Raw genomic sequence first — 140,382 nt, forward strand, 5'->3', positions numbered from 1 at the left:
CTGGTGCTATGGAAGTATGGAGCTATGGAGGTATGGAAGTATGGAGCTATGGAAGTATGGAGCTATGGAGCTCTGGAAGTATGGAGCTATGGAGCTCTGGAGGTATGGAGCCCTGGAGCTATGGAGCCCTGAAACTATGGAAGTATGGAGCTCTGGTGCTATGGAGCTATGGAGCTCTGGTGCTATGGAGCTATGGAGCTATGGAGCTCTGGAGCTATGGAGCTCTGGAGGTATGGAGCTATGGAGCTATGGAGCTCTGGAGGTATGGAGCTATAGAGCTATGGAAGTATGGAGCTCTGGTGCTATGGAGCTATGGAGCTCTGGTGCTATGGAGCTATGGAGCTCTGGTGCTATGGAGCTATGGAGCTATGGAGCTCTGGAAGTATGGAGCTCTGGTGCTATGGAGCTATTGAGCTCTGGTGCTATGGAGCTATGGAGCTCTGGTGCTATGGAGCTCTGGTGCTATGGAGCTCTGGTGCTATGGAGCTATGGAGCTCTGGTGCTATGGAGCTATGGAGCTCTGGAGGTATGGAGCTCTGGAGGTATGGAGCTCTGGAGGTATGGAGCTATGGAGCCCTGGAGCTCTGGAGGTATGGAGCTATGGTGCTATGGAGCTCTGAAGCCATGGAGCTCTGGTGCTATGGAGCTCTGGAGCTCTGGAGGTATGGAGCTCTGGAGGTATGGAGCTATGGAGCCCTGGAGCTCTGGAGGTATGGAGCTATGGAGCTCTGAAGCCATGGAGCTCTGGTGCTATGGAGCTCTGGAGCTCTGGAGGTATGGAGCTCTGGAGGTATGGAGCTCTGGAGGTATGGAGCTATGGAGCCCTGGAGCTCTGGAGGTATGGAGCTATGGTGCTATGGAGCTCTGAAGCCATGGAGCTCTGGTGCTATGGAGCTCTGGAGGTATGGAGCTCTGGAGGTATGGAGCTCTGGAGGTATGGAGCTATGGAGCCCTGGAGCTCTGGAGGTATGGAGCTATGGTGCTATGGAGCTCTGAAGCCATGGAGCTCTGGTGCTATGGAGCTCTGGAGGTATGGAGCTCTGGAGGTATGGAGCTCTGGAGGTATGGAGCTATGGAGCCCTGGAGCTCTGGAGGTATGGAGCTATGGTGCTATGGAGCTCTGAAGCCATGGAGCTCTGGTGCTATGGAGCTATGGAGCTCTGGTGCTATGGAGCTATGGAGGTATGGAGCCACCAGCCAGCACCCTCCGTGGCTGGATCAATGGAAGTGTTTTAGGTACCAGGCAGCCAAAGGGCCGAGGCCTCACGCTCGACCACGCCGGCGCAGAGTTCCAGCCGCTCGGATAAGCTCTGTCACTCACCCGCCGCGCAGCCACCGGTAACGGGGAAATGTCGCCGCCTGGCGGACACGCCGTTGTAAATGAATGGGCTTTCGCACTTAGTGCAATTTTCGCCAACTCTCTGACTTAGAGCTATGGAAGTATGGAGCTATGGAGCCACCAGCCACCCAGGCTGGAGCTATGGAGCTCTGGAGGTATGGAGCTCAGGTGCTATGGAAGTATGGAGCTATGGAGCTATGGAAGTATGGAGCTATGGAGCTATGGAGCTCTGGAAGTATGGAGCTATGGAGCTCTGGAGGTATGGAGCTATGGAGCCCTGGAGCCCTGGAGCTATGGAGCTCTGGTGCTATGGAGGTATGGAGCTCTGGAGGTATGGAGCTCTGGAGGTATGGAGCTATGGAGCTATGGAGCCCTGGAGCTATGGAGCTATGGAGCCCTGGAGCTATGGAGCTATGGAGCCCTGGAGCTATGGAGCTATGGAGCTCTGGTGCTATGGAGCTATGGAGCTCTGGTGCTATGGAGCTATGGAGCTCTGGTGCTATGGAGCTATGGAGCTCTGGTGCTATGGAGCTATGGAGCTCTGGAAGTATGGAGCTATGGAGCTCTGGAGGTATGGAGCTATGGAGCCCTGGAGCTATGGAGCCCTGGAGCTATGGAAGTATGGAGCTCTGGTGCTATGGAGCTATGGAGCTCTGGTGCTATGGAGCTATGGAGCTCTGGAGCTATGGAGCTCTGGAGGTATGGAGCTATGGAGCTATGGAGCTCTGGAGGTATGGAGCTATGGAGCTATGGAAGTATGGAGCTCTGGTGCTATGGAGCTATGGAGCTCTGGTGCTATGGAGCTATGGAGCTCTGGTGCTATGGAGCTATGGAGCTATGGAGCTCTGGAAGTATGGAGCTCTGGTGCTATGGAGCTATGGAGCTCTGGTGCTATGGAGCTATGGAGCTCTGGTGCTATGGAGCTATGGTGCTATGGAGCTCTGGAGGTATGGAGCTCTGGAGGTATGGAGCTATGGAGCCCTGGAGCTCTGGAGGTATGGAGCTATGGTGCTATGGAGCTCTGAAGCCATGGAGCTCTGGTGCTATGGAGCTCTGGAGCTCTGGAGGTATGGAGCTCTGGAGGTATGGAGCTATGGAGCACTGGAGCTCTGGAGGTATGGAGCTATGGTGCTATGGAGCTCTGAAGCCATGGAGCTCTGGTGCTATGGAGCTCTGGAGCTCTGGAGGTATGGAGCTCTGGAGGTATGGAGCTCTGGAGGTATGGAGCTATGGAGCCCTGGAGCTCTGGAGGTATGGAGCTATGGTGCTATGGAGCTCTGAAGCCATGGAGCTCTGGTGCTATGGAGCTCTGGAGGTATGGAGCTCTGGAGGTATGGAGCTCTGGAGGTATGGAGCTATGGAGCCCTGGAGCTCTGGAGGTATGGAGCTATGGTGCTATGGAGCTCTGAAGCCATGGAGCTCTGGTGCTATGGAGCTATGGAGCTCTGGTGCTATGGAGCTATGGAGGTATGGAGCCACCAGCCAGCACCCTCCGTGGCTGGATCAATGGAAGTGTTTTAGGTACCAGGCAGCCAAAGGGCCGAGGCCTCACGCTCGACCACGCCGGCGCAGAGTTCCAGCCGCTCGGATAAGCTCTGTCACTCACCCGCCGCGCAGCCACCGGTAACGGGGAAATGTCGCCGCCTTGTGGACACGCCGTTGTAAATGAATGGGCTTTCGCACTTAGTGCAATTTTCGCCAACTCTCTGACTTAGAGCTATGGAAGTATGGAGCTATGGAGCCACCAGCCACCCAGGCTGGAGCTCTGGAGCTCTGGAGGTATGGAGCTCTGGTGCTATGGAAGTATGGAGCTCTGGTGCTATGGAAGTATGGAGCTATGGAGGTATGGAAGTATGGAGCTATGGAAGTATGGAGCTATGGAGCTCTGGAAGTATGGAGCTATGGAGCTCTGGAGGTATGGAGCCCTGGAGCTATGGAAGTATGGAGCTCTGGTGCTATGGAGCTATGGAGCTCTGGTGCTATGGAGCTATGGAGCTATGGAGCTCTGGAGCTATGGAGCTCTGGAGGTATGGAGCTATGGAGCTATGGAGCTCTGGAGGTATGGAGCTATGGAGCTATGGAAGTATGGAGCTCTGGTGCTATGGAGCTATGGAGCTCTGGTGCTATGGAGCTATGGAGCTCTGGTGCTATGGAGCTATGGAGCTATGGAGCTCTGGAAGTATGGAGCTCTGGTGCTATGGAGCTATGGAGCTCTGGTGCTATGGAGCTATGGAGCTCTGGTGCTATGGAGCTCTGGTGCTATGGAGCTCTGGTGCTATGGAGCTATGGAGCTCTGGTGCTATGGAGCTCTGGAGGTATGGAGCTCTGGAGGTATGGAGCTCTGGAGGTATGGAGCTATGGAGCCCTGGAGCTCTGGAGGTATGGAGCTATGGTGCTATGGAGCTCTGAAGCCATGGAGCTCTGGTGCTATGGAGCTATGGAGCTCTGGTGCTATGGAGCTATGGAGCTATGGAGCTCTGGAAGTATGGAGCTCTGGTGCTATGGAGCTATGGAGCTCTGGTGCTATGGAGCTATGGAGCTCTGGTGCTATGGAGCTATGGAGCTCTGGTGCTATGGAGCTCTGGTGCTATGGAGCTCTGGTGCTATGGAGCTATGGAGCTCTGGTGCTATGGAGCTATGGAGCTCTGGAGGTATGGAGCTCTGGAGGTATGGAGCTCTGGAGGTATGGAGCTATGGAGCCCTGGAGCTCTGGAGGTATGGAGCTATGGTGCTATGGAGCTCTGAAGCCATGGAGCTCTGGTGCTATGGAGCTCTGGAGCTCTGGAGGTATGGAGCTCTGGAGGTATGGAGCTATGGAGCCCTGGAGCTCTGGAGGTATGGAGCTATGGTGCTATGGAGCTCTGAAGCCATGGAGCTCTGGTGCTATGGAGCTCTGGAGCTCTGGAGGTATGGAGCTCTGGAGGTATGGAGCTCTGGAGGTATGGAGCTATGGAGCCCTGGAGCTCTGGAGGTATGGAGCTATGGTGCTATGGAGCTCTGAAGCCATGGAGCTCTGGTGCTATGGAGCTCTGGAGGTATGGAGCTCTGGAGGTATGGAGCTCTGGAGGTATGGAGCTATGGAGCCCTGGAGCTCTGGAGGTATGGAGCTATGGTGCTATGGAGCTCTGAAGCCATGGAGCTCTGGTGCTATGGAGCTCTGGAGGTATGGAGCTCTGGAGGTATGGAGCTCTGGAGGTATGGAGCTATGGAGCCCTGGAGCTCTGGAGGTATGGAGCTATGGTGCTATGGAGCTCTGAAGCCATGGAGCTCTGGTGCTATGGAGCTATGGAGCCACCAGCCAGCACCCTCCGTGGCTGGATCAATGGAAGTGTTTTAGGTACCAGGCAGCCAAAGGGCCGAGGCCTCACGCTCGACCACGCCGGCGCAGAGTTCCAGCCGCTCGGATAAGCTCTGTCACTCACCCGCCGCGCAGCCACCGGTAACGGGGAAATGTCGCCGCCTTGTGGACACGCCGTTGTAAATGAATGGGCTTTCGCACTTAGTGCAATTTTCGCCAACTCTCTGACTGGAGCTATGGAAGTATGGAGCTATGGAGCCACCAGCCACCCAGGCTGGAGCTATGGAGCTCTGGAGGTATGGAGCTCTGGTGCTATGGAAGTATGGAGCTATGGAGCTATGGAAGTATGGAGCTATGGAGCTCTGGAAGTATGGAGCTATGGAGCTCTGGAGGTATGGAGCTATGGAGCCCTGGAGCCCTGGAGCTATGGAGCTCTGGTGCTATGGAGGTATGGAGCTCTGGAGGTATGGAGCTCTGGAGGTATGGAGCTATGGAGCTATGGAGCCCTGGAGCTATGGAGCTATGGAGCCCTGGAGCTATGGAGCTATGGAGCCCTGGAGCTATGGAGCTATGGAGCTCTGGTGCTATGGAGCTATGGAGCTCTGGTGCTATGGAGCTATGGAGCTCTGGTGCTATGGAGCTATGGAGCTCTGGTGCTATGGAGCTATGGAGCTCTGGAAGTATGGAGCTATGGAGCTCTGGAGGTATGGAGCTATGGAGCCCTGGAGCTATGGAGCCCTGGAGCTATGGAAGTATGGAGCTCTGGTGCTATGGAGCTATGGAGCTCTGGTGCTATGGAGCTATGGAGCTCTGGAGCTATGGAGCTCTGGAGGTATGGAGCTATGGAGCTATGGAGCTCTGGAGGTATGGAGCTATGGAGCTATGGAAGTATGGAGCTCTGGTGCTATGGAGCTATGGAGCTCTGGTGCTATGGAGCTATGGAGCTCTGGTGCTATGGAGCTATGGAGCTATGGAGCTCTGGAAGTATGGAGCTCTGGTGCTATGGAGCTATGGAGCTATGGAGCTCTGGTGCTATGGAGCTATGGAGCTCTGGTGCTATGGAGCTATGGAGCTCTGGTGCTATGGAGCTCTGGAGGTATGGAGCTCTGGAGGTATGGAGCTATGGAGCCCTGGAGCTCTGGAGGTATGGAGCTATGGTGCTATGGAGCTCTGAAGCCATGGAGCTCTGGTGCTATGGAGCTCTGGAGCTCTGGAGGTATGGAGCTCTGGAGGTATGGAGCTATGGAGCCCTGGAGCTCTGGAGGTATGGAGCTATGGTGCTATGGAGCTCTGAAGCCATGGAGCTCTGGTGCTATGGAGCTCTGGAGCTCTGGAGGTATGGAGCTCTGGAGGTATGGAGCTCTGGAGGTATGGAGCTATGGAGCCCTGGAGCTCTGGAGGTATGGAGCTATGGTGCTATGGAGCTCTGAAGCCATGGAGCTCTGGTGCTATGGAGCTCTGGAGGTATGGAGCTCTGGAGGTATGGAGCTCTGGAGGTATGGAGCTATGGAGCCCTGGAGCTCTGGAGGTATGGAGCTATGGTGCTATGGAGCTCTGAAGCCATGGAGCTCTGGTGCTATGGAGCTATGGAGCTCTGGTGCTATGGAGCTATGGAGGTATGGAGCCACCAGCCAGCACCCTCCGTGGCTGGATCAATGGAAGTGTTTTAGGTACCAGGCAGCCAAAGGGCCGAGGCCTCACGCTCGACCACGCCGGCGCAGAGTTCCAGCCGCTCGGATAAGCTCTGTCACTCACCCGCCGCGCAGCCACCGGTAACGGGGAAATGTCGCCGCCTTGTGGACACGCCGTTGTAAATGAATGGGCTTTCGCACTTAGTGCAATTTTCGCCAACTCTCTGACTTAGAGCTATGGAAGTATGGAGCTATGGAGCCACCAGCCACCCAGGCTGGAGCTCTGGAGCTCTGGAGGTATGGAGCTCTGGTGCTATGGAAGTATGGAGCTCTGGTGCTATGGAAGTATGGAGCTATGGAGGTATGGAAGTATGGAGCTATGGAAGTATGGAGCTATGGAGCTCTGGAAGTATGGAGCTATGGAGCTCTGGAGGTATGGAGCCCTGGAGCTATGGAAGTATGGAGCTCTGGTGCTATGGAGCTATGGAGCTCTGGTGCTATGGAGCTATGGAGCTATGGAGCTCTGGAGCTATGGAGCTCTGGAGGTATGGAGCTATGGAGCTATGGAGCTCTGGAGGTATGGAGCTATGGAGCTATGGAAGTATGGAGCTCTGGTGCTATGGAGCTATGGAGCTCTGGTGCTATGGAGCTATGGAGCTCTGGTGCTATGGAGCTATGGAGCTCTGGAAGTATGGAGCTCTGGTGCTATGGAGCTATGGAGCTCTGGTGCTATGGAGCTATGGAGCTCTGGTGCTATGGAGCTCTGGTGCTATGGAGCTCTGGTGCTATGGAGCTATGGAGCTCTGGTGCTATGGAGCTCTGGAGGTATGGAGCTCTGGAGGTATGGAGCTCTGGAGGTATGGAGCTATGGAGCCCTGGAGCTCTGGAGGTATGGAGCTATGGTGCTATGGAGCTCTGAAGCCATGGAGCTCTGGTGCTATGGAGCTATGGAGCTCTGGTGCTATGGAGCTATGGAGCTATGGAGCTCTGGAAGTATGGAGCTCTGGTGCTATGGAGCTATGGAGCTCTGGTGCTATGGAGCTATGGAGCTCTGGTGCTATGGAGCTATGGAGCTCTGGTGCTATGGAGCTCTGGTGCTATGGAGCTCTGGTGCTATGGAGCTATGGAGCTCTGGTGCTATGGAGCTATGGAGCTCTGGAGGTATGGAGCTCTGGAGGTATGGAGCTCTGGAGGTATGGAGCTATGGAGCCCTGGAGCTCTGGAGGTATGGAGCTATGGTGCTATGGAGCTCTGAAGCCATGGAGCTCTGGTGCTATGGAGCTCTGGAGCTCTGGAGGTATGGAGCTCTGGAGGTATGGAGCTATGGAGCCCTGGAGCTCTGGAGGTATGGAGCTATGGTGCTATGGAGCTCTGAAGCCATGGAGCTCTGGTGCTATGGAGCTCTGGAGCTCTGGAGGTATGGAGCTCTGGAGGTATGGAGCTCTGGAGGTATGGAGCTATGGAGCCCTGGAGCTCTGGAGGTATGGAGCTATGGTGCTATGGAGCTCTGAAGCCATGGAGCTCTGGTGCTATGGAGCTCTGGAGGTATGGAGCTCTGGAGGTATGGAGCTCTGGAGGTATGGAGCTATGGAGCCCTGGAGCTCTGGAGGTATGGAGCTATGGTGCTATGGAGCTCTGAAGCCATGGAGCTCTGGTGCTATGGAGCTCTGGAGGTATGGAGCTCTGGAGGTATGGAGCTCTGGAGGTATGGAGCTATGGAGCCCTGGAGCTCTGGAGGTATGGAGCTATGGTGCTATGGAGCTCTGAAGCCATGGAGCTCTGGTGCTATGGAGCTATGGAGCTCTGGTGCTATGGAGCTATGGAGGTATGGAGCCACCAGCCAGCACCCTCCGTGGCTGGATCAATGGAAGTGTTTTAGGTACCAGGCAGCCAAAGGGCCGAGGCCTCACGCTCGACCACGCCGGCGCAGAGTTCCAGCCGCTCGGATAAGCTCTGTCACTCACCCGCCGCGCAGCCACCGGTAACGGGGAAATGTCGCCGCCTGGCGGACACGCCGTTGTAAATGAATGGGCTTTCGCACTTAGTGCAATTTTCGCCAACTCTCTGACTTAGAGCTATGGAAGTATGGAGCTATGGAGCCACCAGCCACCCAGGCTGGAGCTATGGAGCTCTGGAGGTATGGAGCTCAGGTGCTATGGAAGTATGGAGCTATGGAGCTATGGAAGTATGGAGCTATGGAGCTATGGAGCTCTGGAAGTATGGAGCTATGGAGCTCTGGAGGTATGGAGCTATGGAGCCCTGGAGCCCTGGAGCTATGGAGCTCTGGTGCTATGGAGGTATGGAGCTCTGGAGGTATGGAGCTCTGGAGGTATGGAGCTATGGAGCTATGGAGCCCTGGAGCTATGGAGCTATGGAGCCCTGGAGCTATGGAGCTATGGAGCCCTGGAGCTATGGAGCTATGGAGCTCTGGTGCTATGGAGCTATGGAGCTCTGGTGCTATGGAGCTATGGAGCTCTGGTGCTATGGAGCTATGGAGCTCTGGTGCTATGGAGCTATGGAGCTCTGGAAGTATGGAGCTATGGAGCTCTGGAGGTATGGAGCTATGGAGCCCTGGAGCTATGGAGCCCTGGAGCTATGGAAGTATGGAGCTCTGGTGCTATGGAGCTATGGAGCTCTGGTGCTATGGAGCTATGGAGCTCTGGAGCTATGGAGCTCTGGAGGTATGGAGCTATGGAGCTATGGAGCTCTGGAGGTATGGAGCTATGGAGCTATGGAAGTATGGAGCTCTGGTGCTATGGAGCTATGGAGCTCTGGTGCTATGGAGCTTTGGAGCTCTGGTGCTATGGAGCTATGGAGCTATGGAGCTCTGGAAGTATGGAGCTCTGGTGCTATGGAGCTATGGAGCTCTGGTGCTATGGAGCTATGGAGCTCTGGTGCTATGGAGCTATGGAGCTCTGGTGCTATGGAGCTCTGGTGCTATGGAGCTCTGGTGCTATGGAGCTATGGAGCTCTGGTGCTATGGAGCTATGGAGCTCTGGAGGTATGGAGCTCTGGAGGTATGGAGCTCTGGAGGTATGGAGCTTTGGAGCCCTGGAGCTCTGGAGGTATGGAGCTATGGTGCTATGGAGCTCTGAAGCCATGGAGCTCTGGTGCTATGGAGCTCTGGAGCTCTGGAGGTATGGAGCTCTGGAGGTATGGAGCTATGGAGCCCTGGAGCTCTGGAGGTATGGAGCTATGGTGCTATGGAGCTCTGAAGCCATGGAGCTCTGGTGCTATGGAGCTCTGGAGCTCTGGAGGTATGGAGCTCTGGAGGTATGGAGCTATGGAGCCCTGGAGCTCTGGAGGTATGGAGCTATGGTGCTATGGAGCTCTGAAGCCATGGAGCTCTGGTGCTATGGAGCTCTGGAGCTCTGGAGGTATGGAGCTCTGGAGGTATGGAGCTCTGGAGGTATGGAGCTATGGAGCCCTGGAGCTCTGGAGGTATGGAGCTATGGTGCTATGGAGGTATGGAGCTCTGGAGGTATGGAGCTCTGGAGGTATGGAGCTATGGAGCTATGGAGCCCTGGAGCTATGGAGCTATGGAGCCCTGGAGCTATGGAGCTATGGAGCCCTGGAGCTATGGAGCTATGGAGCTCTGGTGCTATGGAGCTATGGAGCTCTGGTGCTATGGAGCTATGGAGCTCTGGTGCTATGGAGCTATGGAGCTCTGGTGCTATGGAGCTATGGAGCTCTGGAAGTATGGAGCTATGGAGCTCTGGAGGTATGGAGCTATGGAGCCCTGGAGCTATGGAGCCCTGGAGCTATGGAAGTATGGAGCTCTGGTGCTATGGAGCTATGGAGCTCTGGTGCTATGGAGCTATGGAGCTCTGGAGCTATGGAGCTCTGGAGGTATGGAGCTATGGAGCTATGGAAGTATGGAGCTCTGGTGCTATGGAGCTATGGAGCTCTGGTGCTATGGAGCTATGGAGCTCTGGTGCTATGGAGCTATGGAGCTATGGAGCTCTGGAAGTATGGAGCTCTGGTGCTATGGAGCTATGGAGCTCTGGTGCTATGGAGCTATGGAGCTCTGGTGCTATGGAGCTATGGAGCTCTGGTGCTATGGAGCTCTGGTGCTATGGAGCTCTGGTGCTATGGAGCTATGGAGCTCTGGTGCTATGGAGCTATGGAGCTCTGGAGGTATGGAGCTCTGGAGGTATGGAGCTCTGGAGGTATGGAGCTTTGGAGCCCTGGAGCTCTGGAGGTATGGAGCTATGGTGCTATGGAGCTCTGAAGCCATGGAGCTCTGGTGCTATGGAGCTCTGGAGCTCTGGAGGTATGGAGCTCTGGAGGTATGGAGCTATGGAGCCCTGGAGCTCTGGAGGTATGGAGCTATGGTGCTATGGAGCTCTGAAGCCATGGAGCTCTGGTGCTATGGAGCTCTGGAGCTCTGGAGGTATGGAGCTCTGGAGGTATGGAGCTATGGAGCCCTGGAGCTCTGGAGGTATGGAGCTATGGTGCTATGGAGCTCTGAAGCCATGGAGCTCTGGTGCTATGGAGCTCTGGAGCTCTGGAGGTATGGAGCTCTGGAGGTATGGAGCTCTGGAGGTATGGAGCTATGGAGCCCTGGAGCTCTGGAGGTATGGAGCTATGGTGCTATGGAGCTCTGAAGCCATGGAGCTCTGGTGCTATGGAGCTCTGGAGGTATGGAGCTCTGGAGGTATGGAGCTATGGAGCCCTGGAGCTCTGGAGGTATGGAGCTATGGTGCTATGGAGCTCTGAAGCCATGGAGCTCTGGTGCTATGGAGCTCTGGAGGTATGGAGCTCTGGAGGTATGGAGCTCTGGAGGTATGGAGCTATGGAGCCCTGGAGCTCTGGAGGTATGGAGCTATGGTGCTATGGAGCTCTGAAGCCATGGAGCTCTGGTGCTATGGAGCTCTGGAGGTATGGAGCTCTGGAGGTATGGAGCTCTGGAGGTATGGAGCTATGGAGCCCTGGAGCTCTGGAGGTATGGAGCTATGGTGCTATGGAGCTCTGAAGCCATGGAGCTCTGGTGCTATGGAGCTATGGAGCTCTGGTGCTATGGAGCTATGGAGGTATGGAGCCACCAGCCAGCACCCTCCGTGGCTGGATCAATGGAAGTGTTTTAGGTACCAGGCAGCCAAAGGGCCGAGGCCTCACGCTCGACCACGCCGGCGCAGAGTTCCAGCCGCTCGGATAAGCTCTGTCACTCACCCGCCGCGCAGCCACCGGTAACGGGGAAATGTCGCCGCCTTGTGGACACGCCGTTGTAAATGAATGGGCTTTCGCACTTAGTGCAATTTTCGCCAACTCTCTGACTTAGAGCTATGGAAGTATGGAGCTATGGAGCCACCAGCCACCCAGGCTGGAGCTCTGGAGCTCTGGAGGTATGGAGCTCTGGTGCTATGGAAGTATGGAGCTCTGGTGCTATGGAAGTATGGAGCTATGGAGGTATGGAAGTATGGAGCTATGGAAGTATGGAGCTATGGAGCTCTGGAAGTATGGAGCTATGGAGCTCTGGAGGTATGGAGCCCTGGAGCTATGGAGCCCTGGAGCTATGGAAGTATGGAGCTCTGGTGCTATGGAGCTATGGAGCTCTGGTGCTATGGAGCTATGGAGCTATGGAGCTCTGGAGCTATGGAGCTCTGGAGGTATGGAGCTATGGAGCTATGGAGCTCTGGAGGTATGGAGCTATGGAGCTATGGAAGTATGGAGCTCTGGTGCTATGGAGCTATGGAGCTCTGGTGCTATGGAGCTATGGAGCTCTGGTGCTATGGAGCTATGGAGCTCTGGAAGTATGGAGCTCTGGTGCTATGGAGCTATGGAGCTCTGGTGCTATGGAGCTATGGAGCTCTGGTGCTATGGAGCTCTGGTGCTATGGAGCTCTGGTGCTATGGAGCTATGGAGCTCTGGTGCTATGGAGCTCTGGAGGTATGGAGCTCTGGAGGTATGGAGCTCTGGAGGTATGGAGCTATGGAGCCCTGGAGCTCTGGAGGTATGGAGCTATGGTGCTATGGAGCTCTGAAGCCATGGAGCTCTGGTGCTATGGAGCTATGGAGCTCTGGTGCTATGGAGCTATGGAGCTATGGAGCTCTGGAAGTATGGAGCTCTGGTGCTATGGAGCTATGGAGCTCTGGTGCTATGGAGCTATGGAGCTCTGGTGCTATGGAGCTATGGAGCTCTGGTGCTATGGAGCTCTGGTGCTATGGAGCTCTGGTGCTATGGAGCTATGGAGCTCTGGTGCTATGGAGCTATGGAGCTCTGGAGGTATGGAGCTCTGGAGGTATGGAGCTCTGGAGGTATGGAGCTATGGAGCCCTGGAGCTCTGGAGGTATGGAGCTATGGTGCTATGGAGCTCTGAAGCCATGGAGCTCTGGTGCTATGGAGCTCTGGAGCTCTGGAGGTATGGAGCTCTGGAGGTATGGAGCTATGGAGCCCTGGAGCTCTGGAGGTATGGAGCTATGGTGCTATGGAGCTCTGAAGCCATGGAGCTCTGGTGCTATGGAGCTCTGGAGCTCTGGAGGTATGGAGCTCTGGAGGTATGGAGCTCTGGAGGTATGGAGCTATGGAGCCCTGGAGCTCTGGAGGTATGGAGCTATGGTGCTATGGAGCTCTGAAGCCATGGAGCTCTGGTGCTATGGAGCTCTGGAGGTATGGAGCTCTGGAGGTATGGAGCTATGGAGCCCTGGAGCTCTGGAGGTATGGAGCTATGGTGCTATGGAGCTCTGAAGCCATGGAGCTCTGGTGCTATGGAGCTCTGGAGGTATGGAGCTCTGGAGGTATGGAGCTCTGGAGGTATGGAGCTATGGAGCCCTGGAGCTCTGGAGGTATGGAGCTATGGTGCTATGGAGCTCTGAAGCCATGGAGCTCTGGTGCTATGGAGCTATGGAGCTCTGGTGCTATGGAGCTATGGAGGTATGGAGCCACCAGCCAGCACCCTCCGTGGCTGGATCAATGGAAGTGTTTTAGGTACCAGGCAGCCAAAGGGCCGAGGCCTCACGCTCGACCACGCCGGCGCAGAGTTCCAGCCGCTCGGATAAGCTCTGTCACTCACCCGCCGCGCAGCCACCGGTAACGGGGAAATGTCGCCGCCTGGCGGACACGCCGTTGTAAATGAATGGGCTTTCGCACTTAGTGCAATTTTCGCCAACTCTCTGACTTAGAGCTATGGAAGTATGGAGCTATGGAGCCACCAGCCACCCAGGCTGGAGCTATGGAGCTCTGGAGGTATGGAGCTCAGGTGCTATGGAAGTATGGAGCTATGGAGCTATGGAAGTATGGAGCTATGGAGCTATGGAGCTCTGGAAGTATGGAGCTATGGAGCTCTGGAGGTATGGAGCTATGGAGCCCTGGAGCCCTGGAGCTATGGAGCTCTGGTGCTATGGAGGTATGGAGCTCTGGAGGTATGGAGCTCTGGAGGTATGGAGCTATGGAGCTATGGAGCCCTGGAGCTATGGAGCTATGGAGCCCTGGAGCTATGGAGCTATGGAGCCCTGGAGCTATGGAGCTATGGAGCTCTGGTGCTATGGAGCTATGGAGCTCTGGTGCTATGGAGCTATGGAGCTCTGGTGCTATGGAGCTATGGAGCTCTGGTGCTATGGAGCTATGGAGCTCTGGAAGTATGGAGCTATGGAGCTCTGGAGGTATGGAGCTATGGAGCCCTGGAGCTATGGAGCCCTGGAGCTATGGAAGTATGGAGCTCTGGTGCTATGGAGCTATGGAGCTCTGGTGCTATGGAGCTATGGAGCTCTGGAGCTATGGAGCTCTGGAGGTATGGAGCTATGGAGCTATGGAGCTCTGGAGGTATGGAGCTATGGAGCTATGGAAGTATGGAGCTCTGGTGCTATGGAGCTATGGAGCTCTGGTGCTATGGAGCTTTGGAGCTCTGGTGCTATGGAGCTATGGAGCTATGGAGCTCTGGAAGTATGGAGCTCTGGTGCTATGGAGCTATGGAGCTCTGGTGCTATGGAGCTATGGAGCTCTGGTGCTATGGAGCTATGGAGCTCTGGTGCTATGGAGCTCTGGTGCTATGGAGCTCTGGTGCTATGGAGCTATGGAGCTCTGGTGCTATGGAGCTATGGAGCTCTGGAGGTATGGAGCTCTGGAGGTATGGAGCTCTGGAGGTATGGAGCTTTGGAGCCCTGGAGCTCTGGAGGTATGGAGCTATGGTGCTATGGAGCTCTGAAGCCATGGAGCTCTGGTGCTATGGAGCTCTGGAGCTCTGGAGGTATGGAGCTCTGGAGGTATGGAGCTATGGAGCCCTGGAGCTCTGGAGGTATGGAGCTATGGTGCTATGGAGCTCTGAAGCCATGGAGCTCTGGTGCTATGGAGCTCTGGAGCTCTGGAGGTATGGAGCTCTGGAGGTATGGAGCTATGGAGCCCTGGAGCTCTGGAGGTATGGAGCTATGGTGCTATGGAGCTCTGAAGCCATGGAGCTCTGGTGCTATGGAGCTCTGGAGCTCTGGAGGTATGGAGCTCTGGAGGTATGGAGCTCTGGAGGTATGGAGCTATGGAGCCCTGGACCTCTGGAGGTATGGAGCTATGGTGCTATGGAGGTATGGAGCTCTGGAGGTATGGAGCTCTGGAGGTATGGAGCTATGGAGCTATGGAGCCCTGGAGCTATGGAGCTATGGAGCCCTGGAGCTATGGAGCTATGGAGCCCTGGAGCTATGGAGCTATGGAGCTCTGGTGCTATGGAGCTATGGAGCTCTGGTGCTATGGAGCTATGGAGCTCTGGTGCTATGGAGCTATGGAGCTCTGGTGCTATGGAGCTATGGAGCTCTGGAAGTATGGAGCTATGGAGCTCTGGAGGTATGGAGCTATGGAGCCCTGGAGCTATGGAGCCCTGGAGCTATGGAAGTATGGAGCTCTGGTGCTATGGAGCTATGGAGCTCTGGTGCTATGGAGCTATGGAGCTCTGGAGCTATGGAGCTCTGGAGGTATGGAGCTATGGAGCTATGGAGCTCTGGAGGTATGGAGCTATGGAGCTATGGAAGTATGGAGCTCTGGTGCTATGGAGCTATGGAGCTCTGGTGCTATGGAGCTATGGAGCTCTGGTGCTATGGAGCTATGGAGCTATGGAGCTCTGGAAGTATGGAGCTCTGGTGCTATGGAGCTATGGAGCTCTGGTGCTATGGAGCTATGGAGCTCTGGTGCTATGGAGCTATGGAGCTCTGGTGCTATGGAGCTCTGGTGCTATGGAGCTCTGGTGCTATGGAGCTATGGAGCTCTGGTGCTATGGAGCTATGGAGCTCTGGAGGTATGGAGCTCTGGAGGTATGGAGCTCTGGAGGTATGGAGCTTTGGAGCCCTGGAGCTCTGGAGGTATGGAGCTATGGTGCTATGGAGCTCTGAAGCCATGGAGCTCTGGTGCTATGGAGCTCTGGAGCTCTGGAGGTATGGAGCTCTGGAGGTATGGAGCTATGGAGCCCTGGAGCTCTGGAGGTATGGAGCTATGGTGCTATGGAGCTCTGAAGCCATGGAGCTCTGGTGCTATGGAGCTCTGGAGCTCTGGAGGTATGGAGCTCTGGAGGTATGGAGCTATGGAGCCCTGGAGCTCTGGAGGTATGGAGCTATGGTGCTATGGAGCTCTGAAGCCATGGAGCTCTGGTGCTATGGAGCTCTGGAGCTCTGGAGGTATGGAGCTCTGGAGGTATGGAGCTCTGGAGGTATGGAGCTATGGAGCCCTGGAGCTCTGGAGGTATGGAGCTATGGTGCTATGGAGCTCTGAAGCCATGGAGCTCTGGTGCTATGGAGCTCTGGAGGTATGGAGCTCTGGAGGTATGGAGCTATGGAGCCCTGGAGCTCTGGAGGTATGGAGCTATGGTGCTATGGAGCTCTGAAGCCATGGAGCTCTGGTGCTATGGAGCTCTGGAGGTATGGAGCTCTGGAGGTATGGAGCTCTGGAGGTATGGAGCTATGGAGCCCTGGAGCTCTGGAGGTATGGAGCTATGGTGCTATGGAGCTCTGAAGCCATGGAGCTCTGGTGCTATGGAGCTCTGGAGGTATGGAGCTCTGGAGGTATGGAGCTCTGGAGGTATGGAGCTATGGAGCCCTGGAGCTCTGGAGGTATGGAGCTATGGTGCTATGGAGCTCTGAAGCCATGGAGCTCTGGTGCTATGGAGCTATGGAGCTCTGGTGCTATGGAGCTATGGAGGTATGGAGCCACCAGCCAGCACCCTCCGTGGCTGGATCAATGGAAGTGTTTTAGGTACCAGGCAGCCAAAGGGCCGAGGCCTCACGCTCGACCACGCCGGCGCAGAGTTCCAGCCGCTCGGATAAGCTCTGTCACTCACCCGCCGCGCAGCCACCGGTAACGGGGAAATGTCGCCGCCTTGTGGACACGCCGTTGTAAATGAATGGGCTTTCGCACTTAGTGCAATTTTCGCCAACTCTCTGACTTAGAGCTATGGAAGTATGGAGCTATGGAGCCACCAGCCACCCAGGCTGGAGCTCTGGAGCTCTGGAGGTATGGAGCTCTGGTGCTATGGAAGTATGGAGCTCTGGTGCTATGGAAGTATGGAGCTATGGAGGTATGGAAGTATGGAGCTATGGAAGTATGGAGCTATGGAGCTCTGGAAGTATGGAGCTATGGAGCTCTGGAGGTATGGAGCCCTGGAGCTATGGAGCCCTGGAGCTATGGAAGTATGGAGCTCTGGTGCTATGGAGCTATGGAGCTCTGGTGCTATGGAGCTATGGAGCTATGGAGCTCTGGAGCTATGGAGCTCTGGAGGTATGGAGCTATGGAGCTATGGAGCTCTGGAGGTATGGAGCTATGGAGCTATGGAGCTTTGGAGCTCTGGTGCTATGGAGCTATGGAGCTATGGAGCTCTGGAAGTATGGAGCTCTGGTGCTATGGAGCTATGGAGCTCTGGTGCTATGGAGCTATGGAGCTCTGGTGCTATGGAGCTATGGAGCTCTGGTGCTATGGAGCTCTGGTGCTATGGAGCTCTGGTGCTATGGAGCTATGGAGCTCTGGTGCTATGGAGCTATGGAGCTCTGGAGGTATGGAGCTCTGGAGGTATGGAGCTCTGGAGGTATGGAGCTTTGGAGCCCTGGAGCTCTGGAGGTATGGAGCTATGGTGCTATGGAGCTCTGAAGCCATGGAGCTCTGGTGCTATGGAGCTATGGAGCTCTGGAGGTATGGAGCTATGGAGCTATGGAGCTCTGGAAGTATGGAGCTCTGGAGGTATGGAGCTATGGTGCTATGGAGCTCTGAAGCCATGGAGCTCTGGTGCTATGGAGCTCTGGAGCTCTGGAGGTATGGAGCTCTGGAGGTATGGAGCTATGGAGCCCTGGAGCTCTGGAGGTATGGAGCTATGGTGCTATGGAGCTCTGAAGCCATGGAGCTCTGGTGCTATGGAGCTCTGGAGCTCTGGAGGTATGGAGCTCTGGAGGTATGGAGCTATGGAGCCCTGGAGCTCTGGAGGTATGGAGCTATGGTGCTATGGAGCTCTGAAGCCATGGAGCTCTGGTGCTATGGAGCTCTGGAGCTCTGGAGGTATGGAGCTCTGGAGGTATGGAGCTCTGGAGGTATGGAGCTATGGAGCCCTGGAGCTCTGGAGGTATGGAGCTATGGTGCTATGGAGCTCTGAAGCCATGGAGCTCTGGTGCTATGGAGCTCTGGAGGTATGGAGCTCTGGAGGTATGGAGCTATGGAGCCCTGGAGCTCTGGAGGTATGGAGCTATGGTGCTATGGAGCTCTGAAGCCATGGAGCTCTGGTGCTATGGAGCTCTGGAGGTATGGAGCTCTGGAGGTATGGAGCTCTGGAGGTATGGAGCTATGGAGCCCTGGAGCTCTGGAGGTATGGAGCTATGGTGCTATGGAGCTCTGAAGCCATGGAGCTCTGGTGCTATGGAGCTCTGGAGGTATGGAGCTCTGGAGGTATGGAGCTCTGGAGGTATGGAGCTATGGAGCCCTGGAGCTCTGGAGGTATGGAGCTATGGTGCTATGGAGCTCTGAAGCCATGGAGCTCTGGTGCTATGGAGCTATGGAGCTCTGGTGCTATGGAGCTATGGAGGTATGGAGCCACCAGCCAGCACCCTCCGTGGCTGGATCAATGGAAGTGTTTTAGGTACCAGGCAGCCAAAGGGCCGAGGCCTCACGCTCGACCACGCCGGCGCAGAGTTCCAGCCGCTCGGATAAGCTCTGTCACTCACCCGCCGCGCAGCCACCGGTAACGGGGAAATGTCGCCGCCTTGTGGACACGCCGTTGTAAATGAATGGGCTTTCGCACTTAGTGCAATTTTCGCCAACTCTCTGACTTAGAGCTATGGAAGTATGGAGCTATGGAGCCACCAGCCACCCAGGCTGGAGCTCTGGAGCTCTGGAGGTATGGAGCTCTGGTGCTATGGAAGTATGGAGCTCTGGTGCTATGGAAGTATGGAGCTATGGAGGTATGGAAGTATGGAGCTATGGAAGTATGGAGCTATGGAGCTCTGGAAGTATGGAGCTATGGAGCTCTGGAGGTATGGAGCCCTGGAGCTATGGAGCCCTGGAGCTATGGAAGTATGGAGCTCTGGTGCTATGGAGCTATGGAGCTCTGGTGCTATGGAGCTATGGAGCTATGGAGCTCTGGAGCTATGGAGCTCTGGAGGTATGGAGCTATGGAGCTATGGAGCTCTGGAGGTATGGAGCTATGGAGCTATGGAAGTATGGAGCTCTGGTGCTATGGAGCTATGGAGCTCTGGTGCTATGGAGCTATGGAGCTCTGGTGCTATGGAGCTATGGAGCTCTGGAAGTATGGAGCTCTGGTGCTATGGAGCTATGGAGCTCTGGTGCTATGGAGCTATGGAGCTCTGGTGCTATGGAGCTCTGGTGCTATGGAGCTCTGGTGCTATGGAGCTATGGAGCTCTGGTGCTATGGAGCTCTGGAGGTATGGAGCTCTGGAGGTATGGAGCTCTGGAGGTATGGAGCTATGGAGCCCTGGAGCTCTGGAGGTATGGAGCTATGGTGCTATGGAGCTCTGAAGCCATGGAGCTCTGGTGCTATGGAGCTATGGAGCTCTGGTGCTATGGAGCTATGGAGCTATGGAGCTCTGGAAGTATGGAGCTCTGGTGCTATGGAGCTATGGAGCTCTGGTGCTATGGAGCTATGGAGCTCTGGTGCTATGGAGCTATGGAGCTCTGGTGCTATGGAGCTCTGGTGCTATGGAGCTCTGGTGCTATGGAGCTATGGAGCTCTGGTGCTATGGAGCTATGGAGCTCTGGAGGTATGGAGCTCTGGAGGTATGGAGCTCTGGAGGTATGGAGCTATGGAGCCCTGGAGCTCTGGAGGTATGGAGCTATGGTGCTATGGAGCTCTGAAGCCATGGAGCTCTGGTGCTATGGAGCTCTGGAGCTCTGGAGGTATGGAGCTCTGGAGGTATGGAGCTATGGAGCCCTGGAGCTCTGGAGGTATGGAGCTATGGTGCTATGGAGCTCTGAAGCCATGGAGCTCTGGTGCTATGGAGCTCTGGAGCTCTGGAGGTATGGAGCTCTGGAGGTATGGAGCTCTGGAGGTATGGAGCTATGGAGCCCTGGAGCTCTGGAGGTATGGAGCTATGGTGCTATGGAGCTCTGAAGCCATGGAGCTCTGGTGCTATGGAGCTCTGGAGGTATGGAGCTCTGGAGGTATGGAGCTATGGAGCCCTGGAGCTCTGGAGGTATGGAGCTATGGTGCTATGGAGCTCTGAAGCCATGGAGCTCTGGTGCTATGGAGCTCTGGAGGTATGGAGCTCTGGAGGTATGGAGCTCTGGAGGTATGGAGCTATGGAGCCCTGGAGCTCTGGAGGTATGGAGCTATGGTGCTATGGAGCTCTGAAGCCATGGAGCTCTGGTGCTATGGAGCTATGGAGCTCTGGTGCTATGGAGCTATGGAGGTATGGAGCCACCAGCCAGCACCCTCCGTGGCTGGATCAATGGAAGTGTTTTAGGTACCAGGCAGCCAAAGGGCCGAGGCCTCACGCTCGACCACGCCGGCGCAGAGTTCCAGCCGCTCGGATAAGCTCTGTCACTCACCCGCCGCGCAGCCACCGGTAACGGGGAAATGTCGCCGCCTGGCGGACACGCCGTTGTAAATGAATGGGCTTTCGCACTTAGTGCAATTTTCGCCAACTCTCTGACTTAGAGCTATGGAAGTATGGAGCTATGGAGCCACCAGCCACCCAGGCTGGAGCTATGGAGCTCTGGAGGTATGGAGCTCAGGTGCTATGGAAGTATGGAGCTATGGAGCTATGGAAGTATGGAGCTATGGAGCTATGGAGCTCTGGAAGTATGGAGCTATGGAGCTCTGGAGGTATGGAGCTATGGAGCCCTGGAGCCCTGGAGCTATGGAGCTCTGGTGCTATGGAGGTATGGAGCTCTGGAGGTATGGAGCTCTGGAGGTATGGAGCTATGGAGCTATGGAGCCCTGGAGCTATGGAGCTATGGAGCCCTGGAGCTATGGAGCTATGGAGCCCTGGAGCTATGGAGCTATGGAGCTCTGGTGCTATGGAGCTATGGAGCTCTGGTGCTATGGAGCTATGGAGCTCTGGTGCTATGGAGCTATGGAGCTCTGGTGCTATGGAGCTATGGAGCTCTGGAAGTATGGAGCTATGGAGCTCTGGAGGTATGGAGCTATGGAGCCCTGGAGCTATGGAGCCCTGGAGCTATGGAAGTATGGAGCTCTGGTGCTATGGAGCTATGGAGCTCTGGTGCTATGGAGCTATGGAGCTCTGGAGCTATGGAGCTCTGGAGGTATGGAGCTATGGAGCTATGGAGCTCTGGAGGTATGGAGCTATGGAGCTATGGAAGTATGGAGCTCTGGTGCTATGGAGCTATGGAGCTCTGGTGCTATGGAGCTTTGGAGCTCTGGTGCTATGGAGCTATGGAGCTATGGAGCTCTGGAAGTATGGAGCTCTGGTGCTATGGAGCTATGGAGCTCTGGTGCTATGGAGCTATGGAGCTCTGGTGCTATGGAGCTATGGAGCTCTGGTGCTATGGAGCTCTGGTGCTATGGAGCTCTGGTGCTATGGAGCTATGGAGCTCTGGTGCTATGGAGCTATGGAGCTCTGGAGGTATGGAGCTCTGGAGGTATGGAGCTCTGGAGGTATGGAGCTTTGGAGCCCTGGAGCTCTGGAGGTATGGAGCTATGGTGCTATGGAGCTCTGAAGCCATGGAGCTCTGGTGCTATGGAGCTCTGGAGCTCTGGAGGTATGGAGCTCTGGAGGTATGGAGCTATGGAGCCCTGGAGCTCTGGAGGTATGGAGCTATGGTGCTATGGAGCTCTGAAGCCATGGAGCTCTGGTGCTATGGAGCTCTGGAGCTCTGGAGGTATGGAGCTCTGGAGGTATGGAGCTATGGAGCCCTGGAGCTCTGGAGGTATGGAGCTATGGTGCTATGGAGCTCTGAAGCCATGGAGCTCTGGTGCTATGGAGCTCTGGAGCTCTGGAGGTATGGAGCTCTGGAGGTATGGAGCTCTGGAGGTATGGAGCTATGGAGCCCTGGACCTCTGGAGGTATGGAGCTATGGTGCTATGGAGGTATGGAGCTCTGGAGGTATGGAGCTCTGGAGGTATGGAGCTATGGAGCTATGGAGCCCTGGAGCTATGGAGCTATGGAGCCCTGGAGCTATGGAGCTATGGAGCCCTGGAGCTATGGAGCTATGGAGCTCTGGTGCTATGGAGCTATGGAGCTCTGGTGCTATGGAGCTATGGAGCTCTGGTGCTATGGAGCTATGGAGCTCTGGTGCTATGGAGCTATGGAGCTCTGGAAGTATGGAGCTATGGAGCTCTGGAGGTATGGAGCTATGGAGCCCTGGAGCTATGGAGCCCTGGAGCTATGGAAGTATGGAGCTCTGGTGCTATGGAGCTATGGAGCTCTGGTGCTATGGAGCTATGGAGCTCTGGAGCTATGGAGCTCTGGAGGTATGGAGCTATGGAGCTATGGAGCTCTGGAGGTATGGAGCTATGGAGCTATGGAAGTATGGAGCTCTGGTGCTATGGAGCTATGGAGCTCTGGTGCTATGGAGCTATGGAGCTCTGGTGCTATGGAGCTATGGAGCTATGGAGCTCTGGAAGTATGGAGCTCTGGTGCTATGGAGCTATGGAGCTCTGGTGCTATGGAGCTATGGAGCTCTGGTGCTATGGAGCTATGGAGCTCTGGTGCTATGGAGCTCTGGTGCTATGGAGCTCTGGTGCTATGGAGCTATGGAGCTCTGGTGCTATGGAGCTATGGAGCTCTGGAGGTATGGAGCTCTGGAGGTATGGAGCTCTGGAGGTATGGAGCTTTGGAGCCCTGGAGCTCTGGAGGTATGGAGCTATGGTGCTATGGAGCTCTGAAGCCATGGAGCTCTGGTGCTATGGAGCTCTGGAGCTCTGGAGGTATGGAGCTCTGGAGGTATGGAGCTATGGAGCCCTGGAGCTCTGGAGGTATGGAGCTATGGTGCTATGGAGCTCTGAAGCCATGGAGCTCTGGTGCTATGGAGCTCTGGAGCTCTGGAGGTATGGAGCTCTGGAGGTATGGAGCTATGGAGCCCTGGAGCTCTGGAGGTATGGAGCTATGGTGCTATGGAGCTCTGAAGCCATGGAGCTCTGGTGCTATGGAGCTCTGGAGCTCTGGAGGTATGGAGCTCTGGAGGTATGGAGCTCTGGAGGTATGGAGCTATGGAGCCCTGGAGCTCTGGAGGTATGGAGCTATGGTGCTATGGAGCTCTGAAGCCATGGAGCTCTGGTGCTATGGAGCTCTGGAGGTATGGAGCTCTGGAGGTATGGAGCTATGGAGCCCTGGAGCTCTGGAGGTATGGAGCTATGGTGCTATGGAGCTCTGAAGCCATGGAGCTCTGGTGCTATGGAGCTCTGGAGGTATGGAGCTCTGGAGGTATGGAGCTCTGGAGGTATGGAGCTATGGAGCCCTGGAGCTCTGGAGGTATGGAGCTATGGTGCTATGGAGCTCTGAAGCCATGGAGCTCTGGTGCTATGGAGCTCTGGAGGTATGGAGCTCTGGAGGTATGGAGCTCTGGAGGTATGGAGCTATGGAGCCCTGGAGCTCTGGAGGTATGGAGCTATGGTGCTATGGAGCTCTGAAGCCATGGAGCTCTGGTGCTATGGAGCTATGGAGCTCTGGTGCTATGGAGCTATGGAGGTATGGAGCCACCAGCCAGCACCCTCCGTGGCTGGATCAATGGAAGTGTTTTAGGTACCAGGCAGCCAAAGGGCCGAGGCCTCACGCTCGACCACGCCGGCGCAGAGTTCCAGCCGCTCGGATAAGCTCTGTCACTCACCCGCCGCGCAGCCACCGGTAACGGGGAAATGTCGCCGCCTTGTGGACACGCCGTTGTAAATGAATGGGCTTTCGCACTTAGTGCAATTTTCGCCAACTCTCTGACTTAGAGCTATGGAAGTATGGAGCTATGGAGCCACCAGCCACCCAGGCTGGAGCTCTGGAGCTCTGGAGGTATGGAGCTCTGGTGCTATGGAAGTATGGAGCTCTGGTGCTATGGAAGTATGGAGCTATGGAGGTATGGAAGTATGGAGCTATGGAAGTATGGAGCTATGGAGCTCTGGAAGTATGGAGCTATGGAGCTCTGGAGGTATGGAGCCCTGGAGCTATGGAGCCCTGGAGCTATGGAAGTATGGAGCTCTGGTGCTATGGAGCTATGGAGCTCTGGTGCTATGGAGCTATGGAGCTATGGAGCTCTGGAGCTATGGAGCTCTGGAGGTATGGAGCTATGGAGCTATGGAGCTCTGGAGGTATGGAGCTATGGAGCTATGGAGCTTTGGAGCTCTGGTGCTATGGAGCTATGGAGCTATGGAGCTCTGGAAGTATGGAGCTCTGGTGCTATGGAGCTATGGAGCTCTGGTGCTATGGAGCTATGGAGCTCTGGTGCTATGGAGCTATGGAGCTCTGGTGCTATGGAGCTCTGGTGCTATGGAGCTCTGGTGCTATGGAGCTATGGAGCTCTGGTGCTATGGAGCTATGGAGCTCTGGAGGTATGGAGCTCTGGAGGTATGGAGCTCTGGAGGTATGGAGCTTTGGAGCCCTGGAGCTCTGGAGGTATGGAGCTATGGTGCTATGGAGCTCTGAAGCCATGGAGCTCTGGTGCTATGGAGCTATGGAGCTCTGGAGGTATGGAGCTATGGAGCTATGGAGCTCTGGAAGTATGGAGCTCTGGAGGTATGGAGCTATGGTGCTATGGAGCTCTGAAGCCATGGAGCTCTGGTGCTATGGAGCTCTGGAGCTCTGGAGGTATGGAGCTCTGGAGGTATGGAGCTATGGAGCCCTGGAGCTCTGGAGGTATGGAGCTATGGTGCTATGGAGCTCTGAAGCCATGGAGCTCTGGTGCTATGGAGCTCTGGAGCTCTGGAGCTATGGAGCCCTGGAGCTCTGGAGGTATGGAGCTATGGAGCCCTGGAGCTCTGGAGGTATGGAGCTATGGTGCTATGGAGCTCTGAAGCCATGGAGCTCTGGTGCTATGGAGCTCTGGAGGTATGGAGCTCTGGAGGTATGGAGCTCTGGAGGTATGGAGCTATGGAGCCCTGGAGCTCTGGAGGTATGGAGCTATGGTGCTATGGAGCTCTGAAGCCATGGAGCTCTGGTGCTATGGAGCTCTGGAGGTATGGAGCTCTGGAGGTATGGAGCTCTGGAGGTATGGAGCTATGGAGCCCTGGAGCTCTGGAGGTATGGAGCTATGGTGCTATGGAGCTCTGAAGCCATGGAGCTCTGGTGCTATGGAGCTCTGGAGGTATGGAGCTCTGGAGGTATGGAGCTCTGGAGGTATGGAGCTATGGAGCCCTGGAGCTCTGGAGGTATGGAGCTATGGTGCTATGGAGCTCTGAAGCCATGGAGCTCTGGTGCTATGGAGCTATGGAGCTCTGGTGCTATGGAGCTATGGAGGTATGGAGCCACCAGCCAGCACCCTCCGTGGCTGGATCAATGGAAGTGTTTTAGGTACCAGGCAGCCAAAGGGCCGAGGCCTCACGCTCGACCACGCCGGCGCAGAGTTCCAGCCGCTCGGATAAGCTCTGTCACTCACCCGCCGCGCAGCCACCGGTAACGGGGAAATGTCGCCGCCTTGTGGACACGCCGTTGTAAATGAATGGGCTTTCGCACTTAGTGCAATTTTCGCCAACTCTCTGACTTAGAGCTATGGAAGTATGGAGCTATGGAGCCACCAGCCACCCAGGCTGGAGCTCTGGAGCTCTGGAGGTATGGAGCTCTGGTGCTATGGAAGTATGGAGCTCTGGTGCTATGGAAGTATGGAGCTATGGAGGTATGGAAGTATGGAGCTATGGAAGTATGGAGCTATGGAGCTCTGGAAGTATGGAGCTATGGAGCTCTGGAGGTATGGAGCCCTGGAGCTATGGAGCCCTGGAGCTATGGAAGTATGGAGCTCTGGTGCTATGGAGCTATGGAGCTCTGGTGCTATGGAGCTATGGAGCTATGGAGCTCTGGAGCTATGGAGCTCTGGAGGTATGGAGCTATGGAGCTATGGAGCTCTGGAGGTATGGAGCTATGGAGCTATGGAAGTATGGAGCTCTGGTGCTATGGAGCTATGGAGCTCTGGTGCTATGGAGCTATGGAGCTCTGGTGCTATGGAGCTATGGAGCTCTGGAAGTATGGAGCTCTGGTGCTATGGAGCTATGGAGCTCTGGTGCTATGGAGCTATGGAGCTCTGGTGCTATGGAGCTCTGGTGCTATGGAGCTCTGGTGCTATGGAGCTATGGAGCTCTGGTGCTATGGAGCTCTGGAGGTATGGAGCTCTGGAGGTATGGAGCTCTGGAGGTATGGAGCTATGGAGCCCTGGAGCTCTGGAGGTATGGAGCTATGGTGCTATGGAGCGCTGAAGCCATGGAGCTCTGGTGCTATGGAGCTATGGAGCTCTGGTGCTATGGAGCTATGGAGCTATGGAGCTCTGGAAGTATGGAGCTCTGGTGCTATGGAGCTATGGAGCTCTGGTGCTATGGAGCTATGGAGCTCTGGTGCTATGGAGCTATGGAGCTCTGGTGCTATGGAGCTCTGGTGCTATGGAGCTCTGGTGCTATGGAGCTATGGAGCTCTGGTGCTATGGAGCTATGGAGCTCTGGAGGTATGGAGCTCTGGAGGTATGGAGCTCTGGAGGTATGGAGCTATGGAGCCCTGGAGCTCTGGAGGTATGGAGCTATGGTGCTATGGAGCTCTGAAGCCATGGAGCTCTGGTGCTATGGAGCTCTGGAGCTCTGGAGGTATGGAGCTCTGGAGGTATGGAGCTATGGAGCCCTGGAGCTCTGGAGGTATGGAGCTATGGTGCTATGGAGCTCTGAAGCCATGGAGCTCTGGTGCTATGGAGCTCTGGAGCTCTGGAGGTATGGAGCTCTGGAGGTATGGAGCTCTGGAGGTATGGAGCTATGGAGCCCTGGAGCTCTGGAGGTATGGAGCTATGGTGCTATGGAGCTCTGAAGCCATGGAGCTCTGGTGCTATGGAGCTCTGGAGGTATGGAGCTCTGGAGGTATGGAGCTCTGGAGGTATGGAGCTATGGAGCCCTGGAGCTCTGGAGGTATGGAGCTATGGTGCTATGGAGCTCTGAAGCCATGGAGCTCTGGTGCTATGGAGCTCTGGAGGTATGGAGCTCTGGAGGTATGGAGCTCTGGAGGTATGGAGCTATGGAGCCCTGGAGCTCTGGAGGTATGGAGCTATGGTGCTATGGAGCTCTGAAGCCATGGAGCTCTGGTGCTATGGAGCTATGGAGCTCTGGTGCTATGGAGCTATGGAGGTATGGAGCCACCAGCCAGCACCCTCCGTGGCTGGATCAATGGAAGTGTTTTAGGTACCAGGCAGCCAAAGGGCCGAGGCCTCACGCTCGACCACGCCGGCGCAGAGTTCCAGCCGCTCGGATAAGCTCTGTCACTCACCCGCCGCGCAGCCACCGGTAACGGGGAAATGTCGCCGCCTGGCGGACACGCCGTTGTAAATGAATGGGCTTTCGCACTTAGTGCAATTTTCGCCAACTCTCTGACTTAGAGCTATGGAAGTATGGAGCTATGGAGCCACCAGCCACCCAGGCTGGAGCTATGGAGCTCTGGAGGTATGGAGCTCAGGTGCTATGGAAGTATGGAGCTATGGAGCTATGGAAGTATGGAGCTATGGAGCTATGGAGCTCTGGAAGTATGGAGCTATGGAGCTCTGGAGGTATGGAGCTATGGAGCCCTGGAGCCCTGGAGCTATGGAGCTCTGGTGCTATGGAGGTATGGAGCTCTGGAGGTATGGAGCTCTGGAGGTATGGAGCTATGGAGCTATGGAGCCCTGGAGCTATGGAGCTATGGAGCCCTGGAGCTATGGAGCCCTGGAGCTATGGAGCTATGGAGCTCTGGTGCTATGGAGCTATGGAGCTCTGGTGCTATGGAGCTATGGAGCTCTGGTGCTATGGAGCTATGGAGCTCTGGTGCTATGGAGCTATGGAGCTCTGGAAGTATGGAGCTATGGAGCTCTGGAGGTATGGAGCTATGGAGCCCTGGAGCTATGGAGCCCTGGAGCTATGGAAGTATGGAGCTCTGGTGCTATGGAGCTATGGAGCTCTGGTGCTATGGAGCTATGGAGCTCTGGAGCTATGGAGCTCTGGAGGTATGGAGCTATGGAGCTATGGAGCTCTGGAGGTATGGAGCTATGGAGCTATGGAAGTATGGAGCTCTGGTGCTATGGAGCTATGGAGCTCTGGTGCTATGGAGCTATGGAGCTCTGGTGCTATGGAGCTATGGAGCTCTGGAAGTATGGAGCTCTGGTGCTATGGAGCTATGGAGCTCTGGTGCTATGGAGCTATGGAGCTCTGGTGCTATGGAGCTATGGAGCTCTGGTGCTATGGAGCTCTGGTGCTATGGAGCTCTGGTGCTATGGAGCTATGGAGCTCTGGTGCTATGGAGCTATGGAGCTCTGGAGGTATGGAGCTCTGGAGGTATGGAGCTTTGGAGCCCTGGAGCTCTGGAGGTATGGAGCTATGGTGCTATGGAGCTCTGAAGCCATGGAGCTCTGGTGCTATGGAGCTCTGGAGCTCTGGAGGTATGGAGCTCTGGAGGTATGGAGCTATGGAGCCCTGGAGCTCTGGAGGTATGGAGCTATGGTGCTATGGAGCTCTGAAGCCATGGAGCTCTGGTGCTATGGAGCTCTGGAGCTCTGGAGGTATGGAGCTCTGGAGGTATGGAGCTATGGAGCCCTGGAGCTCTGGAGGTATGGAGCTATGGTGCTATGGAGCTCTGAAGCCATGGAGCTCTGGTGCTATGGAGCTCTGGAGCTCTGGAGGTATGGAGCTCTGGAGGTATGGAGCTCTGGAGGTATGGAGCTATGGAGCCCTGGAGCTCTGGAGGTATGGAGCTATGGTGCTATGGAGCTCTGAAGCCATGGAGCTCTGGTGCTATGGAGCTCTGGAGGTATGGAGCTCTGGAGGTATGGAGCTCTGGAGGTATGGAGCTATGGAGCCCTGGAGCTCTGGAGGTATGGAGCTATGGTGCTATGGAGCTCTGAAGCCATGGAGCTCTGGTGCTATGGAGCTCTGGAGGTATGGAGCTCTGGAGGTATGGAGCTCTGGAGGTATGGAGCTATGGAGCCCTGGAGCTCTGGAGGTATGGAGCTATGGTGCTATGGAGCTCTGAAGCCATGGAGCTCTGGTGCTATGGAGCTCTGGAGGTATGGAGCTCTGGAGGTATGGAGCTCTGGAGGTATGGAGCTATGGAGCCCTGGAGCTCTGGAGGTATGGAGCTATGGTGCTATGGAGCTCTGAAGCCATGGAGCTCTGGTGCTATGGAGCTATGGAGCCCTGGTGCTATGGAGCTATGGAGGTATGGAGCCACCAGCCAGCACCCTCCGTGGCTGGATCAATGGAAGTGTTTTAGGTACCAGGCAGCCAAAGGGCCGAGGCCTCACGCTCGACCACGCCGGCGCAGAGTTCCAGCAGCTCGGATAAGCTCTGTCACTCACCCGCCGCGCAGCCACCGGTAACGGGGAAATGTCGCCGCCTTGTGGACACGCCGTTGTAAATGAATGGGCTTTCGCACTTAGTGCAATTTTCGCCAACTCTCTGACTTAGAGCTATGGAAGTATGGAGCTATGGAGCCACCAGCCACCCAGGCTGGAGCTATGGAGCTCTGGAGGTATGGAGCTCAGGTGCTATGGAAGTATGGAGCTATGGAGCTATGGAAGTATGGAGCTATGGAGCTATGGAGCTCTGGAAGTATGGAGCTATGGAGCTCTGGAGGTATGGAGCTATGGAGCCCTGGAGCCCTGGAGCTATGGAGCTCTGGTGCTATGGAGGTATGGAGCTCTGGAGGTATGGAGCTCTGGAGGTATGGAGCTATGGAGCTATGGAGCCCTGGAGCTATGGAGCTATGGAGCCCTGGAGCTATGGAGCTATGGAGCCCTGGAGCTATGGAGCTATGGAGCTCTGGTGCTATGGAGCTATGGAGCTCTGGTGCTATGGAGCTATGGAGCTCTGGTGCTATGGAGCTATGGAGCTCTGGTGCTATGGAGCTATGGAGCTCTGGAAGTATGGAGCTATGGAGCTCTGGAGGTATGGAGCTATGGAGCCCTGGAGCTATGGAGCCCTGGAGCTATGGAAGTATGGAGCTCTGGTGCTATGGAGCTATGGAGCTCTGGTGCTATGGAGCTATGGAGCTCTGGAGCTATGGAGCTCTGGAGCTCTGGAGGTATGGAGCTATGGAGCTATGGAGCTCTGGAGGTATGGAGCTATGGAGCAATGGAAGTATGGAGCTCTGGTGCTATGGAGCTATGGAGCTCTGGTGCTATGGAGCTATGGAGCTCTGGAGGTATGGAGCTATGGAGCTATGGAGCTCTGGAGGTATGGAGCTATGGAGCTATGGAAGTATGGAGCTCTGGTGCTATGGAGCTATGGAGCTCTGGTGCTATGGAGCTATGGAGCTCTGGTGCTATGGAGCTATGGAGCTATGGAGCTCTGGAAGTATGGAGCTCTGGTGCTATGGAGCTATGGAGCTCTGGTGCTATGGAGCTATGGAGCTCTGGTGCTATGGAGCTATGGAGCTCTGGTGCTATGGAGCTCTGGTGCTATGGAGCTATGGAGCTCTGGTGCTATGGAGCTATGGAGCTCTGGAGGTATGGAGCTCTGGAGGTATGGAGCTCTGGAGGTATGGAGCTTTGGAGCCCTGGAGCTCTGGAGGTATGGAGCTATGGTGCTATGGAGCTCTGAAGCCATGGAGCTCTGGTGCTATGGAGCTCTGGAGCTCTGGAGGTATGGAGCTCTGGAGCTATGGAGCTATGGAGCCCTGGAGCTCTGGAGGTATGGAGCTATGGTGCTATGGAGCTCTGAAGCCATGGAGCTCTGGTGCTATGGAGCTCTGGAGCTCTGGAGGTATGGAGCTCTGGAGGTATGGAGCTATGGAGCCCTGGAGCTCTGGAGGTATGGAGCTATGGTGCTATGGAGCTCTGAAGCCATGGAGCTCTGGTGCTATGGAGCTCTGGAGCTCTGGAGGTATGGAGCTCTGGAGGTATGGAGCTCTGGAGGTATGGAGCTATGGAGCCCTGGAGCTCTGGAGGTATGGAGCTATGGTGCTATGGAGCTCTGAAGCCATGGAGCTCTGGTGCTATGGAGCTCTGGAGGTATGGAGCTCTGGAGGTATGGAGCTCTGGAGGTATGGAGCTATGGAGCCCTGGAGCTCTGGAGGTATGGAGCTATGGTGCTATGGAGCTCTGAAGCCATGGAGCTCTGGTGCTATGGAGCTCTGGAGGTATGGTGCTATGGAGCTATGGAGGTATGGAGCCACCAGCCAGCACCCTCCGTGGCTGGATCAATGGAAGTGTTTTAGGTACCAGGCAGCCAAAGGGCCGAGGCCTCACGCTCGACCACGCCGGCGCAGAGTTCCAGCAGCTCGGATAAGCTCTGTCACTCACCCGCCGCGCAGCCACCGGTAACGGGGAAATGTCGCCGCCTTGTGGACACGCCGTTGTAAATGAATGGGCTTTCGCACTTAGTGCAATTTTCGCCAACTCTCTGACTTAGAGCTATGGAAGTATGGAGCTATGGAGCCACCAGCCACCCAGGCTGGAGCTCTGGAGCTCTGGAGGTATGGAGCTCTGGTGCTATGGAAGTATGGAGCTCTGGTGCTATGGAAGTATGGAGCTATGGAGGTATGGAAGTATGGAGCTATGGAAGTATGGAGCTATGGAGCTCTGGAAGTATGGAGCTATGGAGCTCTGGAGGTATGGAGCCCTGGAGCTATGGAGGTCCTGGAGCTATGGAAGTATGGAGCTCTGGTGCTATGGAGCTATGGAGCTCTGGTGCTATGGAGCTATGGAGCTATGGAGCTCTGGAGCTATGGAGCTCTGGAGGTATGCTATGGAGCTATGGAGCTCTGGAGGTATGGAGCTATGGAGCTATGGAAGTATGGAGCTCTGGTGCTATGGAGCTATGGAGCTCTGGTGCTATGGAGCTATGGAGCTCTGGTGCTATGGAGCTATGGAGCTATGGAGCTCTGGAAGTATGGAGCTCTGGTGCTATGGAGCTATGGAGCTCTGGTGCTATGGAGCTATGGAGCTCTGGTGCTATGGAGCTATGGAGCTCTGGTGCTATGGAGCTCTGGTGCTATGGAGCTCTGGTGCTATGGAGCTATGGAGCTCTGGTGCTATGGAGCTATGGAGCTCTGGAGGTATGGAGCTCTGGAGGTATGGAGCTCTGGAGGTATGGAGCTATGGAGCCCTGGAGCTCTGGAGGTATGGAGCTATGGTGCTATGGAGCTCTGAAGCCATGGAGCTCTGGTGCTATGGAGCTCTGGAGCTCTGGAGGTATGGAGGTCTGGAGGTATGGAGCTATGGAGCCCTGGAGCTCTGGAGGTATGGAGCTATGGAGCTCTGAAGCCATGGAGCTCTGGTGCTATGGAGCTCTGGAGCTCTGGAGGTATGGAGCTCTGGAGGTATGGAGCTCTGGAGGTATGGAGCTATGGAGCCCTGGAGCTCTGGAGGTATGGAGCTATGGTGCTATGGAGCTCTGAAGCCATGGAGCTCTGGTGCTATGGAGCTCTGGAGGTATGGAGCTCTGGAGGTATGGAGCTCTGGAGGTATGGAGCTATGGAGCCCTGGAGCTCTGGAGGTATGGAGCTATGGTGCTATGGAGCTCTGAAGCCATGGAGCTCTGGTGCTATGGAGCTCTGGAGGTATGGAGCTCTGGAGGTATGGAGCTCTGGAGGTATGGAGCTATGGAGCCCTGGAGCTCTGGAGGTATGGAGCTATGGTGCTATGGAGCTCTGAAGCCATGGAGCTCTGGTGCTATGGAGCTATGGAGCTCTGGTGCTATGGAGCTATGGAGCTCTGGTGCTATGGAGCTATGGAGGTATGGAGCCACCAGCCAGCACCCTCCGTGGCTGGATCAATGGAAGTGTTTTAGGTACCAGGCAGCCAAAGGGCCGAGGCCTCACGCTCGACCACGCCGGCGCAGAGTTCCAGCCGCTCGGATAAGCTCTGTCACTCACCCGCCGCGCAGCCACCGGTAACGGGGAAATGTCGCCGCCTGGCGGAGACGCCGTTGTAAATGAATGGGCTTTCGCACTTAGTGCAATTTTCGCCAACTCTCTGACTTAGAGCTATGGAAGTATGGAGCTATGGAGCCACCAGCCACCCAGGCTGGAGCTATGGAGCTCTGGAGGTATGGAGCTCAGGTGCTATGGAAGTATGGAGCTATGGAGCTATGGAAGTATGGAGCTATGGAGCTATGGAGCTCTGGAAGTATGGAGCTATGGAGCTCTGGAGGTATGGAGCTATGGAGCCCTGGAGCCCTGGAGCTATGGAGCTCTGGTGCTATGGAGGTATGGAGCTCTGGAGGTATGGAGCTCTGGAGGTATGGAGCTATGGAGCTATGGAGCCCTGGAGCTATGGAGCTATGGAGCCCTGGAGCTATGGAGCTATGGAGCCCTGGAGCTATGGAGCTATGGAGCTCTGGTGCTATGGAGCTATGGAGCTCTGGTGCTATGGAGCTATGGAGCTCTGGTGCTATGGAGCTATGGAGCTCTGGTGCTATGGAGCTATGGAGCTCTGGAAGTATGGAGCTATGGAGCTCTGGAGGTATGGAGCTATGGAGCCCTGGAGCTATGGAGCCCTGGAGCTATGGAAGTATGGAGCTCTGGTGCTATGGAGCTATGGAGCTCTGGTGCTATGGAGCTATGGAGCTCTGGAGCTATGGAGCTCTGGAGGTATGGAGCTATGGAGCTATGGAGCTCTGGAGGTATGGAGCTATGGAAGTATGGAGCTCTGGTGCTATGGAGCTATGGAGCTCTGGTGCTATGGAGCTATGGAGCTCTGGTGCTATGGAGCTATGGAGCTATGGAGCTCTGGAAGTATGGAGCTCTGGTGCTATGGAGCTATGGAGCTCTGGTGCTATGGAGCTATGGAGCTCTGGTGCTATGGAGCTATGGAGCTCTGGTGCTATGGAGCTCTGGTGCTATGGAGCTATGGAGCTCTGGTGCTATGGAGCTATGGAGCTCTGGAGGTATGGAGCTCTGGAGGTATGGAGCTCTGGAGGTATGGAGCTTTGGAGCCCTGGAGCTCTGGAGGTATGGAGCTATGGTGCTATGGAGCTCTGAAGCCATGGAGCTCTGGTGCTATGGAGCTCTGGAGCTCTGGAGGTATGGAGCTCTGGAGGTATGGAGCTATGGAGCCCTGGAGCTCTGGAGGTATGGAGCTATGGTGCTATGGAGCTCTGAAGCCATGGAGCTCTGGTGCTATGGAGCTCTGGAGCTCTGGAGGTATGGAGCTCTGGAGGTATGGAGCTATGGAGCCCTGGAGCTCTGGAGGTATGGAGCTATGGTGCTATGGAGCTCTGAAGCCATGGAGCTCTGGTGCTATGGAGCTCTGGAGCTCTGGAGGTATGGAGCTCTGGAGGTATGGAGCTCTGGAGGTATGGAGCTATGGAGCCCTGGAGCTCTGGAGGTATGGAGCTATGGTGCTATGGAGCTCTGAAGCCATGGAGCTCTGGTGCTATGGAGCTCTGGAGGTATGGAGCTCTGGAGGTATGGAGCTCTGGAGGTATGGAGCTATGGAGCCCTGGAGCTCTGGAGGTATGGAGCTATGGTGCTATGGAGCTCTGAAGCCATGGAGCTCTGGTGCTATGGAGCTCTGGAGGTATGGAGCTCTGGAGGTATGGAGCTCTGGAGGTATGGAGCTATGGAGCCCTGGAGCTCTGGAGGTATGGAGCTATGGTGCTATGGAGCTCTGAAGCCATGGAGCTCTGGTGCTATGGAGCTCTGGAGGTATGGAGCTCTGGAGGTATGGAGCTCTGGAGGTATGGAGCTATGGAGCCCTGGAGCTCTGGAGGTATGGAGCTATGGTGCTATGGAGCTCTGAAGCCATGGAGCTCTGGTGCTATGGAGCTATGGAGCTCTGGTGCTATGGAGCTATGGAGGTATGGAGCCACCAGCCAGCACCCTCCGTGGCTGGATCAATGGAAGTGTTTTAGGTACCAGGCAGCCAAAGGGCCGAGGCCTCACGCTCGACCACGCCGGCGCAGAGTTCCAGCCGCTCGGATAAGCTCTGTCACTCACCCGCCGCGCAGCCACCGGTAACGGGGAAATGTCGCCGCCTTGTGGACACGCCGTTGTAAATGAATGGGCTTTCGCACTTAGTGCAATTTTCGCCAACTCTCTGACTTAGAGCTATGGAAGTATGGAGCTATGGAGCCACCAGCCACCCAGGCTGGAGCTCTGGAGCTCTGGAGGTATGGAGCTCTGGTGCTATGGAAGTATGGAGCTCTGGTGCTATGGAAGTATGGAGCTATGGAGGTATGGAAGTATGGAGCTATGGAAGTATGGAGCTATGGAGCTCTGGAAGTATGGAGCTATGGAGCTCTGGAGGTATGGAGCCCTGGAGCTATGGAGCCCTGGAGCTATGGAAGTATGGAGCTCTGGTGCTATGGAGCTATGGAGCTCTGGTGCTATGGAGCTATGGAGCTCTGGTGCTATGGAGCTATGGAGCTATGGAGCTCTGGAAGTATGGAGCTCTGGTGCTATGGAGCTATGGAGCTCTGGTGCTATGGAGCTATGGAGCTCTGGTGCTATGGAGCTCTGGTGCTATGGAGCTCTGGTGCTATGGAGCTATGGAGCTCTGGTGCTATGGAGCTCTGGAGGTATGGAGCTCTGGAGGTATGGAGCTCTGGAGGTATGGAGCTATGGAGCCCTGGAGCTCTGGAGGTATGGAGCTATGGTGCTATGGAGCTCTGAAGCCATGGAGCTCTGGTGCTATGGAGCTATGGAGCTCTGGTGCTATGGAGCTATGGAGCTATGGAGCTCTGGAAGTATGGAGCTCTGCTGCTATGGAGCTATGGAGCTCTGGTGCTATGGAGCTATGGAGCTCTGGTGCTATGGAGCTATGGAGCTCTGGTGCTATGGAGCTCTGGTGCTATGGAGCTCTGGTGCTATGGAGCTATGGAGCTCTGGTGCTATGGAGCTATGGAGCTCTGGAGGTATGGAGCTCTGGAGGTATGGAGCTCTGGAGGTATGGAGCTATGGAGCCCTGGAGCTCTGGAGGTATGGAGCTATGGTGCTATGGAGCTCTGAAGCCATGGAGCTCTGGTGCTATGGAGCTCTGGAGCTCTGGAGGTATGGAGCTCTGGAGGTATGGAGCTATGGAGCCCTGGAGCTCTGGAGGTATGGAGCTATGGTGCTATGGAGCTCTGAAGCCATGGAGCTCTGGTGCTATGGAGCTCTGGAGGTATGGAGCTCTGGAGGTATGGAGCTCTGGAGGTATGGAGCTATGGAGCCCTGGAGCTCTGGAGGTATGGAGCTATGGTGCTATGGAGCTCTGAAGCCATGGAGCTCTGGTGCTATGGAGCTCTGGAGGTATGGAGCTCTGGAGGTATGGATCTCTGGAGGTATGGAGCTATGGAGCCCTGGAGCTCTGGAGGTATGGAGCTATGGTGCTATGGAGCTCTGAAGCCATGGAGCTCTGGTGCTATGGAGCTCTGGAGGTATGGAGCTCTGGAGGTATGGAGCTCTGGAGGTATGGAGCTATGGAGCCCTGGAGCTCTGGAGGTATGGAGCTATGGTGCTATGGAGCTCTGAAGCCATGGAGCTCTGGTGCTATGGAGCTATGGAGCTCTGGTGCTATGGAGCTATGGAGGTATGGAGCCACCAGCCAGCACCCTCCGTGGCTGGATCAATGGAAGTGTTTTAGGTACCAGGCAGCCAAAGGGCCGAGGCCTCACGCTCGACCACGCCGGCGCAGAGTTCCAGCCGCTCGGATAAGCTCTGTCACTCACCCGCCGCGCAGCCACCGGTAACGGGGAAATGTCGCCGCCTTGTGGACACGCCGTTGTAAATGAATGGGCTTTCGCACTTAGTGCAATTTTCGCCAACTCTCTGACTGGAGCTATGGAAGTATGGAGCTATGGAGCCACCAGCCACCCAGGCTGGAGCTATGGAGCTCTGGAGGTATGGAGCTCTGGTGCTATGGAAGTATGGAGCTATGGAGCTATGGAAGTATGGAGCTATGGAGCTATGGAGCTCTGGAAGTATGGAGCTATGGAGCTCTGGAGGTATGGAGCTATGGAGCCCTGGAGCCCTGGAGCTATGGAGCCCTGGAGCTATGGAGCTATGGAGCCCTGGAGCTATGGAGCTATGGAGCCCTGGAGCTATGGAGCTATGGAGCTCTGGTGCTATGGAGCTATGGAGCTCTGGTGCTATGGAGCTATGGAGCTCTGGTGCTATGGAGCTATGGAGCTCTGGAAGTATGGAGCTATGGAGCTCTGGAGGTATGGAGCTATGGAGCTCTGGAGGTATGGAGCTATGGAGCCCTGGAGCTATGGAGCCCTGGAGCTATGGAAGTATGGAGCTCTGGTGCTATGGAGCTATGGAGCTCTGGTGCTATGGAGCTATGGAGCTCTGGAGCTATGGAGCTCTGGAGGTATGGAGCTATGGAGCTCTGGAGGTATGGAGCTATGGAGCTATGGAAGTATGGAGCTCTGGTGCTTTGGAGCCCTGGAGCTCTGGAGGTATGGAGCTATGGTGCTATGGAGCTCTGAAGCCATGGAGCTCTGGTGCTATGGAGCTATGGAGCTCTGGTGCTATGGAGCTATGGAGGTATGGAGCCACCAGCCAGCACCCTCCGTGGCTGGATCAATGGAAGTGTTTTAGGTACCAGGCAGCCAAAGGGCCGAGGCCTCACGCTCGACCACGCCGGCGCAGAGTTCCAGCCGCTCGGATAAGCTCTGTCACTCACCCGACGCGCAGCCACCGGTAACGGGGAAATGTCGCCGCCTTGTGGACACGCCGTTGTAAATGAATGGGCTTTCGCACTTAGTGCAATTTTCGCCAACTCTCTGACTTAGAGCTATGGAAGTATGGAGCTATGGAGCCACCAGCCACCCAGGCTGGAGCTCTGGAGCTCTGGAGGTATGGAGCTCTGGTGCTATGGAAGTATGGAGCTCTGGTGCTATGGAAGTATGGAGCTATGGAGGTATGGAAGTATGGAGCTATGGAAGTATGGAGCTATGGAGCTCTGGAAGTATGGAGCTATGGAGCTCTGGAGGTATGGAGCCCTGGAGCTATGGAGCCCTGGAGCTATGGAAGTATGGAGCTCTGGTGCTATGGAGCTATGGAGCTCTGGTGCTATGGAGCTATGGAGCTATGGAGCTCTGGAGCTATGGAGCTCTGGAGGTATGGAGCTATGGAGCTATGGAGCTCTGGAGGTATGGAGCTATAGAGCTATGGAAGTATGGAGCTCTGGTGCTATGGAGCTATGGAGCTCTGGTGCTATGGAGCTATGGAGCTCTGGTGCTATGGAGCTATGGAGCTATGGAGCTCTGGAAGTATGGAGCTCTGGTGCTATGGAGCTATTGAGCTCTGGTGCTATGGAGCTATGGAGCTCTGGTGCTATGGAGCTCTGGTGCTATGGAGCTCTGGTGCTATGGAGCTATGGAGCTCTGGTGCTATGGAGCTATGGAGCTCTGGAGGTATGGAGCTCTGGAGGTATGGAGCTCTGGAGGTATGGAGCTATGGAGCCCTGGAGCTCTGGAGGTATGGAGCTATGGTGCTATGGAGCTCTGAAGCCATGGAGCTCTGGTGCTATGGAGCTCTGGAGCTCTGGAGGTATGGAGCTCTGGAGGTATGGAGCTATGGAGCCCTGGAGCTCTGGAGGTATGGAGCTATGGAGCTCTGAAGCCATGGAGCTCTGGTGCTATGGAGCTCTGGAGCTCTGGAGGTATGGAGCTCTGGAGGTATGGAGCTCTGGAGGTATGGAGCTATGGAGCCCTGGAGCTCTGGAGGTATGGAGCTATGGTGCTATGGAGCTCTGAAGCCATGGAGCTCTGGTGCTATGGAGCTCTGGAGGTATGGAGCTCTGGAGGTATGGAGCTCTGGAGGTATGGAGCTATGGAGCCCTGGAGCTCTGGAGGTATGGAGCTATGGTGCTATGGAGCTCTGAAGCCATGGAGCTCTGGTGCTATGGAGCTCTGGAGGTATGGAGCTCTGGAGGTATGGAGCTCTGGAGGTATGGAGCTATGGAGCCCTGGAGCTCTGGAGGTATGGAGCTATGGTGCTATGGAGCTCTGAAGCCATGGAGCTCTGGTGCTATGGAGCTATGGAGCTCTGGTGCTATGGAGCTATGGAGGTATGGAGCCACCAGCCAGCACCCTCCGTGGCTGGATCAATGGAAGTGTTTTAGGTACCAGGCAGCCAAAGGGCCGAGGCCTCACGCTCGACCACGCCGGCGCAGAGTTCCAGCCGCTCGGATAAGCTCTGTCACTCACCCGCCGCGCAGCCACCGGTAACGGGGAAATGTCGCCGCCTGGCGGACACGCCGTTGTAAATGAATGGGCTTTCGCACTTAGTGCAATTTTCGCCAACTCTCTGACTTAGAGCTATGGAAGTATGGAGCTATGGAGCCACCAGCCACCCAGGCTGGAGCTATGGAGCTCTGGAGGTATGGAGCTCAGGTGCTATGGAAGTATGGAGCTATGGAGCTATGGAAGTATGGAGCTATGGAGCTATGGAGCTCTGGAAGTATGGAGCTATGGAGCTCTGGAGGTATGGAGCTATGGAGCCCTGGAGCCCTGGAGCTATGGAGCTCTGGTGCTATGGAGGTATGGAGCTCTGGAGGTATGGAGCTCTGGAGGTATGGAGCTATGGAGCTATGGAGCCCTGGAGCTATGGAGCTATGGAGCCCTGGAGCTATGGAGCTATGGAGCCCTGGAGCTATGGAGCTATGGAGCTCTGGTGCTATGGAGCTATGGAGCTCTGGTGCTATGGAGCTATGGAGCTCTGGTGCTATGGAGCTATGGAGCTCTGGTGCTATGGAGCTATGGAGCTCTGGAAGTATGGAGCTATGGAGCTCTGGAGGTATGGAGCTATGGAGCCCTGGAGCTATGGAGCCCTGGAGCTATGGAAGTATGGAGCTCTGGTGCTATGGAGCTATGGAGCTCTGGTGCTATGGAGCTATGGAGCTCTGGAGCTATGGAGCTCTGGAGGTATGGAGCTATGGAGCTATGGAGCTCTGGAGGTATGGAGCTATGGAGCTATGGAAGTATGGAGCTCTGGTGCTATGGAGCTATGGAGCTCTGGTGCTATGGAGCTATGGAGCTCTGGTGCTATGGAGCTATGGAGCTATGGAGCTCTGGAAGTATGGAGCTCTGGTGCTATGGAGCTATGGAGCTCTGGTGCTATGGAGCTATGGAGCTCTGGTGCTATGGAGCTATGGTGCTATGGAGCTCTGGAGGTATGGAGCTCTGGAGGTATGGAGCTATGGAGCCCTGGAGCTCTGGAGGTATGGAGCTATGGTGCTATGGAGCTCTGAAGCCATGGAGCTCTGGTGCTATGGAGCTCTGGAGCTCTGGAGGTATGGAGCTCTGGAGGTATGGAGCTATGGAGCCCTGGAGCTCTGGAGGTATGGAGCTATGGTGCTATGGAGCTCTGAAGCCATGGAGCTCTGGTGCTATGGAGCTCTGGAGCTCTGGAGGTATGGAGCTCTGGAGGTATGGAGCTCTGGAGGTATGGAGCTATGGAGCCCTGGAGCTCTGGAGGTATGGAGCTATGGTGCTATGGAGCTCTGAAGCCATGGAGCTCTGGTGCTATGGAGCTCTGGAGGTATGGAGCTCTGGAGGTATGGAGCTCTGGAGGTATGGAGCTATGGAGCCCTGGAGCTCTGGAGGTATGGAGCTATGGTGCTATGGAGCTCTGAAGCCATGGAGCTCTGGTGCTATGGAGCTATGGAGCTCTGGTGCTATGGAGCTATGGAGGTATGGAGCCACCAGCCAGCACCCTCCGTGGCTGGATCAATGGAAGTGTTTTAGGTACCAGGCAGCCAAAGGGCCGAGGCCTCACGCTCGACCACGCCGGCGCAGAGTTCCAGCCGCTCGGATAAGCTCTGTCACTCACCCGCCGCGCAGCCACCGGTAACGGGGAAATGTCGCCGCCTTGTGGACACGCCGTTGTAAATGAATGGGCTTTCGCACTTAGTGCAATTTTCGCCAACTCTCTGACTTAGAGCTATGGAAGTATGGAGCTATGGAGCCACCAGCCACCCAGGCTGGAGCTCTGGAGCTCTGGAGGTATGGAGCTCTGGTGCTATGGAAGTATGGAGCTCTGGTGCTATGGAAGTATGGAGCTATGGAGGTATGGAAGTATGGAGCTATGGAAGTATGGAGCTATGGAGCTCTGGAAGTATGGAGCTATGGAGCTCTGGAGGTATGGAGCCCTGGAGCTATGGAAGTATGGAGCTCTGGTGCTATGGAGCTATGGAGCTCTGGTGCTATGGAGCTATGGAGCTATGGAGCTCTGGAGCTATGGAGCTCTGGAGGTATGGAGCTATGGAGCTATGGAGCTCTGGAGGTATGGAGCTATGGAGCTATGGAAGTATGGAGCTCTGGTGCTATGGAGCTATGGAGCTCTGGTGCTATGGAGCTATGGAGCTCTGGTGCTATGGAGCTATGGAGCTATGGAGCTCTGGAAGTATGGAGCTCTGGTGCTATGGAGCTATGGAGCTCTGGTGCTATGGAGCTATGGAGCTCTGGTGCTATGGAGCTCTGGTGCTATGGAGCTATGGAGCTCTGGTGCTATGGAGCTCTGGAGGTATGGAGCTCTGGAGGTATGGAGCTCTGGAGGTATGGAGCTATGGAGCCCTGGAGCTCTGGAGGTATGGAGCTATGGTGCTATGGAGCTCTGAAGCCATGGAGCTCTGGTGCTATGGAGCTATGGAGCTCTGGTGCTATGGAGCTATGGAGCTATGGAGCTCTGGAAGTATGGAGCTCTGGTGCTATGGAGCTATGGAGCTCTGGTGCTATGGAGCTATGGAGCTCTGGTGCTATGGAGCTATGGAGCTCTGGTGCTATGGAGCTCTGGTGCTATGGAGCTCTGGTGCTATGGAGCTATGGAGCTCTGGTGCTATGGAGCTATGGAGCTCTGGAGGTATGGAGCTCTGGAGGTATGGAGCTCTGGAGGTATGGAGCTATGGAGCCCTGGAGCTCTGGAGGTATGGAGCTATGGTGCTATGGAGCTCTGAAGCCATGGAGCTCTGGTGCTATGGAGCTCTGGAGCTCTGGAGGTATGGAGCTCTGGAGGTATGGAGCTATGGAGCCCTGGAGCTCTGGAGGTATGGAGCTATGGTGCTATGGAGCTCTGAAGCCATGGAGCTCTGGTGCTATGGAGCTCTGGAGCTCTGGAGGTATGGAGCTCTGGAGGTATGGAGCTCTGGAGGTATGGAGCTATGGAGCCCTGGAGCTCTGGAGGTATGGAGCTATGGTGCTATGGAGCTCTGAAGCCATGGAGCTCTGGTGCTATGGAGCTCTGGAGGTATGGAGCTCTGGAGGTATGGAGCTCTGGAGGTATGGAGCTATGGAGCCCTGGAGCTCTGGAGGTATGGAGCTATGGTGCTATGGAGCTCTGAAGCCATGGAGCTCTGGTGCTATGGAGCTCTGGAGGTATGGAGCTCTGGAGGTATGGAGCTCTGGAGGTATGGAGCTATGGAGCCCTGGAGCTCTGGAGGTATGGAGCTATGGTGCTATGGAGCTCTGAAGCCATGGAGCTCTGGTGCTATGGAGCTATGGAGCTCTGGTGCTATGGAGCTATGGAGGTATGGAGCCACCAGCCAGCACCCTCCGTGGCTGGATCAATGGAAGTGTTTTAGGTACCAGGCAGCCAAAGGGCCGAGGCCTCACGCTCGACCACGCCGGCGCAGAGTTCCAGCCGCTCGGATAAGCTCTGTCACTCACCCGCCGCGCAGCCACCGGTAACGGGGAAATGTCGCCGCCTTGTGGACACGCCGTTGTAAATGAATGGGCTTTCGCACTTAGTGCAATTTTCGCCAACTCTCTGACTGGAGCTATGGAAGTATGGAGCTATGGAGCCACCAGCCACCCAGGCTGGAGCTATGGAGCTCTGGAGGTATGGAGCTCTGGTGCTATGGAAGTATGGAGCTATGGAGCTATGGAAGTATGGAGCTATGGAGCTCTGGAAGTATGGAGCTATGGAGCTCTGGAGGTATGGAGCTATGGAGCCCTGGAGCCCTGGAGCTATGGAGCTCTGGTGCTATGGAGGTATGGAGCTCTGGAGGTATGGAGCTCTGGAGGTATGGAGCTATGGAGCTATGGAGCCCTGGAGCTATGGAGCTATGGAGCCCTGGAGCTATGGAGCTATGGAGCCCTGGAGCTATGGAGCTATGGAGCTCTGGTGCTATGGAGCTATGGAGCTCTGGTGCTATGGAGCTATGGAGCTCTGGTGCTATGGAGCTATGGAGCTCTGGTGCTATGGAGCTATGGAGCTCTGGAAGTATGGAGCTATGGAGCTCTGGAGGTATGGAGCTATGGAGCCCTGGAGCTATGGAGCCCTGGAGCTATGGAAGTATGGAGCTCTGGTGCTATGGAGCTATGGAGCTCTGGTGCTATGGAGCTATGGAGCTCTGGAGCTATGGAGCTCTGGAGGTATGGAGCTATGGAGCTATGGAGCTCTGGAGGTATGGAGCTATGGAGCTATGGAAGTATGGAGCTCTGGTGCTATGGAGCTATGGAGCTCTGGTGCTATGGAGCTATGGAGCTCTGGTGCTATGGAGCTATGGAGCTATGGAGCTCTGGAAGTATGGAGCTCTGGTGCTATGGAGCTATGGAGCTATGGAGCTCTGGTGCTATGGAGCTATGGAGCTCTGGTGCTATGGAGCTATGGAGCTCTGGTGCTATGGAGCTCTGGAGGTATGGAGCTCTGGAGGTATGGAGCTATGGAGCCCTGGAGCTCTGGAGGTATGGAGCTATGGTGCTATGGAGCTCTGAAGCCATGGAGCTCTGGTGCTATGGAGCTCTGGAGCTCTGGAGGTATGGAGCTCTGGAGGTATGGAGCTATGGAGCCCTGGAGCTCTGGAGGTATGGAGCTATGGTGCTATGGAGCTCTGAAGCCATGGAGCTCTGGTGCTATGGAGCTCTGGAGCTCTGGAGGTATGGAGCTCTGGAGGTATGGAGCTCTGGAGGTATGGAGCTATGGAGCCCTGGAGCTCTGGAGGTATGGAGCTATGGTGCTATGGAGCTCTGAAGCCATGGAGCTCTGGTGCTATGGAGCTCTGGAGGTATGGAGCTCTGGAGGTATGGAGCTCTGGAGGTATGGAGCTATGGAGCCCTGGAGCTCTGGAGGTATGGAGCTATGGTGCTATGGAGCTCTGAAGCCATGGAGCTCTGGTGCTATGGAGCTATGGAGCTCTGGTGCTATGGAGCTATGGAGGTATGGAGCCACCAGCCAGCACCCTCCGTGGCTGGATCAATGGAAGTGTTTTAGGTACCAGGCAGCCAAAGGGCCGAGGCCTCACGCTCGACCACGCCGGCGCAGAGTTCCAGCCGCTCGGATAAGCTCTGTCACTCACCCGCCGCGCAGCCACCGGTAACGGGGAAATGTCGCCGCCTTGTGGACACGCCGTTGTAAATGAATGGGCTTTCGCACTTAGTGCAATTTTCGCCAACTCTCTGACTTAGAGCTATGGAAGTATGGAGCTATGGAGCCACCAGCCACCCAGGCTGGAGCTCTGGAGCTCTGGAGGTATGGAGCTCTGGTGCTATGGAAGTATGGAGCTCTGGTGCTATGGAAGTATGGAGCTATGGAGGTATGGAAGTATGGAGCTATGGAAGTATGGAGCTATGGAGCTCTGGAAGTATGGAGCTATGGAGCTCTGGAGGTATGGAGCCCTGGAGCTATGGAAGTATGGAGCTCTGGTGCTATGGAGCTATGGAGCTCTGGTGCTATGGAGCTATGGAGCTATGGAGCTCTGGAGCTATGGAGCTCTGGAGGTATGGAGCTATGGAGCTATGGAGCTCTGGAGGTATGGAGCTATGGAGCTATGGAAGTATGGAGCTCTGGTGCTATGGAGCTATGGAGCTCTGGTGCTATGGAGCTATGGAGCTCTGGTGCTATGGAGCTATGGAGCTCTGGAAGTATGGAGCTCTGGTGCTATGGAGCTATGGAGCTCTGGTGCTATGGAGCTATGGAGCTCTGGTGCTATGGAGCTCTGGTGCTATGGAGCTCTGGTGCTATGGAGCTATGGAGCTCTGGTGCTATGGAGCTCTGGAGGTATGGAGCTCTGGAGGTATGGAGCTCTGGAGGTATGGAGCTATGGAGCCCTGGAGCTCTGGAGGTATGGAGCTATGGTGCTATGGAGCTCTGAAGCCATGGAGCTCTGGTGCTATGGAGCTATGGAGCTCTGGTGCTATGGAGCTATGGAGCTATGGAGCTCTGGAAGTATGGAGCTCTGGTGCTATGGAGCTATGGAGCTCTGGTGCTATGGAGCTATGGAGCTCTGGTGCTATGGAGCTATGGAGCTCTGGTGCTATGGAGCTCTGGTGCTATGGAGCTCTGGTGCTATGGAGCTATGGAGCTCTGGTGCTATGGAGCTATGGAGCTCTGGAGGTATGGAGCTCTGGAGGTATGGAGCTCTGGAGGTATGGAGCTATGGAGCCCTGGAGCTCTGGAGGTATGGAGCTATGGTGCTATGGAGCTCTGAAGCCATGGAGCTCTGGTGCTATGGAGCTCTGGAGCTCTGGAGGTATGGAGCTCTGGAGGTATGGAGCTATGGAGCCCTGGAGCTCTGGAGGTATGGAGCTATGGTGCTATGGAGCTCTGAAGCCATGGAGCTCTGGTGCTATGGAGCTCTGGAGCTCTGGAGGTATGGAGCTCTGGAGGTATGGAGCTCTGGAGGTATGGAGCTATGGAGCCCTGGAGCTCTGGAGGTATGGAGCTATGGTGCTATGGAGCTCTGAAGCCATGGAGCTCTGGTGCTATGGAGCTCTGGAGGTATGGAGCTCTGGAGGTATGGAGCTCTGGAGGTATGGAGCTATGGAGCCCTGGAGCTCTGGAGGTATGGAGCTATGGTGCTATGGAGCTCTGAAGCCATGGAGCTCTGGTGCTATGGAGCTCTGGAGGTATGGAGCTCTGGAGGTATGGAGCTCTGGAGGTATGGAGCTATGGAGCCCTGGAGCTCTGGAGGTATGGAGCTATGGTGCTATGGAGCTCTGAAGCCATGGAGCTCTGGTGCTATGGAGCTATGGAGCTCTGGTGCTATGGAGCTATGGAGGTATGGAGCCACCAGCCAGCACCCTCCGTGGCTGGATCAATGGAAGTGTTTTAGGTACCAGGCAGCCAAAGGGCCGAGGCCTCACGCTCGACCACGCCGGCGCAGAGTTCCAGCCGCTCGGATAAGCTCTGTCACTCACCCGCCGCGCAGCCACCGGTAACGGGGAAATGTCGCCGCCTGGCGGACACGCCGTTGTAAATGAATGGGCTTTCGCACTTAGTGCAATTTTCGCCAACTCTCTGACTTAGAGCTATGGAAGTATGGAGCTATGGAGCCACCAGCCACCCAGGCTGGAGCTATGGAGCTCTGGAGGTATGGAGCTCAGGTGCTATGGAAGTATGGAGCTATGGAGCTATGGAAGTATGGAGCTATGGAGCTATGGAGCTCTGGAAGTATGGAGCTATGGAGCTCTGGAGGTATGGAGCTATGGAGCCCTGGAGCCCTGGAGCTATGGAGCTCTGGTGCTATGGAGGTATGGAGCTCTGGAGGTATGGAGCTCTGGAGGTATGGAGCTATGGAGCTATGGAGCCCTGGAGCTATGGAGCTATGGAGCCCTGGAGCTATGGAGCTATGGAGCCCTGGAGCTATGGAGCTATGGAGCTCTGGTGCTATGGAGCTATGGAGCTCTGGTGCTATGGAGCTATGGAGCTCTGGTGCTATGGAGCTATGGAGCTCTGGTGCTATGGAGCTATGGAGCTCTGGAAGTATGGAGCTATGGAGCTCTGGAGGTATGGAGCTATGGAGCCCTGGAGCTATGGAGCCCTGGAGCTATGGAAGTATGGAGCTCTGGTGCTATGGAGCTATGGAGCTCTGGTGCTATGGAGCTATGGAGCTCTGGAGCTATGGAGCTCTGGAGGTATGGAGCTATGGAGCTATGGAGCTCTGGAGGTATGGAGCTATGGAGCTATGGAAGTATGGAGCTCTGGTGCTATGGAGCTATGGAGCTCTGGTGCTATGGAGCTTTGGAGCTCTGGTGCTATGGAGCTATGGAGCTATGGAGCTCTGGAAGTATGGAGCTCTGGTGCTATGGAGCTATGGAGCTCTGGTGCTATGGAGCTATGGAGCTCTGGTGCTATGGAGCTATGGAGCTCTGGTGCTATGGAGCTCTGGTGCTATGGAGCTCTGGTGCTATGGAGCTATGGAGCTCTGGTGCTATGGAGCTATGGAGCTCTGGAGGTATGGAGCTCTGGAGGTATGGAGCTCTGGAGGTATGGAGCTTTGGAGCCCTGGAGCTCTGGAGGTATGGAGCTATGGTGCTATGGAGCTCTGAAGCCATGGAGCTCTGGTGCTATGGAGCTCTGGAGCTCTGGAGGTATGGAGCTCTGGAGGTATGGAGCTATGGAGCCCTGGAGCTCTGGAGGTATGGAGCTATGGTGCTATGGAGCTCTGAAGCCATGGAGCTCTGGTGCTATGGAGCTCTGGAGCTCTGGAGGTATGGAGCTCTGGAGGTATGGAGCTATGGAGCCCTGGAGCTCTGGAGGTATGGAGCTATGGTGCTATGGAGCTCTGAAGCCATGGAGCTCTGGTGCTATGGAGCTCTGGAGCTCTGGAGGTATGGAGCTCTGGAGGTATGGAGCTCTGGAGGTATGGAGCTATGGAGCCCTGGAGCTCTGGAGGTATGGAGCTATGGTGCTATGGAGGTATGGAGCTCTGGAGGTATGGAGCTCTGGAGGTATGGAGCTATGGAGCTATGGAGCCCTGGAGCTATGGAGCTATGGAGCCCTGGAGTTATGGAGCTATGGAGCCCTGGAGCTATGGAGCTATGGAGCTCTGGTGCTATGGAGCTATGGAGCTCTGGTGCTATGGAGCTATGGAGCTCTGGTGCTATGGAGCTATGGAGCTCTGGTGCTATGGAGCTATGGAGCTCTGGAAGTATGGAGCTATGGAGCTCTGGAGGTATGGAGCTATGGAGCCCTGGAGCTATGGAGCCCTGGAGCTATGGAAGTATGGAGCTCTGGTGCTATGGAGCTATGGAGCTCTGGTGCTATGGAGCTATGGAGCTCTGGAGCTATGGAGCTCTGGAGGTATGGAGCTATGGAGCTATGGAAGTATGGAGCTCTGGTGCTATGGAGCTATGGAGCTCTGGTGCTATGGAGCTATGGAGCTCTGGTGCTATGGAGCTATGGAGCTATGGAGCTCTGGAAGTATGGAGCTCTGGTGCTATGGAGCTATGGAGCTCTGGTGCTATGGAGCTATGGAGCTCTGGTGCTATGGAGCTATGGAGCTCTGGTGCTATGGAGCTCTGGTGCTATGGAGCTCTGGTGCTATGGAGCTATGGAGCTCTGGTGCTATGGAGCTATGGAGCTCTGGAGGTATGGAGCTCTGGAGGTATGGAGCTCTGGAGGTATGGAGCTTTGGAGCCCTGGAGCTCTGGAGGTATGGAGCTATGGTGCTATGGAGCTCTGAAGCCATGGAGCTCTGGTGCTATGGAGCTCTGGAGCTCTGGAGGTATGGAGCTCTGGAGGTATGGAGCTATGGAGCCCTGGAGCTCTGGAGGTATGGAGCTATGGTGCTATGGAGCTCTGAAGCCATGGAGCTCTGGTGCTATGGAGCTCTGGAGCTCTGGAGGTATGGAGCTCTGGAGGTATGGAGCTATGGAGCCCTGGAGCTCTGGAGGTATGGAGCTATGGTGCTATGGAGCTCTGAAGCCATGGAGCTCTGGTGCTATGGAGCTCTGGAGCTCTGGAGGTATGGAGCTCTGGAGGTATGGAGCTCTGGAGGTATGGAGCTATGGAGCCCTGGAGCTCTGGAGGTATGGAGCTATGGTGCTATGGAGCTCTGAAGCCATGGAGCTCTGGTGCTATGGAGCTCTGGAGGTATGGAGCTCTGGAGGTATGGAGCTATGGAGCCCTGGAGCTCTGGAGGTATGGAGCTATGGTGCTATGGAGCTCTGAAGCCATGGAGCTCTGGTGCTATGGAGCTCTGGAGGTATGGAGCTCTGGAGGTATGGAGCTCTGGAGGTATGGAGCTATGGAGCCCTGGAGCTCTGGAGGTATGGAGCTATGGTGCTATGGAGCTCTGAAGCCATGGAGCTCTGGTGCTATGGAGCTCTGGAGGTATGGAGCTCTGGAGGTATGGAGCTCTGGAGGTATGGAGCTATGGAGCCCTGGAGCTCTGGAGGTATGGAGCTATGGTGCTATGGAGCTCTGAAGCCATGGAGCTCTGGTGCTATGGAGCTATGGAGCTCTGGTGCTATGGAGCTATGGAGGTATGGAGCCACCAGCCAGCACCCTCCGTGGCTGGATCAATGGAAGTGTTTTAGGTACCAGGCAGCCAAAGGGCCGAGGCCTCACGCTCGACCACGCCGGCGCAGAGTTCCAGCCGCTCGGATAAGCTCTGTCACTCACCCGCCGCGCAGCCACCGGTAACGGGGAAATGTCGCCGCCTTGTGGACACGCCGTTGTAAATGAATGGGCTTTCGCACTTAGTGCAATTTTCGCCAACTCTCTGACTTAGAGCTATGGAAGTATGGAGCTATGGAGCCACCAGCCACCCAGGCTGGAGCTCTGGAGCTCTGGAGGTATGGAGCTCTGGTGCTATGGAAGTATGGAGCTCTGGTGCTATGGAAGTATGGAGCTATGGAGGTATGGAAGTATGGAGCTATGGAAGTATGGAGCTATGGAGCTCTGGAAGTATGGAGCTATGGAGCTCTGGAGGTATGGAGCCCTGGAGCTATGGAGCCCTGGAGCTATGGAAGTATGGAGCTCTGGTGCTATGGAGCTATGGAGCTCTGGTGCTATGGAGCTATGGAGCTCTGGAGCTATGGAGCTCTGGAGGTATGGAGCTATGGAGCTATGGAGCTCTGGAGGTATGGAGCTATGGAGCTATGGAAGTATGGAGCTCTGGTGCTATGGAGCTATGGAGCTCTGGTGCTATGGAGCTATGGAGCTCTGGTGCTATGGAGCTATGGAGCTCTGGAAGTATGGAGCTCTGGTGCTATGGAGCTATGGAGCTCTGGTGCTATGGAGCTATGGAGCTCTGGTGCTATGGAGCTCTGGTGCTATGGAGCTCTGGTGCTATGGAGCTATGGAGCTCTGGTGCTATGGAGCTCTGGAGGTATGGAGCTCTGGAGGTATGGAGCTCTGGAGGTATGGAGCTATGGAGCCCTGGAGCTCTGGAGGTATGGAGCTATGGTGCTATGGAGCTCTGAAGCCATGGAGCTCTGGTGCTATGGAGCTATGGAGCTCTGGTGCTATGGAGCTATGGAGCTATGGAGCTCTGGAAGTATGGAGCTCTGGTGCTATGGAGCTATGGAGCTCTGGTGCTATGGAGCTATGGAGCTCTGGTGCTATGGAGCTATGGAGCTCTGGTGCTATGGAGCTCTGGTGCTATGGAGCTCTGGTGCTATGGAGCTATGGAGCTCTGGTGCTATGGAGCTATGGAGCTCTGGAGGTATGGAGCTCTGGAGGTATGGAGCTCTGGAGGTATGGAGCTATGGAGCCCTGGAGCTCTGGAGGTATGGAGCTATGGTGCTATGGAGCTCTGAAGCCATGGAGCTCTGGTGCTATGGAGCTCTGGAGCTCTGGAGGTATGGAGCTCTGGAGGTATGGAGCTATGGAGCCCTGGAGCTCTGGAGGTATGGAGCTATGGTGCTATGGAGCTCTGAAGCCATGGAGCTCTGGTGCTATGGAGCTCTGGAGCTCTGGAGGTATGGAGCTCTGGAGGTATGGAGCTCTGGAGGTATGGAGCTATGGAGCCCTGGAGCTCTGGAGGTATGGAGCTATGGTGCTATGGAGCTCTGAAGCCATGGAGCTCTGGTGCTATGGAGCTCTGGAGGTATGGAGCTCTGGAGGTATGGAGCTATGGAGCCCTGGAGCTCTGGAGGTATGGAGCTATGGTGCTATGGAGCTCTGAAGCCATGGAGCTCTGGTGCTATGGAGCTCTGGAGGTATGGAGCTCTGGAGGTATGGAGCTCTGGAGGTATGGAGCTATGGAGCCCTGGAGCTCTGGAGGTATGGAGCTATGGTGCTATGGAGCTCTGAAGCCATGGAGCTCTGGTGCTATGGAGCTATGGAGCTCTGGTGCTATGGAGCTATGGAGGTATGGAGCCACCAGCCAGCACCCTCCGTGGCTGGATCAATGGAAGTGTTTTAGGTACCAGGCAGCCAAAGGGCCGAGGCCTCACGCTCGACCACGCCGGCGCAGAGTTCCAGCCGCTCGGATAAGCTCTGTCACTCACCCGCCGCGCAGCCACCGGTAACGGGGAAATGTCGCCGCCTGGCGGACACGCCGTTGTAAATGAATGGGCTTTCGCACTTAGTGCAATTTTCGCCAACTCTCTGACTTAGAGCTATGGAAGTATGGAGCTATGGAGCCACCAGCCACCCAGGCTGGAGCTATGGAGCTCTGGAGGTATGGAGCTCAGGTGCTATGGAAGTATGGAGCTATGGAGCTATGGAAGTATGGAGCTATGGAGCTATGGAGCTCTGGAAGTATGGAGCTATGGAGCTCTGGAGGTATGGAGCTATGGAGCCCTGGAGCCCTGGAGCTATGGAGCTCTGGTGCTATGGAGGTATGGAGCTCTGGAGGTATGGAGCTCTGGAGGTATGGAGCTATGGAGCTATGGAGCCCTGGAGCTATGGAGCTATGGAGCCCTGGAGCTATGGAGCTATGGAGCCCTGGAGCTATGGAGCTATGGAGCTCTGGTGCTATGGAGCTATGGAGCTCTGGTGCTATGGAGCTATGGAGCTCTGGTGCTATGGAGCTATGGAGCTCTGGTGCTATGGAGCTATGGAGCTCTGGAAGTATGGAGCTATGGAGCTCTGGAGGTATGGAGCTATGGAGCCCTGGAGCTATGGAGCCCTGGAGCTATGGAAGTATGGAGCTCTGGTGCTATGGAGCTATGGAGCTCTGGTGCTATGGAGCTATGGAGCTCTGGAGCTATGGAGCTCTGGAGGTATGGAGCTATGGAGCTATGGAGCTCTGGAGGTATGGAGCTATGGAGCTATGGAAGTATGGAGCTCTGGTGCTATGGAGCTATGGAGCTCTGGTGCTATGGAGCTTTGGAGCTCTGGTGCTATGGAGCTATGGAGCTATGGAGCTCTGGAAGTATGGAGCTCTGGTGCTATGGAGCTATGGAGCTCTGGTGCTATGGAGCTATGGAGCTCTGGTGCTATGGAGCTATGGAGCTCTGGTGCTATGGAGCTCTGGTGCTATGGAGCTCTGGTGCTATGGAGCTATGGAGCTCTGGTGCTATGGAGCTATGGAGCTCTGGAGGTATGGAGCTCTGGAGGTATGGAGCTCTGGAGGTATGGAGCTTTGGAGCCCTGGAGCTCTGGAGGTATGGAGCTATGGTGCTATGGAGCTCTGAAGCCATGGAGCTCTGGTGCTATGGAGCTCTGGAGCTCTGGAGGTATGGAGCTCTGGAGGTATGGAGCTATGGAGCCCTGGAGCTCTGGAGGTATGGAGCTATGGTGCTATGGAGCTCTGAAGCCATGGAGCTCTGGTGCTATGGAGCTCTGGAGCTCTGGAGGTATGGAGCTCTGGAGGTATGGAGCTATGGAGCCCTGGAGCTCTGGAGGTATGGAGCTATGGTGCTATGGAGCTCTGAAGCCATGGAGCTCTGGTGCTATGGAGCTCTGGAGCTCTGGAGGTATGGAGCTCTGGAGGTATGGAGCTCTGGAGGTATGGAGCTATGGAGCCCTGGACCTCTGGAGGTATGGAGCTATGGTGCTATGGAGGTATGGAGCTCTGGAGGTATGGAGCTCTGGAGGTATGGAGCTATGGAGCTATGGAGCCCTGGAGCTATGGAGCTATGGAGCCCTGGAGCTATGGAGCTATGGAGCCCTGGAGCTATGGAGCTATGGAGCTCTGGTGCTATGGAGCTATGGAGCTCTGGTGCTATGGAGCTATGGAGCTCTGGTGCTATGGAGCTATGGAGCTCTGGTGCTATGGAGCTATGGAGCTCTGGAAGTATGGAGCTATGGAGCTCTGGAGGTATGGAGCTATGGAGCCCTGGAGCTATGGAGCCCTGGAGCTATGGAAGTATGGAGCTCTGGTGCTATGGAGCTATGGAGCTCTGGTGCTATGGAGCTATGGAGCTCTGGAGCTATGGAGCTCTGGAGGTATGGAGCTATGGAGCTATGGAGCTCTGGAGGTATGGAGCTATGGAGCTATGGAAGTATGGAGCTCTGGTGCTATGGAGCTATGGAGCTCTGGTGCTATGGAGCTATGGAGCTCTGGTGCTATGGAGCTATGGAGCTATGGAGCTCTGGAAGTATGGAGCTCTGGTGCTATGGAGCTATGGAGCTCTGGTGCTATGGAGCTATGGAGCTCTGGTGCTATGGAGCTATGGAGCTCTGGTGCTATGGAGCTCTGGTGCTATGGAGCTCTGGTGCTATGGAGCTATGGAGCTCTGGTGCTATGGAGCTATGGAGCTCTGGAGGTATGGAGCTCTGGAGGTATGGAGCTCTGGAGGTATGGAGCTTTGGAGCCCTGGAGCTCTGGAGGTATGGAGCTATGGTGCTATGGAGCTCTGAAGCCATGGAGCTCTGGTGCTATGGAGCTCTGGAGCTCTGGAGGTATGGAGCTCTGGAGGTATGGAGCTATGGAGCCCTGGAGCTCTGGAGGTATGGAGCTATGGTGCTATGGAGCTCTGAAGCCATGGAGCTCTGGTGCTATGGAGCTCTGGAGCTCTGGAGGTATGGAGCTCTGGAGGTATGGAGCTATGGAGCCCTGGAGCTCTGGAGGTATGGAGCTATGGTGCTATGGAGCTCTGAAGCCATGGAGCTCTGGTGCTATGGAGCTCTGGAGCTCTGGAGGTATGGAGCTCTGGAGGTATGGAGCTCTGGAGGTATGGAGCTATGGAGCCCTGGAGCTCTGGAGGTATGGAGCTATGGTGCTATGGAGCTCTGAAGCCATGGAGCTCTGGTGCTATGGAGCTCTGGAGGTATGGAGCTCTGGAGGTATGGAGCTATGGAGCCCTGGAGCTCTGGAGGTATGGAGCTATGGTGCTATGGAGCTCTGAAGCCATGGAGCTCTGGTGCTATGGAGCTCTGGAGGTATGGAGCTCTGGAGGTATGGAGCTCTGGAGGTATGGAGCTATGGAGCCCTGGAGCTCTGGAGGTATGGAGCTATGGTGCTATGGAGCTCTGAAGCCATGGAGCTCTGGTGCTATGGAGCTCTGGAGGTATGGAGCTCTGGAGGTATGGAGCTCTGGAGGTATGGAGCTATGGAGCCCTGGAGCTCTGGAGGTATGGAGCTATGGTGCTATGGAGCTCTGAAGCCATGGAGCTCTGGTGCTATGGAGCTATGGAGCTCTGGTGCTATGGAGCTATGGAGGTATGGAGCCACCAGCCAGCACCCTCCGTGGCTGGATCAATGGAAGTGTTTTAGGTACCAGGCAGCCAAAGGGCCGAGGCCTCACGCTCGACCACGCCGGCGCAGAGTTCCAGCCGCTCGGATAAGCTCTGTCACTCACCCGCCGCGCAGCCACCGGTAACGGGGAAATGTCGCCGCCTTGTGGACACGCCGTTGTAAATGAATGGGCTTTCGCACTTAGTGCAATTTTCGCCAACTCTCTGACTTAGAGCTATGGAAGTATGGAGCTATGGAGCCACCAGCCACCCAGGCTGGAGCTCTGGAGCTCTGGAGGTATGGAGCTCTGGTGCTATGGAAGTATGGAGCTCTGGTGCTATGGAAGTATGGAGCTATGGAGGTATGGAAGTATGGAGCTATGGAAGTATGGAGCTATGGAGCTCTGGAAGTATGGAGCTATGGAGCTCTGGAGGTATGGAGCCCTGGAGCTATGGAGCCCTGGAGCTATGGAAGTATGGAGCTCTGGTGCTATGGAGCTATGGAGCTCTGGTGCTATGGAGCTATGGAGCTATGGAGCTCTGGAGCTATGGAGCTCTGGAGGTATGGAGCTATGGAGCTATGGAGCTCTGGAGGTATGGAGCTATGGAGCTATGGAGCTTTGGAGCTCTGGTGCTATGGAGCTATGGAGCTATGGAGCTCTGGAAGTATGGAGCTCTGGTGCTATGGAGCTATGGAGCTCTGGTGCTATGGAGCTATGGAGCTCTGGTGCTATGGAGCTATGGAGCTCTGGTGCTATGGAGCTCTGGTGCTATGGAGCTCTGGTGCTATGGAGCTATGGAGCTCTGGTGCTATGGAGCTATGGAGCTCTGGAGGTATGGAGCTCTGGAGGTATGGAGCTCTGGAGGTATGGAGCTTTGGAGCCCTGGAGCTCTGGAGGTATGGAGCTATGGTGCTATGGAGCTCTGAAGCCATGGAGCTCTGGTGCTATGGAGCTATGGAGCTCTGGAGGTATGGAGCTATGGAGCTATGGAGCTCTGGAAGTATGGAGCTCTGGAGGTATGGAGCTATGGTGCTATGGAGCTCTGAAGCCATGGAGCTCTGGTGCTATGGAGCTCTGGAGCTCTGGAGGTATGGAGCTCTGGAGGTATGGAGCTATGGAGCCCTGGAGCTCTGGAGGTATGGAGCTATGGTGCTATGGAGCTCTGAAGCCATGGAGCTCTGGTGCTATGGAGCTCTGGAGCTCTGGAGCTATGGAGCCCTGGAGCTCTGGAGGTATGGAGCTATGGAGCCCTGGAGCTCTGGAGGTATGGAGCTATGGTGCTATGGAGCTCTGAAGCCATGGAGCTCTGGTGCTATGGAGCTCTGGAGGTATGGAGCTCTGGAGGTATGGAGCTCTGGAGGTATGGAGCTATGGAGCCCTGGAGCTCTGGAGGTATGGAGCTATGGTGCTATGGAGCTCTGAAGCCATGGAGCTCTGGTGCTATGGAGCTCTGGAGGTATGGAGCTCTGGAGGTATGGAGCTCTGGAGGTATGGAGCTATGGAGCCCTGGAGCTCTGGAGGTATGGAGCTATGGTGCTATGGAGCTCTGAAGCCATGGAGCTCTGGTGCTATGGAGCTCTGGAGGTATGGAGCTCTGGAGGTATGGAGCTCTGGAGGTATGGAGCTATGGAGCCCTGGAGCTCTGGAGGTATGGAGCTATGGTGCTATGGAGCTCTGAAGCCATGGAGCTCTGGTGCTATGGAGCTATGGAGCTCTGGTGCTATGGAGCTATGGAGGTATGGAGCCACCAGCCAGCACCCTCCGTGGCTGGATCAATGGAAGTGTTTTAGGTACCAGGCAGCCAAAGGGCCGAGGCCTCACGCTCGACCACGCCGGCGCAGAGTTCCAGCCGCTCGGATAAGCTCTGTCACTCACCCGCCGCGCAGCCACCGGTAACGGGGAAATGTCGCCGCCTTGTGGACACGCCGTTGTAAATGAATGGGCTTTCGCACTTAGTGCAATTTTCGCCAACTCTCTGACTTAGAGCTATGGAAGTATGGAGCTATGGAGCCACCAGCCACCCAGGCTGGAGCTCTGGAGCTCTGGAGGTATGGAGCTCTGGTGCTATGGAAGTATGGAGCTCTGGTGCTATGGAAGTATGGAGCTATGGAGGTATGGAAGTATGGAGCTATGGAAGTATGGAGCTATGGAGCTCTGGAAGTATGGAGCTATGGAGCTCTGGAGGTATGGAGCCCTGGAGCTATGGAGCCCTGGAGCTATGGAAGTATGGAGCTCTGGTGCTATGGAGCTATGGAGCTCTGGTGCTATGGAGCTATGGAGCTATGGAGCTCTGGAGCTATGGAGCTCTGGAGGTATGGAGCTATGGAGCTATGGAGCTCTGGAGGTATGGAGCTATGGAGCTATGGAAGTATGGAGCTCTGGTGCTATGGAGCTATGGAGCTCTGGTGCTATGGAGCTATGGAGCTCTGGTGCTATGGAGCTATGGAGCTCTGGAAGTATGGAGCTCTGGTGCTATGGAGCTATGGAGCTCTGGTGCTATGGAGCTATGGAGCTCTGGTGCTATGGAGCTCTGGTGCTATGGAGCTCTGGTGCTATGGAGCTATGGAGCTCTGGTGCTATGGAGCTCTGGAGGTATGGAGCTCTGGAGGTATGGAGCTCTGGAGGTATGGAGCTATGGAGCCCTGGAGCTCTGGAGGTATGGAGCTATGGTGCTATGGAGCGCTGAAGCCATGGAGCTCTGGTGCTATGGAGCTATGGAGCTCTGGTGCTATGGAGCTATGGAGCTATGGAGCTCTGGAAGTATGGAGCTCTGGTGCTATGGAGCTATGGAGCTCTGGTGCTATGGAGCTATGGAGCTCTGGTGCTATGGAGCTATGGAGCTCTGGTGCTATGGAGCTCTGGTGCTATGGAGCTCTGGTGCTATGGAGCTATGGAGCTCTGGTGCTATGGAGCTATGGAGCTCTGGAGGTATGGAGCTCTGGAGGTATGGAGCTCTGGAGGTATGGAGCTATGGAGCCCTGGAGCTCTGGAGGTATGGAGCTATGGTGCTATGGAGCTCTGAAGCCATGGAGCTCTGGTGCTATGGAGCTCTGGAGCTCTGGAGGTATGGAGCTCTGGAGGTATGGAGCTATGGAGCCCTGGAGCTCTGGAGGTATGGAGCTATGGTGCTATGGAGCTCTGAAGCCATGGAGCTCTGGTGCTATGGAGCTCTGGAGCTCTGGAGGTATGGAGCTCTGGAGGTATGGAGCTCTGGAGGTATGGAGCTATGGAGCCCTGGAGCTCTGGAGGTATGGAGCTATGGTGCTATGGAGCTCTGAAGCCATGGAGCTCTGGTGCTATGGAGCTCTGGAGGTATGGAGCTCTGGAGGTATGGAGCTCTGGAGGTATGGAGCTATGGAGCCCTGGAGCTCTGGAGGTATGGAGCTATGGTGCTATGGAGCTCTGAAGCCATGGAGCTCTGGTGCTATGGAGCTCTGGAGGTATGGAGCTCTGGAGGTATGGAGCTCTGGAGGTATGGAGCTATGGAGCCCTGGAGCTCTGGAGGTATGGAGCTATGGTGCTATGGAGCTCTGAAGCCATGGAGCTCTGGTGCTATGGAGCTATGGAGCTCTGGTGCTATGGAGCTATGGAGGTATGGAGCCACCAGCCAGCACCCTCCGTGGCTGGATCAATGGAAGTGTTTTAGGTACCAGGCAGCCAAAGGGCCGAGGCCTCACGCTCGACCACGCCGGCGCAGAGTTCCAGCCGCTCGGATAAGCTCTGTCACTCACCCGCCGCGCAGCCACCGGTAACGGGGAAATGTCGCCGCCTGGCGGACACGCCGTTGTAAATGAATGGGCTTTCGCACTTAGTGCAATTTTCGCCAACTCTCTGACTTAGAGCTATGGAAGTATGGAGCTATGGAGCCACCAGCCACCCAGGCTGGAGCTATGGAGCTCTGGAGGTATGGAGCTCAGGTGCTATGGAAGTATGGAGCTATGGAGCTATGGAAGTATGGAGCTATGGAGCTATGGAGCTCTGGAAGTATGGAGCTATGGAGCTCTGGAGGTATGGAGCTATGGAGCCCTGGAGCCCTGGAGCTATGGAGCTCTGGTGCTATGGAGGTATGGAGCTCTGGAGGTATGGAGCTCTGGAGGTATGGAGCTATGGAGCTATGGAGCCCTGGAGCTATGGAGCTATGGAGCCCTGGAGCTATGGAGCCCTGGAGCTATGGAGCTATGGAGCTCTGGTGCTATGGAGCTATGGAGCTCTGGTGCTATGGAGCTATGGAGCTCTGGTGCTATGGAGCTATGGAGCTCTGGTGCTATGGAGCTATGGAGCTCTGGAAGTATGGAGCTATGGAGCTCTGGAGGTATGGAGCTATGGAGCCCTGGAGCTATGGAGCCCTGGAGCTATGGAAGTATGGAGCTCTGGTGCTATGGAGCTATGGAGCTCTGGTGCTATGGAGCTATGGAGCTCTGGAGCTATGGAGCTCTGGAGGTATGGAGCTATGGAGCTATGGAGCTCTGGAGGTATGGAGCTATGGAGCTATGGAAGTATGGAGCTCTGGTGCTATGGAGCTATGGAGCTCTGGTGCTATGGAGCTATGGAGCTCTGGTGCTATGGAGCTATGGAGCTCTGGAAGTATGGAGCTCTGGTGCTATGGAGCTATGGAGCTCTGGTGCTATGGAGCTATGGAGCTCTGGTGCTATGGAGCTATGGAGCTCTGGTGCTATGGAGCTCTGGTGCTATGGAGCTCTGGTGCTATGGAGCTATGGAGCTCTGGTGCTATGGAGCTATGGAGCTCTGGAGGTATGGAGCTCTGGAGGTATGGAGCTTTGGAGCCCTGGAGCTCTGGAGGTATGGAGCTATGGTGCTATGGAGCTCTGAAGCCATGGAGCTCTGGTGCTATGGAGCTCTGGAGCTCTGGAGGTATGGAGCTCTGGAGGTATGGAGCTATGGAGCCCTGGAGCTCTGGAGGTATGGAGCTATGGTGCTATGGAGCTCTGAAGCCATGGAGCTCTGGTGCTATGGAGCTCTGGAGCTCTGGAGGTATGGAGCTCTGGAGGTATGGAGCTATGGAGCCCTGGAGCTCTGGAGGTATGGAGCTATGGTGCTATGGAGCTCTGAAGCCATGGAGCTCTGGTGCTATGGAGCTCTGGAGCTCTGGAGGTATGGAGCTCTGGAGGTATGGAGCTCTGGAGGTATGGAGCTATGGAGCCCTGGAGCTCTGGAGGTATGGAGCTATGGTGCTATGGAGCTCTGAAGCCATGGAGCTCTGGTGCTATGGAGCTCTGGAGGTATGGAGCTCTGGAGGTATGGAGCTCTGGAGGTATGGAGCTATGGAGCCCTGGAGCTCTGGAGGTATGGAGCTATGGTGCTATGGAGCTCTGAAGCCATGGAGCTCTGGTGCTATGGAGCTCTGGAGGTATGGAGCTCTGGAGGTATGGAGCTCTGGAGGTATGGAGCTATGGAGCCCTGGAGCTCTGGAGGTATGGAGCTATGGTGCTATGGAGCTCTGAAGCCATGGAGCTCTGGTGCTATGGAGCTCTGGAGGTATGGAGCTCTGGAGGTATGGAGCTCTGGAGGTATGGAGCTATGGAGCCCTGGAGCTCTGGAGGTATGGAGCTATGGTGCTATGGAGCTCTGAAGCCATGGAGCTCTGGTGCTATGGAGCTATGGAGCCCTGGTGCTATGGAGCTATGGAGGTATGGAGCCACCAGCCAGCACCCTCCGTGGCTGGATCAATGGAAGTGTTTTAGGTACCAGGCAGCCAAAGGGCCGAGGCCTCACGCTCGACCACGCCGGCGCAGAGTTCCAGCAGCTCGGATAAGCTCTGTCACTCACCCGCCGCGCAGCCACCGGTAACGGGGAAATGTCGCCGCCTTGTGGACACGCCGTTGTAAATGAATGGGCTTTCGCACTTAGTGCAATTTTCGCCAACTCTCTGACTTAGAGCTATGGAAGTATGGAGCTATGGAGCCACCAGCCACCCAGGCTGGAGCTATGGAGCTCTGGAGGTATGGAGCTCAGGTGCTATGGAAGTATGGAGCTATGGAGCTATGGAAGTATGGAGCTATGGAGCTATGGAGCTCTGGAAGTATGGAGCTATGGAGCTCTGGAGGTATGGAGCTATGGAGCCCTGGAGCCCTGGAGCTATGGAGCTCTGGTGCTATGGAGGTATGGAGCTCTGGAGGTATGGAGCTCTGGAGGTATGGAGCTATGGAGCTATGGAGCCCTGGAGCTATGGAGCTATGGAGCCCTGGAGCTATGGAGCTATGGAGCCCTGGAGCTATGGAGCTATGGAGCTCTGGTGCTATGGAGCTATGGAGCTCTGGTGCTATGGAGCTATGGAGCTCTGGTGCTATGGAGCTATGGAGCTCTGGTGCTATGGAGCTATGGAGCTCTGGAAGTATGGAGCTATGGAGCTCTGGAGGTATGGAGCTATGGAGCCCTGGAGCTATGGAGCCCTGGAGCTATGGAAGTATGGAGCTCTGGTGCTATGGAGCTATGGAGCTCTGGTGCTATGGAGCTATGGAGCTCTGGAGCTATGGAGCTCTGGAGCTCTGGAGGTATGGAGCTATGGAGCTATGGAGCTCTGGAGGTATGGAGCTATGGAGCAATGGAAGTATGGAGCTCTGGTGCTATGGAGCTATGGAGCTCTGGTGCTATGGAGCTATGGAGCTCTGGAGGTATGGAGCTATGGAGCTATGGAGCTCTGGAGGTATGGAGCTATGGAGCTATGGAAGTATGGAGCTCTGGTGCTATGGAGCTATGGAGCTCTGGTGCTATGGAGCTATGGAGCTCTGGTGCTATGGAGCTATGGAGCTATGGAGCTCTGGAAGTATGGAGCTCTGGTGCTATGGAGCTATGGAGCTCTGGTGCTATGGAGCTATGGAGCTCTGGTGCTATGGAGCTATGGAGCTCTGGTGCTATGGAGCTCTGGTGCTATGGAGCTATGGAGCTCTGGTGCTATGGAGCTATGGAGCTCTGGAGGTATGGAGCTCTGGAGGTATGGAGCTCTGGAGGTATGGAGCTTTGGAGCCCTGGAGCTCTGGAGGTATGGAGCTATGGTGCTATGGAGCTCTGAAGCCATGGAGCTCTGGTGCTATGGAGCTCTGGAGCTCTGGAGGTATGGAGCTCTGGAGCTATGGAGCTATGGAGCCCTGGAGCTCTGGAGGTATGGAGCTATGGTGCTATGGAGCTCTGAAGCCATGGAGCTCTGGTGCTATGGAGCTCTGGAGCTCTGGAGGTATGGAGCTCTGGAGGTATGGAGCTATGGAGCCCTGGAGCTCTGGAGGTATGGAGCTATGGTGCTATGGAGCTCTGAAGCCATGGAGCTCTGGTGCTATGGAGCTCTGGAGCTCTGGAGGTATGGAGCTCTGGAGGTATGGAGCTCTGGAGGTATGGAGCTATGGAGCCCTGGAGCTCTGGAGGTATGGAGCTATGGTGCTATGGAGCTCTGAAGCCATGGAGCTCTGGTGCTATGGAGCTCTGGAGGTATGGAGCTCTGGAGGTATGGAGCTCTGGAGGTATGGAGCTATGGAGCCCTGGAGCTCTGGAGGTATGGAGCTATGGTGCTATGGAGCTCTGAAGCCATGGAGCTCTGGTGCTATGGAGCTCTGGAGGTATGGTGCTATGGAGCTATGGAGGTATGGAGCCACCAGCCAGCACCCTCCGTGGCTGGATCAATGGAAGTGTTTTAGGTACCAGGCAGCCAAAGGGCCGAGGCCTCACGCTCGACCACGCCGGCGCAGAGTTCCAGCAGCTCGGATAAGCTCTGTCACTCACCCGCCGCGCAGCCACCGGTAACGGGGAAATGTCGCCGCCTTGTGGACACGCCGTTGTAAATGAATGGGCTTTCGCACTTAGTGCAATTTTCGCCAACTCTCTGACTTAGAGCTATGGAAGTATGGAGCTATGGAGCCACCAGCCACCCAGGCTGGAGCTCTGGAGCTCTGGAGGTATGGAGCTCTGGTGCTATGGAAGTATGGAGCTCTGGTGCTATGGAAGTATGGAGCTATGGAGGTATGGAAGTATGGAGCTATGGAAGTATGGAGCTATGGAGCTCTGGAAGTATGGAGCTATGGAGCTCTGGAGGTATGGAGCCCTGGAGCTATGGAGGTCCTGGAGCTATGGAAGTATGGAGCTCTGGTGCTATGGAGCTATGGAGCTCTGGTGCTATGGAGCTATGGAGCTATGGAGCTCTGGAGCTATGGAGCTCTGGAGGTATGCTATGGAGCTATGGAGCTCTGGAGGTATGGAGCTATGGAGCTATGGAAGTATGGAGCTCTGGTGCTATGGAGCTATGGAGCTCTGGTGCTATGGAGCTATGGAGCTCTGGTGCTATGGAGCTATGGAGCTATGGAGCTCTGGAAGTATGGAGCTCTGGTGCTATGGAGCTATGGAGCTCTGGTGCTATGGAGCTATGGAGCTCTGGTGCTATGGAGCTATGGAGCTCTGGTGCTATGGAGCTCTGGTGCTATGGAGCTCTGGTGCTATGGAGCTATGGAGCTCTGGTGCTATGGAGCTATGGAGCTCTGGAGGTATGGAGCTCTGGAGGTATGGAGCTCTGGAGGTATGGAGCTATGGAGCCCTGGAGCTCTGGAGGTATGGAGCTATGGTGCTATGGAGCTCTGAAGCCATGGAGCTCTGGTGCTATGGAGCTCTGGAGCTCTGGAGGTATGGAGGTCTGGAGGTATGGAGCTATGGAGCCCTGGAGCTCTGGAGGTATGGAGCTATGGAGCTCTGAAGCCATGGAGCTCTGGTGCTATGGAGCTCTGGAGCTCTGGAGGTATGGAGCTCTGGAGGTATGGAGCTCTGGAGGTATGGAGCTATGGAGCCCTGGAGCTCTGGAGGTATGGAGCTATGGTGCTATGGAGCTCTGAAGCCATGGAGCTCTGGTGCTATGGAGCTCTGGAGGTATGGAGCTCTGGAGGTATGGAGCTCTGGAGGTATGGAGCTATGGAGCCCTGGAGCTCTGGAGGTATGGAGCTATGGTGCTATGGAGCTCTGAAGCCATGGAGCTCTGGTGCTATGGAGCTCTGGAGGTATGGAGCTCTGGAGGTATGGAGCTCTGGAGGTATGGAGCTATGGAGCCCTGGAGCTCTGGAGGTATGGAGCTATGGTGCTATGGAGCTCTGAAGCCATGGAGCTCTGGTGCTATGGAGCTATGGAGCTCTGGTGCTATGGAGCTATGGAGCTCTGGTGCTATGGAGCTATGGAGGTATGGAGCCACCAGCCAGCACCCTCCGTGGCTGGATCAATGGAAGTGTTTTAGGTACCAGGCAGCCAAAGGGCCGAGGCCTCACGCTCGACCACGCCGGCGCAGAGTTCCAGCCGCTCGGATAAGCTCTGTCACTCACCCGCCGCGCAGCCACCGGTAACGGGGAAATGTCGCCGCCTGGCGGAGACGCCGTTGTAAATGAATGGGCTTTCGCACTTAGTGCAATTTTCGCCAACTCTCTGACTTAGAGCTATGGAAGTATGGAGCTATGGAGCCACCAGCCACCCAGGCTGGAGCTATGGAGCTCTGGAGGTATGGAGCTCAGGTGCTATGGAAGTATGGAGCTATGGAGCTATGGAAGTATGGAGCTATGGAGCTATGGAGCTCTGGAAGTATGGAGCTATGGAGCTCTGGAGGTATGGAGCTATGGAGCCCTGGAGCCCTGGAGCTATGGAGCTCTGGTGCTATGGAGGTATGGAGCTCTGGAGGTATGGAGCTCTGGAGGTATGGAGCTATGGAGCTATGGAGCCCTGGAGCTATGGAGCTATGGAGCCCTGGAGCTATGGAGCTATGGAGCCCTGGAGCTATGGAGCTATGGAGCTCTGGTGCTATGGAGCTATGGAGCTCTGGTGCTATGGAGCTATGGAGCTCTGGTGCTATGGAGCTATGGAGCTCTGGTGCTATGGAGCTATGGAGCTCTGGAAGTATGGAGCTATGGAGCTCTGGAGGTATGGAGCTATGGAGCCCTGGAGCTATGGAGCCCTGGAGCTATGGAAGTATGGAGCTCTGGTGCTATGGAGCTATGGAGCTCTGGTGCTATGGAGCTATGGAGCTCTGGAGCTATGGAGCTCTGGAGGTATGGAGCTATGGAGCTATGGAGCTCTGGAGGTATGGAGCTATGGAGCTATGGAAGTATGGAGCTCTGGTGCTATGGAGCTATGGAGCTCTGGTGCTATGGAGCTATGGAGCTCTGGTGCTATGGAGCTATGGAGCTATGGAGCTCTGGAAGTATGGAGCTCTGGTGCTATGGAGCTATGGAGCTCTGGTGCTATGGAGCTATGGAGCTCTGGTGCTATGGAGCTATGGAGCTCTGGTGCTATGGAGCTCTGGTGCTATGGAGCTCTGGTGCTATGGAGCTATGGAGCTCTGGTGCTATGGAGCTATGGAGCTCTGGAGGTATGGAGCTCTGGAGGTATGGAGCTCTGGAGGTATGGAGCTTTGGAGCCCTGGAGCTCTGGAGGTATGGAGCTATGGTGCTATGGAGCTCTGAAGCCATGGAGCTCTGGTGCTATGGAGCTCTGGAGCTCTGGAGGTATGGAGCTCTGGAGGTATGGAGCTATGGAGCCCTGGAGCTCTGGAGGTATGGAGCTATGGTGCTATGGAGCTCTGAAGCCATGGAGCTCTGGTGCTATGGAGCTCTGGAGCTCTGGAGGTATGGAGCTCTGGAGGTATGGAGCTATGGAGCCCTGGAGCTCTGGAGGTATGGAGCTATGGTGCTATGGAGCTCTGAAGCCATGGAGCTCTGGTGCTATGGAGCTCTGGAGCTCTGGAGGTATGGAGCTCTGGAGGTATGGAGCTCTGGAGGTATGGAGCTATGGAGCCCTGGAGCTCTGGAGGTATGGAGCTATGGTGCTATGGAGCTCTGAAGCCATGGAGCTCTGGTGCTATGGAGCTCTGGAGGTATGGAGCTCTGGAGGTATGGAGCTCTGGAGGTATGGAGCTATGGAGCCCTGGAGCTCTGGAGGTATGGAGCTATGGTGCTATGGAGCTCTGAAGCCATGGAGCTCTGGTGCTATGGAGCTATGGAGCTCTGGTGCTATGGAGCTATGGAGCTATGGAGCTCTGGAAGTATGGAGCTCTGGTGCTATGGAGCTATGGAGCTCTGGTGCTATGGAGCTATGGAGCTCTGGTGCTATGGAGCTATAGAGCTCTGGTGCTATGGAGCTCTGGTGCTATGGAGCTCTGGTGCTATGGAGCTCTGGAGGTATGGAGCTCTGGAGGTATGGAGCTCTGGAGGTATGGAGCTATGGAGCCCTGGAGCTCTGGAGGTATGGAGCTATGGTGCTATGGAGCTCTGAAGCCATGGAGCTCTGGTGCTATGGAGCTATGGAGCTCTGGTGCTATGGAGCTATGGAGGTATGGAGCCACCAGCCAGCACCCTCCGTGGCTGGATCAATGGAAGTGTTTTAGGTACCAGGCAGCCAAAGGGCCGAGGCCTCACGCTCCACCACGCCGGCGCAGAGTTCCAGCAGCTCGGATAAGCTCTGTCACTCACCCGCCGCGCAGCCACCGGTAACGGGGAAATGTCGCCGCCTTGTGGACACGCCGTTGTAAATGAATGGGCTTTCGCACTTAGTGCAATTTTCGCCAACTCTCTGACTTAGAGCTATGGAAGTATGGAGCTATGGAGCCACCAGCCACCCAGGCTGGAGCTCTGGAGCTCTGGAGGTATGGAGCTCTGGTGCTATGGAAGTATGGAGCTCTGGTGCTATGGAAGTATGGAGCTATGGAGGTATGGAAGTATGGAGCTATGGAAGTATGGAGCTATGGAGCTCTGGAAGTATGGAGCTATGGAGCTCTGGAGGTATGGAGCCCTGGAGCTATGGAGCCCTGGAGCTATGGAAGTATGGAGCTCTGGTGCTATGGAGCTATGGAGCTCTGGTGCTATGGAGCTATGGAGCTATGGAGCTCTGGAGCTATGGAGCTCTGGAGGTATGCAGCTATGGAGCTATGGAGCTCTGGAGGTATGGAGCTATGGAGCTATGGAAGTATGGAGCTCTGGTGCTATGGAGCTATGGAGCTCTGGTGCTATGGAGCTATGGAGCTCTGGTGCTATGGAGCTATGGAGCTATGGAGCTCTGGAAGTATGGAGCTCTGGTGCTATGGAGCTATGGAGCTCTGGTGCTATGGAGCTATGGAGCTCTGGTGCTATGGAGCTATGGAGCTCTGGTGCTATGGAGCTCTGGTGCTATGGAGATCTGGTGCTATGGAGCTATGGAGCTCTGGTGCTATGGAGCTATGGAGCTCTGGAGGTATGGAGCTCTGGAGGTATGGAGCTCTGGAGGTATGGAGCTATGGAGCCCTGGAGCTCTGGAGGTATGGAGCTATGGTGCTATGGAGCTCTGAAGCCATGGAGCTCTGGTGCTATGGAGCTCTGGAGCTCTGGAGGTATGGAGCTCTGGAGGTATGGAGCTATGGAGCCCTGGAGCTCTGGAGGTATGGAGCTATGGAGCTCTGAAGCCATGGAGCTCTGGTGCTATGGAGCTCTGGAGCTCTGGAGCTCTGGAGGTATGGAGCTCTGGAGGTATGGAGCTCTGGAGGTATGGAGCTATGGAGCCCTGGAGCTCTGGAGGTATGGAGCTATGGTGCTATGGAGCTCTGAAGCCATGGAGCTCTGGTGCTATGGAGCTCTGGAGGTATGGAGCTCTGGAGGTATGGAGCTCTGGAGGTATGGAGCTATGGAGCCGTGGAGCTCTGGAGGTATGGAGGTATGGTGCTATGGAGCTCTGAAGCCATGGAGCTCTGGTGCTATGGAGCTCTGGAGGTATGGAGCTCTGGAGGTATGGAGCTCTGGAGGTATGGAGCTATGGAGCCCTGGAGCTCTGGAGGTATGGAGCTATGGTGCTATGGAGCTCTGAAGCCATGGAGCTCTGGTGCTATGGAGCTATGGAGCTCTGGTGCTATGGAGCTATGGAGGTATGGAGCCACCAGCCAGCACCCTCCGTGGCTGGATCAATGGAAGTGTTTTAGGTACCAGGCAGCCAAAGGGCCGAGGCCTCACGCTCGACCACGCCGGCGCAGAGTTCCAGCCGCTCGGATAAGCTCTGTCACTCACCCGCCGCGCAGCCACCGGTAACGGGGAAATGTCGCCGCCTGGCGGACACGCCGTTGTAAATGAATGGGCTTTCGCACTTAGTGCAATTTTCGCCAACTCTCTGACTTAGAGCTATGGAAGTATGGAGCTATGGAGCCACCAGCCACCCAGGCTGGAGCTATGGAGCTCTGGAGGTATGGAGCTCAGGTGCTATGGAAGTATGGAGCTATGGAGCTATGGAAGTATGGAGCTATGGAGCTATGGAGCTCTGGAAGTATGGAGCTATGGAGCTCTGGAGGTATGGAGCTATGGAGCCCTGGAGCCCTGGAGCTATGGAGCTCTGGTGCTATGGAGGTATGGAGCTCTGGAGGTATGGAGCTCTGGAGGTATGGAGCTATGGAGCTATGGAGCCCTGGAGCTATGGAGCTATGGAGCCCTGGAGCTATGGAGCTATGGAGCTCTGGTGCTATGGAGCTATGGAGCTCTGGTGCTATGGAGCTATGGAGCTCTGGTGCTATGGAGCTATGGAGCTCTGGAGCTCTGGTGCTATGGAGCTATGGAGCTCTGGAAGTATGGAGCTATGGAGCTCTGGAGGTATGGAGCTATGGAGCCCTGGAGCTATGGAGCCCTGGAGCTATGGAAGTATGGAGCTCTGGTGCTATGGAGCTATGGAGCTCTGGTGCTATGGAGCTATGGAGCTCTGGAGCTATGGAGCTCTGGAGGTATGGAGCTATGGAGCTATGGAGCTCTGGAGGTATGGAGCTATGGAGCTATGGAAGTATGGAGCTCTGGTGCTATGGAGCTATGGAGCTCTGGTGCTATGGAGCTATGGAGCTCTGGTGCTATGGAGCTATGGAGCTATGGAGCTCTGGAAGTATGGAGCTCTGGTGCTATGGAGCTATGGAGCTCTGGTGCTATGGAGCTATGGAGCTCTGGTGCTATGGAGCTATGGAGCTCTGGTGCTATGGAGCTCTGGTGCTATGGAGCTCTGGTGCTATGGAGCTATGGAGCTCTGGTGCTATGGAGCTATGGAGCTCTGGAGGTATGGAGCTCTGGAGGTATGGAGCTCTGGAGGTATGGAGCTTTGGAGCCCTGGAGCTCTGGAGGTATGGAGCTATGGTGCTATGGAGCTCTGAAGCCATGGAACTCTGGTGCTATGGAGCTCTGGAGGTATGGAGCTCTGGAGGTATGGAGCTTTGGAGCCCTGGAGCTCTGGAGGTATGGAGCTATGGTGCTATGGAGCTCTGAAGCCATGGAGCTCTGGTGCTATGGAGCTCTGGAGGTATGGAGCTCTGGAGGTATGGAGCTATGGAGCCCTGGAGCTCTGGAGGTATGGAGCTATGGTGCTATGGAGCTCTGAAGCCATGGAGCTCTGGTGCTATGGAGCTATGGAGCTCTGGTGCTATGGAGCTATGGAGCTCTGGTGCTATGGAGCTATGGAGCTCTGGTGCTATGGAGCTCTGGTGCTATGGAGCTCTGGTGCTATGGAGCTATGGAGCTATGGAGTTCTGGAGGTATGGAGCTCTGGAGGTATGGAGCTCTGGAGGTATGGAGCTATGGAGCCCTGGAGCTCTGGAGGTATGGAGCTATGGTTCTATGGAGCTCTGAAGCCATGGAGCTCTGGTGCTATGGAGCTCTGGAGCTCTGGAGGTATGGAGCTCTGGAGGTATGGAGCTATGGAGCCCTGGAGCTCTGGAGGTATGGAGCTATGGTGCTATGGAGCTCTGAAGCCATGGAGCTCTGGTGCTATGGAGCTCTGGAGCTCTGGAGGTATGGAGCTCTGGAGGTATGGAGCTCTGGAGGTATGGAGCTATGGAGCCCTGGAGCTCTGGAGGTATGGAGCTATGGTGCTATGGAGCTCTGAAGCCATGGAGCTCTGGTGCTATGGAGCTCTGGAGGTATGGAGCTCTGGAGGTATGGAGCTCTGGAGGTATGGAGCTATGGAGCCCTGGAGCTCTGGAGGTATGGAGCTATGGTGCTATGGAGCTCTGAAGCCATGGAGCTCTGGTGCTATGGAGCTCTGGTGCTATGGAGCTCTGGAGGTATGGAGCTCTGGAGGTATGGAGCTCTGGAGGTATGGAGCTATGGAGCCCTGGAGCTCTGGAGGTATGGAGCTATGGTGCTATGGAGCTCTGAAGCCATGGAGCTCTGGTGCTATGGAGCTATGGAGCTCTGGTGCTATGGAGCTATGGAGGTATGGAGCCACCAGCCAGCACCCTCCGTGGCTGGATCAATGGAAGTGTTTTAGGTACCAGGCAGCCAAAGGGCCGAGGCCTCACGCTCGACCACGCCGGCGCAGAGTTCCAGCCGCTCGGATAAGCTCTGTCACTCACCCGCCGCGCAGCCACCGGTAACGGGGAAATGTCGCCGCCTGGCGGACACGCCGTTGTAAATGAATGGGCTTTCGCACTTAGTGCAATTTTCGCCAACTCTCTGACTTAGAGCTATGGAAGTATGGAGCTATGGAGCCACCAGCCACCCAGGCTGGAGCTATGGAGCTCTGGAGGTATGGAGCTCAGGTGCTATGGAAGTATGGAGCTATGGAGCTATGGAAGTATGGAGCTATGGAGCTATGGAGCTCTGGAAGTATGGAGCTATGGAGCTCTGGAGGTATGGAGCTATGGAGCCCTGGAGCCCTGGAGCTATGGAGCTCTGGTGCTATGGAGGTATGGAGCTCTGGAGGTATGGAGCTCTGGAGGTATGGAGCTATGGAGCTATGGAGCCCTGGAGCTATGGAGCTATGGAGCCCTGGAGCTATGGAGCTATGGAGCCCTGGAGCTATGGAGCTATGGAGCTCTGGTGCTATGGAGCTATGGAGCTCTGGTGCTATGGAGCTATGGAGCTCTGGTGCTATGGAGCTATGGAGCTCTGGTGCTATGGAGCTATGGAGCTCTGGAAGTATGGAGCTATGGAGCTCTGGAGGTATGGAGCTATGGAGCCCTGGAGCTATGGAGCCCTGGAGCTATGGAAGTATGGAGCTCTGGTGCTATGGAGCTATGGAGCTCTGGTGCTATGGAGCTATGGAGCTCTGGAGCTATGGAGCTCTGGAGGTATGGAGCTATGGAGCTCTGGAGGTATGGAGCTATGGAGCTATGGAAGTATGGAGCTCTGGTGCTATGGAGCTATGGAGCTCTGGTGCTATGGAGCTATGGAGCTCTGGTGCTATGGAGCTATGGAGCTATGGAGCTCTGGAAGTATGGAGCTCTGGTGCTATGGAGCTATGGAGCTCTGGTGCTATGGAGCTATGGAGCTCTGGTGCTATGGAGCTATGGAGCTCTGGTGCTATGGAGCTCTGGTGCTATGGAGCTATGGAGCTCTGGTGCTATGGAGCTATGGAGCTCTGGAGGTATGGAGCTCTGGAGGTATGGAGCTCTGGAGGTATGGAGCTTTGGAGCCCTGGAGCTCTGGAGGTATGGAGCTATGGTGCTATGGAGCTCTGAAGCCATGGAGCTCTGGTGCTATGGAGCTCTGGAGCTCTGGAGGTATGGAGCTCTGGAGGTATGGAGCTATGGAGCCCTGGAGCTCTGGAGGTATGGAGCTATGGTGCTATGGAGCTCTGAAGCCATGGAGCTCTGGTGCTATGGAGCTCTGGAGCTCTGGAGGTATGGAGCTCTGGAGGTATGGAGCTATGGAGCCCTGGAGCTCTGGAGGTATGGAGTTATGGTGCTATGGAGCTCTGAAGCCATGGAGCTCTGGTGCTATGGAGCTCTGGAGCTCTGGAGGTATGGAGCTCTGGAGGTATGGAGCTCTGGAGGTATGGAGCTATGGAGCCCTGGAGCTCTGGAGGTATGGAGCTATGGTGCTATGGAGCTCTGAAGCCATGGAGCTCTGGTGCTATGGAGCTCTGGAGGTATGGAGCTCTGGAGGTATGGAGCTCTGGAGGTATGGAGCTATGGAGCCCTGGAGCTCTGGAGGTATGGAGCTATGGTGCTATGGAGCTCTGAAGCCATGGAGCTCTGGTGCTATGGAGCTCTGGAGGTATGGTGCTATGGAGCTATGGAGGTATGGAGCCACCAGCCAGCACCCTCCGTGGCTGGATCAATGGAAGTGTTTTAGGTACCAGGCAGCCAAAGGGCCGAGGCCTCACGCTCGACCACGCCGGCGCAGAGTTCCAGCAGCTCGGATAAGCTCTGTCACTCACCCGCCGCGCAGCCACCGGTAACGGGGAAATGTCGCCGCCTTGTGGACACGCCGTTGTAAATGAATGGGCTTTCGCACTTAGTGCAATTTTCGCCAACTCTCTGACTTAGAGCTATGGAAGTATGGAGCTATGGAGCCACCAGCCACCCAGGCTGGAGCTCTGGAGCTCTGGAGGTATGGAGCTCTGGTGCTATGGAAGTATGGAGCTCTGGTGCTATGGAAGTATGGAGCTATGGAGGTATGGAAGTATGGAGCTATGGAAGTATGGAGCTATGGAGCTCTGGAAGTATGGAGCTATGGAGCTCTGGAGGTATGGAGCCCTGGAGCTATGGAGGTCCTGGAGCTATGGAAGTATGGAGCTCTGGTGCTATGGAGCTATGGAGCTCTGGTGCTATGGAGCTATGGAGCTATGGAGCTCTGGAGCTATGGAGCTCTGGAGGTATGCAGCTATGGAGCTATGGAGCTCTGGAGGTATGGAGCTATGGAGCTATGGAAGTATGGAGCTCTGGTGCTATGGAGCTATGGAGCTCTGGTGCTATGGAGCTATGGAGCTCTGGTGCTATGGAGCTATGGAGCTATGGAGCTCTGGAAGTATGGAGCTCTGGTGCTATGGAGCTAATGAGCTCTGGTGCTATGGAGCTATGGAGCTCTGGTGCTATGGAGCTATGGAGCTCTGGTGCTATGGAGCTCTGGTGCTATGGAGCTCTGGTGCTATGGAGCTATGGAGCTCTGGTGCTATGGAGCTATGGAGCTCTGGAGGTATGGAGCTCTGGAGGTATGGAGCTCTGGAGGTATGGAGCTATGGAGCCCTGGAGCTCTGGAGGTATGGAGCTATGGTGCTATGGAGCTCTGAAGCCATGGAGCTCTGGTGCTATGGAGCTCTGGAGCTCTGGAGGTATGGAGCTCTGGAGGTATGGAGCTATGGAGCCCTGGAGCTCTGGAGGTATGGAGCTATGGAGCTCTGAAGCCATGGAGCTCTGGTGCTATGGAGCTCTGGAGCTCTGGAGGTATGGAGCTCTGGAGGTATGGAGCTCTGGAGGTATGGAGCTATGGAGCCCTGGAGCTCTGGAGGTATGGAGCTATGGTGCTATGGAGCTCTGAAGCCATGGAGCTCTGGTGCTATGGAGCTCTGGAGGTATGGAGCTCTGGAGGTATGGAGCTCTGGAGGTATGGAGCTATGGAGCCCTGGAGCTCTGGAGGTATGGAGCTATGGTGCTATGGAGCTCTGAAGCCATGGAGCTCTGGTGCTATGGAGCTCTGGAGGTATGGAGCTCTGGAGCTATGGAGCTCTGGAGGTATGGAGCTATGGAGCCCTGGAGCTCTGGAGGTATGGAGCTATGGTGCTATGGAGCTCTGAAGCCATGGAGCTCTGGTGCTATGGAGCTATGGAGCTCTGGTGCTATGGAGCTATGGAGCTCTGGTGCTATGGAGCTATGGAGGTATGGAGCCACCAGCCAGCACCCTCCGTGGCTGGATCAATGGAAGTGTTTTAGGTACCAGGCAGCCAAAGGGCCGAGGCCTCACGCTCGACCACGCCGGCGCAGAGTTCCAGCCGCTCGGATAAGCTCTGTCACTCACCCGCCGCGCAGCCACCGGTAACGGGGAAATGTCGCCGCCTTGTGGACACGCCGTTGTAAATGAATGGGCTTTCGCACTTAGTGCAATTTTCGCCAACTCTCTGACTTAGAGCTATGGAAGTATGGAGCTATGGAGCCACCAGCCACCCAGGCTGGAGCTCTGGAGCTCTGGAGGTATGGAGCTCTGGTGCTATGGAAGTATGGAGCTCTGGTGCTATGGAAGTATGGAGCTATGGAGGTATGGAAGTATGGAGCTATGGAAGTATGGAGCTATGGAGCTCTGGAAGTATGGAGCTATGGAGCTCTGGAGGTATGGAGCCCTGGAGCTATGGAGCCCTGGAGCTATGGAAGTATGGAGCTCTGGTGCTATGGAGCTATGGAGCTCTGGTGCTATGGAGCTATGGAGCTATGGAGCTCTGGAGCTATGGAGCTATGGAGCTCTGGAGGTATGGAGCTATGGAGCTATGGAAGTATGGAGCTCTGGTGCTATGGAGCTATGGAGCTCTGGTGCTATGGAGCTATGGAGCTCTGGTGCTATGAAGCTATGGAGCTATGGAGCTCTGGAAGTATGGAGCTCTGGTGCTATGGAGCTATGGAGCTCTGGTGCTATGGAGCTATGGAGCTCTGGTGCTATGGAGCTCTGGTGCTATGGAGCTCTGGTGCTATGGAGCTATGGAGCTCTGGTGCTATGGAGCTCTGGAGGTATGGAGCTCTGGAGGTATGGAGCTCTGGAGGTATGGAGCTATGGAGCCCTGGAGCTCTGGAGGTATGGAGCTATGGTGCTATGGAGCTCTGAAGCCATGGAGCTCTGGTGCTATGGAGCTATGGAGCTCTGGTGCTATGGAGCTATGGAGCTATGGAGCTCTGGAAGTATGGAGCTCTGGTGCTATGGAGCTATGGAGCTCTGGTGCTATGGAGCTATGGAGCTCTGGTGCTATGGAGCTATGGAGCTCTGGTGCTATGGTGCTATGGAGCTCTGAAGCCATGGAGCTCTGGTTCTATGGAGCTCTGGAGCTCTGGAGGTATGGAGCTCTGGAGGTATGGAGCTCTGGAGGTATGGAGCTATGGAGCCCTGGAGCTCTGGAGGTATGGAGCTATGGTGCTATGGAGCTCTGAAGCCATGGAGCTCTGGTGCTATGGAGCTCTGGAGGTATGGAGCTCTGGAGGTATGGAGCTCTGGAGGTATGGAGCTATGGAGCCCTGGAGCTCTGGAGGTATGGAGCTATGGTGCTATGGAGCTCTGAAGCCATGGAGCTCTGGTGCTATGGAGCTATGGAGCTCTGGTGCTATGGAGCTATGGAGGTATGGAGCCACCAGCCAGCACCCTCCGTGGCTGGATCAATGGAAGTGTTTTAGGTACCAGGCAGCCAAAGGGCCGAGGCCTCACGCTCGACCACGCCGGCGCAGAGTTCCAGCCGCTCGGATAAGCTCTGTCACTCACCCGCCGCGCAGCCACCGGTAACGGGGAAATGTCGCCGCCTTGTGGACACGCCGTTGTAAATGAATGGGCTTTCGCACTTAGTGCAATTTTCGCCAACTCTCTGACTTAGAGCTATGGAAGTATGGAGCTATGGAGCCACCAGCCACCCAGGCTGGAGCTCTGGAGCTCTGGAGGTATGGAGCTCTGGTGCTATGGAAGTATGGAGCTCTGGTGCTATGGAAGTATGGAGCTATGGAGGTATGGAAGTATGGAGCTATGGAAGTATGGAGCTATGGAGCTCTGGAAGTATGGAGCTATGGAGCTCTGGAGGTATGGAGCCCTGGAGCTATGGAGCCCTGGAGCTATGGAAGTATGGAGCTCTGGTGCTATGGAGCTATGGAGCTCTGGTGCTATGGAGCTATGGAGCTATGGAGCTCTGGAGCTATGGAGCTATGGAGCTCTGGAGGTATGGAGCTATGGAGCTATGGAAGTATGGAGCTCTGGTGCTATGGAGCTATGGAGCTCTGGTGCTATGGAGCTATGGAGCTCTGGTGCTATGAAGCTATGGAGCTATGGAGCTCTGGAAGTATGGAGCTCTGGTGCTATGGAGCTATGGAGCTCTGGTGCTATGGAGCTATGGAGCTCTGGTGCTATGGAGCTCTGGTGCTATGGAGCTCTGGTGCTATGGAGCTATGGAGCTCTGGTGCTATGGAGCTCTGGAGGTATGGAGCTCTGGAGGTATGGAGCTCTGGAGGTATGGAGCTATGGAGCCCTGGAGCTCTGGAGGTATGGAGCTATGGTGCTATGGAGCTCTGAAGCCATGGAGCTCTGGTGCTATGGAGCTATGGAGCTCTGGTGCTATGGAGCTATGGAGCTATGGAGCTCTGGAAGTATGGAGCTCTGGTGCTATGGAGCTATGGAGCTCTGGTGCTATGGAGCTATGGAGCTCTGGTGCTATGGAGCTATGGAGCTCTGGTGCTATGGTGCTATGGAGCTCTGAAGCCATGGAGCTCTGGTTCTATGGAGCTCTGGAGCTCTGGAGGTATGGAGCTCTGGAGGTATGGAGCTCTGGAGGTATGGAGCTATGGAGCCCTGGAGCTCTGGAGGTATGGAGCTATGGTGCTATGGAGCTCTGAAGCCATGGAGCTCTGGTGCTATGGAGCTCTGGAGGTATGGAGCTCTGGAGGTATGGAGCTCTGGAGGTATGGAGCTATGGAGCCCTGGAGCTCTGGAGGTATGGAGCTATGGTGCTATGGAGCTCTGAAGCCATGGAGCTCTGGTGCTATGGAGCTATGGAGCTCTGGTGCTATGAAGCTATGGAGGTATGGAGCCACCAGCCAGCACCCTCCGTGGCTGGATCAATGGAAGTGTTTTAGGTACCAGGCAGCCAAAGGGCCGAGGCCTCACGCTCGACCACGCCGGCGCAGAGTTCCAGCCGCTCGGATAAGCTCTGTCACTCACCCGCCGCGCAGCCACCGGTAACGGGGAAATGTCGCCGCCTTGTGGACACGCCGTTGTAAATGAATGGGCTTTCGCACTTAGTGCAATTTTCGCCAACTCTCTGACTTAGAGCTATGGAAGTATGGAGCTATGGAGCCACCAGCCACCCAGGCTGGAGCTCTGGAGCTCTGGAGGTATGGAGCTCTGGTGCTATGGAAGTATGGAGCTCTGGTGCTATGGAAGTATGGAGCTATGGAGGTATGGAAGTATGGAGCTATGGAAGTATGGAGCTATGGAGCTCTGGAAGTATGGAGCTATGGAGCTCTGGAGGTATGGAGCCCTGGAGCTATGGAGCCCTGGAGCTATGGAAGTATGGAGCTCTGGTGCTATGGAGCTATGGAGCTCTGGTGCTATGGAGCTATGGAGCTATGGAGCTCTGGAGCTATGGAGCTCTGGAGGTATGGAGCTATGGAGCTATGGAGCTCTGGAGGTATGGAGCTATGGAGCTATGGAAGTATGGAGCTCTGGTGCTATGGAGCTATGGAGCTCTGGTGCTATGGAGCTATGGAGCTCTGGTGCTATGGAGCTATGGAGCTCTGGAAGTATGGAGCTCTGGTGCTATGGAGCTATGGAGCTCTGGTGCTATGGAGCTATGGAGCTCTGGTGCTATGGAGCTCTGGTGCTATGGAGCTCTGGTGCTATGGAGCTATGGAGCTCTGGTGCTATGGAGCTCTGGAGGTATGGAGCTCTGGAGGTATGGTGCTCTGGAGGTATGGAGCTATGGAGCCCTGGAGCTCTGGAGGTATGGAGCTATGGTGCTATGGAGCTCTGAAGCCATGGAGCTCTGGTGCTATGGAGCTATGGAGCTCTGGTGCTATGGAGCTATGGAGCTATGGAGCTCTGGAAGTATGGAGCTCTGGTGCTATGGAGCTATGGAGCTCTGGTGCTATGGAGCTATGGAGCTCTGGTGCTATGGAGCTATGGAGCTCTGGTGCTATGGAGCTCTGGTGCTATGGAGCTCTGGTGCTATGGAGCTCTGGAGGTATGGAGCTCTGGAGGTATGGAGCTCTGGAGGTATGGAGCTATGGAGCCCTGGAGCTCTGGAGGTATGGAGCTATGGTGCTATGGAGCTCTGAAGCCATGGAGCTCTGGTGCTATGGAGCTATGGAGCTCTGGTGCTATGGAGCTATGGAGCTCTGGTGCTATGGAGCTATGGAGGTATGGAGCCACCAGCCAGCACCCTCCGTGGCTGGATCAATGGAAGTGTTTTAGGTACCAGGCAGCCAAAGGGCCGAGGCCTCACGCTCGACCACGCCGGCGCAGAGTTCCAGCAGCTCGGATAAGCTCTGTCACTCACCCGCCGCGCAGCCACCGGTAACGGGGAAATGTCGCCGCCTTGTGGACACGCCGTTGTAAATGAATGGGGTTTCGCACTTAGTGCAATTTTCGCCAACTCTCTGACTTAGAGCTATGGAAGTATGGAGCTATGGAGCCACCAGCCACCCAGGCTGGAGCTCTGGAGCTCTGGAGGTATGGAGCTCTGGTGCTATGGAAGTATGGAGCTCTGGTGCTATGGAAGTATGGAGCTATGGAGGTATGGAAGTATGGAGCTATGGAAGTATGGAGCTATGGAGCTCTGGAAGTATGGAGCTATGGAGCTCTGGAGGTATGGAGCCCTGGAGCTATGGAGCCCTGGAGCTATGGAAGTATGGAGCTCTGGTGCTATGGAGCTATGGAGCTCTGGTGCTATGGAGCTATGGAGCTATGGAGCTCTGGAGCTATGGAGCTCTGGAGGTATGCAGCTATGGAGCTATGGAGCTCTGGAGGTATGGAGCTATGGAGCTATGGAAGTATGGAGCTCTGGTGCTATGGAGCTATGGAGCTCTGGTGCTATGGAGCTATGGAGCTCTGGTGCTATGGAGCTATGGAGCTATGGAGCTCTGGAAGTATGGAGCTCTGGTGCTATGGAGCTATGGAGCTCTGGTGCTATGGAGCTATGGAGCTCTGGTGCTATGGAGTTATGGAGCTCTGGTGCTATGGAGCTCTGGTGCTATGGAGCTCTGGTGCTATGGAGCTATGGAGCTCTGGTGCTATGGAGCTATGGAGCTCTGGAGGTATGGAGCTCTGGAGGTATGGAGCTCTGGAGGTATGGAGCTATGGAGCCCTGGAGCTCTGGAGGTATGGAGCTATGGTGCTATGGAGCTCTGAAGCCATGGAGCTCTGGTGCTATGGAGCTCTGGAGCTCTGGAGGTATGGAGCTCTGGAGGTATGGAGCTATGGAGCCCTGGAGCTCTGGAGGTATGGAGCTATGGAGCTCTGAAGCCATGGAGCTCTGGTGCTATGGAGCTCTGGAGCTCTGGAGGTATGGAGCTCTGGAGGTATGGAGCTCTGGAGGTATGGAGCTATGGAGCCCTGGAGCTCTGGAGGTATGGAGCTATGGTGCTATGGAGCTCTGAAGCCATGGAGCTCTGGTGCTATGGAGCTCTGGAGGTATGGAGCTCTGGAGGTATGGAGCTCTGGAGGTATGGAGCTATGGAGCCCTGGAGCTCTGGAGGTATGGAGCTATGGTGCTATGGAGCTCTGAAGCCATGGAGCTCTGGTGCTATGGAGCTCTGGAGGTATGGAGCTCTGGAGGTATGGAGCTCTGGAGGTATGGAGCTATGGAGCCCTGGAGCTCTGGAGGTATGGAGCTATGGTGCTATGGAGCTCTGAAGCCATGGAGCTCTGGTCCTATGGAGCTATGGAGCTCTGGTGCTATGGAGCTATGGAGGTATGGAGCCACCAGCCAGCACCCTCCGTGGCTGGATCAATGGAAGTGTTTTAGGTACCAGGCAGCCAAAGGGCCGAGGCCTCACGCTCGACCACGCCGGCGCAGAGTTCCAGCCGCTCGGATAAGCTCTGTCACTCACCCGCCGCGCAGCCACCGGTAACGGGGAAATGTCGCCGCCTGGCGGACACGCCGTTGTAAATGAATGGGCTTTCGCACTTAGTGCAATTTTCGCCAACTCTCTGACTTAGAGCTATGGAAGTATGGAGCTATGGAGCCACCAGCCACCCAGGCTGGAGCTATGGAGCTCTGGAGGTATGGAGCTCAGGTGCTATGGAAGTATGGAGCTATGGAGCTATGGAAGTATGGAGCTATGGAGCTATGGAGCTCTGGAAGTATGGAGCTATGGAGCTCTGGAGGTATGGAGCTATGGAGCCCTGGAGCCCTGGAGCTATGGAGCTCTGGTGCTATGGAGGTATGGAGCTCTGGAGGTATGGAGCTCTGGAGGTATGGAGCTATGGAGCTATGGAGCCCTGGAGCTATGGAGCTATGGAGCCCTGGAGCTATGGAGCTATGGAGCTCTGGTGCTATGGAGCTATGGAGCTCTGGTGCTATGGAGCTATGGAGCTCTGGTGCTATGGAGCTATGGAGCTCTGGTGCTATGGAGCTATGGAGCTCTGGAAGTATGGAGCTATGGAGCTCTGGAGGTATGGAGCTATGGAGCCCTGGAGCTATGGAGCCCTGGAGCTATGGAAGTATGGAGCTCTGGTGCTATGGAGCTATGGAGCTCTGGTGCTATGGAGCTATGGAGCTCTGGAGCTATGGAGCTCTGGAGGTATGGAGCTATGGAGCTATGGAGCTCTGGAGGTATGGAGCTATGGAGCTATGGAAGTATGGAGCTCTGGTGCTATGGAGCTATGGAGCTCTGGTGCTATGGAGCTATGGAGCTCTGGTGCTATGGAGCTATGGAGCTATGGAGCTCTGGAAGTATGGAGCTCTGGTGCTATGGAGCTATGGAGCTCTGGTGCTATGGAGCTATGGAGCTCTGGTGCTATGGAGCTATGGAGCTCTGGTGCTATGGAGCTCTGGTGCTATGGAGCTCTGGTGCTATGGAGCTATGGAGCCCTGGAGCTCTGGAGGTATGGAGCTATGGTGCTATGGAGCTCTGAAGCCATGGAGCTCTGGTGCTATGGAGCTCTGGAGCTCTGGAGGTATGGAGCTCTGGAGGTATGGAGCTATGGAGCCCTGGAGCTCTGGAGGTATGGAGCTATGGTGCTATGGAGCTCTGAAGCCATGGAGCTCTGGTGCTATGGAGCTCTGGAGCTCTGGAGGTATGGAGCTCTGGAGGTATGGAGCTCTGGAGGTATGGAGCTATGGAGCCCTGGAGCTCTGGAGGTATGGAGCTATGGTGCTATGGAGCTCTGAAGCCATGGAGCTCTGGTGCTATGGAGCTCTGGAGGTATGGAGCTCTGGAGGTATGGAGCTCTGGAGGTATGGAGCTATGGAGCCCTGGAGCTCTGGAGGTATGGAGCTATGGTGCTATGGAGCTCTGAAGCCATGGAGCTCTGGTGCTATGGAGCTCTGGTATGGAGCTCTGGAGGTATGGAGCTCTGGAGGTATGGAGCTATGGAGCCCTGGAGCTCTGGAGGTATGGAGCTATGGTGCTATGGAGCTCTGAAGCCATGGAGCTCTGGTGCTATGGAGCTATGGAGCTCTGGTGCTATGGAGCTATGGAGGTATGGAGCCACCAGCCAGCACCCTCCGTGGCTGGATCAATGGAAGTGTTTTAGGTACCAGGCAGCCAAAGGGCCGAGGCCTCACGCTCGACCACGCCGGCGCAGAGTTCCAGCCGCTCGGATAAGCTCTGTCACTCACCCGCCGCGCAGCCACCGGTAACGGGGAAATGTCGCCGCCTTGTGGACACGCCGTTGTAAATGAATGGGCTTTCGCACTTAGTGCAATTTTCGCCAACTCTCTGACTGGAGCTATGGAAGTATGGAGCTATGGAGCCACCAGCCACCCAGGCTGGAGCTATGGAGCTCTGGAGGTATGGAGCTCTGGTGCTATGGAAGTATGGAGCTATGGAGCTATGGAAGTATGGAGCTATGGAGCTATGGAGCTCTGGAAGTATGGAGCTATGGAGCTCTGGAGGTATGGAGCTATGGAGCCCTGGAGCCCTGGAGCTATGGAGCCCTGGAGCTATGGAGCTATGGAGCCCTGGAGCTATGGAGCTATGGAGCCCTGGAGCTATGGAGCTATGGAGCTCTGGTGCTATGGAGCTATGGAGCTCTGGTGCTATGGAGCTATGGAGCTCTGGTGCTATGGAGCTATGGAGCTCTGGTGCTATGGAGCTATGGAGCTCTGGAAGTATGGAGCTATGGAGCTCTGGAGGTATGGAGCTATGGAGCTCTGGAGGTATGGAGCTATGGAGCCCTGGAGCTATGGAGCCCTGGAGCTATGGAAGTATGGAGCTCTGGTGCTATGGAGCTATGGAGCTCTGGTGCTATGGAGCTATGGAGCTCTGGAGCTATGGAGCTCTGGAGGTATGGAGCTATGGAGCTCTGGAGGTATGGAGCTATGGAGCTATGGAAGTATGGAGCTCTGGTGCTATGGAGCTATGGAGCTCTGGTGCTATGGAGCTATGGAGCTCTGGTGCTATGGAGCTATGGAGCTATGGAGCTCTGGAAGTATGGAGCTCTGGTGCTATGGAGCTATGGAGCTCTGGTGCTATGGAGCTATGGAGCTCTGGTGCTATGGAGCTATGGAGCTCTGGTGCTATGGAGCTATGGTGCTATGGAGCTCTGGTGCTATGGAGCTATGGAGCTCTGGTGCTATGGAGCTATGGAGCTCTGGAGGTATGGAGCTCTGGAGGTATGGAGCTCTGGAGGTATGGAGCTTTGGAGCCCTGGAGCTCTGGAGGTATGGAGCTATGGTGCTATGGAGCTCTGAAGCCATGGAGCTCTGGTGCTATGGAGCTATGGAGCTCTGGTGCTATGGAGCTATGGAGGTATGGAGCCACCAGCCAGCACCCTCCGTGGCTGGATCAATGGAAGTGTTTTAGGTACCAGGCAGCCAAAGGGCCGAGGCCTCACGCTCGACCACGCCGGCGCAGAGTTCCAGCCGCTCGGATAAGCTCTGTCACTCACCCGCCGCGCAGCCACCGGTAACGGGGAAATGTCGCCGCCTTGTGGACACGCCGTTGTAAATGAATGGGCTTTCGCACTTAGTGCAATTTTCGCCAACTCTCTGACTTAGAGCTATGGAAGTATGGAGCTATGGAGCCACCAGCCACCCAGGCTGGAGCTCTGGAGCTCTGGAGGTATGGAGCTCTGGTGCTATGGAAGTATGGAGCTCTGGTGCTATGGAAGTATGGAGCTATGGAGGTATGGAAGTATGGAGCTATGGAAGTATGGAGCTATGGAGCTCTGGAAGTATGGAGCTATGGAGCTCTGGAGGTATGGAGCCCTGGAGCTATGGAGCCCTGGAGCTATGGAAGTATGGAGCTCTGGTGCTATGGAGCTATGGAGCTCTGGTGCTATGGAGCTATGGAGCTATGGAGCTCTGGAGCTATGGAGCTCTGGAGGTATGGAGCTATGGAGCTATGGAGCTCTGGAGGTATGGAGCTATGGAGCTATGGAAGTATGGAGCTCTGGTGCTATGGAGCTATGGAGCTCTGGTGCTATGGAGCTATGGAGCTCTGGTGCTATGGAGCTATGGAGCTATGGAGCTCTGGAAGTATGGAGCTCTGGTGCTATGGAGCTATGGAGCTCTGGTGCTATGGAGCTATGGAGCTCTGGTGCTATGGAGCTCTGGTGCTATGGAGCTCTGGTGCTATGGAGCTATGGAGCTCTGGTGCTATGGAGCTCTGGAGGTATGGAGCTCTGGAGGTATGGAGCTCTGGAGGTATGGAGCTATGGAGCCCTGGAGCTCTGGAGGTATGGAGCTATGGTGCTATGGAGCTCTGAAGCCATGGAGCTCTGGTGCTATGGAGCTATGGAGCTCTGGTGCTATGGAGCTATGGAGCTATGGAGCTCTGGAAGTATGGAGCTCTGGTGCTATGGAGCTATGGAGCTCTGGTGCTATGGAGCTATGGAGCTCTGGTGCTATGGAGCTATGGAGCTCTGGTGCTATGGAGCTCTGGTGCTATGGAGCTCTGGTGCTATGGAGCTATGGAGCTCTGGTGCTATGGAGCTATGGAGCTCTGGAGGTATGGAGCTCTGGAGGTATGGAGCTCTGGAGGTATGGAGCTATGGAGCCCTGGAGCTCTGGAGGTATGGAGCTATGGTGCTATGGAGCTCTGAAGCCATGGAGCTCTGGTGCTATGGAGCTCTGGAGCTCTGGAGGTATGGAGCTCTGGAGGTATGGAGCTATGGAGCCCTGGAGCTCTGGAGGTATGGAGCTATGGTGCTATGGAGCTCTGAAGCCATGGAGCTCTGGTGCTATGGAGCTCTGGAGCTCTGGAGGTATGGAGCTCTGGAGGTATGGAGCTCTGGAGGTATGGAGCTATGGAGCCCTGGAGCTCTGGAGGTATGGAGCTATGGTGCTATGGAGCTCTGAAGCCATGGAGCTCTGGTGCTATGGAGCTCTGGAGGTATGGAGCTCTGGAGGTATGGAGCTCTGGAGGTATGGAGCTATGGAGCCCTGGAGCTCTGGAGGTATGGAGCTATGGTGCTATGGAGCTCTGAAGCCATGGAGCTCTGGTGCTATGGAGCTCTGGAGGTATGGAGCTCTGGAGGTATGGAGCTCTGGAGGTATGGAGCTATGGAGCCCTGGAGCTCTGGAGGTATGGAGCTATGGTGCTATGGAGCTCTGAAGCCATGGAGCTCTGGTGCTATGGAGCTCTGGAGGTATGGAGCTCTGGAGGTATGGAGCTCTGGAGGTATGGAGCTATGGAGCCCTGGAGCTCTGGAGGTATGGAGCTATGGTGCTATGGAGCTCTGAAGCCATGGAGCTCTGGTGCTATGGAGCTATGGAGCTCTGGTGCTATGGAGCTATGGAGGTATGGAGCCACCAGCCAGCACCCTCCGTGGCTGGATCAATGGAAGTGTTTTAGGTACCAGGCAGCCAAAGGGCCGAGGCCTCACGCTCGACCACGCCGGCGCAGAGTTCCAGCCGCTCGGATAAGCTCTGTCACTCACCCGCCGCGCAGCCACCGGTAACGGGGAAATGTCGCCGCCTTGTGGACACGCCGTTGTAAATGAATGGGCTTTCGCACTTAGTGCAATTTTCGCCAACTCTCTGACTTAGAGCTATGGAAGTATGGAGCTATGGAGCCACCAGCCACCCAGGCTGGAGCTCTGGAGCTCTGGAGGTATGGAGCTCTGGTGCTATGGAAGTATGGAGCTCTGGTGCTATGGAAGTATGGAGCTATGGAGGTATGGAAGTATGGAGCTATGGAAGTATGGAGCTATGGAGCTCTGGAAGTATGGAGCTATGGAGCTCTGGAGGTATGGAGCCCTGGAGCTATGGAGCCCTGGAGCTATGGAAGTATGGAGCTCTGGTGCTATGGAGCTATGGAGCTCTGGTGCTATGGAGCTATGGAGCTATGGAGCTCTGGAGCTATGGAGCTCTGGAGGTATGCAGCTATGGAGCTATGGAGCTCTGGAGGTATGGAGCTATGGAGCTATGGAAGTATGGAGCTCTGGTGCTATGGAGCTATGGAGCTCTGGTGCTATGGAGCTATGGAGCTCTGGTGCTATGGAGCTATGGAGCTATGGAGCTCTGGAAGTATGGAGCTCTGGTGCTATGGAGCTATGGAGCTCTGGTGCTATGGAGCTATGGAGCTCTGGTGCTATGGAGCTATGGAGCTCTGGTGCTATGGAGCTCTGGTGCTATGGAGCTCTGGTGCTATGGAGCTATGGAGCTCTGGTGCTATGGAGCTATGGAGCTCTGGAGGTATGGAGCTCTGGAGGTATGGAGCTCTGGAGGTATGGAGCTATGGAGCCCTGGAGCTCTGGAGGTATGGAGCTATGGTGCTATGGAGCTCTGAAGCCATGGAGCTCTGGTGCTATGGAGCTCTGGAGCTCTGGAGGTATGGAGCTCTGGAGGTATGGAGCTATGGAGCCCTGGAGCTCTGGAGGTATGGAGCTATGGAGCTCTGAAGCCATGGAGCTCTGGTGCTATGGAGCTCTGGAGCTCTGGAGGTATGGAGCTCTGGAGGTATGGAGCTCTGGAGGTATGGAGCTATGGAGCCCTGGAGCTCTGGAGGTATGGAGCTATGGTGCTATGGAGCTCTGAAGCCATGGAGCTCTGGTGCTATGGAGCTCTGGAGGTATGGAGCTCTGGAGGTATGGAGCTCTGGAGGTATGGAGCTATGGAGCCCTGGAGCTCTGGAGGTATGGAGCTATGGTGCTATGGAGCTCTGAAGCCATGGAGCTCTGGTGCTATGGAGCTCTGGAGGTATGGAGCTCTGGAGGTATGGAGCTCTGGAGGTATGGAGCTATGGAGCCCTGGAGCTCTGGAGGTATGGAGCTATGGTGCTATGGAGCTCTGAAGCCATGGAGCTCTGGTGCTATGGAGCTATGGAGCTCTGGTGCTATGGAGCTATGGAGGTATGGAGCCACCAGCCAGCACCCTCCGTGGCTGGATCAATGGAAGTGTTTTAGGTACCAGGCAGCCAAAGGGCCGAGGCCTCACGCTCGACCACGCCGGCGCAGAGTTCCAGCCGCTCGGATAAGCTCTGTCACTCACCCGCCGCGCAGCCACCGGTAACGGGGAAATGTCGCCGCCTTGTGGACACGCCGTTGTAAATGAATGGGCTTTCGCACTTAGTGCAATTTTCGCCAACTCTCTGACTTAGAGCTATGGAAGTATGGAGCTATGGAGCCACCAGCCACCCAGGCTGGAGCTCTGGAGCTCTGGAGGTATGGAGCTCTGGTGCTATGGAAGTATGGAGCTCTGGTGCTATGGAAGTATGGAGCTATGGAGGTATGGAAGTATGGAGCTATGGAAGTATGGAGCTATGGAGCTCTGGAAGTATGGAGCTATGGAGCTCTGGAGGTATGGAGCCCTGGAGCTATGGAGCCCTGGAGCTATGGAAGTATGGAGCTCTGGTGCTATGGAGCTATGGAGCTCTGGTGCTATGGAGCTATGGAGCTATGGAGCTCTGGAGCTATGGAGCTCTGGAGGTATGCAGCTATGGAGCTATGGAGCTCTGGAGGTATGGAGCTATGGAGCTATGGAAGTATGGAGCTCTGGTGCTATGGAGCTATGGAGCTCTGGTGCTATGGAGCTATGGAGCTCTGGTGCTATGGAGCTATGGAGCTATGGAGCTCTGGAAGTATGGAGCTCTGGTGCTATGGAGCTATGGAGCTCTGGTGCTATGGAGCTATGGAGCTCTGGTGCTATGGAGCTATGGAGCTCTGGTGCTATGGAGCTCTGGTGCTATGGAGCTCTGGTGCTATGGAGCTATGGAGCTCTGGTGCTATGGAGCTATGGAGCTCTGGAGGTATGGAGCTCTGGAGGTATGGAGCTCTGGAGGTATGGAGCTATGGAGCCCTGGAGCTCTGGAGGTATGGAGCTATGGTGCTATGGAGCTCTGAAGCCATGGAGCTCTGGTGCTATGGAGCTCTGGAGCTCTGGAGGTATGGAGCTCTGGAGGTATGGAGCTATGGAGCCCTGGAGCTCTGGAGGTATGGAGCTATGGAGCTCTGAAGCCATGGAGCTCTGGTGCTATGGAGCTCTGGAGCTCTGGAGGTATGGAGCTCTGGAGGTATGGAGCTCTGGAGGTATGGAGCTATGGAGCCCTGGAGCTCTGGAGGTATGGAGCTATGGTGCTATGGAGCTCTGAAGCCATGGAGCTCTGGTGCTATGGAGCTCTGGAGGTATGGAGCTCTGGAGGTATGGAGCTCTGGAGGTATGGAGCTATGGAGCCCTGGAGCTCTGGAGGTATGGAGCTATGGTGCTATGGAGCTCTGAAGCCATGGAGCTCTGGTGCTATGGAGCTCTGGAGGTATGGAGCTCTGGAGGTATGGAGCTCTGGAGGTATGGAGCTATGGAGCCCTGGAGCTCTGGAGGTATGGAGCTATGGTGCTATGGAGCTCTGAAGCCATGGAGCTCTGGTGCTATGGAGCTATGGAGCTCTGGTGCTATGGAGCTATGGAGGTATGGAGCCACCAGCCAGCACCCTCCGTGGCTGGATCAATGGAAGTGTTTTAGGTACCAGGCAGCCAAAGGGCCGAGGCCTCACGCTCGACCACGCCGGCGCAGAGTTCCAGCCGCTCGGATAAGCTCTGTCACTCACCCGCCGCGCAGCCACCGGTAACGGGGAAATGTCGCCGCCTGGCGGACACGCCGTTGTAAATGAATGGGCTTTCGCACTTAGTGCAATTTTCGCCAACTCTCTGACTTAGAGCTATGGAAGTATGGAGCTATGGAGGCACCAGCCACCCAGGCTGGAGCTATGGAGCTCTGGAGGTATGGAGCTCAGGTGCTATGGAAGTATGGAGCTATGGAGCTATGGAAGTATGGAGCTATGGAGCTATGGAGCTCTGGAAGTATGGAGCTATGGAGCTCTGGAGGTATGGAGCTATGGAGCCCTGGAGCCCTGGAGCTATGGAGCTCTGGTGCTATGGAGGTATGGAGCTCTGGAGGTATGGAGCTCTGGAGGTATGGAGCTATGGAGCTATGGAGCCCTGGAGCTATGGAGCTATGGAGCCCTGGAGCTATGGAGCTATGGAGCCCTGGAGCTATGGAGCTATGGAGCTCTGGTGCTATGGAGCTATGGAGCTCTGGTGCTATGGAGCTATGGAGCTCTGGTGCTATGGAGCTATGGAGCTCTGGAAGTATGGAGCTATGGAGCTCTGGAGGTATGGAGCTATGGAGCCCTGGAGCTATGGAGCCCTGGAGCTATGGAAGTATGGAGCTCTGGTGCTATGGAGCTCTGGTGCTATGGAGCTATGGAGCTCTGGAGCTATGGAGCTCTGGAGGTATGGAGCTATGGAGCTATGGAGCTCTGGAGGTATGGAGCTATGGAGCTATGGAAGTATGGAGCTCTGGTGCTATGGAGCTATGGAGCTCTGGTGCTATGGAGCTATGGAGCTCTGGTGCTATGGAGCTATGGAGCTATGGAGCTCTGGAAGTATGGAGCTCTGGTGCTATGGAGCTATGGAGCTCTGGTGCTATGGAGCTATGGAGCTCTGGTGCTATGGAGCTATGGAGCTCTGGTGCTATGGAGCTCTGGTGCTATGGAGCTCTGGTGCTATGGAGCTATGGAGCTCTGGTGCTATGGAGCTATGGAGCTCTGGAGGTATGGAGCTCTGGAGGTATGGAGCTCTGGAGGTATGGAGCTTTGGAGCCCTGGAGCTCTGGAGGTATGGAGCTATGGTGCTATGGAGCTCTGAAGCCATGGAGCTCTGGTGCTATGGAGCTCTGGAGCTCTGGAGGTATGGAGCTCTGGAGGTATGGAGCTATGGAGCCCTGGAGCTCTGGAGGTATGGAGCTATGGTGCTATGGAGCTCTGAAGCCATGGAGCTCTGGTGCTATGGAGCTCTGGAGCTCTGGAGGTATGGAGCTCTGGAGGTATGGAGCTATGGAGCCCTGGAGCTCTGGAGGTATGGAGCTATGGAAGTATGGAGCTATGGAGCTATGGAAGTATGGAGCTATGGAGCTATGGAGCTCTGGAAGTATGGAGCTATGGAGCTCTGGAGGTATGGAGCTATGGAGCCCTGGAGCCCTGGAGCTATGGAGCCCTGGAGCTATGGAGCTATGGAGCCCTGGAGCTATGGAGCTATGGAGCCCTGGAGCTATGGAGCTATGGAGCTCTGGTGCTATGGAGCTATGGAGCTCTGGTGCTATGGAGCTATGGAGCTCTGGTGCTATGGAGCTATGGAGCTCTGGTGCTATGGAGCTATGGAGCTCTGGAAGTATGGAGCTATGGAGCTCTGGAGGTATGGAGCTATGGAGCTCTGGAGGTATGGAGCTATGGAGCCCTGGAGCTATGGAGCCCTGGAGCTATGGAAGTATGGAGCTCTGGTGCTATGGAGCTATGGAGCTCTGGTGCTATGGAGCTATGGAGCTCTGGAGCTATGGAGCTCTGGAGGTATGGAGCTATGGAGCTCTGGAGGTATGGAGCTATGGAGCTATGGAAGTATGGAGCTCTGGTGCTATGGAGCTCTGGAGCTATGGAGCTCTGGAGGTATGGAGCTATGGAGCTCTGGAGGTATGGAGCTATGGAGCTATGGAAGTATGGAGCTCTGGTGCTATGGAGCTATGGAGCTCTGGTGCTATGGAGCTATGGAGCTCTGGTGCTATGGAGCTATGGAGCTATGGAGCTCTGGAAGTATGGAGCTCTGGTGCTATGGAGCTATGGAGCTCTGGTGCTATGGAGCTATGGAGCTCTGGTGCTATGGAGCTATGGAGCTCTGGTGCTATGGAGCTATGGTGCTATGGAGCTCTGGTGCTATGGAGCTATGGAGCTCTGGTGCTATGGAGCTATGGAGCTCTGGAGGTATGGAGCTCTGGAGGTATGGAGCTCTGGAGGTATGGAGCTTTGGAGCCCTGGAGCTCTGGAGGTATGGAGCTATGGTGCTATGGAGCTCTGAAGCCATGGAGCTCTGGTGCTATGGAGCTATGGAGCTCTGGTGCTATGGAGCTATGGAGGTATGGAGCTATGGAGCCCTGGAGCTCTGGAGGTATGGAGCTATGGTGCTATGGAGCTCTGAAGCCATGGAGCTCTGGTGCTATGGAGCTCTGGAGCTCTGGAGGTATGGAGCTCTGGAGGTATGGAGCTATGGAGCCTTGGAGCTCTGGAGGTATGGAGCTATGGTGCTATGGAGCTCTGAAGCCATGGAGCTCTGGTGCTATGGAGCTCTGGAGCTCTGGAGGTATGGAGCTCTGGAGGTATGGAGCTCTGGAGGTATGGAGCTATGGAGCCCTGGAGCTCTGGAGGTATGGAGCTATGGTGCTATGGAGCTCTGAAGCCATGGAGCTCTGGTGCTATGGAGCTCTGGAGGTATGGAGCTCTGGAGGTATGGAGCTCTGGAGGTATGGAGCTATGGAGCCCTGGAGCTCTGGAGGTATGGAGCTATGGTGCTATGGAGCTCTGAAGCCATGGAGCTCTGGTGCTATGGAGCTATGGAGCTCTGGTGCTATGGAGCTATGGAGGTATGGAGCCACCAGCCAGCACCCTCCGTGGCTGGATCAATGGAAGTGTTTTAGGTACCAGGCAGCCAAAGGGCCGAGGCCTCACGCTCGACCACGCCGGCGCAGAGTTCCAGCCGCTCGGATAAGCTCTGTCACTCACCCGCCGCGCAGCCACCGGTAACGGGGAAATGTCGCCGCCTTGTGGACACGCCGTTGTAAATGAATGGGCTTTCGCACTTAGTGCAATTTTCGCCAACTCTCTGACTTAGAGCTATGGAGGTATGGAGCTCTGGAGGTATGGAGCTATGGAGCCCTGGAGCTCTGGAGGTATGGAGCTATGGTGCTATGGAGCTCTGAAGCCATGGAGCTCTGGTGCTATGGAGCTCTGGAGCTCTGGAGGTATGGAGCTCTGGAGGTATGGAGCTCTGGAGGTATGGAGCTATGGAGCCCTGGAGCTCTGGAGGTATGGAGCTATGGTGCTATGGAGCTCTGAAGCCATGGAGCTCTGGTGCTATGGAGCTCTGGAGGTATGGAGCTCTGGAGGTATGGAGCTATGGAGCCCTGGAGCTCTGGAGGTATGGAGCTATGGTGCTATGGAGCTCTGAAGCCATGGAGCTCTGGTGCTATGGAGCTCTGGAGGTATGGAGCTCTGGAGGTATGGAGCTCTGGAGGTATGGAGCTATGGAGCCCTGGAGCTCTGGAGGTATGGAGCTATGGTGCTATGGAGCTCTGAAGCCATGGAGCTCTGGTGCTATGGAGCTATGGAGCTCTGGTGCTATGGAGCTATGGAGGTATGGAGCCACCAGCCAGCACCCTCCGTGGCTGGATCAATGGAAGTGTTTTAGGTACCAGGCAGCCAAAGGGCCGAGGCCTCACGCTCGACCACGCCGGCGCAGAGTTCCAGCCGCTCGGATAAGCTCTGTCACTCACCCGCCGCGCAGCCACCGGTAACGGGGAAATGTCGCCGCCTTGTGGACACGCCGTTGTAAATGAATGGGCTTTCGCACTTAGTGCAATTTTCGCCAACTCTCTGACTGGAGCTATGGAAGTATGGAGCTATGGAGCCACCAGCCACCCAGGCTGGAGCTATGGAGCTCTGGAGGTATGGAGCTCTGGTGCTATGGAAGTATGGAGCTATGGAGCTATGGAAGTATGGAGCTATGGAGCTATGGAGCTCTGGAAGTATGGAGCTATGGAGCTCTGGAGGTATGGAGCTATGGAGCCCTGGAGCCCTGGAGCTATGGAGCCCTGGAGCTATGGAGCTATGGAGCCCTGGAGCTATGGAGCTATGGAGCCCTGGAGCTATGGAGCTATGGAGCTCTGGTGCTATGGAGCTATGGAGCTCTGGTGCTATGGAGCTATGGAGCTCTGGTGCTATGGAGCTATGGAGCTCTGGTGCTATGGAGCTATGGAGCTCTGGAAGTATGGAGCTATGGAGCTCTGGAGGTATGGAGCTATGGAGCTCTGGAGGTATGGAGCTATGGAGCCCTGGAGCTATGGAGCCCTGGAGCTATGGAAGTATGGAGCTCTGGTGCTATGGAGCTATGGAGCTCTGGTGCTATGGAGCTATGGAGCTCTGGAGCTATGGAGCTCTGGAGGTATGGAGCTATGGAGCTCTGGAGGTATGGAGCTATGGAAGTATGGAGCTCTGGTGCTATGGAGCTATGGAGCTCTGGTGCTATGGAGCTATGGAGCTCTGGTGCTATGGAGCTATGGAGCTATGGAGCTCTGGAAGTATGGAGCTCTGGTGCTATGGAGCTATGGAGCTCTGGTGCTATGGAGCTATGGAGCTCTGGTGCTATGGAGCTATGGAGCTCTGGTGCTATGGAGCTATGGTGCTATGGAGCTCTGGTGCTATGGAGCTATGGAGCTCTGGTGCTATGGAGCTATGGAGCTCTGGAGGTATGGAGCTCTGGAGGTATGGAGCTCTGGAGGTATGGAGCTTTGGAGCCCTGGAGCTCTGGAGGTATGGAGCTATGGTGCTATGGAGCTCTGAAGCCATGGAGCTCTGGTGCTATGGAGCTATGGAGCTCTGGTGCTATGGAGCTATGGAGGTATGGAGCCACCAGCCAGCACCCTCCGTGGCTGGATCAATGGAAGTGTTTTAGGTACCAGGCAGCCAAAGGGCCGAGGCCTCACGCTCGACCACGCCGGCGCAGAGTTCCAGCCGCTCGGATAAGCTCTGTCACTCACCCGCCGCGCAGCCACCGGTAACGGGGAAATGTCGCCGCCTTGTGGACACGCCGTTGTAAATGAATGGGCTTTCGCACTTAGTGCAATTTTCGCCAACTCTCTGACTTAGAGCTATGGAAGTATGGAGCTATGGAGCCACCAGCCACCCAGGCTGGAGCTCTGGAGCTCTGGAGGTATGGAGCTCTGGTGCTATGGAAGTATGGAGCTCTGGTGCTATGGAAGTATGGAGCTATGGAGGTATGGAAGTATGGAGCTATGGAAGTATGGAGCTATGGAGCTCTGGAAGTATGGAGCTATGGAGCTCTGGAGGTATGGAGCCCTGGAGCTATGGAGCCCTGGAGCTATGGAAGTATGGAGCTCTGGTGCTATGGAGCTATGGAGCTCTGGTGCTATGGAGCTATGGAGCTATGGAGCTCTGGAGCTATGGAGCTCTGGAGGTATGGAGCTATGGAGCTATGGAGCTCTGGAGGTATGGAGCTATGGAGCTATGGAAGTATGGAGCTCTGGTGCTATGGAGCTATGGAGCTCTGGTGCTATGGAGCTATGGAGCTCTGGTGCTATGGAGCTATGGAGCTATGGAGCTCTGGAAGTATGGAGCTCTGGTGCTATGGAGCTATGGAGCTCTGGTGCTATGGAGCTATGGAGCTCTGGTGCTATGGAGCTCTGGTGCTATGGAGCTCTGGTGCTATGGAGCTATGGAGCTCTGGTGCTATGGAGCTCTGGAGGTATGGAGCTCTGGAGGTATGGAGCTCTGGAGGTATGGAGCTATGGAGCCCTGGAGCTCTGGAGGTATGGAGCTATGGTGCTATGGAGCTCTGAAGCCATGGAGCTCTGGTGCTATGGAGCTCTGGTGCTATGGAGCTCTGGAGGTATGGAGCTCTGGAGGTATGGAGCTCTGGAGGTATGGAGCTATGGAGCCCTGGAGCTCTGGAGGTATGGAGCTATGGTGCTATGGAGCTCTGAAGCCATGGAGCTCTGGTGCTATGGAGCTATGGAGCTCTGGTGCTATGGAGCTATGGAGGTATGGAGCCACCAGCCAGCACCCTCCGTGGCTGGATCAATGGAAGTGTTTTAGGTACCAGGCAGCCAAAGGGCCGAGGCCTCACGCTCGACCACGCCGGCGCAGAGTTCCAGCCGCTCGGATAAGCTCTGTCACTCACCCGCCGCGCAGCCACCGGTAACGGGGAAATGTCGCCGCCTGGCGGACACGCCGTTGTAAATGAATGGGCTTTCGCACTTAGTGCAATTTTCGCCAACTCTCTGACTTAGAGCTATGGAAGTATGGAGCTATGGAGCCACCAGCCACCCAGGCTGGAGCTATGGAGCTCTGGAGGTATGGAGCTCAGGTGCTATGGAAGTATGGAGCTATGGAGCTATGGAAGTATGGAGCTATGGAGCTATGGAGCTCTGGAAGTATGGAGCTATGGAGCTCTGGAGGTATGGAGCTATGGAGCCCTGGAGCCCTGGAGCTATGGAGCTCTGGTGCTATGGAGGTATGGAGCTCTGGAGGTATGGAGCTCTGGAGGTATGGAGCTATGGTTCCAGCCGCTCGGATAAGCTCTGTCACTCACCCGCCGCGCAGCCACCGGTAACGGGGAAATGTCGCCGCCTTGTGGACACGCCGTTGTAAATGAATGGGCTTTCGCACTTAGTGCAATTTTCGCCAACTCTCTGACTTAGAGCTATGGAGGTATGGAGCTCTGGAGGTATGGAGCTATGGAGCCCTGGAGCTCTGGAGGTATGGAGCTATGGTGCTATGGAGCTCTGAAGCCATGGAGCTCTGGTGCTATGGAGCTCTGGAGCTCTGGAGGTATGGAGCTCTGGAGGTATGGAGCTCTGGAGGTATGGAGCTATGGAGCCCTGGAGCTCTGGAGGTATGGAGCTATGGTGCTATGGAGCTCTGAAGCCATGGAGCTCTGGTGCTATGGAGCTCTGGAGGTATGGAGCTCTGGAGGTATGGAGCTATGGAGCCCTGGAGCTCTGGAGGTATGGAGCTATGGTGCTATGGAGCTCTGAAGCCATGGAGCTCTGGTGCTATGGAGCTCTGGAGGTATGGAGCTCTGGAGGTATGGAGCTCTGGAGGTATGGAGCTATGGAGCCCTGGAGCTCTGGAGGTATGGAGCTATGGTGCTATGGAGCTCTGAAGCCATGGAGCTCTGGTGCTATGGAGCTATGGAGCTCTGGTGCTATGGAGCTATGGAGGTATGGAGCCACCAGCCAGCACCCTCCGTGGCTGGATCAATGGAAGTGTTTTAGGTACCAGGCAGCCAAAGGGCCGAGGCCTCACGCTCGACCACGCCGGCGCAGAGTTCCAGCCGCTCGGATAAGCTCTGTCACTCACCCGCCGCGCAGCCACCGGTAACGGGGAAATGTCGCCGCCTTGTGGACACGCCGTTGTAAATGAATGGGCTTTCGCACTTAGTGCAATTTTCGCCAACTCTCTGACTGGAGCTATGGAAGTATGGAGCTATGGAGCCACCAGCCACCCAGGCTGGAGCTATGGAGCTCTGGAGGTATGGAGCTCTGGTGCTATGGAAGTATGGAGCTATGGAGCTATGGAAGTATGGAGCTATGGAGCTATGGAGCTCTGGAAGTATGGAGCTATGGAGCTCTGGAGGTATGGAGCTATGGAGCCCTGGAGCCCTGGAGCTATGGAGCCCTGGAGCTATGGAGCTATGGAGCCCTGGAGCTATGGAGCTATGGAGCCCTGGAGCTATGGAGCTATGGAGCTCTGGTGCTATGGAGCTATGGAGCTCTGGTGCTATGGAGCTATGGAGCTCTGGTGCTATGGAGCTATGGAGCTCTGGTGCTATGGAGCTATGGAGCTCTGGAAGTATGGAGCTATGGAGCTCTGGAGGTATGGAGCTATGGAGCTCTGGAGGTATGGAGCTATGGAGCCCTGGAGCTATGGAGCCCTGGAGCTATGGAAGTATGGAGCTCTGGTGCTATGGAGCTATGGAGCTCTGGTGCTATGGAGCTATGGAGCTCTGGAGCTATGGAGCTCTGGAGGTATGGAGCTATGGAGCTCTGGAGGTATGGAGCTATGGAGCTATGGAAGTATGGAGCTCTGGTGCTATGGAGCTATGGAGCTCTGGTGCTATGGAGCTATGGAGCTCTGGTGCTATGGAGCTATGGAGCTATGGAGCTCTGGAAGTATGGAGCTCTGGTGCTATGGAGCTATGGAGCTCTGGTGCTATGGAGCTATGGAGCTCTGGTGCTATGGAGCTATGGAGCTCTGGTGCTATGGAGCTATGGTGCTATGGAGCTCTGGTGCTATGGAGCTATGGAGCTCTGGTGCTATGGAGCTATGGAGCTCTGGAGGTATGGAGCTCTGGAGGTATGGAGCTCTGGAGGTATGGAGCTTTGGAGCCCTGGAGCTCTGGAGGTATGGAGCTATGGTGCTATGGAGCTCTGAAGCCATGGAGCTCTGGTGCTATGGAGCTATGGAGCTCTGGTGCTATGGAGCTATGGAGGTATGGAGCCACCAGCCAGCACCCTCCGTGGCTGGATCAATGGAAGTGTTTTAGGTACCAGGCAGCCAAAGGGCCGAGGCCTCACGCTCGACCACGCCGGCGCAGAGTTCCAGCCGCTCGGATAAGCTCTGTCACTCACCCGCCGCGCAGCCACCGGTAACGGGGAAATGTCGCCGCCTTGTGGACACGCCGTTGTAAATGAATGGGCTTTCGCACTTAGTGCAATTTTCGCCAACTCTCTGACTTAGAGCTATGGAAGTATGGAGCTATGGAGCCACCAGCCACCCAGGCTGGAGCTCTGGAGCTCTGGAGGTATGGAGCTCTGGTGCTATGGAAGTATGGAGCTCTGGTGCTATGGAAGTATGGAGCTATGGAGGTATGGAAGTATGGAGCTATGGAAGTATGGAGCTATGGAGCTCTGGAAGTATGGAGCTATGGAGCTCTGGAGGTATGGAGCCCTGGAGCTATGGAGCCCTGGAGCTATGGAAGTATGGAGCTCTGGTGCTATGGAGCTATGGAGCTCTGGTGCTATGGAGCTATGGAGCTATGGAGCTCTGGAGCTATGGAGCTCTGGAGGTATGGAGCTATGGAGCTATGGAGCTCTGGAGGTATGGAGCTATGGAGCTATGGAAGTATGGAGCTCTGGTGCTATGGAGCTATGGAGCTCTGGTGCTATGGAGCTATGGAGCTCTGGTGCTATGGAGCTATGGAGCTATGGAGCTCTGGAAGTATGGAGCTCTGGTGCTATGGAGCTATGGAGCTCTGGTGCTATGGAGCTATGGAGCTCTGGTGCTATGGAGCTCTGGTGCTATGGAGCTCTGGTGCTATGGAGCTATGGAGCTCTGGTGCTATGGAGCTCTGGAGGTATGGAGCTCTGGAGGTATGGAGCTCTGGAGGTATGGAGCTATGGAGCCCTGGAGCTCTGGAGGTATGGAGCTATGGTGCTATGGAGCTCTGAAGCCATGGAGCTCTGGTGCTATGGAGCTATGGAGCTCTGGTGCTATGGAGCTATGGAGCTATGGAGCTCTGGAAGTATGGAGCTCTGGTGCTATGGAGCTATGGAGCTCTGGTGCTATGGAGCTATGGAGCTCTGGTGCTATGGAGCTATGGAGCTCTGGTGCTATGGAGCTCTGGTGCTATGGAGCTCTGGTGCTATGGAGCTATGGAGCTCTGGTGCTATGGAGCTATGGAGTTCTGGAGGTATGGAGCTCTGGAGGTATGGAGCTCTGGAGGTATGGAGCTATGGAGCCCTGGAGCTCTGGAGGTATGGAGCTATGGTGCTATGGAGCTCTGAAGCCATGGAGCTCTGGTGCTATGGAGCTCTGGAGCTCTGGAGGTATGGAGCTCTGGAGGTATGGAGCTATGGAGCCCTGGAGCTCTGGAGGTATGGAGCTATGGTGCTATGGAGCTCTGAAGCCATGGAGCTCTGGTGCTATGGAGCTCTGGAGCTCTGGAGGTATGGAGCTCTGGAGGTATGGAGCTATGGAGCCCTGGAGCTCTGGAGGTATGGAGCTATGGTGCTATGGAGCTCTGAAGCCATGGAGCTCTGGTGCTATGGAGCTCTGGAGGTATGGAGCTCTGGAGGTATGGAGCTCTGGAGGTATGGAGCTATGGAGCCCTGGAGCTCTGGAGGTATGGAGCTATGGTGCTATGGAGCTCTGAAGCCATGGAGCTCTGGTGCTATGGAGCTCTGGTGGTATGGAGCTCTGGAGGTATGGAGCTCTGGAGGTATGGAGCTCTAGAGGTATGGAGCTATGGAGCCCTGGAGCTCTGGAGGTATGGAGCTATGGTGCTATGGAGCTCTGAAGCCATGGAGCTCTGGTGCTATGGAGCTATGGAGCTCTGGTGCTATGGAGCTATGGAGGTATGGAGCCACCAGCCAGCACCCTCCGTGGCTGGATCAATGGAAGTGTTTTAGGTACCAGGCAGCCAAAGGGCCGAGGCCTCACGCTCGACCACGCCGGCGCAGAGTTCCAGCCGCTCGGATAAGCTCTGTCACTCACCCGCCGCGCAGCCACCGGTAACGGGGAAATGTCGCCGCCTGGCGGACACGCCGTTGTAAATGAATGGGCTTTCGCACTTAGTGCAATTTTCGCCAACTCTCTGACTTAGAGCTATGGAAGTATGGAGCTATGGAGCCACCAGCCACCCAGGCTGGAGCTATGGAGCTCTGGAGGTATGGAGCTCAGGTGCTATGGAAGTATGGAGCTATGGAGCTATGGAAGTATGGAGCTATGGAGCTATGGAGCTCTGGAAGTATGGAGCTATGGAGCTCTGGAGGTATGGAGCTATGGAGCCCTGGAGCCCTGGAGCTATGGAGCTCTGGTGCTATGGAGGTATGGAGCTCTGGAGGTATGGAGCTCTGGAGGTATGGAGCTATGGAGCTATGGAGCCCTGGAGCTATGGAGCTATGGAGCCCTGGAGCTATGGAGCTATGGAGCCCTGGAGCTATGGAGCTATGGAGCTCTGGTGCTATGGAGCTATGGAGCTCTGGTGCTATGGAGCTATGGAGCTCTGGTGCTATGGAGCTATGGAGCTCTGGTGCTATGGAGCTATGGAGCTCTGGAAGTATGGAGCTATGGAGCTCTGGAGGTATGGAGCTATGGAGCCCTGGAGCTATGGAGCCCTGGAGCTATGGAAGTATGGAGCTCTGGTGCTATGGAGCTATGGAGCTCTGGTGCTATGGAGCTATGGAGCTCTGGAGCTATGGAGCTCTGGAGGTATGGAGCTATGGAGCTCTGGAGGTATGGAGCTATGGAGCTATGGAAGTATGGAGCTCTGGTGCTATGGAGCTATGGAGCTCTGGTGCTATGGAGCTATGGAGCTCTGGTGCTATGGAGCTATGGAGCTCTGGAAGTATGGAGCTCTGGTGCTATGGAGCTATGGAGCTCTGGTGCTATGGAGCTATGGAGCTCTGGTGCTATGGAGCTATGGAGCTCTGGTGCTATGGAGCTCTGGTGCTATGGAGCTATGGAGCTCTGGTGCTATGGAGCTATGGAGCTCTGGAGGTATGGAGCTCTGGAGGTATGGAGCTCTGGAGGTATGGAGCTTTGGAGCCCTGGAGCTCTGGAGGTATGGAGCTATGGTGCTATGGAGCTCTGAAGCCATGGAGCTCTGGTGCTATGGAGCTCTGGAGCTCTGGAGGTATGGAGCTCTGGAGGTATGGAGCTATGGAGCCCTGGAGCTCTGGAGGTATGGAGCTATGGTGCTATGGAGCTCTGAAGCCATGGAGCTCTGGTGCTATGGAGCTCTGGAGCTCTGGAGGTATGGAGCTCTGGAGGTATGGAGCTATGGAGCCCTGGAGCTCTGGAGGTATGGAGCTATGGTGCTATGGAGCTCTGAAGCCATGGAGCTCTGGTGCTATGGAGCTCTGGAGCTCTGGAGGTATGGAGCTCTGGAGGTATGGAGCTCTGGAGGTATGGAGCTATGGAGCCCTGGAGCTCTGGAGGTATGGAGCTATGGTGCTATGGAGCTCTGAAGCCATGGAGCTCTGGTGCTATGGAGCTCTGGAGGTATGGAGCTCTGGAGGTATGGAGCTCTGGAGGTATGGAGCTATGGAGCCCTGGAGCTCTGGAGGTATGGAGCTATGGTGCTATGGAGCTCTGAAGCCATGGAGCTCTGGTGCTATGGAGCTCTGGAGGTATGGAGCTCTGGAGGTATGGAGCTCTGGAGGTATGGAGCTATGGAGCCCTGGAGCTCTGGAGGTATGGAGCTATGGTGCTATGGAGCTCTGAAGCCATGGAGCTCTGGTGCTATGGAGCTCTGGAGGTATGGAGCTCTGGAGGTATGGAGCTCTGGAGGTATGGAGCTATGGAGCCCTGGAGCTCTGGAGGTATGGAGCTATGGTGCTATGGAGCTCTGAAGCCATGGAGCTCTGGTGCTATGGAGCTATGGAGCTCTGGTGCTATGGAGCTATGGAGGTATGGAGCCACCAGCCAGCACCCTCCGTGGCTGGATCAATGGAAGTGTTTTAGGTACCAGGCAGCCAAAGGGCCGAGGCCTCACGCTCGACCACGCCGGCGCAGAGTTCCAGCCGCTCGGATAAGCTCTGTCACTCACCCGCCGCGCAGCCACCGGTAACGGGGAAATGTCGCCGCCTTGTGGACACGCCGTTGTAAATGAATGGGCTTTCGCACTTAGTGCAATTTTCGCCAACTCTCTGACTTAGAGCTATGGAAGTATGGAGCTATGGAGCCACCAGCCACCCAGGCTGGAGCTCTGGAGCTCTGGAGGTATGGAGCTCTGGTGCTATGGAAGTATGGAGCTCTGGTGCTATGGAAGTATGGAGCTATGGAGGTATGGAAGTATGGAGCTATGGAAGTATGGAGCTATGGAGCTCTGGAAGTATGGAGCTATGGAGCTCTGGAGGTATGGAGCCCTGGAGCTATGGAGCCCTGGAGCTATGGAAGTATGGAGCTCTGGTGCTATGGAGCTATGGAGCTCTGGTGCTATGGAGCTATGGAGCTATGGAGCTCTGGAGCTATGGAGCTCTGGAGGTATGCAGCTATGGAGCTATGGAGCTCTGGAGGTATGGAGCTATGGAGCTATGGAAGTATGGAGCTCTGGTGCTATGGAGCTATGGAGCTCTGGTGCTATGGAGCTATGGAGCTCTGGTGCTATGGAGCTATGGAGCTATGGAGCTCTGGAAGTATGGAGCTCTGGTGCTATGGAGCTATGGAGCTCTGGTGCTATGGAGCTATGGAGCTCTGGTGCTATGGAGCTATGGAGCTCTGGTGCTATGGAGCTCTGGTGCTATGGAGCTCTGGTGCTATGGAGCTATGGAGCTCTGGTGCTATGGAGCTATGGAGCTCTGGAGGTATGGAGCTCTGGAGGTATGGAGCTCTGGAGGTATGGAGCTATGGAGCCCTGGAGCTCTGGAGGTATGGAGCTATGGTGCTATGGAGCTCTGAAGCCATGGAGCTCTGGTGCTATGGAGCTCTGGAGCTCTGGAGGTATGGAGCTCTGGAGGTATGGAGCTATGGAGCCCTGGAGCTCTGGAGGTATGGAGCTATGGAGCTCTGAAGCCATGGAGCTCTGGTGCTATGGAGCTCTGGAGCTCTGGAGGTATGGAGCTCTGGAGGTATGGAGCTCTGGAGGTATGGAGCTATGGAGCCCTGGAGCTCTGGAGGTATGGAGCTATGGTGCTATGGAGCTCTGAAGCCATGGAGCTCTGGTGCTATGGAGCTCTGGAGGTATGGAGCTCTGGAGGTATGGAGCTCTGGAGGTATGGAGCTATGGAGCCCTGGAGCTCTGGAGGTATGGAGCTATGGTGCTATGGAGCTCTGAAGCCATGGAGCTCTGGTGCTATGGAGCTCTGGAGGTATGGAGCTCTGGAGGTATGGAGCTCTGGAGGTATGGAGCTATGGAGCCCTGGAGCTCTGGAGGTATGGAGCTATGGTGCTATGGAGCTCTGAAGCCATGGAGCTCTGGTGCTATGGAGCTCTGGAGGTATGGAGCTCTGGAGGTATGGAGCTCTGGAGGTATGGAGCTATGGAGCCCTGGAGCTCTGGAGGTATGGAGCTATGGTGCTATGGAGCTCTGAAGCCATGGAGCTCTGGTGCTATGGAGCTATGGAGCTCTGGTGCTATGGAGCTATGGAGGTATGGAGCCACCAGCCAGCACCCTCCGTGGCTGGATCAATGGAAGTGTTTTAGGTACCAGGCAGCCAAAGGGCCGAGGCCTCACGCTCGACCACGCCGGCGCAGAGTTCCAGCCGCTCGGATAAGCTCTGTCACTCACCCGCCGCGCAGCCACCGGTAACGGGGAAATGTCGCCGCCTTGTGGACACGCCGTTGTAAATGAATGGGCTTTCGCACTTAGTGCAATTTTCGCCAACTCTCTGACTTAGAGCTATGGAAGTATGGAGCTATGGAGCCACCAGCCACCCAGGCTGGAGCTCTGGAGCTCTGGAGGTATGGAGCTCTGGTGCTATGGAAGTATGGAGCTCTGGTGCTATGGAAGTATGGAGCTATGGAGGTATGGAAGTATGGAGCTATGGAAGTATGGAGCTATGGAGCTCTGGAAGTATGGAGCTATGGAGCTCTGGAGGTATGGAGCCCTGGAGCTATGGAGCCCTGGAGCTATGGAAGTATGGAGCTCTGGTGCTATGGAGCTATGGAGCTCTGGTGCTATGGAGCTATGGAGCTATGGAGCTCTGGAGCTATGGAGCTCTGGAGGTATGGAGCTATGGAGCTATGGAGCTCTGGAGGTATGGAGCTATGGAGCTATGGAAGTATAGAGCTCTGGTGCTATGGAGCTATGGAGCTCTGGTGCTATGGAGCTATGGAGCTCTGGTGCTATGGAGCTATGGAGCTCTGGAAGTATGGAGCTCTGGTGCTATGGAGCTATGGAGCTCTGGTGCTATGGAGCTATGGAGCTCTGGTGCTATGGAGCTCTGGTGCTATGGAGCTCTGGTGCTATGGAGCTATGGAGCTCTGGTGCTATGGAGCTCTGGAGGTATGGAGCTCTGGAGGTATGGTGCTCTGGAGGTATGGAGCTATGGAGCCCTGGAGCTCTGGAGGTATGGAGCTATGGTGCTATGGAGCTCTGAAGCCATGGAGCTCTGGTGCTATGGAGCTATGGAGCTCTGGTGCTATGGAGCTATGGAGCTATGGAGCTCTGGAAGTATGGAGCTCTGGTGCTATGGAGCTATGGAGCTCTGGTGCTATGGAGCTATGGAGCTCTGGTGCTATGGAGCTATGGAGCTCTGGTGCTATGGAGCTCTGGTGCTATGGAGCTCTGGTGCTATGGAGCTCTGGAGGTATGGAGCTCTGGAGGTATGGAGCTCTGGAGGTATGGAGCTATGGAGCCCTGGAGCTCTGGAGGTATGGAGCTATGGTGCTATGGAGCTCTGAAGCCATGGAGCTCTGGTGCTATGGAGCTATGGAGCTCTGGTGCTATGGAGCTATGGAGGTATGGAGCCACCAGCCAGCACCCTCCGTGGCTGGATCAATGGAAGTGTTTTAGGTACCAGGCAGCCAAAGGGCCGAGGCCTCACGCTCGACCACGCCGGCGCAGAGTTCCAGCAGCTCGGATAAGCTCTGTCACTCACCCGCCGCGCAGCCACCGGTAACGGGGAAATGTCGCCGCCTTGTGGACACGCCGTTGTAAATGAATGGGCTTTCGCACTTAGTGCAATTTTCGCCAACTCTCTGACTTAGAGCTATGGAAGTATGGAGCTATGGAGCCACCAGCCACCCAGGCTGGAGCTCTGGAGCTCTGGAGGTATGGAGCTCTGGTGCTATGGAAGTATGGAGCTCTGGTGCTATGGAAGTATGGAGCTATGGAGGTATGGAAGTATGGAGCTATGGAAGTATGGAGCTATGGAGCTCTGGAAGTATGGAGCTATGGAGCTCTGGAGGTATGGAGCCCTGGAGCTATGGAGCCCTGGAGCTATGGAAGTATGGAGCTCTGGTGCTATGGAGCTATGGAGCTCTGGTGCTATGGAGCTATGGAGCTATGGAGCTCTGGAGCTATGGAGCTCTGGAGGTATGCAGCTATGGAGCTATGGAGCTCTGGAGGTATGGAGCTATGGAGCTATGGAAGTATGGAGCTCTGGTGCTATGGAGCTATGGAGCTCTGGTGCTATGGAGCTATGGAGCTCTGGTGCTATGGAGCTATGGAGCTATGGAGCTCTGGAAGTATGGAGCTCTGGTGCTATGGAGCTATGGAGCTCTGGTGCTATGGAGCTATGGAGCTCTGGTGCTATGGAGCTATGGAGCTCTGGTGCTATGGAGCTCTGGTGCTATGGAGCTCTGGTGCTATGGAGCTATGGAGCTCTGGTGCTATGGAGCTATGGAGCTCTGGAGGTATGGAGCTCTGGAGGTATGGAGCTCTGGAGGTATGGAGCTATGGAGCCCTGGAGCTCTGGAGGTATGGAGCTATGGTGCTATGGAGCTCTGAAGCCATGGAGCTCTGGTGCTATGGAGCTCTGGAGCTCTGGAGGTATGGAGCTCTGGAGGTATGGAGCTATGGAGCCCTGGAGCTCTGGAGGTATGGAGCTATGGAGCTCTGAAGCCATGGAGCTCTGGTGCTATGGAGCTCTGGAGCTCTGGAGGTATGGAGCTCTGGAGGTATGGAGCTCTGGAGGTATGGAGCTATGGAGCCCTGGAGCTCTGGAGGTATGGAGCTATGGTGCTATGGAGCTCTGAAGCCATGGAGCTCTGGTGCTATGGAGCTCTGGAGGTATGGAGCTCTGGAGGTATGGAGCTCTGGAGGTATGGAGCTATGGAGCCCTGGAGCTCTGGAGGTATGGAGCTATGGTGCTATGGAGCTCTGAAGCCATGGAGCTCTGGTGCTATGGAGCTCTGGAGGTATGGAGCTCTGGAGGTATGGAGCTCTGGAGGTATGGAGCTATGGAGCCCTGGAGCTCTGGAGGTATGGAGCTATGGTGCTATGGAGCTCTGAAGCCATGGAGCTCTGGTGCTATGGAGCTATGGAGCTCTGGTGCTATGGAGCTATGGAGGTATGGAGCCACCAGCCAGCACCCTCCGTGGCTGGATCAATGGAAGTGTTTTAGGTACCAGGCAGCCAAAGGGCCGAGGCCTCACGCTCGACCACGCCGGCGCAGAGTTCCAGCCGCTCGGATAAGCTCTGTCACTCACCCGCCGCGCAGCCACCGGTAACGGGGAAATGTCGCCGCCTGGCGGACACGCCGTTGTAAATGAATGGGCTTTCGCACTTAGTGCAATTTTCGCCAACTCTCTGACTTAGAGCTATGGAAGTATGGAGCTATGGAGCCACCAGCCACCCAGGCTGGAGCTATGGAGCTCTGGAGGTATGGAGCTCAGGTGCTATGGAAGTATGGAGCTATGGAGCTATGGAAGTATGGAGCTATGGAGCTATGGAGCTCTGGAAGTATGGAGCTATGGAGCTCTGGAGGTATGGAGCTATGGAGCCCTGGAGCCCTGGAGCTATGGAGCTCTGGTGCTATGGAGGTATGGAGCTCTGGAGGTATGGAGCTCTGGAGGTATGGAGCTATGGAGCTATGGAGCCCTGGAGCTATGGAGCTATGGAGCCCTGGAGCTATGGAGCTATGGAGCTCTGGTGCTATGGAGCTATGGAGCTCTGGTGCTATGGAGCTATGGAGCTCTGGTGCTATGGAGCTATGGAGCTCTGGTGCTATGGAGCTATGGAGCTCTGGAAGTATGGAGCTATGGAGCTCTGGAGGTATGGAGCTATGGAGCCCTGGAGCTATGGAGCCCTGGAGCTATGGAAGTATGGAGCTCTGGTGCTATGGAGCTATGGAGCTCTGGTGCTATGGAGCTATGGAGCTCTGGAGCTATGGAGCTCTGGAGGTATGGAGCTATGGAGCTATGGAGCTCTGGAGGTATGGAGCTATGGAGCTATGGAAGTATGGAGCTCTGGTGCTATGGAGCTATGGAGCTCTGGTGCTATGGAGCTATGGAGCTCTGGTGCTATGGAGCTATGGAGCTATGGAGCTCTGGAAGTATGGAGCTCTGGTGCTATGGAGCTATGGAGCTCTGGTGCTATGGAGCTATGGAGCTCTGGTGCTATGGAGCTATGGAGCTCTGGTGCTATGGAGCTCTGGTGCTATGGAGCTCTGGTGCTATGGAGCTATGGAGCTCTGGTGCTATGGAGCTATGGAGCTCTGGAGGTATGGAGCTCTGGAGGTATGGAGCTCTGGAGGTATGGAGCTTTGGAGCCCTGGAGCTCTGGAGGTATGGAGCTATGGTGCTATGGAGCTCTGAAGCCATGGAGCTCTGGTGCTATGGAGCTCTGGAGGTATGGAGCTCTGGAGGTATGGAGCTATGGAGCCCTGGAGCTCTGGAGGTATGGAGCTATGGTGCTATGGAGCTCTGAAGCCATGGAGCTCTGGTGCTATGGAGCTCTGGAGCTCTGGAGGTATGGAGCTCTGGAGGTATGGAGCTATGGAGCCCTGGAGCTCTGGAGGTATGGAGCTATGGTGCTATGGAGCTCTGAAGCCATGGAGCTCTGGTGCTATGGAGCTCTGGAGCTCTGGAGGTATGGAGCTCTGGAGGTATGGAGCTCTGGAGGTATGGAGCTATGGAGCCCTGGAGCTCTGGAGGTATGGAGCTATGGTGCTATGGAGCTCTGAAGCCATGGAGCTCTGGTGCTATGGAGCTCTGGAGGTATGGAGCTCTGGAGGTATGGAGCTCTGGAGGTATGGAGCTATGGAGCCCTGGAGCTCTGGAGGTATGGAGCTATGGTGCTATGGAGCTCTGAAGCCATGGAGCTCTGGTGCTATGGACCTATGGAGCTCTGGTGCTATGGAGCTATGGAGGTATGGAGCCACCAGCCAGCACCCTCCGTGGCTGGATCAATGGAAGTGTTTTAGGTACCAGGCAGCCAAAGGGCCGAGGCCTCACGCTCGACCACGCCGGCGCAGAGTTCCAGCCGCTCGGATAAGCTCTGTCACTCACCCGCCGCGCAGCCACCGGTAACGGGGAAATGTCGCCGCCTTGTGGACACGCCGTTGTAAATGAATGGGCTTTCGCACTTAGTGCAATTTTCGCCAACTCTCTGACTTAGAGCTATGGAAGTATGGAGCTATGGAGCCACCAGCCACCCAGGCTGGAGCTCTGGAGCTCTGGAGGTATGGAGCTCTGGTGCTATGGAAGTATGGAGCTCTGGTGCTATGGAAGTATGGAGCTATGGAGGTATGGAAGTATGGAGCTATGGAAGTATGGAGCTATGGAGCTCTGGAAGTATGGAGCTATGGAGCTCTGGAGGTATGGAGCCCTGGAGCTATGGAGCCCTGGAGCTATGGAAGTATGGAGCTCTGGTGCTATGGAGCTATGGAGCTCTGGTGCTATGGAGCTATGGAGCTATGGAGCTCTGGAGCTATGGAGCTCTGGAGGTATGGAGCTATGGAGCTATGGAGCTCTGGAGGTATGGAGCTATGGAGCTATGGAAGTATGGAGCTCTGGTGCTATGGAGCTATGGAGCTCTGGTGCTATGGAGCTATGGAGCTCTGGTGCTATGGAGCTATGGAGCTATGGAGCTCTGGAAGTATGGAGCTCTGGTGCTATGGAGCTATGGAGCTCTGGTGCTATGGAGCTATGGAGCTCTGGTGCTATGGAGCTCTGGTGCTATGGAGCTCTGGTGCTATGGAGCTATGGAGCTCTGGTGCTATGGAGCTCTGGAGGTATGGAGCTCTGGAGGTATGGAGCTCTGGAGGTATGGAGCTATGGAGCCCTGGAGCTCTGGAGGTATGGAGCTATGGTGCTATGGAGCTCTGAAGCCATGGAGCTCTGGTGCTATGGAGCTATGGAGCTCTGGTGCTATGGAGCTATGGAGCTATGGAGCTCTGGAAGTATGGAGCTCTGGTGCTATGGAGCTATGGAGCTCTGGTGCTATGGAGCTATGGAGCTCTGGTGCTATGGAGCTATGGAGCTCTGGTGCTATGGAGCTCTGGTGCTATGGAGCTCTGGTGCTATGGAGCTATGGAGCTCTGGTGCTATGGAGCTATGGAGCTCTGGAGGTATGGAGCTCTGGAGGTATGGAGCTCTGGAGGTATGGAGCTATGGAGCACTGGAGCTCTGGAGGTATGGAGCTATGGTGCTATGGAGCTCTGAAGCCATGGAGCTCTGGTGCTATGGAGCTCTGGAGCTCTGGAGGTATGGAGCTCTGGAGGTATGGAGCTATGGAGCCCTGGAGCTCTGGAGGTATGGAGCTATGGTGCTATGGAGCTCTGAAGCCATGGAGCTCTGGTGCTATGGAGCTCTGGAGCTCTGGAGGTATGGAGCTCTGGAGGTATGGAGCTCTGGAGGTATGGAGCTATGGAGCCCTGGAGCTCTGGAGGTATGGAGCTATGGTGCTATGGAGCTCTGAAGCCATGGAGCTCTGGTGCTATGGAGCTCTGGAGGTATGGAGCTCTGGAGGTATGGAGCTCTGGAGGTATGGAGCTATGGAGCCCTGGAGCTCTGGAGGTATGGAGCTATGGTGCTATGGAGCTCTGAAGCCATGGAGCTCTGGTGCTATGGAGCTCTGGAGGTATGGAGCTCTGGAGGTATGGAGCTCTGGAGGTATGGAGCTATGGAGCCCTGGAGCTCTGGAGGTATGGAGCTATGGTGCTATGGAGCTCTGAAGCCATGGAGCTCTGGTGCTATGGAGCTATGGAGCTCTGGTGCTATGGAGCTATGGAGGTATGGAGCCACCAGCCAGCACCCTCCGTGGCTGGATCAATGGAAGTGTTTTAGGTACCAGGCAGCCAAAGGGCCGAGGCCTCACGCTCGACCACGCCGGCGCAGAGTTCCAGCCGCTCGGATAAGCTCTGTCACTCACCCGCCGCGCAGCCACCGGTAACGGGGAAATGTCGCCGCCTTGTGGACACGCCGTTGTAAATGAATGGGCTTTCGCACTTAGTGCAATTTTCGCCAACTCTCTGACTGGAGCTATGGAAGTATGGAGCTATGGAGCCACCAGCCACCCAGGCTGGAGCTATGGAGCTCTGGAGGTATGGAGCTCTGGTGCTATGGAAGTATGGAGCTATGGAGCTATGGAAGTATGGAGCTATGGAGCTATGGAGCTCTGGAAGTATGGAGCTATGGAGCTCTGGAGGTATGGAGCTATGGAGCCCTGGAGCCCTGGAGCTATGGAGCCCTGGAGCTATGGAGCTATGGAGCCCTGGAGCTATGGAGCTATGGAGCCCTGGAGCTATGGAGCTATGGAGCTCTGGTGCTATGGAGCTATGGAGCTCTGGTGCTATGGAGCTATGGAGCTCTGGTGCTATGGAGCTATGGAGCTCTGGTGCTATGGAGCTATGGAGCTCTGGAAGTATGGAGCTATGGAGCTCTGGAGGTATGGAGCTATGGAGCCCTGGAGCTATGGAGCCCTGGAGCTCTGGAGGTATGGAGCTCTGGAGGTATGGAGCTATGGAGCCCTGGAGCTCTGGAGGTATGGAGCTATGGTGCTATGGAGCTCTGAAGCCATGGAGCTCTGGTGCTATGGAGCTCTGGAGGTATGGAGCTCTGGAGGTATGGAGCTCTGGAGGTATGGAGCTATGGAGCCCTGGAGCTCTGGAGGTATGGAGCTATGGTGCTATGGAGCTCTGAAGCCATGGAGCTCTGGTGCTATGGAGCTCTGGAGGTATGGAGCTCTGGAGGTATGGAGCTCTGGAGGTATGGAGCTATGGAGCCCTGGAGCTCTGGAGGTATGGAGCTATGGTGCTATGGAGCTCTGAAGCCATGGAGCTCTGGTGCTATGGAGCTATGGAGCTCTGGTGCTATGGAGCTATGGAGGTATGGAGCCACCAGCCAGCACCCTCCGTGGCTGGATCAATGGAAGTGATTTAGGTACCAGGCAGCCAAAGGGCCGAGGCCTCACGCTCGACCACGCCGGCGCAGAGTTCCAGCCGCTCGGATAAGCTCTGTCACTCACCCGCCGCGCAGCCACCGGTAACGGGGAAATGTCGCCGCCTGGCGGACACGCCGTTGTAAATGAATGGGCTTTCGCACTTAGTGCAATTTTCGCCAACTCTCTGACTTAGAGCTATGGAAGTATGGAGCTATGGAGCCACCAGCCACCCAGGCTGGAGCTATGGAGCTCTGGAGGTATGGAGCTCAGGTGCTATGGAAGTATGGAGCTATGGAGCTATGGAAGTATGGAGCTATGGAGCTATGGAGCTCTGGAAGTATGGAGCTATGGAGCTCTGGAGGTATGGAGCTATGGAGCCCTGGAGCCCTGGAGCTATGGAGCTCTGGTGCTATGGAGGTATGGAGCTCTGGAGGTATGGAGCTCTGGAGGTATGGAGCTATGGAGCCCTGGAGCTATGGAGCTATGGAGCCCTGGAGCTATGGAGCTATGGAGCCCTGGAGCTATGGAGCTATGGAGCTCTGGTGCTATGGAGCTATGGAGCTCTGGTGCTATGGAGCTATGGAGCTCTGGTGCTATGGAGCTATGGAGCTCTGGTGCTATGGAGCTATGGAGCTCTGGAAGTATGGAGCTATGGAGCTCTGGAGGTATGGAGCTATGGAGCCCTGGAGCTATGGAGCCCTGGAGCTATGGAAGTATGGAGCTCTGGTGCTATGGAGCTATGGAGCTCTGGTGCTATGGAGCTATGGAGCTCTGGAGCTATGGAGCTCTGGAGCTATGGAGCTATGGAGCTATGGAGCTCTGGAGGTATGGAGCTATGGAGCTATGGAAGTATGGAGCTCTGGTGCTATGGAGCTATGGAGCTCTGGTGCTATGGAGCTATGGAGCTCTGGTGCTATGGAGCTATGGAGCTCTGGAAGTATGGAGCTCTGGTGCTATGGAGCTATGGAGCTCTGGTGCTATGGAGCTATGGAGCTCTGGTGCTATGGAGCTATGGAGCTCTGGTGCTATGGAGCTCTGGTGCTATGGAGCTCTGGTGCTATGGAGCTATGGAGCTCTGGTGCTATGGAGCTATGGAGCTCTGGAGGTATGGAGCTCTGGAGGTATGGAGCTCTGGAGGTATGGAGCTTTGGAGCCCTGGAGCTCTGGAGGTATGGAGCTATGGTGCTATGGAGCTCTGAAGCCATGGAGCTCTGGTGCTATGGAGCTCTGGAGCTCTGGAGGTATGGAGCTCTGGAGGTATGGAGCTATGGAGCCCTGGAGCTCTGGAGGTATGGAGCTATGGTGCTATGGAGCTCTGAAGCCATGGAGCTCTGGTGCTATGGAGCTCTGGAGCTCTGGAGGTATGGAGCTCTGGAGGTATGGAGCTATGGAGCCCTGGAGCTCTGGAGGTATGGAGCTATGGTGCTATGGAGCTCTGAAGCCATGGAGCTCTGGTGCTATGGAGCTCTGGAGCTCTGGAGGTATGGAGCTCTGGAGGTATGGAGCTCTGGAGGTATGGAGCTATGGAGCCCTGGAGCTCTGGAGGTATGGAGCTATGGTGCTATGGAGCTCTGAAGCCATGGAGCTCTGGTGCTATGGAGCTCTGGAGGTATGGAGCTCTGGAGGTATGGAGCTCTGGAGGTATGGAGCTATGGAGCCCTGGAGCTCTGGAGGTATGGAGCTATGGTGCTATGGAGCTCTGAAGCCATGGAGCTCTGGTGCTATGGAGCTCTGGAGGTATGGAGCTCTGGAGGTATGGAGCTCTGGAGGTATGGAGCTATGGAGCCCTGGAGCTCTGGAGGTATGGAGCTATGGTGCTATGGAGCTCTGAAGCCATGGAGCTCTGGTGCTATGGAGCTCTGGAGGTATGGAGCTCTGGAGGTATGGAGCTCTGGAGGTATGGAGCTATGGAGCCCTGGAGCTCTGGAGGTATGGAGCTATAGTGCTATGGAGCTCTGAAGCCATGGAGCTCTGGTGCTATGGAGCTATGGAGCTCTGGTGCTATGGAGCTATGGAGGTATGGAGCCACCAGCCAGCACCCTCCGTGGCTGGATCAATGGAAGTGTTTTAGGTACCAGGCAGCCAAAGGGCCGAGGCCTCACGCTCGACCACGCCGGCGCAGAGTTCCAGCCGCTCGGATAAGCTCTGTCACTCACCCGCCGCGCAGCCACCGGTAACGGGGAAATGTCGCCGCCTTGTGGACACGCCGTTGTAAATGAATGGGCTTTCGCACTTAGTGCAATTTTCGCCAACTCTCTGACTTAGAGCTATGGAAGTATGGAGCTATGGAGCCACCAGCCACCCAGGCTGGAGCTCTGGAGGTATGGAGCTCTGGTGCTATGGAAGTATGGAGCTCTGGTGCTATGGAAGTATGGAGCTATGGAGGTATGGAAGTATGGAGCTATGGAAGTATGGAGCTATGGAGCTCTGGAAGTATGGAGCTATGGAGCTCTGGAGGTATGGAGCCCTGGAGCTATGGAGCCCTGGAGCTATGGAAGTATGGAGCTCTGGTGCTATGGAGCTATGGAGCTCTGGTGCTATGGAGCTATGGAGCTATGGAGCTCTGGAGCTATGGAGCTCTGGAGGTATGGAGCTATGGAGCTATGGAGCTCTGGAGGTATGGAGCTATGGAGCTATGGAAGTATGGAGCTCTGGTGCTATGGAGCTATGGAGCTCTGGTGCTATGGAGCTATGGAGCTCTGGTGCTATGGAGCTATGGAGCTATGGAGCTCTGGAAGTATGGAGCTCTGGTGCTATGGAGCTATGGAGCTCTGGTGCTATGGAGCTATGGAGCTCTGGTGCTATGGAGCTCTGGTGCTATGGAGCTCTGGTGCTATGGAGCTATGGAGCTCTGGTGCTATGGAGCTCTGGAGGTATGGAGCTCTGGAGGTATGGAGCTCTGGAGGTATGGAGCTATGGAGCCCTGGAGCTCTGGAGGTATGGAGCTATGGTGCTATGGAGCTCTGAAGCCATGGAGCTCTGGTGCTATGGAGCTATGGAGCTCTGGTGCTATGGAGCTATGGAGCTATGGAGCTCTGGAAGTATGGAGCTCTGGTGCTATGGAGCTATGGAGCTCTGGTGCTATGGAGCTATGGAGCTCTGGTGCTATGGAGCTATGGAGCTCTGGTGCTATGGAGCTCTGGTGCTATGGAGCTCTGGTGCTATGGAGCTATGGAGCTCTGGTGCTATGGAGCTATGGAGCTCTGGAGGTATGGAGCTCTGGAGGTATGGAGCTCTGGAGGTATGGAGCTATGGAGCCCTGGAGCTCTGGAGGTATGGAGCTATGGTGCTATGGAGCTCTGAAGCCATGGAGCTCTGGTGCTATGGAGCTCTGGAGCTCTGGAGGTATGGAGCTCTGGAGGTATGGAGCTATGGAGCCCTGGAGCTCTGGAGGTATGGAGCTATGGTGCTATGGAGCTCTGAAGCCATGGAGCTCTGGTGCTATGGAGCTCTGGAGCTCTGGAGGTATGGAGCTCTGGAGGTATGGAGCTCTGGAGGTATGGAGCTATGGAGCCCTGGAGCTCTGGAGGTATGGAGCTATGGTGCTATGGAGCTCTGAAGCCATGGAGCTCTGGTGCTATGGAGCTCTGGAGGTATGGAGCTCTGGAGGTATGGAGCTCTGGAGGTATGGAGCTATGGAGCCCTGGAGCTCTGGAGGTATGGAGCTATGGTGCTATGGAGCTCTGAAGCCATGGAGCTCTGGTGCTATGGAGCTCTGGAGGTATGGAGCTCTGGAGGTATGGAGCTCTGGAGGTATGGAGCTATGGAGCCCTGGAGCTCTGGAGGTATGGAGCTATGGTGCTATGGAGCTCTGAAGCCATGGAGCTCTGGTGGTATGGAGCTATGGAGCTCTGGTGCTATGGAGCTATGGAGGTATGGAGCCACCAGCCAGCACCCTCCGTGGCTGGATCAATGGAAGTGTTTTAGGTACCAGGCAGCCAAAGGGCCGAGGTATCACGCTCGACCACGCCGGCGCAGAGTTCCAGCCGCTCGGATAAGCTCTGTCACTCACCCGCCGCGCAGCCACCGGTAACGGGGAAATGTCGCCGCCTGGCGGACACGCCGTTGTAAATGAATGGGCTTTCGCACTTAGTGCAATTTTCGCCAACTCTCTGACTTAGAGCTATGGAAGTATGGAGCTATGGAGCCACCAGCCACCCAGGCTGGAGCTATGGAGCTCTGGAGGTATGGAGCTCAGGTGCTATGGAAGTATGGAGCTATGGAGCTATGGAAGTATGGAGCTATGGAGCTATGGAGCTCTGGAAGTATGGAGCTATGGAGCTCTGGAGGTATGGAGCTATGGAGCCCTGGAGCTATGGAGCTCTGGTGCTATGGAGGTATGGAGCTCTGGAGGTATGGAGCTCTGGAGGTATGGAGCTATGGAGCTATGGAGCCCTGGAGCTATGGAGCTATGGAGCCCTGGAGCTATGGAGCTATGGAGCCCTGGAGCTATGGAGCTATGGAGCTCTGGTGCTATGGAGCTATGGAGCTCTGGTGCTATGGAGCTATGGAGCTCTGGTGCTATGGAGCTATGGAGCTCTGGTGCTATGGAGCTATGGAGCTCTGGAAGTATGGAGCTATGGAGCTCTGGAGGTATGGAGCTATGGAGCCCTGGAGCTATGGAGCCCTGGAGCTATGGAAGTATGGAGCTCTGGTGCTATGGAGCTATGGAGCTCTGGTGCTATGGAGCTATGGAGCTCTGGTGCTATGGAGCTATGGAGCTCTGGAGGTATGGAGCTATGGAGCCCTGGAGCCCTGGAGCTATGGAGCCCTGGAGCTATGGAGCTATGGAGCCCTGGAGCTATGGAGCTATGGAGCCCTGGAGCTATGGAGCTATGGAGCTCTGGTGCTATGGAGCTATGGAGCTCTGGTGCTATGGAGCTATGGAGCTCTGGTGCTATGGAGCTATGGAGCTCTGGTGCTATGGAGCTATGGAGCTCTGGAAGTATGGAGCTATGGAGCTCTGGAGGTATGGAGCTATGGAGCCCTGGAGCTATGGAGCCCTGGAGCTCTGGAGGTATGGAGCTCTGGAGGTATGGAGCTATGGAGCCCTGGAGCTCTGGAGGTATGGAGCTATGGTGCTATGGAGCTCTGAAGCCATGGAGCTCTGGTGCTATGGAGCTCTGGAGGTATGGAGCTCTGGAGGTATGGAGCTCTGGAGGTATGGAGCTATGGAGCCCTGGAGCTCTGGAGGTATGGAGCTATGGTGCTATGGAGCTCTGAAGCCATGGAGCTCTGGTGCTATGGAGCTCTGGAGGTATGGAGCTCTGGAGGTATGGAGCTCTGGAGGTATGGAGCTATGGAGCCCTGGAGCTCTGGAGGTATGGAGCTATGGTGCTATGGAGCTCTGAAGCCATGGAGCTCTGGTGCTATGGAGCTATGGAGCTCTGGTGCTATGGAGCTATGGAGGTATGGAGCCACCAGCCAGCACCCTCCGTGGCTGGATCAATGGAAGTGATTTAGGTACCAGGCAGCCAAAGGGCCGAGGCCTCACGCTCGACCACGCCGGCGCAGAGTTCCAGCCGCTCGGATAAGCTCTGTCACTCACCCGCCGCGCAGCCACCGGTAACGGGGAAATGTCGCCGCCTGGCGGACACGCCGTTGTAAATGAATGGGCTTTCGCACTTAGTGCAATTTTCGCCAACTCTCTGACTTAGAGCTATGGAAGTATGGAGCTATGGAGCCACCAGCCACCCAGGCTGGAGCTATGGAGCTCTGGAGGTATGGAGCTCAGGTGCTATGGAAGTATGGAGCTATGGAGCTATGGAAGTATGGAGCTATGGAGCTATGGAGCTCTGGAAGTATGGAGCTATGGAGCTCTGGAGGTATGGAGCTATGGAGCCCTGGAGCCCTGGAGCTATGGAGCTCTGGTGCTATGGAGGTATGGAGCTCTGGAGGTATGGAGCTCTGGAGGTATGGAGCTATGGAGCCCTGGAGCTATGGAGCTATGGAGCCCTGGAGCTATGGAGCTATGGAGCCCTGGAGCTATGGAGCTATGGAGCTCTGGTGCTATGGAGCTATGGAGCTCTGGTGCTATGGAGCTATGGAGCTCTGGTGCTATGGAGCTATGGAGCTCTGGTGCTATGGAGCTATGGAGCTCTGGAAGTATGGAGCTATGGAGCTCTGGAGGTATGGAGCTATGGAGCCCTGGAGCTATGGAGCCCTGGAGCTATGGAAGTATGGAGCTCTGGTGCTATGGAGCTATGGAGCTCTGGTGCTATGGAGCTATGGAGCTCTGGAGCTATGGAGCTCTGGAGCTATGGAGCTATGGAGCTATGGAGCTCTGGAGGTATGGAGCTATGGAGCTATGGAAGTATGGAGCTCTGGTGCTATGGAGCTATGGAGCTCTGGTGCTATGGAGCTATGGAGCTCTGGTGCTATGGAGCTATGGAGCTCTGGAAGTATGGAGCTCTGGTGCTATGGAGCTATGGAGCTCTGGTGCTATGGAGCTATGGAGCTCTGGTGCTATGGAGCTATGGAGCTCTGGTGCTATGGAGCTCTGGTGCTATGGAGCTCTGGTGCTATGGAGCTATGGAGCTCTGGTGCTATGGAGCTATGGAGCTCTGGAGGTATGGAGCTCTGGAGGTATGGAGCTCTGGAGGTATGGAGCTTTGGAGCCCTGGAGCTCTGGAGGTATGGAGCTATGGTGCTATGGAGCTCTGAAGCCATGGAGCTCTGGTGCTATGGAGCTCTGGAGCTCTGGAGGTATGGAGCTCTGGAGGTATGGAGCTATGGAGCCCTGGAGCTCTGGAGGTATGGAGCTATGGTGCTATGGAGCTCTGAAGCCATGGAGCTCTGGTGCTATGGAGCTCTGGAGCTCTGGAGGTATGGAGCTCTGGAGGTATGGAGCTATGGAGCCCTGGAGCTCTGGAGGTATGGAGCTATGGTGCTATGGAGCTCTGAAGCCATGGAGCTCTGGTGCTATGGAGCTCTGGAGCTCTGGAGGTATGGAGCTCTGGAGGTATGGAGCTCTGGAGGTATGGAGCTATGGAGCCCTGGAGCTCTGGAGGTATGGAGCTATGGTGCTATGGAGCTCTGAAGCCATGGAGCTCTGGTGCTATGGAGCTCTGGAGGTATGGAGCTCTGGAGGTATGGAGCTCTGGAGGTATGGAGCTATGGAGCCCTGGAGCTCTGGAGGTATGGAGCTATGGTGCTATGGAGCTCTGAAGCCATGGAGCTCTGGTGCTATGGAGCTCTGGAGGTATGGAGCTCTGGAGGTATGGAGCTCTGGAGGTATGGAGCTATGGAGCCCTGGAGCTCTGGAGGTATGGAGCTATGGTGCTATGGAGCTCTGAAGCCATGGAGCTCTGGTGCTATGGAGCTCTGGAGGTATGGAGCTCTGGAGGTATGGAGCTCTGGAGGTATGGAGCTATGGAGCCCTGGAGCTCTGGAGGTATGGAGCTATAGTGCTATGGAGCTCTGAAGCCATGGAGCTCTGGTGCTATGGAGCTATGGAGCTCTGGTGCTATGGAGCTATGGAGGTATGGAGCCACCAGCCAGCACCCTCCGTGGCTGGATCAATGGAAGTGTTTTAGGTACCAGGCAGCCAAAGGGCCGAGGCCTCACGCTCGACCACGCCGGCGCAGAGTTCCAGCCGCTCGGATAAGCTCTGTCACTCACCCGCCGCGCAGCCACCGGTAACGGGGAAATGTCGCCGCCTTGTGGACACGCCGTTGTAAATGAATGGGCTTTCGCACTTAGTGCAATTTTCGCCAACTCTCTGACTTAGAGCTATGGAAGTATGGAGCTATGGAGCCACCAGCCACCCAGGCTGGAGCTCTGGAGGTATGGAGCTCTGGTGCTATGGAAGTATGGAGCTCTGGTGCTATGGAAGTATGGAGCTATGGAGGTATGGAAGTATGGAGCTATGGAAGTATGGAGCTATGGAGCTCTGGAAGTATGGAGCTATGGAGCTCTGGAGGTATGGAGCCCTGGAGCTATGGAGCCCTGGAGCTATGGAAGTATGGAGCTCTGGTGCTATGGAGCTATGGAGCTCTGGTGCTATGGAGCTATGGAGCTATGGAGCTCTGGAGCTATGGAGCTCTGGAGGTATGGAGCTATGGAGCTATGGAGCTCTGGAGGTATGGAGCTATGGAGCTATGGAAGTATGGAGCTCTGGTGCTATGGAGCTATGGAGCTCTGGTGCTATGGAGCTATGGAGCTCTGGTGCTATGGAGCTATGGAGCTATGGAGCTCTGGAAGTATGGAGCTCTGGTGCTATGGAGCTATGGAGCTCTGGTGCTATGGAGCTATGGAGCTCTGGTGCTATGGAGCTCTGGTGCTATGGAGCTCTGGTGCTATGGAGCTATGGAGCTCTGGTGCTATGGAGCTCTGGAGGTATGGAGCTCTGGAGGTATGGAGCTCTGGAGGTATGGAGCTATGGAGCCCTGGAGCTCTGGAGGTATGGAGCTATGGTGCTATGGAGCTCTGAAGCCATGGAGCTCTGGTGCTATGGAGCTATGGAGCTCTGGTGCTATGGAGCTATGGAGCTATGGAGCTCTGGAAGTATGGAGCTCTGGTGCTATGGAGCTATGGAGCTCTGGTGCTATGGAGCTATGGAGCTCTGGTGCTATGGAGCTATGGAGCTCTGGTGCTATGGAGCTCTGGTGCTATGGAGCTCTGGTGCTATGGAGCTATGGAGCTCTGGTGCTATGGAGCTATGGAGCTCTGGAGGTATGGAGCTCTGGAGGTATGGAGCTCTGGAGGTATGGAGCTATGGAGCCCTGGAGCTCTGGAGGTATGGAGCTATGGTGCTATGGAGCTCTGAAGCCATGGAGCTCTGGTGCTATGGAGCTCTGGAGCTCTGGAGGTATGGAGCTCTGGAGGTATGGAGCTATGGAGCCCTGGAGCTCTGGAGGTATGGAGCTATGGTGCTATGGAGCTCTGAAGCCATGGAGCTCTGGTGCTATGGAGCTCTGGAGCTCTGGAGGTATGGAGCTCTGGAGGTATGGAGCTCTGGAGGTATGGAGCTATGGAGCCCTGGAGCTCTGGAGGTATGGAGCTATGGTGCTATGGAGCTCTGAAGCCATGGAGCTCTGGTGCTATGGAGCTCTGGAGGTATGGAGCTCTGGAGGTATGGAGCTCTGGAGGTATGGAGCTATGGAGCCCTGGAGCTCTGGAGGTATGGAGCTATGGTGCTATGGAGCTCTGAAGCCATGGAGCTCTGGTGCTATGGAGCTCTGGAGGTATGGAGCTCTGGAGGTATGGAGCTCTGGAGGTATGGAGCTATGGAGCCCTGGAGCTCTGGAGGTATGGAGCTATGGTGCTATGGAGCTCTGAAGCCATGGAGCTCTGGTGGTATGGAGCTATGGAGCTCTGGTGCTATGGAGCTATGGAGGTATGGAGCCACCAGCCAGCACCCTCCGTGGCTGGATCAATGGAAGTGTTTTAGGTACCAGGCAGCCAAAGGGCCGAGGTATCACGCTCGACCACGCCGGCGCAGAGTTCCAGCCGCTCGGATAAGCTCTGTCACTCACCCGCCGCGCAGCCACCGGTAACGGGGAAATGTCGCCGCCTGGCGGACACGCCGTTGTAAATGAATGGGCTTTCGCACTTAGTGCAATTTTCGCAAACTCTCTGACTTAGAGCTATGGAAGTATGGAGCTATGGAGCCACCAGCCACCCAGGCTGGAGCTATGGAGCTCTGGAGGTATGGAGCTCAGGTGCTATGGAAGTATGGAGCTATGGAGCTATGGAAGTATGGAGCTATGGAGCTATGGAGCTCTGGAAGTATGGAGCTATGGAGCTCTGGAGGTATGGAGCTATGGAGCCCTGGAGCTATGGAGCTCTGGTGCTATGGAGGTATGGAGCTCTGGAGGTATGGAGCTCTGGAGGTATGGAGCTATGGAGCTATGGAGCCCTGGAGCTATGGAGCTATGGAGCCCTGGAGCTATGGAGCTATGGAGCCCTGGAGCTATGGAGCTATGGAGCTCTGGTGCTATGGAGCTATGGAGCTCTGGTGCTATGGAGCTATGGAGCTCTGGTGCTATGGAGCTATGGAGCTCTGGTGCTATGGAGCTATGGAGCTCTGGAAGTATGGAGCTATGGAGCTCTGGAGGTATGGAGCTATGGAGCCCTGGAGCTATGGAGCCCTGGAGCTATGGAAGTATGGAGCTCTGGTGCTATGGAGCTATGGAGCTCTGGTGCTATGGAGCTATGGAGCTCTGGAGCTATGGAGCTCTGGAGGTATGGAGCTATGGAGCTATGGAGCTCTGGAGGTATGGAGCTATGGAGCTATGGAAGTATGGAGCTCTGGTGCTATGGAGCTATGGAGCTCTGGTGCTATGGAGCTATGGAGCTCTGGTGCTATGGAGCTATGGAGCTATGGAGCTCTGGAAGTATGGAGCTCTGGTGCTATGGAGCTATGGAGCTCTGGTGCTATGGAGCTATGGAGCTCTGGTGCTATGGAGCTATGGAGCTCTGGTGCTATGGAGCTCTGGTGCTATGGAGCTCTGGTGCTATGGAGCTATGGAGCTCTGGTGCTATGGAGCTATGGAGCTCTGGAGGTATGGAGCTCTGGAGGTATGGAGCTCTGGAGGTATGGAGCTTTGGAGCCCTGGAGCTCTGGAGGTATGGAGCTATGGTGCTATGGAGCTCTGAAGCCATGGAGCTCTGGTGCTATGGAGCTCTGGAGCTCTGGAGGTATGGAGCTCTGGAGGTATGGAGCTATGGAGCCCTGGAGCTCTGGAGGTATGGAGCTATGGTGCTATGGAGCTCTGAAGCCATGGAGCTCTGGTGCTATGGAGCTCTGGAGCTCTGGAGGTATGGAGCTCTGGAGGTATGGAGCTATGGAGCCCTGGAGCTCTGGAGGTATGGAGCTATGGTGCTATGGAGCTCTGAAGCCATGGAGCTCTGGTGCTATGGAGCTCTGGAGCTCTGGAGGTATGGAGCTCTGGAGGTATGGAGCTCTGGAGGTATGGAGCTATGGAGCCCTGGAGCTCTGGAGGTATGGAGCTATGGTGCTATGGAGCTCTGAAGCCATGGAGCTCTGGTGCTATGGAGCTCTGGAGGTATGGAGCTCTGGAGGTATGGAGCTCTGGAGGTATGGAGCTATGGAGCCCTGGAGCTCTGGAGGTATGGAGCTATGGTGCTATGGAGCTCTGAAGCCATGGAGCTCTGGTGCTATGGAGCTATGGAGCTCTGGTGCTATGGAGCTATGGAGGTATGGAGCCACCAGCCAGCACCCTCCGTGGCTGGATCAATGGAAGTGTTTTAGGTACCAGGCAGCCAAAGGGCCGAGGCCTCACGCTCGACCACGCCGGCGCAGAGTTCCAGCCGCTCGGATAAGCTCTGTCACTCACCCGCCGCGCAGCCACCGGTAACAGGGAAATGTCGCCGCCTTGTGGACACGCCGTTGTAAATGAATGGGCTTTCGCACTTAGTGCAATTTTCGCCAACTCTCTGACTTAGAGCTATGGAAGTATGGAGCTATGGAGCCACCAGCCACCCAGGCTGGAGCTCTGGAGCTCTGGAGGTATGGAGCTCTGGTGCTATGGAAGTATGGAGCTCTGGTGCTATGGAAGTATGGAGCTATGGAGGTATGGAAGTATGGAGCTATGGAAGTATGGAGCTATGGAGCTCTGGAAGTATGGAGCTATGGAGCTCTGGAGGTATGGAGCCCTGGAGCTATGGAGCCCTGGAGCTATGGAAGTATGGAGCTCTGGTGCTATGGAGCTATGGAGCTCTGGTGCTATGGAGCTATGGAGCTATGGAGCTCTGGAGCTATGGAGCTCTGGAGGTATGCAGCTATGGAGCTATGGAGCTCTGGAGGTATGGAGCTATGGAGCTATGGAAGTATGGAGCTCTGGTGCTATGGAGCTATGGAGCTCTGGTGCTATGGAGCTATGGAGCTCTGGTGCTATGGAGCTATGGAGCTATGGAGCTCTGGAAGTATGGAGCTCTGGTGCTATGGAGCTATGGAGCTCTGGTGCTATGGAGCTATGGAGCTCTGGTGCTATGGAGCTATGGAGCTCTGGTGCTATGGAGCTCTGGTGCTATGGAGCTCTGGTGCTATGGAGCTATGGAGCTCTGGTGCTATGGAGCTATGGAGCTCTGGAGGTATGGAGCTCTGGAGGTATGGAGCTCTGGAGGTATGGAGCTATGGAGCCCTGGAGCTCTGGAGGTATGGAGCTATGGTGCTATGGAGCTCTGAAGCCATGGAGCTCTGGTGCTATGGAGCTCTGGAGCTCTGGAGGTATGGAGCTCTGGAGGTATGGAGCTATGGAGCCCTGGAGCTCTGGAGGTATGGAGCTATGGAGCTCTGAAGCCATGGAGCTCTGGTGCTATGGAGCTCTGGAGCTCTGGAGGTATGGAGCTCTGGAGGTATGGAGCTCTGGAGGTATGGAGCTATGGAGCCCTGGAGCTCTGGAGGTATGGAGCTATGGTGCTATGGAGCTCTGAAGCCATGGAGCTCTGGTGCTATGGAGCTCTGGAGGTATGGAGCTCTGGAGGTATGGAGCTCTGGAGGTATGGAGCTATGGAGCCCTGGAGCTCTGGAGGTATGGAGCTATGGTGCTATGGAGCTCTGAAGCCATGGAGCTCTGGTGCTATGGAGCTCTGGAGGTATGGAGCTCTGGAGGTATGGAGCTCTGGAGGTATGGAGCTATGGAGCCCTGGAGCTCTGGAGGTATGGAGCTATGGTGCTATGGAGCTCTGAAGCCATGGAGCTCTGGTGCTATGGAGCTATGGAGCTCTGGTGCTATGGAGCTATGGAGGTATGGAGCCACCAGCCAGCACCCTCCGTGGCTGGATCAATGGAAGTGTTTTAGGTACCAGGCAGCCAAAGGGCCGAGGCCTCACGCTCGACCACGCCGGCGCAGAGTTCCAGCCGCTCGGATAAGCTCTGTCACTCACCCGCCGCGCAGCCACCGGTAACGGGGAAATGTCGCCGCCTGGCGGACACGCCGTTGTAAATGAATGGGCTTTCGCACTTAGTGCAATTTTCGCCAACTCTCTGACTTAGAGCTATGGAAGTATGGAGCTATGGAGCCACCAGCCACCCAGGCTGGAGCTATGGAGCTCTGGAGGTATGGAGCTCAGGTGCTATGGAAGTATGGAGCTATGGAGCTATGGAAGTATGGAGCTATGGAGCTATGGAGCTCTGGAAGTATGGAGCTATGGAGCTCTGGAGGTATGGAGCTATGGAGCCCTGGAGCCCTGGAGCTATGGAGCTCTGGTGCTATGGAGGTATGGAGCTCTGGAGGTATGGAGCTCTGGAGGTATGGAGCTATGGAGCTATGGAGCCCTGGAGCTATGGAGCTATGAAGCCCTGGAGCTATGGAGCTATGGAGCCCTGGAGCTATGGAGCTATGGAGCTCTGGTGCTATGGAGCTATGGAGCTCTGGTGCTATGGAGCTATGGAGCTCTGGTGCTATGGAGCTATGGAGCTCTGGAAGTATGGAGCTATGGAGCTCTGGAGGTATGGAGCTATGGAGCCCTGGAGCTATGGAGCCCTGGAGCTATGGAAGTATGGAGCTCTGGTGCTATGGAGCTATGGAGCTCTGGTGCTATGGAGCTATGGAGCTCTGGAGCTATGGAGCTCTGGAGGTATGGAGCTATGGAGCTATGGAGCTCTGGAGGTATGGAGCTATGGAGCTATGGAAGTATGGAGCTCTGGTGCTATGGAGCTATGGAGCTCTGGTGCTATGGAGCTATGGAGCTCTGGTGCTATGGAGCTATGGAGCTATGGAGCTCTGGAAGTATGGAGCTCTGGTGCTATGGAGCTATGGAGCTCTGGTGCTATGGAGCTATGGAGCTCTGGTGCTATGGAGCTATGGAGCTCTGGTGCTATGGAGCTCTGGTGCTATGGACCTCTGGTGCTATGGAGCTATGGAGCTCTGGTGCTATGGAGCTATGGAGCTCTGGAGGTATGGAGCTCTGGAGGTATGGAGCTCTGGAGGTATGGAGCTTTGGAGCCCTGGAGCTCTGGAGGTATGGAGCTATGGTGCTATGGAGCTCTGAAGCCATGGAGCTCTGGTGCTATGGAGCTCTGGAGCTCTGGAGGTATGGAGCTCTGGAGGTATGGAGCTATGGAGCCCTGGAGCTCTGGAGGTATGGAGCTATGGTGCTATGGAGCTCTGAAGCCATGGAGCTCTGGTGCTATGGAGCTCTGGAGCTCTGGAGGTATGGAGCTCTGGAGGTATGGAGCTATGGAGCCCTGGAGCTCTGGAGGTATGGAGCTATGGTGCTATGGAGCTCTGAAGCCATGGAGCTCTGGTGCTATGGAGCTCTGGAGCTCTGGAGGTATGGAGCTCTGGAGGTATGGAGCTATGGAGCCCTGGAGCTCTGGAGGTATGGAGCTATGGTGCTATGGAGCTCTGAAGCCATGGAGCTCTGGTGCTATGGAGCTCTGGAGGTATGGAGCTCTGGAGGTATGGAGCTCTGGAGGTATGGAGCTATGGAGCCCTGGAGCTCTGGAGGTATGGAGCTATGGTGCTATGGAGCTCTGAAGCCATGGAGCTCTGGTGCTATGGAGCTATGGAGCTCTGGTGCTATGGAGCTATGGAGGTATGGAGCCACCAGCCAGCACCCTCCGTGGCTGGATCAATGGAAGTGTTTTAGGTACCAGGCAGCCAAAGGGCCGAGGCCTCACGCTCGACCACGCCGGCGCAGAGTTCCAGCCGCTCGGATAAGCTCTGTCACTCACCCGCCGCGCAGCCACCGGTAACGGGGAAATGTCGCCGCCTTGTGGACACGCCGTTGTAAATGAATGGGCTTTCGCACTTAGTGCAATTTTCGCCAACTCTCTGACTTAGAGCTATGGAAGTATGGAGCTATGGAGCCACCAGCCACCCAGGCTGGAGCTCTGGAGCTCTGGAGGTATGGAGCTCTGGTGCTATGGAAGTATGGAGCTCTGGTGCTATGGAAGTATGGAGCTATGGAGGTATGGAAGTATGGAGCTATGGAAGTATGGAGCTATGGAGCTCTGGAAGTATGGAGCTATGGAGCTCTGGAGGTATGGAGCCCTGGAGCTATGGAGCCCTGGAGCTATGGAAGTATGGAGCTCTGGTGCTATGGAGCTATGGAGCTCTGGTGCTATGGAGCTATGGAGCTATGGAGCTCTGGAGCTATGTGAGCTCTGGAGGTATGGAGCTATGGAGCTATGGAGCTCTGGAGGTATGGAGCTATGGAGCTATGGAAGTATGGAGCTCTGGTGCTATGGAGCTATGGAGCTCTGGTGCTATGGAGCTATGGAGCTCTGGTGCTATGGAGCTATGGAGCTATGGAGCTCTGGAAGTATGGAGCTCTGGTGCTATGGAGCTATGGAGCTCTGGTGCTATGGAGCTATGGAGCTCTGGTGCTATGGAGCTCTGGTGCTATGGAGCTCTGGTGCTATGGAGCTATGGAGCTCTGGTGCTATGGAGCTCTGGAGGTATGGAGCTCTGGAGGTATGGAGCTCTGGAGGTATGGAGCTATGGAGCCCTGGAGCTCTGGAGGTATGGAGCTATGGTGCTATGGAGCTCTGGAGGTATGGAGCTATGGAGCCCTGGAGCTCTGGAGGTATGGAGCTATGGAGCTCTGAAGCCATGGAGCTCTGGTGCTATGGAGCTCTGGAGCTCTGGAGGTATGGAGCTCTGGAGGTATGGAGCTCTGGAGGTATGGAGCTATGGAGCCCTGGAGCTCTGGAGGTATGGAGCTATGGTGCTATGGAGCTCTGAAGCCATGGAGCTCTGGTGCTATGGAGCTCTGGAGGTATGGAGCTCTGGAGGTATGGAGCTCTGGAGGTATGGAGCTATGGAGCCCTGGAGCTCTGGAGGTATGGAGCTATGGTGCTATGGAGCTCTGAAGCCATGGAGCTCTGGTGCTATGGAGCTCTGGAGGTATGGAGCTCTGGAGGTATGGAGCTCTGGAGGTATGGAGCTATGGAGCCCTGGAGCTCTGGAGGTATGGAGCTATGGTGCTATGGAGCTCTGAAGCCATGGAGCTCTGGTGCTATGGAGCTATGGAGCTCTGGTGCTATGGAGCTATGGAGGTATGGAGCCACCAGCCAGCACCCTCCGTGGCTGGATCAATGGAAGTGTTTTAGGTACCAGGCAGCCAAAGGGCCGAGGCCTCACGCTCGACCACGCCGGCGCAGAGTTCCAGCCGCTCGGATAAGCTCTGTCACTCACCCGCCGCGCAGCTACCGGTAACGGGGAAATGTCGCCGCCTGGCGGACACGCCGTTGTAAATGAATGGGCTTTCGCACTTAGTGCAATTTTCGCCAACTCTCTGACTTAGAGCTATGGAAGTATGGAGCTATGGAGCCACCAGCCACCCAGGCTGGAGCTATGGAGCTCTGGAGGTATGGAGCTCAGGTGCTATGGAAGTATGGAGCTATGGAGCTATGGAAGTATGGAGCTATGGAGCTATGGAGCTCTGGAAGTATGGAGCTATGGAGCTCTGGAGGTATGGAGCTATGGAGCCCTGGAGCCCTGGAGCTATGGAGCTCTGGTGCTATGGAGGTATGGAGCTCTGGAGGTATGGAGCTCTGGAGGTATGGAGCTATGGAGCTATGGAGCCCTGGAGCTATGGAGCTATGAAGCCCTGGAGCTATGGAGCTATGGAGCCCTGGAGCTATGGAGCTATGGAGCTCTGGTGCTATGGAGCTATGGAGCTCTGGTGCTATGGAGCTATGGAGCTCTGGTGCTATGGAGCTATGGAGCTCTGGAAGTATGGAGCTATGGAGCTCTGGAGGTATGGAGCTATGGAGCCCTGGAGCTATGGAGCCCTGGAGCTATGGAAGTATGGAGCTCTGGTGCTATGGAGCTATGGAGCTCTGGTGCTATGGAGCTATGGAGCTCTGGAGCTATGGAGCTCTGGAGGTATGGAGCTATGGAGCTATGGAGCTCTGGAGGTATGGAGCTATGGAGCTATGGAAGTATGGAGCTCTGGTGCTATGGAGCTATGGAGCTCTGGTGCTATGGAGCTATGGAGCTCTGGTGCTATGGAGCTATGGAGCTATGGAGCTCTGGAAGTATGGAGCTCTGGTGCTATGGAGCTATGGAGCTCTGGTGCTATGGAGCTATGGAGCTCTGGTGCTATGGAGCTATGGAGCTCTGGTGCTATGGAGCTCTGGTGCTATGGAGCTCTGGTGCTATGGAGCTATGGAGCTCTGGTGCTATGGAGCTATGGAGCTCTGGAGGTATGGAGCTCTGGAGGTATGGAGCTCTGGAGGTATGGAGCTTTGGAGCCCTGGAGCTCTGGAGGTATGGAGCTATGGTGCTATGGAGCTCTGAAGCCATGGAGCTCTGGTGCTATGGAGCTCTGGAGCTCTGGAGGTATGGAGCTCTGGAGGTATGGAGCTATGGAGCCCTGGAGCTCTGGAGGTATGGAGCTATGGTGCTATGGAGCTCTGAAGCCATGGAGCTCTGGTGCTATGGAGCTCTGGAGCTCTGGAGGTATGGAGCTCTGGAGGTATGGAGCTATGGAGCCCTGGAGCTCTGGAGGTATGGAGCTATGGTGCTATGGAGCTCTGAAGCCATGGAGCTCTGGTGCTATGGAGCTCTGGAGCTCTGGAGGTATGGAGCTCTGGAGGTATGGAGCTATGGAGCCCTGGAGCTCTGGAGGTATGGAGCTATGGTGCTATGGAGCTCTGAAGCCATGGAGCTCTGGTGCTATGGAGCTCTGGAGGTATGGAGCTCTGGAGGTATGGAGCTCTGGAGGTATGGAGCTATGGAGCCCTGGAGCTCTGGAGGTATGGAGCTATGGTGCTATGGAGCTCTGAAGCCATGGAGCTCTGGTGCTATGGAGCTATGGAGCTCTGGTGCTATGGAGCTATGGAGGTATGGAGCCACCAGCCAGCACCCTCCGTGGCTGGATCAATGGAAGTGTTTTAGGTACCAGGCAGCCAAAGGGCCGAGGCCTCACGCTCGACCACGCCGGCGCAGAGTTCCAGCCGCTCGGATAAGCTCTGTCACTCACCCGCCGCGCAGCCACCGGTAACGGGGAAATGTCGCCGCCTTGTGGACACGCCGTTGTAAATGAATGGGCTTTCGCACTTAGTGCAATTTTCGCCAACTCTCTGACTTAGAGCTATGGAAGTATGGAGCTATGGAGCCACCAGCCACCCAGGCTGGAGCTCTGGAGCTCTGGAGGTATGGAGCTCTGGTGCTATGGAAGTATGGAGCTCTGGTGCTATGGAAGTATGGAGCTATGGAGGTATGGAAGTATGGAGCTATGGAAGTATGGAGCTATGGAGCTCTGGAAGTATGGAGCTATGGAGCTCTGGAGGTATGGAGCCCTGGAGCTATGGAGCCCTGGAGCTATGGAAGTATGGAGCTCTGGTGCTATGGAGCTATGGAGCTCTGGTGCTATGGAGCTATGGAGCTATGGAGCTCTGGAGCTATGTGAGCTCTGGAGGTATGGAGCTATGGAGCTATGGAGCTCTGGAGGTATGGAGCTATGGAGCTATGGAAGTATGGAGCTCTGGTGCTATGGAGCTATGGAGCTCTGGTGCTATGGAGCTATGGAGCTCTGGTGCTATGGAGCTATGGAGCTATGGAGCTCTGGAAGTATGGAGCTCTGGTGCTATGGAGCTATGGAGCTCTGGTGCTATGGAGCTATGGAGCTCTGGTGCTATGGAGCTCTGGTGCTATGGAGCTCTGGTGCTATGGAGCTATGGAGCTCTGGTGCTATGGAGCTCTGGAGGTATGGAGCTCTGGAGGTATGGAGCTCTGGAGGTATGGAGCTATGGAGCCCTGGAGCTCTGGAGGTATGGAGCTATGGTGCTATGGAGCTCTGAAGCCATGGAGCTCTGGTGCTATGGAGCTATGGAGCTCTGGTGCTATGGAGCTATGGAGCTATGGAGCTCTGGAAGTATGGAGCTCTGGTGCTATGGAGCTATGGAGCTCTGGTGCTATGGAGCTATGGAGCTCTGGTGCTATGGAGCTATGGAGCTCTGGTGCTATGGAGCTCTGGTGCTATGGAGCTCTGGTGCTATGGAGCTATGGAGCTCTGGTGCTATGGAGCTATGGAGCTCTGGAGGTATGGAGCTCTGGAGGTATGGAGCTCTGGAGGTATGGAGCTATGGAGCCCTGGAGCTCTGGAGGTATGGAGCTATGGTGCTATGGAGCTCTGAAGCCATGGAGCTCTGGTGCTATGGAGCTCTGGAGGTATGGAGCTCTGGAGGTATGGAGCTATGGAGCCCTGGAGCTCTGGAGGTATGGAGCTATGGTGCTATGGAGCTCTGAAGCCATGGAGCTCTGGTGCTATGGAGCTCTGGAGCTCTGGAGGTATGGAGCTCTGGAGGTATGGAGCTCTGGAGGTATGGAGCTATGGAGCCCTGGAGCTCTGGAGGTATGGAGCTATGGTGCTATGGAGCTCTGAAGCCATGGAGCTCTGGTGCTATGGAGCTCTGGAGGTATGGAGCTCTGGAGGTATGGAGCTCTGGAGGTATGGAGCTATGGAGCCCTGGAGCTCTGGAGGTATGGAGCTATGGTGCTATGGAGCTCTGAAGCCATGGAGCTCTGGTGCTATGGAGCTCTGGAGGTATGGAGCTCTGGAGGTATGGAGCTCTGGAGGTATGGAGCTATGGAGCCCTGGAGCTCTGGAGGTATGGAGCTATGGTGCTATGGAGCTCTGAAGCCATGGAGCTCTGGTGCTATGGAGCTATGGAGCTCTGGTGCTATGGAGCTATGGAGGTATGGAGCCACCAGCCAGCACCCTCCGTGGCTGGATCAATGGAAGTGTTTTAGGTACCAGGCAGCCAAAGGGCCGAGGCCTCACGCTCGACCACGCCGGCGCAGAGTTCCAGCCGCTCGGATAAGCTCTGTCACTCACCCGCCGCGCAGCCACCGGTAACGGGGAAATGTCGCCGCCTTGTGGACACGCCGTTGTAAATGAATGGGCTTTCGCACTTAGTGCAATTTTCGCCAACTCTCTGACTGGAGCTATGGAAGTATGGAGCTATGGAGCCACCAGCCACCCAGGCTGGAGCTATGGAGCTCTGGAGGTATGGAGCTCTGGTGCTATGGAAGTATGGAGCTATGGAGCTATGGAAGTATGGAGCTATGGAGCTATGGAGCTCTGGAAGTATGGAGCTATGGAGCTCTGGAGGTATGGAGCTATGGAGCCCTGGAGCCCTGGAGCTATGGAGCCCTGGAGCTATGGAGCTATGGAGCCCTGGAACTATGGAGCTATGGAGCCCTGGAGCTATGGAGCTATGAAGCTCTGGTGCTATGGAGCTATGGAGCTCTGGTGCTATGGAGCTATGGAGCTCTGGTGCTATGGAGCTATGGAGCTCTGGTGCTATGGAGCTATGGAGCTCTGGAAGTATGGAGCTATGGAGCTCTGGAGGTATGGAGCTATGGAGCTCTGGAGGTATGGAGCTATGGAGCCCTGGAGCTATGGAGCCCTGGAGCTATGGAAGTATGGAGCTCTGGTGCTATGGAGCTATGGAGCTCTGGTGCTATGGAGCTATGGAGCTCTGGAGCTATGGAGCTCTGGAGGTATGGAGCTATGGAGCTCTGGAGGTATGGAGCTATGGAGCTATGGAAGTATGGAGCTCTGGTGCTATGGAGCTATGGAGCTCTGGTGCTATGGAGCTATGGAGCTCTGGTGCTATGGAGCTATGGAGCTATGGAGCTCTGGAAGTATGGAGCTCTGGTGCTATGGAGCTATGGAGCTCTGGTGCTATGGAGCTATGGAGCTCTGGTGCTATGGAGCTCTGGTGCTATGGAGCTCTGGTGCTATGGAGCTATGGAGCTCTGGTGCTATGGAGCTATGGAGCTCTGGAGGTATGGAGCTCTGGAGGTATGGAGCTCTGGAGGTATGGAGCTATGGAGCCCTGGAGCTCTGGAGGTATGGAGCTATGGTGCTATGGAGCTCTGAAGCCATGGAGCTCTGGTGCTATGGAGCTCTGGAGCTCTGGAGGTATGGAGCTCTGGAGGTATGGAGCTATGGAGCCCTGGAGCTCTGGAGGTATGGAGCTATGGAGCTCTGAAGCCATGGAGCTCTGGTGCTATGGAGCTCTGGAGCTCTGGAGGTATGGAGCTCTGGAGGTATGGAGCTCTGGAGGTATGGAGCTATGGAGCCCTGGAGCTCTGGAGGTATGGAGCTATGGTGCTATGGAGCTCTGAAGCCATGGAGCTCTGGTGCTATGGAGCTCTGGAGGTATGGAGCTCTGGAGGTATGGAGCTCTGGAGGTATGGAGCTATGGAGCCCTGGAGCTCTGGAGGTATGGAGCTATGGTGCTATGGAGCTCTGGAAGTATGGAGCTATGGAGCTCTGGAGGTATGGAGCTATGGAGCCCTGGAGCTATGGAGCCCTGGAGCTATGGAAGTATGGAGCTCTGGTGCTATGGAGCTATGGAGCTCTGGTGCTATGGAGCTATGGAGCTCTGGAGCTATGGAGCTCTGGAGGTATGGAGCTATGGAGCTATGGAGCTCTGGAGGTATGGAGCTATGGAGCTATGGAAGTATGGAGCTCTGGTGCTATGGAGCTATGGAGCTCTGGTGCTATGGAGCTATGGAGCTCTGGTGCTATGGAGCTATGGAGCTATGGAGCTCTGGAAGTATGGAGCTCTGGTGCTATGGAGCTATGGAGCTCTGGTGCTATGGAGCTATGGAGCTCTGGTGCTATGGAGCTATGGAGCTCTGGTGCTATGGAGCTCTGGTGCTATGGAGCTCTGGTGCTATGGAGCTATGGAGCTCTGGTGCTATGGAGCTATGGAGCTCTGGAGGTATGGAGCTCTGGAGGTATGGAGCTCTGGAGGTATGGAGCTTTGGAGCCCTGGAGCTCTGGAGGTATGGAGCTATGGTGCTATGGAGCTCTGAAGCCATGGAGCTCTGGTGCTATGGAGCTCTGGAGGTATGGAGCTCTGGAGGTATGGAGCTCTGGAGGTATGGAGCTATGGAGCCCTGGAGCTCTGGAGGTATGGAGCTATGGTGCTATGGAGCTCTGAAGCCATGGAGCTCTGGTGCTATGGAGCTATGGAGCTCTGGTGCTATGGAGCTATGGAGCTATGGAGGTATGGAGCCACCAGCCAGCACCCTCCGTGGCTGGATCAATGGAAGTGTTTTAGGTACCAGGCAGCCAAAGGGCCGAGGCCTCACGCTCGACCACGCCGGCGCAGAGTTCCAGCCGCTCGGATAAGCTCTGTCACTCACCCGCCGCGCAGCCACCGGTAACGGGGAAATGTCGCCGCCTGGCGGACACGCCGTTGTAAATGAATGGGCTTTCGCACTTAGTGCAATTTTCGCCAACTCTCTGACTTAGAGCTATGGAAGTATGGAGCTATGGAGCCACCAGCCACCCAGGCTGGAGCTATGGAGCTCTGGAGGTATGGAGCTCAGGTGCTATGGAAGTATGGAGCTATGGAGCTATGGAAGTATGGAGCTATGGAGCTATGGAGCTCTGGAAGTATGGAGCTATGGAGCTCTGGAGGTATGGAGCTATGGAGCCCTGGAGCCCTGGAGCTATGGAGCTCTGGTGCTATGGAGGTATGGAGCTCTGGAGGTATGGAGCTCTGGAGGTATGGAGCTATGGAGCTATGGAGCCCTGGAGCTATGGAGCTATGGAGCCCTGGAGCTATGGAGCTATGGAGCCCTGGAGCTATGGAGCTATGGAGCTCTGGTGCTATGGAGCTATGGAGCTCTGGTGCTATGGAGCTATGGAGCTCTGGTGCTATGGAGCTATGGAGCTCTGGTGCTATGGAGCTATGGAGCTCTGGAAGTATGGAGCTATGGAGCTCTGGAGGTATGGAGCTATGGAGCCCTGGAGCTATGGAGCCCTGGAGCTATGGAAGTATGGAGCTCTGGTGCTATGGAGCTATGGAGCTCTGGTGCTATGGAGCTATGGAGCTCTGGAGCTATGGAGCTCTGGAGGTATGGAGCTATGGAGCTATGGAGCTCTGGAGGTATGGAGCTATGGAGCTATGGAAGTATGGAGCTCTGGTGCTATGGAGCTATGGAGCTCTGGTGCTATGGAGCTATGGAGCTCTGGTGCTATGGAGCTATGGAGCTATGGAGCTCTGGAAGTATGGAGCTCTGGTGCTATGGAGCTATGGAGCTCTGGTGCTATGGAGCTATGGAGCTCTGGTGCTATGGAGCTATGGAGCTCTGGTGCTATGGAGCTCTGGTGCTATGGAGCTCTGGTGCTATGGAGCTATGGAGCTCTGGTGCTATGGAGCTATGGAGCTCTGGAGGTATGGAGCTCTGGAGGTATGGAGCTCTGGAGGTATGGAGCTTTGGAGCCCTGGAGCTCTGGAGGTATGGAGCTATGGTGCTATGGAGCTCTGAAGCCATGGAGCTCTGGTGCTATGGAGCTCTGGAGCTCTGGAGGTATGGAGCTCTGGAGGTATGGAGCTATGGAGCCCTGGAGCTCTGGAGGTATGGAGCTATGGTGCTATGGAGCTCTGAAGCCATGGAGCTCTGGTGCTATGGAGCTCTGGAGCTCTGGAGGTATGGAGCTCTGGAGGTATGGAGCTATGGAGCCCTGGAGCTCTGGAGGTATGGAGCTATGGTGCTATGGAGCTCTGAAGCCATGGAGCTCTGGTGCTATGGAGCTCTGGAGCTCTGGAGGTATGGAGCTCTGGAGGTATGGAGCTATGGAGCCCTGGAGCTCTGGAGGTATGGAGCTATGGTGCTATGGAGCTCTGAAGCCATGGAGCTCTGGTGCTATGGAGCTCTGGAGGTATGGAGCTCTGGAGGTATGGAGCTCTGGAGGTATGGAGCTATGGAGCCCTGGAGCTCTGGAGGTATGGAGCTATGGTGCTATGGAGCTCTGAAGCCATGGAGCTCTGGTGCTATGGAGCTATGGAGCTCTGGTGCTATGGAGCTATGGAGGTATGGAGCCACCAGCCAGCACCCTCCGTGGCTGGATCAATGGAAGTGTTTTAGGTACCAGGCAGCCAAAGGGCCGAGGCCTCACGCTCGACCACGCCGGCGCAGAGTTCCAGCCGCTCGGATAAGCTCTGTCACTCACCCGCCGCGCAGCCACCGGTAACGGGGAAATGTCGCCGCCTTGTGGACACGCCGTTGTAAATGAATGGGCTTTCGCACTTAGTGCAATTTTCGCCAACTCTCTGACTTAGAGCTATGGAAGTATGGAGCTATGGAGCCACCAGCCACCCAGGCTGGAGCTCTGGAGCTCTGGAGGTATGGAGCTCTGGTGCTATGGAAGTATGGAGCTCTGGTGCTATGGAAGTATGGAGCTATGGAGGTATGGAAGTATGGAGCTATGGAAGTATGGAGCTATGGAGCTCTGGAAGTATGGAGCTATGGAGCTCTGGAGGTATGGAGCCCTGGAGCTATGGAGCCCTGGAGCTATGGAAGTATGGAGCTCTGGTGCTATGGAGCTATGGAGCTCTGGTGCTATGGAGCTATGGAGCTATGGAGCTCTGGAGCTATGTGAGCTCTGGAGGTATGGAGCTATGGAGCTATGGAGCTCTGGAGGTATGGAGCTATGGAGCTATGGAAGTATGGAGCTCTGGTGCTATGGAGCTATGGAGCTCTGGTGCTATGGAGCTATGGAGCTCTGGTGCTATGGAGCTATGGAGCTATGGAGCTCTGGAAGTATGGAGCTCTGGTGCTATGGAGCTATGGAGCTCTGGTGCTATGGAGCTATGGAGCTCTGGTGCTATGGAGCTCTGGTGCTATGGAGCTCTGGTGCTATGGAGCTATGGAGCTCTGGTGCTATGGAGCTCTGGAGGTATGGAGCTCTGGAGGTATGGAGCTCTGGAGGTATGGAGCTATGGAGCCCTGGAGCTCTGGAGGTATGGAGCTATGGTGCTATGGAGCTCTGGAGGTATGGAGCTATGGAGCCCTGGAGCTCTGGAGGTATGGAGCTATGGAGCTCTGAAGCCATGGAGCTCTGGTGCTATGGAGCTCTGGAGCTCTGGAGGTATGGAGCTCTGGAGGTATGGAGCTCTGGAGGTATGGAGCTATGGAGCCCTGGAGCTCTGGAGGTATGGAGCTATGGTGCTATGGAGCTCTGAAGCCATGGAGCTCTGGTGCTATGGAGCTCTGGAGGTATGGAGCTCTGGAGGTATGGAGCTCTGGAGGTATGGAGCTATGGAGCCCTGGAGCTCTGGAGGTATGGAGCTATGGTGCTATGGAGCTCTGAAGCCATGGAGCTCTGGTGCTATGGAGCTCTGGAGGTATGGAGCTCTGGAGGTATGGAGCTCTGGAGGTATGGAGCTATGGAGCCCTGGAGCTCTGGAGGTATGGAGCTATGGTGCTATGGAGCTCTGAAGCCATGGAGCTCTGGTGCTATGGAGCTATGGAGCTCTGGTGCTATGGAGCTATGGAGGTATGGAGCCACCAGCCAGCACCCTCCGTGGCTGGATCAATGGAAGTGTTTTAGGTACCAGGCAGCCAAAGGGCCGAGGCCTCACGCTCGACCACGCCGGCGCAGAGTTCCAGCCGCTCGGATAAGCTCTGTCACTCACCCGCCGCGCAGCCACCGGTAACGGGGAAATGTCGCCGCCTGGCGGACACGCCGTTGTAAATGAATGGGCTTTCGCACTTAGTGCAATTTTCGCCAACTCTCTGACTTAGAGCTATGGAAGTATGGAGCTATGGAGCCACCAGCCACCCAGGCTGGAGCTATGGAGCTCTGGAGGTATGGAGCTCAGGTGCTATGGAAGTATGGAGCTATGGAGCTATGGAAGTATGGAGCTATGGAGCTATGGAGCTCTGGAAGTATGGAGCTATGGAGCTCTGGAGGTATGGAGCTATGGAGCCCTGGAGCCCTGGAGCTATGGAGCTCTGGTGCTATGGAGGTATGGAGCTCTGGAGGTATGGAGCTCTGGAGGTATGGAGCTATGGAGCTATGGAGCCCTGGAGCTATGGAGCTATGAAGCCCTGGAGCTATGGAGCTATGGAGCCCTGGAGCTATGGAGCTATGGAGCTCTGGTGCTATGGAGCTATGGAGCTCTGGTGCTATGGAGCTATGGAGCTCTGGTGCTATGGAGCTATGGAGCTCTGGAAGTATGGAGCTATGGAGCTCTGGAGGTATGGAGCTATGGAGCCCTGGAGCTATGGAGCCCTGGAGCTATGGAAGTATGGAGCTCTGGTGCTATGGAGCTATGGAGCTCTGGTGCTATGGAGCTATGGAGCTCTGGAGCTATGGAGCTCTGGAGGTATGGAGCTATGGAGCTATGGAGCTCTGGAGGTATGGAGCTATGGAGCTATGGAAGTATGGAGCTCTGGTGCTATGGAGCTATGGAGCTCTGGTGCTATGGAGCTATGGAGCTCTGGTGCTATGGAGCTATGGAGCTATGGAGCTCTGGAAGTATGGAGCTCTGGTGCTATGGAGCTATGGAGCTCTGGTGCTATGGAGCTATGGAGCTCTGGTGCTATGGAGCTATGGAGCTCTGGTGCTATGGAGCTCTGGTGCTATGGAGCTCTGGTGCTATGGAGCTATGGAGCTCTGGTGCTATGGAGCTATGGAGCTCTGGAGGTATGGAGCTCTGGAGGTATGGAGCTCTGGAGGTATGGAGCTTTCGAGCCCTGGAGCTCTGGAGGTATGGAGCTATGGTGCTATGGAGCTCTGAAGCCATGGAGCTCTGGTGCTATGGAGCTCTGGAGCTCTGGAGGTATGGAGCTCTGGAGGTATGGAGCTATGGAGCCCTGGAGCTCTGGAGGTATGGAGCTATGGTGCTATGGAGCTCTGAAGCCATGGAGCTCTGGTGCTATGGAGCTCTGGAGCTCTGGAGGTATGGAGCTCTGGAGGTATGGAGCTATGGAGCCCTGGAGCTCTGGAGGTATGGAGCTATGGTGCTATGGAGCTCTGAAGCCATGGAGCTCTGGTGCTATGGAGCTCTGGAGCTCTGGAGGTATGGAGCTCTGGAGGTATGGAGCTATGGAGCCCTGGAGCTCTGGAGGTATGGAGCTATGGTGCTATGGAGCTCTGAAGCCATGGAGCTCTGGTGCTATGGAGCTCTGGAGGTATGGAGCTCTGGAGGTATGGAGCTCTGGAGGTATGGAGCTATGGAGCCCTGGAGCTCTGGAGGTATGGAGCTATGGTGCTATGGAGCTCTGAAGCCATGGAGCTCTGGTGCTATGGAGCTATGGAGCTCTGGTGCTATGGAGCTATGGAGGTATGGAGCCACCAGCCAGCACCCTCCGTGGCTGGATCAATGGAAGTGTTTTAGGTACCAGGCAGCCAAAGGGCCGAGGCCTCACGCTCGACCACGCCGGCGCAGAGTTCCAGCCGCTCGGATAAGCTCTGTCACTCACCCGCCGCGCAGCCACCGGTAACGGGGAAATGTCGCCGCCTTGTGGACACGCCGTTGTAAATGAATGGGCTTTCGCACTTAGTGCAATTTTCGCCAACTCTCTGACTTAGAGCTATGGAAGTATGGAGCTATGGAGCCACCAGCCACCCAGGCTGGAGCTCTGGAGCTCTGGAGGTATGGAGCTCTGGTGCTATGGAAGTATGGAGCTCTGGTGCTATGGAAGTATGGAGCTATGGAGGTATGGAAGTATGGAGCTATGGAAGTATGGAGCTATGGAGCTCTGGAAGTATGGAGCTATGGAGCTCTGGAGGTATGGAGCCCTGGAGCTATGGAGCCCTGGAGCTATGGAAGTATGGAGCTCTGGTGCTATGGAGCTATGGAGCTCTGGTGCTATGGAGCTATGGAGCTATGGAGCTCTGGAGCTATGTGAGCTCTGGAGGTATGGAGCTATGGAGCTATGGAGCTCTGGAGGTATGGAGCTATGGAGCTATGGAAGTATGGAGCTCTGGTGCTATGGAGCTATGGAGCTCTGGTGCTATGGAGCTATGGAGCTCTGGTGCTATGGAGCTATGGAGCTATGGAGCTCTGGAAGTATGGAGCTCTGGTGCTATGGAGCTATGGAGCTCTGGTGCTATGGAGCTATGGAGCTCTGGTGCTATGGAGCTCTGGTGCTATGGAGCTCTGGTGCTATGGAGCTATGGAGCTCTGGTGCTATGGAGCTCTGGAGGTATGGAGCTCTGGAGGTATGGAGCTCTGGAGGTATGGAGCTATGGAGCCCTGGAGCTCTGGAGGTATGGAGCTATGGTGCTATGGAGCTCTGAAGCCATGGAGCTCTGGTGCTATGGAGCTATGGAGCTCTGGTGCTATGGAGCTATGGAGCTATGGAGCTCTGGAAGTATGGAGCTCTGGTGCTATGGAGCTATGGAGCTCTGGTGCTATGGAGCTATGGAGCTCTGGTGCTATGGAGCTATGGAGCTCTGGTGCTATGGAGCTCTGGTGCTATGGAGCTCTGGTGCTATGGAGCTATGGAGCTCTGGTGCTATGGAGCTATGGAGCTCTGGAGGTATGGAGCTCTGGAGGTATGGAGCTCTGGAGGTATGGAGCTATGGAGCCCTGGAGCTCTGGAGGTATGGAGCTATGGTGCTATGGAGCTCTGAAGCCATGGAGCTCTGGTGCTATGGAGCTCTGGAGCTCTGGAGGTATGGAGCTCTGGAGGTATGGAGCTATGGAGCCCTGGAGCTCTGGAGGTATGGAGCTATGGTGCTATGGAGCTCTGAAGCCATGGAGCTCTGGTGCTATGGAGCTCTGGAGCTCTGGAGGTATGGAGCTCTGGAGGTATGGAGCTCTGGAGGTATGGAGCTATGGAGCCCTGGAGCTCTGGAGGTATGGAGCTATGGTGCTATGGAGCTCTGAAGCCATGGAGCTCTGGTGCTATGGAGCTCTGGAGGTATGGAGCTCTGGAGGTATGGAGCTCTGGAGGTATGGAGCTATGGAGCCCTGGAGCTCTGGAGGTATGGAGCTATGGTGCTATGGAGCTCTGAAGCCATGGAGCTCTGGTGCTATGGAGCTCTGGAGGTATGGAGCTCTGGAGGTATGGAGCTCTGGAGGTATGGAGCTATGGAGCCCTGGAGCTCTGGAGGTATGGAGCTATGGTGCTATGGAGCTCTGAAGCCATGGAGCTCTGGTGCTATGGAGCTATGGAGCTCTGGTGCTATGGAGCTATGGAGGTATGGAGCCACCAGCCAGCACCCTCCGTGGCTGGATCAATGGAAGTGTTTTAGGTACCAGGCAGCCAAAGGGCCGAGGCCTCACGCTCGACCACGCCGGCGCAGAGTTCCAGCCGCTCGGATAAGCTCTGTCACTCACCCGCCGCGCAGCCACCGGTAACGGGGAAATGTCGCCGCCTTGTGGACACGCCGTTGTAAATGAATGGGCTTTCGCACTTAGTGCAATTTTCGCCAACTCTCTGACTGGAGCTATGGAAGTATGGAGCTATGGAGCCACCAGCCACCCAGGCTGGAGCTATGGAGCTCTGGAGGTATGGAGCTCTGGTGCTATGGAAGTATGGAGCTATGGAGCTATGGAAGTATGGAGCTATGGAGCTATGGAGCTCTGGAAGTATGGAGCTATGGAGCTCTGGAGGTATGGAGCTATGGAGCCCTGGAGCCCTGGAGCTATGGAGCCCTGGAGCTATGGAGCTATGGAGCCCTGGAACTATGGAGCTATGGAGCCCTGGAGCTATGGAGCTATGAAGCTCTGGTGCTATGGAGCTATGGAGCTCTGGTGCTATGGAGCTATGGAGCTCTGGTGCTATGGAGCTATGGAGCTCTGGTGCTATGGAGCTATGGAGCTCTGGAAGTATGGAGCTATGGAGCTCTGGAGGTATGGAGCTATGGAGCTCTGGAGGTATGGAGCTATGGAGCCCTGGAGCTATGGAGCCCTGGAGCTATAGAAGTATGGAGCTCTGGTGCTATGGAGCTATGGAGCTCTGGTGCTATGGAGCTATGGAGCTCTGGAGCTATGGAGCTCTGGAGGTATGGAGCTATGGAGCTCTGGAGGTATGGAGCTATGGAGCTATGGAAGTATGGAGCTCTGGTGCTATGGAGCTATGGAGCTCTGGTGCTATGGAGCTATGGAGCTCTGGTGCTATGGAGCTATGGAGCTATGGAGCTCTGGAAGTATGGAGCTCTGGTGCTATGGAGCTATGGAGCTCTGGTGCTATGGAGCTATGGAGCTCTGGTGCTATGGAGCTCTGGTGCTATGGAGCTCTGGTGCTATGGAGCTATGGAGCTCTGGTGCTATGGAGCTATGGAGCTCTGGAGGTATGGAGCTCTGGAGGTATGGAGCTCTGGAGGTATGGAGCTATGGAGCCCTGGAGCTCTGGAGGTATGGAGCTATGGTGCTATGGAGCTCTGAAGCCATGGAGCTCTGGTGCTATGGAGCTCTGGAGCTCTGGAGGTATGGAGCTCTGGAGGTATGGAGCTATGGAGCCCTGGAGCTCTGGAGGTATGGAGCTATGGAGCTCTGAAGCCATGGAGCTCTGGTGCTATGGAGCTCTGGAGCTCTGGAGGTATGGAGCTCTGGAGGTATGGAGCTCTGGAGGTATGGAGCTATGGAGCCCTGGAGCTCTGGAGGTATGGAGCTATGGTGCTATGGAGCTCTGAAGCCATGGAGCTCTGGTGCTATGGAGCTCTGGAGGTATGGAGCTCTGGAGGTATGGAGCTCTGGAGGTATGGAGCTATGGAGCCCTGGAGCTCTGGAGGTATGGAGCTATGGTGCTATGGAGCTCTGGAAGTATGGAGCTATGGAGCTCTGGAGGTATGGAGCTATGGAGCCCTGGAGCTATGGAGCCCTGGAGCTATGGAAGTATGGAGCTCTGGTGCTATGGAGCTATGGAGCTCTGGTGCTATGGAGCTATGGAGCTCTGGAGCTATGGAGCTCTGGAGGTATGGAGCTATGGAGCTATGGAGCTCTGGAGGTATGGAGCTATGGAGCTATGGAAGTATGGAGCTCTGGTGCTATGGAGCTATGGAGCTCTGGTGCTATGGAGCTATGGAGCTCTGGTGCTATGGAGCTATGGAGCTATGGAGCTCTGGAAGTATGGAGCTCTGGTGCTATGGAGCTATGGAGCTCTGGTGCTATGGAGCTATGGAGCTCTGGTGCTATGGAGCTATGGAGCTCTGGTGCTATGGAGCTCTGGTGCTATGGAGCTCTGGTGCTATGGAGCTATGGAGCTCTGGTGCTATGGAGCTATGGAGCTCTGGAGGTATGGAGCTCTGGAGGTATGGAGCTCTGGAGGTATGGAGCTTTGGAGCCCTGGAGCTCTGGAGGTATGGAGCTATGGTGCTATGGAGCTCTGAAGCCATGGAGCTCTGGTGCTATGGAGCTCTGGAGGTATGGAGCTCTGGAGGTATGGAGCTCTGGAGGTATGGAGCTATGGAGCCCTGGAGCTCTGGAGGTATGGAGCTATGGTGCTATGGAGCTCTGAAGCCATGGAGCTCTGGTGCTATGGAGCTATGGAGCTCTGGTGCTATGGAGCTATGGAGCTATGGAGGTATGGAGCCACCAGCCAGCACCCTCCGTGGCTGGATCAATGGAAGTGTTTTAGGTACCAGGCAGCCAAAGGGCCGAGGCCTCACGCTCGACCACGCCGGCGCAGAGTTCCAGCCGCTCGGATAAGCTCTGTCACTCACCCGCCGCGCAGCCACCGGTAACGGGGAAATGTCGCCGCCTGGCGGACACGCCGTTGTAAATGAATGGGCTTTCGCACTTAGTGCAATTTTCGCCAACTCTCTGACTTAGAGCTATGGAAGTATGGAGCTATGGAGCCACCAGCCACCCAGGCTGGAGCTATGGAGCTCTGGAGGTATGGAGCTCAGGTGCTATGGAAGTATGGAGCTATGGAGCTATGGAAGTATGGAGCTATGGAGCTATGGAGCTCTGGAAGTATGGAGCTATGGAGCTCTGGAGGTATGGAGCTATGGAGCCCTGGAGCCCTGGAGCTATGGAGCTCTGGTGCTATGGAGGTATGGAGCTCTGGAGGTATGGAGCTCTGGAGGTATGGAGCTATGGAGCTATGGAGCCCTGGAGCTATGGAGCTATGGAGCCCTGGAGCTATGGAGCTATGGAGCCCTGGAGCTATGGAGCTATGGAGCTCTGGTGCTATGGAGCTATGGAGCTCTGGTGCTATGGAGCTATGGAGCTCTGGTGCTATGGAGCTATGGAGCTCTGGTGCTATGGAGCTATGGAGCTCTGGAAGTATGGAGCTATGGAGCTCTGGAGGTATGGAGCTATGGAGCCCTGGAGCTATGGAGCCCTGGAGCTATGGAAGTATGGAGCTCTGGTGCTATGGAGCTATGGAGCTCTGGTGCTATGGAGCTAT

The sequence above is a fragment of the Syngnathus leptorhynchus genome, chromosome 1, assembly GCF_054491065.1.
Source record: "Syngnathus leptorhynchus isolate UIUO chromosome 1, UIUO_Slep, whole genome shotgun sequence".
In the NCBI taxonomy this organism is placed as follows: Eukaryota; Metazoa; Chordata; class Actinopteri; order Syngnathiformes; family Syngnathidae; genus Syngnathus; species Syngnathus leptorhynchus.